Source organism: Populus nigra, chromosome 7 (assembly GCF_951802175.1).
Source record: "Populus nigra chromosome 7, ddPopNigr1.1, whole genome shotgun sequence".
NCBI classification, from domain to species: Eukaryota; Viridiplantae; Streptophyta; class Magnoliopsida; order Malpighiales; family Salicaceae; genus Populus; species Populus nigra.
The window spans coordinates 21,456,051-21,599,742 of NC_084858.1; the positions used below are offsets into that span (position 1 = coordinate 21,456,051).

A 143,692-nucleotide genomic window follows, 5' to 3' on the forward strand; every position below is an offset into this window, starting at 1 on the left:
GCCAGCACAAGTTTTGAGAGGAGAGAGAAAAGAGAGAAGAAAGAAAGCACTATCAATATCAAACCATCTCACCAATGTTGTCATGGGGCTTCCAATGTCACAATCAAGCTAGCTTTGAGCTAATAGGAGGAGCGCTCAAAGGGCTCGAGCGTCTCTTACATGTTGATGTGTGAGTTGCTTGTGCCACCTATTTTTTATATTTATTTAAATATCAAATCGTTTTTTAACTCTTTAACCATGTTGATTATAACTAAAACTAGATTGAAAATTAAAAAAAAAAGCCATTTATTGTATTCTAGAAATGTAAAAAGATAAAATTATTTCCTATTAATCTAATAATGACCACCTCAATCCGGTAAAAAATTCATACTACTCTCAATAACTAGTTTAATAATTTTTTTTGGGTAGCAACCTCAAAACCTTCATTACACTATTCCATATGAACAATGCTTGTCCAATGCATATTAGTTTCTTTTAATATTCCCCCCCCCCCCTTGAGGTTAAATCCTTGGTGATTAATCCATAGAGATATTTATTGAATTTCTCTAAATATATCGTATCGTTATTTGGGAAACGAGATTTATTCTTGGTTAACGCTTAAGTTAATCTAGATCATCCTTTATCAATTCTTTTTTTATTTTTAAAAAAGGTGTGTGTGGGGGCATGAGAGGATCAAGTGGCAATGTCTGAGTCCCCATATGAGACCTTGTAAGAAGACGGGTCAAGTCGTGGCAAGTTGAACATATAGCTCTCATAAGATGATAATGTTGAGAAACTTAAAATAGAGTGAGGATTTTCTTTTCTAATTTTTTGATATAAAATTAAATGTTCGGTGCAAACTAAATGATCCTTGGCTTATTCGTAGTATGTTCATTTAATTTCATTCTATATTTTTTATTAATTCAATTTAAAGTGACTTTGTATTTACATTTTTTATTTTATTTTATGATGTTGTTGATTAAGTATTATTAAAATATTTTTTGCGAATTTTGTTCTGTATTTTTCTTTTTTTAATCAAATTTCACATTTATTCTATTTTAGTGCTTTTTTATTTTAAGCGACTTTCCTTTCGAATCCAATTTTTATATGTATATTAAAACGAATAATGTGAACAAATTAATTAAAACTACAGTTTAATTTGTGCAGAAAACTAAAATTTATAGAATATAAAGGTGTTTTTGTTAGTTTTCCTAACATCAAGAAGTGATTGATAGAGAGTATATATACTTTTGTAGAGAAAAAAAAAAGATAGAATTTATATACTTCAGAAGCTAAAAAAAAATTAAAATCATTATACAGTGCCTGTATATATCAATCAAGACTTCTTCTTCTTCTTCTCCTCCTCCTCATCGAAACACAGTGCCACCTACCAAGCTGACCCAAAGCCAACAATAGAAAAGGAAACAACATTATGAAGGAGACATTGTGGGGAGGTGGGTCGAGGCTCAGGAGACAAAATGTCGTGGAAAAAAACTAAAAAGCTTTGAACAAGTAGAAGAGCCAGAATTCTTTAGGGTTTGATACTGACACTTCACACCCACATCTCTTTGATTATGGCTTTCATGGAAGCTTGTTGATATATTCTTATCCTCTTGGAGTTGGTTTTCAAGATGAGAAAACTAGACACAGACATCCAACTGTTGGAAAGAAAGAGAATATTTCTCTTGAAATAAAATGTTTTCTGAAGATTAGAAAATCAGCTCAATCATGTCAAGAGATTTTGAATTTAAGACTCTTTCTTGTGTGAAATAAAAATAGGAAGACTTGTTAAAATATAAGGTTCTAAAAATGATTTTGTTTATATTTATTATGTAATTTAAACAAATACACTATTAAATGTGTTTTATTCAAATAATTTAAGGGACCTTTTAACCTCATAGAAATTATTCTTTTTTCCTCGGATTTGATAAAATATTTAATATGATTAATCTCATATCATAGATATTTTTTTTCATCACATTAGACATAAATTAAAAAGAAGATATTCAATAGTATTATCACAATCAGAAAATCGATAAATACAAACGGAAATACCGACGGAATATTTCCGTCAGTAAAATCCGTTGGTAAATTCATTGGTAAAATTATAAACACTGTTCATCATGTCAATTACAAATGGAATCACCGACGGAATTTTTCGTCAGTATTTTCCAGAGAGCTCCAGAACTGTTCACTTTCCAATTGCACTGTTAATTGTTGTTCTTTATGAACAAAATCACCGACGGATTAAAAAGTCGTCGGTGTTATTTGGTGGTTTTCTGAAAAATTGAATTAATTTAAATTTTCATTTAAATATTACAGACGGAATCACCGACGGATTGAAAAATCGTCGGTAATTGTTGGCGGTTTTTGAAAATTTTTACGAAATTAAAAATTTAAATTAAATATTACCGATGGAATTACCGACGGAATAATTAAAAAATATTAATATTTAATTATCTGTCGGTAAATCCGTCACTAACGCAGTACTCCAATAAAAAGTCTAGATCCCCTTATTTCATAAGATATAAACTCATTTCTTATTCTTATTCTTCTTCTTCTTCTTCTTCACTATATGTAAAAAACATCAATATCTATTTCTTTCTCTTCTTTTCTCTCCTCATCTCTTTCTCTTTCCCTCTATGCTCGGGGTATGTCTTCTTCTTCTTTCTTTTTTTATCTTCTTAGTTTTTTTTAATTAATATACTTTACGATTTTTCTCTCTCTCCTCAGCTTCACTTGCAACTACATTAAGGTAAGATTTTTTTTTCTTCTTTTTTCATGATTTTTTTCACTATATTTGTTTTTTATTTTATTTTTAATGTTTTCTGTTCTTAATAATTGTATAAATGTTGTTGCGAGAATTTTTTTTTTCATATGAGATCAATTTTTAGTTGATTTATTAATAGAGATTTTTAAATTTTTAGCAATTGCAACTTCATTTTTTTCATCTGAATTTTTTTAGTTGAATTTATTTTTTTATTTTATTTATTTGTTGCAAATTTGTTTGAGTTGATTTTCTTATTCTTTTTTCCAAGCATTTTGAGTATATATTATAGAGTGTTGATTTATGTTAATTTAATTATTTTATAATTTTATAAAATAATTTTTTTAAAATGTTTTTATATAATTACCGACGGAATTACCGATGGAATTTCCGTCTGTAATTCCATCGGTATATCCCTCAGTAATTCCGTTGATAATAAAAAATATTATTACCGACGCGTTTGTTCCGTTAGAAAATTCGTCAGTAATAATATACCAACGGATTTATCGATAGAAAAAACATTACCGACAAACGATTCACCGACGAATCATTTCCGTCTGTGATTCCGTCGGTAATATAATTACTGATGGAATATGTGTCTTATACAGACGGAAAAATTCTGTCAGTAAAACTGTTAAATCTTGTAGTGTATGGGATGTGTTGTAAAATAAGAAATATTATGTTTTCCTTGTATATATTTATCTTGTGTAATATGTTACACCATAATATATGTATAATGTCATAATAATATAAATATCATAGAAGCCTCCTTGATTTGGATGCTTACCAAATTATCTCAAAACCCTGTTTAAACTTGGTATCAGAGCCTCTCTATCTAAAACAAATTTACACTTTCTTCTCCTTCACCTGGTCGGCTCATCTTCTTCCTGACCTCTCAATCGCAAACGTGATTCTAGGCCTCTTTAATTTCCTTTGACAGGTTTTTCTCCTAGTTACCACAGACCTTGTTCCTCTCCTCTCTGTCGTAAATGTGATTTCAAGATTCTTTACTTGTTTGTTATTCTACGTAATCATTCAAGGCATGCTCATCTCCTTTTTCTTAGTTTGTTTTGTGTGACAATGATTCGCAGTTCAACTTCTGCGTGATTTATCTTTTATCTCTATTCAGCTTTTGCCATCTTGTTACTACTAATCTGACATGTCACGGTTATTGTTATGGATCCATCGGTTAATGTTGCTACTGGCATTAATGTCAACCCTTCTTCTTCAAATTCATTCTCTCCGGCTCCTAGACGAACAATAACAATCAACACAACCATGACTTCCTCTATTGCGACAACAACACTTATTCTCCTCTCTGACATCCAGCAGGTTATTAATATCAAACTCACCAACAATAATTATTTGTTTTTGGCGTGTGCAGATGAAGTCGTATATGCTTGGTCAATGAGTCTTCTTGTTTGTTGATGGCTCGACTCCATGGCCCTCTCCGCATGATCTGTCTAGTACTGTTTTTGTTGCCTCTACTAACGTCAATTCTAGCCCTTCCCCAACATTTCTGACTTGGAAACAATAAGATTAGCTCATCCTTAGCACTTTGTTGTCCTCTCTCTCAATTGATTCTCTCTATCTCGTGGTCGATTGTCCAACTTTTGCCAGTGTTTGGAGCACTCTCAAACATGCTCTTGCCTCCCCATCAAACTCTAGGATCATACAATTACGTGGCTCTCTTCAAGATCTTTGACAAGGTGATGATAGTGTCACTCTCTACTTGCAACATGCTTAAGGTTTGTTTGATGAATTAGCTGCAGCTGGCAGACTAGTCTCCCTTACTGATTTCAACTTAATGACGCGTCAACAGAAAATCCTACCACTTGGTTTCCTGATATTACCAGTATGACACACAGAACCTTATCTCAGTAATGATCAATTACATGTTTGTGATGGTAAGGGACTTGTTATATCTAATACCGCATATAATATTTTACATACTCCAAAACGAGTCTGTACTTTGTCTAATAGATTACATGTTCCACAAAAAAAAAGATTACTCTCTGTTCAACAATTTTGTCATGAAAATTTTGTCTTTTTTGAATTTCACTCTTTTGTTTTCTATGTCAAGGATCTCATTATTAAGGAAGTTCTTTTTTCCGATCAGAGTAAAGATGGCCTCTATGTCCTTTCAGAATCTTCTGCCACATCTCTGCCGCAAGCTTTGTTATCTGCTAGCTTGCCTACTTTTGCTGATATTTGGCATCGACGGCTCAATCACCCAAGTTCATATATTATGAGTCTCTTAGCGTCCAATAAAAAGGTTTTCTATAACTCTTTTCATCTCAAATTTCAGTGTCAAACTTGTCCGTTAGGAAAATCCTCTCGTTTGTCATTAGGACCTATAAGTCATAAAACTTCTGCTCCTCTTGAACTTATTGTTAGTTATGTTTGGGGCCCTACTCCAATGCTCTCTTCTAATGATTTTTGTGGATACGTATACAAAATTTATTTGGTTTTATCCTATTGCCGTAAAATCATATGTATTCAATATGTTTCATCAATTTCAATTCTTTGTTGAATGTTAGTTCTCATACAAAATCAAATATGTTCACACTAACTGGGTGGATGAATATCATAAATTAAATTCCTTTTTCAAAACCATCGATATTCATCATCGCCTCATATGTCTACATACATATGAATAGAGTGGTATTGTTGAGCGACGTCATCGTCATACAGTGATATTGACCTTACTCTTCTTGTCCAATGCAAGGCACCTAAAAAATTCTAGAATTATGCATTTTAAACCTCAGTTTATCTCATTAATCGTATACCAATATTGGATTTGCGAAACAAATCTCTCTTTTAATGTTTGTTTCATCAAACGTCTGATTATGCTTTTTTATGTATTTCTAGATGTCTCTGCTTTTCCGTACTTCTTCCTTTCAATGCTCACAAGTTAGACTATTGCTCCACTCCATATATGTTCTTAGTTCATCTCAACTAAGTTATTGTTGTCTTGATTTGTCATCTAATCATATCTACATCTTCCGTCATGTTCAATTTTATGAACATGTTTTCCCATTTAATGAGTTTGCCCATTCACCTACATATATCACCATCAGTCCCTCCTCTTCGTCTACCATTATCTCTAGCCTACCCTCCCTCACCATCTTTCCAACACAAATTATCTCAGCCACACCACCCCTCCACAATAACTTATTGGTCCCCTCATCATCATCTCCATCTATGTCTCTTGATTATTTTGCAAGTTCAGGTTCTGCTGTGCCAGCATTATCTCTGTCGAATTCTCCCTCTGTTGTTGTGTCTACAACCTCGCCGCCAGGGTCTGTTTCCCCATCTGGGGACTCTGCTTCGTCACTATTAGGACTAAACTTATGCGTGGATCTCTCCACATATTCTCTTTCATAATAGAACTCCACTGACCGGTCCTTTGTTCCACCACCAACACGACATCATCTCATGGTGTTGCATCCTAGATAACAGAAGACTGTTAACATCAGCTCTGGTTCTGTTTCCTCTTTGCTAGCTTCAGCTCCACGGGTAATGTCTCCCTCTACTCATGAGCCTTTGAATTTTAGGAAGCTGATCAGTATTTGTGCTGACATACAACCACAATGTCTGAAATTGTAGCCTTATATGCCAATGCTACTTGGTCATTGGTGTCGTTTGATCCTTTTATGAATATTATTGGTTGCCGATGGGTGTATAAAATCAAGCACCGAGCTGATGGTGCCATTGACCGCTACAAGGCTTGCTTGGTTACGTGAGGGTTCACTTAACAAAAAGACATTGATTACTCATAAACCTTCAGTCCTGTTGTTAAACCAATTGTTCGGTTAGTTCTCACCATTATAGTATCTAAAAGATGATAGATTCGACAACTTGATGTTTATAATGCTTTTCTTAATGGTTCACTTCGAGAGGTTTTTACATGGAACAACCCTCAGGTTTTGTTGACTTTGCTTTGCCTACTCATGTCTATCACTTTCACAAGTCTCTTTATGGCTTAAAACAAGCACCACGAGCCTGGTACACGTGATTGAGTGATTTTCTACTGACCATTGGTTTTCAGGCTTCAAAGATTTATACCTTTTTATTTATTCTAAATGTGAATCATGATATTTGTTATTTACTTGTCTATGTGGATGACATCTTACTTACTGATAATAACTTTAAATTGATTCAACACCTTATTATTTTTTTTGAGTTCAGAGTTTAAACTTTATGATTTGAGTAATGCTCATTATTTTTTGGGGATTGAAGTTGCTCCCACCAGTATGGGTCTCGTGCTTAGTCAACACAAGTATGCTCTTGATATTCTGAGCCGTATGGGTATGTCGTCGTGTAAACCTATTCATACACCAACCTTTGTTTCAAAAATTGATTTGCAGTCTAGTTAGTTGTTTTCGAATCCCACTCGTTTCAGCCAAATTGTTGGTGCTCTTTAGTATCTCACCTTTACTAGACCAGACATCTGTTATACTATGAACGAGGTATGTCAGTTTATACATACTCCTACCGAAAGCTATTGGGTTGTTGTTAAACATATACTGCAAAACTTAAAAGGTAAGTCCTCCTTTAGTCTCCACCTTACTCGTGACTCTTCTTTATCTTTTCATGGTTTTACTGATGCTAATTAGGCTGGGATTATTGATGATTGAAAATCCAAGGGTGGATACATTGTCTTCCTTGGCAATACTTCTATTTCACGGAAATCTGGCAAGCAACGTATTGTTGCTCGTTCCTCCACTAAAACAGAGTATAAGGCCTTAGATTATGGTACTGCTGAGGTTCTTTGACTTCGCTATCTTTTGTTAGATTTATGTTTCTCTCTTAATTCTGTTACCACTATCTAGTGCAACAATTTGGGTGCTATTTGTATGTCTGCTAATCCAATTTTTCATGCTTGTATAAAGTATGTTAAGGTTGATTATCACTTTGAGTGGCTAAAAAGGAGATTCATATTCGCTTCATCTCCTCCAAAAATCAATTAGCAGATGTGTTTACAAACCATTTGCGTCCTCTATTTTGCTTCTTTATGTTCCAAACTTCACGTGGATAACCCACCTTCAGCTTGAGGGGGTGTATTATAGGATGTGTTGTAAAATTAAAAATATTATGTTTTCCTTGTATAGATTTATCTTATATAATAAGTTACACCATAACAAATATATAATGCCCTAATCATATAAATAGCAAAAAAACCTCCCTGATTTGGATATTCACCAAATTATCTTGAAATCCTGTTTCAACTAATATACATCTTAAATTTAAACTTATACTATAAACTTTCAATTGGTTTAGGTAAAACAAAAACAAGAAATATATTACAAGAAATTTTAATTAATTTTTTTATTTAAGACTTTTATTTTAGTTATCTTAAAAAAGAAAATTATATTTTTATTATAGATGGATGATTCTGATTTTATTTAATATCAAACATTCATCTACTTCTGTATGTCAAAGATGCTAACACTTATAATAAGTTGATGAATGATTTTGCAACACACTTAACCAAACTTTTTTTTTTTTAATCAAAACTTCATTTTTACAAAATATCAAATAGTTTTTTCCTGGATAGAAAGGGAAAAAAAAATCTAACATGTGATTTTGAAAAAATACACCATTTTTTTTTCTTTTGAGAATATACATGTCATGTTTTGTTTTTTTATTTGAAAAAAAATACTTTGTAAAAAAATAAAATTATGGTAAAAACAAATTGGTTCAAATTACGATATCATTCATCAACTATTAAATCTGATCATCATCAATACAAAATTAGTATAAAAAATCAAATACAATTTTTTTGTAATAGAAGAAACATGCAACAATATAGAAAGCCAAGGAAATTATAGCTCCTAATGAATCCATGACCCCGTTAATTACGTAAAGATTTATTAAAAGGCATTAATATATCCCATGAAGCATTTCCAAATTAAAGAAAAAAGCATAGATAAAACATATTTGAGGCATCCCTATCCTAATGGTCATGTCCCATTTTTTGTAATGAGTTATTGATTTTTTTTTAATATTTTTAAATTTAAAATATATTTAAAAAATATTTGTTTAAAAAATATTTTTAAAATTAGTATATTAAAACTATTAAAAACATTAAAAAATTAACTTTAAATAAAAATAAATAAATTTCGACAAACGCGGCTGCAAATTGGGCTATTAAGGGAGACTGTGATTCCATAAGCTGGGGACAGTGTGACCTCTGCGAGCTAGCCGAATACAAAGATGCCAGCCAAATCAATCAATCATTTCTATCTTCGTTTGAGTCCAAACAAGAAGTACAGTGTCAAAATTCGATGAGTGAAAATATTTCCACTTGATGAAGGAAGGGACCTCCCACCACAGCTGGAACCACAAGTTCAGGTACCATCCTATGCAAGTGGGAGGAGCACTTCATGACTGGCTTTGTAGTAACCCCATGAAAGGGAAGTATGCAAGCTTTCTGGTAACTGTTATGGCAACTTAAAGAAAGTTGAGCAGTTAATTGTCGTAGCTATATGTATTAATTGCTCATCTATCATTTTGAAAGTGACTCTACACCCACCAAGTTTAGGTTCCGAAAGTTTTTTGAATTAAGCCTTTATTTCTGTCCTCAAATGTTATCTAATGATTAATGTTTGGAAATGAAAATCTCAATTATGCATAACCAATTTGTACGTGAGTTTATATTTGTGTTAGTTTTTGTAGTTATAATTTTAAAAAATTAGATTTTAAAAAAGTTGTTTTTAATTGTAGTTTTAAAAAAGTAAGTTTAAAAAATATGTATTTGGTTAAAAATATGATATGAGGCGGATTTTTACGAATAAAATAAATAAAAAAGTATGTCTTCTTAAATAAAAAAATAATTTTTGCAAAATTAAAATTTAAAATGTAATTATGAATGAGCTCAGGATAAAAATTAGAAGTTGTTACAATACTAAGTGATATATTAATGGTGTGTTTATTAATATGATATAGAGTACTTTTCAATTAAAAATACATTAAAATAATAATTTTTTATTAAAAAATCTAATATCAACATATCAAAATCATAAAAAAATATATGAAACAAATTAATTTAATATTTTGCAGAAATGTTTTTTGAAAATCATAAAATAGTATTCCTATCCCTAGTAATAGTTTATGCACATATCATGGACTGATTAACTAATAGTAGGGACTAGGGAGGATAGCATGGCAATAATGGCCAGCTTGCACCAAATTTTGAAAGGGCAAGATTCCCTTCGAATTGTTTTTAATTTAATCACAGCCAAGATATGGTAATCAAGTTCATCATGGAGTATAAAACATATAATCATTGAACTAAAAAGGAAATTAATAATTTGAGTTCATAATAGCATTATTTGATTACTTGTATAAAAACGATTCCCTAATGCTAATGAATGGTAGGAAATCATGATTTGCTTGGAGGGCACCTCAATGCAATGGCCCTATCTAGATCCTCTTCATTTCATGTAAATACGTGAGTCTTTAGACTTTCACATGATATTTAAATTATTGAATGATTATAAATTTAAATGTTATTATTTTATTATTTTTATTAATAAAAGTTAAATATGAAGTAATGTGTAAGTTTCAAGTATAAAAGATTTTTACTTAAGAGATTGTGTTAAATAATAATATAAATTATATTTTAAAATCTTAATTAAAAATTTAAATTTTTAAATTAAGATGGTTTTTAATAGATTATATATATATACACACACACTAATTATTTATGCATATTATTATACAGAAAATTGCAGACAAGGACTTGCGATTGCTGGAGGTGAAACATATATAATGTTATAAACTCTGTAAGATAGTTAGCCTACACGTTCAATTCAAATTGAGTAACTATCCCAAATTTAACTTCCAACTTCTAGCTTTATCATGCTTGAGGTTGAGTAAGCCCTAGTGAGGTACCCAACCTGGATTTCCAATGGTGCAAATTTTTTTTAATTACGAGGAGCTAGAACATCAAAACCATGCACGCATCAATTTTGACTTTGCCGACACTATAAAGCTTGTTGCATAGATAAGATAACTATGAGCTGTGGAGGTATTTTATCACATCAAACTCTTATCAAGGCAAGCTTATCTCACTGTGGTGGCACCATTACCAAAGAGACTAGCTAGATGGCTCAAAATGGGGTGGCCGACCCAACTTGGAAGAAACAATTCCAAAGTAGAGATGAGCAATGAGTTCGTTGTTTAATTTAACCTATCCTTGAGAAAGAAAAAAGGGATCTTACCACCTGAGCTTGCCACCACTGAAATTGTTAACAATTTGCAAAGAGTGTCAGTTCTGGTGGGACTCATCTCTCCTTGATGATGATGATCTTTGATCATGACTGCTTGTCCTTTTAGGCCTACGTAGAAAGGGAAAATTCTCTTGTCACCCATGAATATAATTGCTCTGTCGAGATTGATACGTTATTGGCTTTACATGTAAGATATTTGGTGCAAACTGTAAGAACTTTATTAAAACTTAATTAATTAACGATGTTTTGAAGTATAGAGAAAGCCATTTATCCTTGCATCGACCTCATATTGTCGCGAGCTGTAACGTAATTAACACCAATGAACCCATGGATTAGATCTATGAATTGACTTGGGATTCAGTTGATGCATGCGAAATTCAATTGATCATATTATTTGGTGATATTTAGGGAGTTTTCGGCAACCCGCAATTTTATCATTATCTAAAATTTTTTAAAACATTTGAGTGATTAAAAATAACATGGTGTTTCAAGATAAAAATTAAAAAAAAAAAAAAACATACTTTTCATCTTATTCTTTTAAGATTGGTTTTTGGGTAAAATCTAAAAATAAAATAAAATTATATAGACTTAGATCTATATAAAGATCTATATAAATATCTCAAAAAGATCTATATAACTCTTTTTTACGCTATTGTGGTTCAATACTCATAATTGAAGTTCCCAAATAATTTTTTCATAAAAAATGCAAAATTTCTTTTTGCTTTTTTACTATTAGAGTATCTTCGAGTCACCATTTATATAGGTATTAGAACTAAATTCTTTCTCGATCAAGTTTTAAATAAATTATTTGTAATTGTGATGGCATGCATACACAAATCTTTGTTTCTTCAACCTCCTTCCCAAGACGATAACATGGAAAATAAATTGAATTGCCCTAAAACCTCACGTGGTTGCAAAATTCCATTTCACTCGTACATAAAAGCTTGAATAGACAATGCACTAGCTGGTTCCTTTTCATGACACTAAAACTTTCTTTTGAGCTTTTTACTTGTAGAAGTCAATGCTTTTTCAATGATTCTTTCAGAAATTTTTAAAGAGGTTAGCTTTTACACCGCGCGTTCAAAATAGTTTCCCGAATTAATTTCTTTATAAAACAGTTTTTATATATTTTATTTCTTTAAAAACTTTTGCTATGTACTTTCAAAATAATTCAATTAGAAGCTTGAGACATGCGAACGAGCTAATTTAAATTTCACGTAAAGCCAATTAATCCAATTTAATGGATCTCTAAATTATTGATAGATATAAAAAGATCACAGATTCAATTACCAAAAATTTAAATACAAGAAATTAAATTTGTTCACACATTATTATATAAGAGGTAACTAAAGTTAACTCCTTAAAATATTATTAAAACCCGTAGATTTCACCTACACGCGTCTAGAAACTGTAATATTTTAATGATTTTTTAGCAGATTTTTTAAGATACTGTGGTAATTAAGAAGAAGGAAAGAAACTCAGTGTCATTCACGAATTATGAAGGCAAGTACAAGGATCTAATTTCGATTCTAAAGACAGTAAAAGGCCCTTTTTTCTTTTTCCACTGCAATCATCTGTTAGTGTAGCTAGTTCGTGCAAGAACCAACTTTCATGGACGAGTCATCAGTTCTTGACAACCCTAACCCTAACTATCCGACAAAGCCTCCAACAGAAACATTTTCTATGACATTTCCTTCGGACAAGACACCCACTTGTTCCATTTAAATTAATCAGTACATACACAGTGACCTTTCAGAATTTCTTAACCCATCAATGGCAATATAAGAATCCCCCCTGTAATCCACCCTAGTACAATCATTACCAAAACCTTTGATTTTATTAATCAATTTGCATAATAAAGAACAACCACCCAGAGGTGCTTACAAATCCTGATTTCTATTGTTCAACCTTTCATTTAGTACATACAAAAACGTTGTTTTTTTATTTTTTATTTAGAAATATAATTTTTTTTATTTTTAAAAAATTATTTTTGTCAACACATCAAAATATTCAAAAATATAAAAAAATTAATTTTAAACAAAAAAAAATTCATAAAACAACATTTAAAATATAATTTCAAACAACACCTAAGATATTTGGGTTGCAATACATGGGGTGTATAGTTGGTTTAAGGTTGATTTGGATTGTTGTATAATTAGGGTGATTGTGGATGATAGGGTTAGCAAATTAACCTAATTATTCATAATATTTATTAAAATTAACTTGAAATTAATTGAATTAAAAGATGTATATAATTAGGAAATATTCATAGGCTTAATCTTGTATTGTAATCTCTACATTAATTATTGTACACTATCCTATATGTATAAAAATAAAAAATATTGTCTATCTAATTGATCAAGCCTCCTATTCTTTTCAACTAAATTGAATTTATTTATTTTTAATAAATATAAAACCAAACTTAATTAACTATTTTAGTTCAATTTTAAAAAAAAAAATTGATTTGATTGAGTTTTTTAATCAAACTAAATCATTTAAATCGATACTAACTTCTAACCTGGGTGGTTTCGCTGCTTAATATAAGTAATATAGTGATATGTGAGATTCTGATTCCAAAAAAAAAAGAGGAACAAACAAATAGGATTACCTAAATCTTTGTCTTTGCCATCCCAAAGCTCAGGTTCCTCCAATTTGCAACGCAACTCTCTTAATTGAAGGGCATGTTATCAAAGATTGATTGGGTTTTGATGTCGTTTTTCGAGAGTAAGGACACGAGTGGTGGGTCATCCAAAGTCTAGGGAGTGCCATGGAGTACCTCTACATTCTACTTTATGAACCGTCAATTGTTTAATAAATATATATTATGGGAATCTTTGCTGGACAAATCAAGTTCTAAAAAATTAAATTTATTCTCATATTATTATTTTAGATTCGATTTCCTCCTCCGAGGGATTGGTTGAGGTGAAAACGTAAGATTTATTCAATTTGAAGTCTTAGATTCAAATTCCATCAGTGACTTTTTTTAAGATGCATATTTCCCTAATCTCATTCTTAATACATTCAATTTATATAAAAACTTGGGATTTGATTTAAAAAAAAAAGATATAAGATAAAACCTCTCGTAAATTGTACAATGCCTTCATTAAAAAAGGAACTTTTGAATTAAGAAATTGTTACTACAAGAATTTTTTTTTATTCGAGAAAATCCCACTCTTCAAAAAACGTATTTTATAGACTCAGGTGAGCGAATAAAACCCTAGTTATTCTAAGTTTTTATAAAAATACATGTCCTGACTTGAACTCGAGATCTGCTGTGCAGATCTCAAACTTTTTATCATCACGCTATATGTCTATAAGTGATTGTTACTACAAGACATATAATAGTAAATTATAAATTAATGTTTTTGGTCTCGTTTAAAGAATTAATTAACTAGTTCCTCTCGTTAAAGAATTAATTATTTAGTCATTGAGCTTTAAGTTAATATTATACACACACACACATGCACATGGCTTTAAAGAATCTCTTAAAGCCGCCGAACGGGATTACAAATTAGAAAGATCCAAGCGAAGGCAATGCATGATTGGATTGGATGCATCGCATACTGGTTCAATTCATTTACCCATTTTCACATTACATCAGAGCATTCAAAAGTTAGAGAATACAGGAGTTATATGTGAAGAAGGTAGGTGTGTGTGTGTGTGTGTGTATAAACAAAATAATACTATTATTCATATCCGGCTTTCCATAATACAAAATGACTCTGACATGTCTGATCATGTGGTTGTACTACTTGAATGCTTTTTTCTTTTACTTTTACTAGCTTGTGGAGGCCATGAGGCCTTCCAAGATATCGTATAAAACTTTAATTTATGTTGTCCCGTCAACATTTTACGTCAAGCTTCTCAGTTTTTCCAAGGATAAGACACCCCGCAGCTCACATGCTACAGAGTGATCATTGGGCGAGGCTCGGCATAACGTTTTGATCATTTCGTTAAACATGAGGTAATGTGATCCGATGGTGGTGTGTCAGTGTAGATTCTCATTCAAAACTATACAGGCCAGGCATAGCTTGAGAAATATAGGTGACAGAAAATGATTTTTTTTAATTTTTTTTTGACATAGTTTAGTAAAATTTGTAGGAGAATAACTTCGGCTGTAAAAATATTTTGAAAATAGCATATTTTTAATATAATTATATTTTTCAATACAAATTCTTTACACAATTAGAATAGCTTTTGAACACAACCTCATTTTTTAATATCAATTTTATATACCATTGTTGTTGAGAATAGGGTTGTGTAGTGATGATTTTTTTTTAATATATATAAAACAATTAATTTTATCAAAAGCCAACTCAAATTTTTATAAAGATTCAATTGCTAAAAGATAAGATTTAAGATCTAATGGCTAAAGAGATAAGTTAACGTGGTAGAACAAAGAAGAAAAAAAATAAAAAAAGGGGTCATTGAAATATACCAGGAATCCGTTTTTTATACACCCGGTATCATTAGAAAGATATCGACGAGATAATTCTAACTATATCTTGAAAGACCATTAAATAAGATCGTAATTAACCCTAAATTAACCTCATCCTTTTATATTGGGTTTGATTGGAAATTGAGTTTCATATATTTTTTTGTTTTATATGAAATTATCCTAATCTCATGATACATGTTATGGATTTAATGGTCTTGACTCATGTTATTTTTTTTAATTTTATTTTTTAACATTAGTTTGTTGAACCTAAACGAGCCTACCACCACCGTTCTCTCAGTTTTTTCTTCATGAAAGAAAACACTCTAGGTATGCTTAAACATATTTTTTACTTTAATTTTTTTTATTTATACCATAACGCGCGTGCTATCTATCTGGTCCAATCTATAAATAAGCGTTATAAACTAAATGTCCCAAAAAAAAAATATACTGTGCGGATAACATGTAGTAGCCAGCCAAATGGGAGCATAGGATACTGATTTTAACACTGATAGGTCCAATACCTATTCAGCTGGAGTTGGGTCAGGGTCCACACCTAGCAAACCCAACAAGTAAAAATGGGTCCAGAGCATGTCTTTCCACAGTAAAAATGGATCCCACATCGGTCAATAATACTACTGCACAACCATAGCACTGTACTATATAGCATCACAGCATGCAAGCAAGCAGTGAAACGAACAAGAACAACCCAAGCAGCAGCAGCAAGTAAAGAAAGTGGTCATGATTTTTGGCATCCCCATGGGGTTGGACTGTTGATTGATTGTGAAATGTACATGATTTATGATAAGGTTTCTTGTTCAATTCAAAACGACGAGTGATTGTGGAGCCCATAAGAGGGGCCCCCACCATTTTCATTCTCAACCGCCCAATGTGCCCTTCAGGAAGACACGAAAAACACTTTGCTTTTTTCATAACCCATCAGCACACTAGTGGATATTATTTTAACCCTAAGCCGAGAATTCAAGTCTATACCTGGAAACGATAATCATAGGTGTTAAATCTTACCTCGTATTAAAAATTCAAGTCACAAACTAACTTGGACCAATAAAAAAATGCATTTATGGATCTTAATCATATTAATAATATTATTGTCATCAATTATGCAAAATAATTGCTTAATTTTATAGTCATTATCGTGACTAGCCCACCAAATCATGCAGTGCTACTAATTATTTTAATAAATAATCTTAATATTAGGTCACCGCCTGTCCGTGTGGCATGACGGTGACATGGCTGTGGGGCCTACTTCAATCGGAAGCGTACACGTGTTTGGCTGTGAATGGACACGTAGAGAAAGATGAGGTCTAGTGTGGCTACCCACGTGGACGTGGGGCCTAGCTAATTGGCATTGTAAATAGACATTGTCAAACAAGATGGGTTCATGGAGTAGGACCCATTGAAACAAGAGAATGAAATCCGAAGTGGAATAAAAAATTCACCTCAGTTGTCGTGCCTTGTTTGGATTATTAAGTAAAAAAAAAAAAAAAAACATGTAGAGTAAAGCTATTAACCAAGTCGAAAATATGTTTTTTTTTTTGCATTAATAAAAATGTTTAGATAAAATAACTTGGAGAATACATTAGACTAGATTTAGTTTAAATAATATGCTAAATACAATGAACTTGGAGAGCATTTGGAAACACGTGTTAACCCGTGTTTTTAAAAAAAATTAAAATTTTTTTGCTAAAAATTAATTTTTTTTATATTTTAAATCTTTTTGAAACGTTGATCTTAAATATAATTTTTTAAAAATAAAAAAATTATTTTGATACATTTTAAAATAAAAAATAATTTAAAAAATAACCATAACTACATTCCTAAAGAAGCTTTAATCATTATTCAATGTTTCAAATTCAAGTTTGATATAATTTACAATACATTAAACCTTTGAATATATGTGTAGCTAGGTGATCTAAGAACTTAACTAGATTTATTTGAGTTAATATATTCAATTTAACTAAAATCTTCCATGCTATACCATGTTAAGTTTTGAATTCTAAAATTCTAGGATTAATTGATAAAACTAATCGAATTTAACAACTATCACGACTCAAACATTCAAGACAAAGAAGACATTATTGTAGTATATATTGGCAGTTGGAAATCATTGGAAATATTTACCACCCGTGAGATCAAAACCAAAAGACTAAAAATAGTAAATTACTCCTCAGTAATCTAATTCAATATCCAAATTTGGCAAAAACTTTTTTTTTTTTTAAATGTAATCTCGACTCTCAAACGACACCCAAAAATCTTCTTTGCTCAGTCAGTGGTAAATGCACCTCACTTGCTTCCAAAAGCAAGTGAACCCACCAAACATCCAACTCGACTGTCAGTTCATTGCCAATCCTGGCGTCTTCCATTCTCACCATCCATTGTCATGAAATGAAGACAAAATGAACTCCAAATTCACATGAAATGAACCTCCTTTCAGTGAAATACAAACGCTATATATACATGTCTCCTCCTTCAAAGTCACTTATGTTAGAGCCTTTCTCATGGACTCTTAACAATATTTACTTTGCTTTAAGGCTATATAGTGTCATATATTCTCAATTTTTTCTAAGTGGGTTCTTGTTCTAACCCAAAGTTTTTTTGTTTTTTTTTTTAATCTTATCATTAAAATTTATATGACACTGTATGGCCAAAGGTAGGAGACTAACAGCGAGCCGCAGTGAAAGATTGCTAGGAAGTAGTTATAGCTATGGTAGCGGCCACGGACCGATGGTGAATGACGTGTCGGAACTAGGCGAGGAAGATGTGTGGTCGATGGTGGATGACACGGCTGATCGGAATGACCGTAGTGTTCATAATTCCAACTGGAGTCCACGCACTGATCTTGAAAGTAGTTTTGACAACATGTCTATTAGCAGCGGCCGCCGTAGGATCCCAAGAGATGACCGCCACATGGGTGGGTTATCATTGGCCTTCGAAGATTCTTCTTCTGGCAAAAACAAAATAGCTTCCTCGAGAATTGTGCACCAGTTTCGTGGAAATGACCTGGTGGCATCGCAATCTCCCCGCAACATGGCCACGTCAGCTCCCGTGAACGTGCCCGATTGGAGCAAGATTTATCGAGTCAACTCGGTCGAATCATGCAATGACTCCGATGATGGGCTGGATGACAACGAGTCCGAGATGGTTCCCCCGCATGAGTACTTGGCACGTGAGTATGCACAGAGTCAAAAGATGGGTGGCGCCTCCGTGGTTGAGGGTGTGGGCCGGACGCTTAAGGGCCGAGACATGAGTCGCGTGCGCGACGCGGTGTGGAGCCAAACTGGGTTTTATGGCTGATCATTTTGCAGATATATGGAGATGAAAGTTCTTGTTACTATTGTTTTTTTTTTTTTTAAGAAAAAAAATTGCTTATGATTTTTTCTTGGGCAATGATTCAGCCGAGTTGATTCGGCTTTGAAATGAGTCAACTCAGTAGCTAGTGAGCTCGAGCATGATTCTGAATGATGGATGATGTAAGACTGTCATTGCTTCTACTTGTCATTTGATTGGAATTTGTACCCATTTATTGTTAAGTGGTAATTTGGTAATTTCAGTCATCAATAGTAATGCCAAGGGCATTTATTCGTAATTTAAGGAAAAATAGACAAAAAAAATTGTCCAATCTTGTGAAAAACACTGCCACTTGTCTGGTTTAGGATTTGATTTTGAAAGGAGATTTAGCTTATTTGTTAACCTTTATAGAACAAGGAATTAAGTACATACAAGTACCAAATTATAATCCCTTTACTTCTCGCTAATTCATTGTCTAGTCACCAAAAATAATAATAATAATAATCAAGTTGTGTGATGGTTCTATAGTCTAGTGTTGAGATACTATATATTTGAAATATATTCAATATTAATTTAATTGAATCATATTATATCATCGTGGTACGTACCAAATGAATCATTTGTCACATTATTGTATTTAATAGGAGAAATACCTTCGTTTGATAGGTTATATATACAAGAAACATGAAAACTTCTAGAACATGATGTGTAATTAATTTAAATAAAGAGATTCAAAGTAATTAAGGTGAAGCCTTTCATGACATTAATGATTTCAAAATCACTATGAAATTGCAAATAAAAAATACAAGAAATTGAGTAATAATGATTCCTATGAATACCATCTTTCAATGCTATTTAATTATCACCCTCCAAGATATCCAAAATATGCTAATGATGTCACGACGTTACATTTTTGGCATCGTATTTGATATAAAGTAACAATGTTTCCTATAATTGAATTTTTAATATATATTTTAATTAAAATAAGGAATATTTTTGAATTAATTTTGCACGTGAATAGTAACTAAGTCTAAAATTGATTGCAAGAAAATTGTTTTAGTGAATGTTTGTGTTTCAAAATACTTTTTAAATTGTTTGAATGTTTATTTTTGTGTTATAATTTATTTTTCAAAATATTTTTAAAATTACTTAAAAAAACATTAAACAGAGTGGTTTTCACGTGATAATGTCAAATAAATAAATAATAATAAAATATTATTTTGATATATTTTCAATTGAAAATACTTTGAAAAAACATCATGGACTGCAATAACGAATATAACAATTGTAAATTGATGATAACATTATTTTCCTCCACAAACATAAAAGCATATTTTTTATTGCAATCTATCAAATAACCATCTCATTCTAATAATTTAAGTTGTTAAGTGAGGTTTTAAGATATAATTTATATTATTTTCTAATACATCCCCTTAAGTGAAAGCTCTTTAAGTTTGAAACTTACACAAATTTATATTATTTTGTGCTTAATTTTTATCAAATAAATAGGAATGATGAGATTCAAACTCGTGACTGTTTGGTTATCAAGACTCTGATATCATGTCAAAGAACAATTTCAATCCAGTAATTTAATCTGTTAAATGAGATTTCAAGATATAATTTATATTATTCTTTAATACAATCTAATGCATTTAAAGAAACAAGGTACTTTGAAAACGGATCATATTATTTAAAACCATAAATTAACGAAATATACCGTTTTAATCACTATACCACCTTCTCAAGGCTTAAACAACCTAAAATGAGAGCATCTTGTTTTTGGAGAGAACGGTTAAAAACCAATGGCACAAACGGTTTCGAGAGAACTGAAAACAAAGGAGGATATGGCATAGAATACAGAAATGAATTGGGACAATAATTGTGGGAACCAGCAGCTGGAGAGAAGCAAAAACAATTAGCTCTTAATGGAAGATGATGGATGATGCTGCGAGGGGCCATGGGGTCACGTATTGACAAGGTCAGAGGTGTCTGCACCTGATCATGGCTGACCTTTTTCAAGAAAAGGACTCCACTCTTTTTATTGGGTTCACACTTCACAGCTCACATGAGGCTAGAGCCATTGGTTTTTTTTCTTTTTGAAAAAAATATACCATTTTTCTTCTAGTGATGTTAATAAATTCCCCTCCCTCTACTACCATAGGACTGTGGGATATTTAGAGGGTCCACAAGATTTCATGATCATCACCAAAATCAATGATCTCAAATTCCCAATTCTCTTGTGATTCATGCACGTGACATGACCTCAAACAAAGAATTGACAATCCCATCATCACTTTAAGTACTTAATGGAAGAAGTGGCATATAGTTTCAGTTGGGTTCTTTGAAAGGATGATTGAGCCTTTGAAAAAAATAAAGAGTAAACTTGAAATTTGATGGCTCTGATGTGATCATTAAATTTGATTATTTGCCATTAACAAAACTCTAATTCAAATGTGTGTTTGTTATGTAGAATGATGAAGGGTAGTTTTTAAAAGTAATTTTCAGTTAAAAATATATTAATTTATATTAAAAAATCAATTTAACTAAAAAATTTAAGTTGTTAGTTGAGGTTTTAAGATATAATTTATATTATTCTCTAACATACTTTCTCAAGTAAAAGTTTTTTAGGCTTAAAATTTACACAAAACCACACTATCTTGTGTTGAATCTTTATCAAATAAATGAGGACGATAAAATTTAAATTCATGGCTATTTAATTATCATTATTATAAAAACTAGTTCAACCCAGAAGCTACTACGTAAGGTAAAACAAAGGAATAATTATGTTACCCTGTTTCACGTTTTCAGGTTAATGCTCTGGCATAGAAAATACTAGATGGAGGAGATATTTGAGAATGTGTGGTTTTTGTTAATTCCAAACTTGAAAGCATTAACACCTGGCTGCGACATAAGATTGGGACTTGGTGATTAAGGACACTTATGTTATAGTTTATTTCTGGTGATAGTGATAACATGTTGACATTTTATCCATCTTTTTAGGGCTGCTATTAGCTAATATCTTATTTTATTTTTGCATCAGTCTAGTGGACTTGATGACAAATTGCCAATCCAGCCTTCTATATATCAGCCCAATTGTCTGGGTTAAGCCTTATATATATATATATATATATATATATATATATATATATATATATATATATATATATATATATATATATATATATATAAGCCTTAAGGTTTCTTCTTCTTCTTAATTTTATTACTATATATTTTTTTATAACAAAGACTTTTTCATTTTTTTTCCTCTTGTTTTAGAAAAACAACAATTTCATTAATACCAAATTGATATAAAATAAATTATTATCGCACAACATTTTAAAAAAGCTGACAAACCATAGTTTGTCAAGCAAGATTTAGTTGTTTTAGTAATGACAAATAAAGTTTTTCGAAATTTTCAAAGGAAGGATTTTTAAAATATGATTTCTCTATTAAACCACTTAAGGAGACGAGTATCTTGTTGTAGTAGATTAATAGAGGAATACGCCAAATTACCATGCATGCCTCATCATGAAAGATTTTAACTGTTAAATATTGTCCATGGCTGTCTATCTCTTTCAAATAATAAAATTTAGATTTTTAATCTTTATTCAAATGACTTAAATTTTCACATATAAAGATACAAAAATTCTATATAAAAAGATATATCGGCTTGGGTTAAAACTTTCATGGATATTACAAATATTTAAGCGTATTAATTCTATTATTTTCGACAATTCTAAAAACATACTAGGTTGCAACTGTTGGAATTGGATAAAACTCCTAAAATATATATATTAGAGACAACATAAAAAATATCATAATTTTAATATAAAAACAAAACAAAATAAAAATCACAGTTAACCATTTTATCAAATAGTTAGGGAGCAATATGATATAAAAATAGACTAGCAGGAAAAGACTATAAAATTCTTTTGGATTTATAATTTGACTAAAAAAATAAAAGTTCAATTTGGATTCTTAAAATCTTCATTTGTTTTCTCATGATCTTTTGGATTTGTAAAATGCACTATCAATTCATCAAATCAAGTTTCAAAAGAAACAATATAATTAATGTGAAAATGAAAAATGAAGAGAAGAAAAGGAGATTAAAAGACTGAGAAACATTATGAGTGTGAATATGAAAGAGAAAAAAGTAAAGAGAGAGAAAGAAAAAAAATATTATTTATCCAAAGAACTTGAGTTATTTTCATTGAGTTATACAAGTTGGGTTGGGTTGAACGAGTTTTAAAAATCATAACCCACACTTGACTTGTGATATCTATTTATTAGGTTTTTTTGACCAACTGTCTTCTGTAATATTCATATTATTCAACTTTAATAGATGGAGTCGAATTAAAAAATAAAAATATTATAAATAAATTGATTTTTTTGAACACCCCTAATTCCATCCATAAAGTAAACAATAAATAGAGTTTGATGTCCACTTCCTTAAATGGGTGGTAGTCCAATATAGATATAAAAAGGAAAGGTTGTTTTTTTCAAAGAAAAAAAAGGGATGATAAAGGAGGTACATACTTATTTCTTTTTAGAGTTAAAACATGCTTTTCAAATATATTTTAATTTTTTTCCCTTATAAAACAATAAATTAATGCTTTTTAGGTGTTTTTGAATGATTTTAACATGCTAATATAAAAAATAAAAAAAATATTTTAATGTATTTTCAATTAAAAAACACTTTTGAAAATTTCCTGTATCACAATACTAAATACGCAGAATGCGAGTAATAACCATTTTTAGTTAGGGAAGAATATCATCATTTATCCCTCTAGTGTTGAAATGTAGTCAAATTAAAATACCAAGTATATCTTTACAACAATAAAAATTGTATTTTCAGTAAAAATACTCAAAAAAAATACTAATTAATAACATTTGGATTATTTTTACAGTAATTTATTTTATTCATAGTTGAGAATAATAGAATGACTTAACTTATTTCTTAGCTAATATTTTTTATTTATATGTATAACACAGTACACGACAGTAACTGTAGAAACTACAATATTGGAATAATCCTATAGTAATTCCTATATTTATTATTCTATAATACGTCTCTTCAAGCCAAGGTTGGAGGATCAACCCGGAGCTTGAATAAAAAAGCAGCGAAAAGGGGCTTAGTAAAAACATCTGCAAGTTGATCGTGAGTGTCATAACCCAATTTTTGACCTTTTTATTATTATTATTATTATTATTATTTTATTTACTGAAAAGGATATAAAAAAAATGATGATGAAAAAATAATGATGATGAAAAGCAAGTAAAATAAAATAAATGAAGAATGAATTAAAATTTGGGTTAAAGGCAACATGATTGGAAGTTTTGGGGTTTAATTAAACTTTGGAATTAATCTAATTAATCCATTCAAGGGTTTAATTGGAGAATTGATAAGTTTTGAGACTTAATTAAGCTTGAAATTAATTTAATTAATCCAATCAAGGTTTTAATCGGAGAATTGATAAGTTTTGAGACTTAATTAAGCTTGGAATTAATTTAATTAATCCAATCAAGGGTTTAATTGGAGAATTGACAAGTTTTAGACTGAATTGAGCTTGAAATTAATTTATTCAGGGACTTAATTGAAAAACTATCAAGGTATAGGGATGATGCTGGTCAAATTTGCAAGAAATTAAAACCTAAGGACCAATGTGTAAATGGCGCTGAGATGCAGGGGTTCAATTACAATTTACCCAAGAACTGGACTGCAAAAATTCAAAATGTCAAGGATCAAAACGCAAATGGCCATTAAACATCAAAACGGCGCCGTCTTTGGATGCGCTGTTCATCTTCTTCAACGGACGCCCACCGCCACCATTACACCTGCAATCAATGGTTGGAAGAAACGGATTGTTCTCTGGCTATAAAAGCCAGAGAACGAAAGGTCACAAGGTGAGGGAAGAGGACTAAAAAAAGAAAGAGTAGACTTTAGTTCCCCTGGTTTCTTCTCAAACAAAACAGAGGAGACGAACAAACATGGGGGGAAAGAAGGAAACTAAAGGAAAAAAACAGAGGACTACAGGAGGAAAAACTGGGGGAGAAAAGGGCAGAACCGCGGGAACAGAGAGAAGAGACTCAGAAAAAAAAAAGGAAAAGCAGAGGAGAGTCACAGATCAGCTCTGCCATTGTCTTCGTCCCTGTAAAAAAAAATAAAAAAATGACACTGAACCAAAGACTATTGACAACCGGCATCACCATTGTTTACTTTCCTTCATCCCAAAACTAGAGGAGACAGAACGCAATCAAAGAAAGAAGCAGAGGAAAGTCACCGATACCGTTGCTATTGCCTTCGGCGTTTCCAGAACCAGGAGAGAAAACAAAAGAAAGTAGGAGGAAAGGTGTTAAGCAGACAACAGGCACTATCACACTGCATCCATCTTCGTCGTTTCCAGAAGCAGGTACGCCCCTCATCCCATTTTGCATCTTCATTTCAAATTGAATTGTTACAAGAGCTGTGCGAAGGTAATTTAATTACCTTCGCACTGCTCATGCACGCGTGAAGCCACTTCACGCGTGCTTTTTGTTTTGCCCAGCCGGTCACTGGCTGGGTCCAGCCCAGCCCATGTGGGCTGAGGGGGACCCAGCCAAAAAAAAAAAATTAATAATAAAAAATAAAAAAAACAGAAAAGTAAAAAAGGTAGAAAAAAATAAAAAATGTGTATGCATAAATAAAAATAATATAAATTTATTGGTTGATTCACTGACGCCAGAGTCAGGAATAAAAATACCAGTTTAAATTTATATTATTTTTATTCATTGTATTTTATTTAGCTAGAAAATAAAAAAAATATGTGCATGCGTAAAAAATAATTTTTTGTGAATATTCACTGACGCCAGAATCAGGAATATTATAAACAAATCATCATAGCATAAACTAATAAACATTTAGTAATTTAAGACAAAACTAACAATGCAGTCTGTGTCAGGAAGAACGTTTAAGGCGTGATAATATCTTCCCTTTTACGTAACCAATCCCGAGCCATAGAATCTCTGTTGACCAGTTAGGGTTCCTAGTGACCACAATACTAGGTGGCGACTCCTTAGACAAGATATTTTTTCTAAAAGAACAAGATGCCTGAAGTCTGTTCTTTTTCCATATTCAAGAAGATTATTTTTTAGGGCCGCCGCGATGTCGGGTGAGACATTGAGAATAGATAAAACGAATTTGAATTTCATTCTTCGCAACAATGATAATCAACTTCAACATGTTTAGTATTGAAGCTAGATAAGTAGATAAGATTTGCAGATAGATAAGTAGCACCAAGATTATCACACCAAATGGTAAGAAAAGAGGTAGATGGAATCTGTAGATATGTTAATAAATACCGAAGCTAGATAACCTTAATAGTACTTCTGCTAAGACTTTATACTCAGCTTCAGTAGAGGAGCGAACAACTGTGCGTTGCTTGCCTGACTTCTATGAAATTGACGTCTGACCAAAGAAAACAAGGTAACCACCTGTAGATTTCCAGTCATCAATACTATCCGTCTAATCTGCATCCGTAAAATCATGTAAAGCAAAACAAAAACTACAAGTGATATAGAAGCTATAGAATGTCGTACCTTTAAGATAACACATAATACGTTTAACGGCGGCCTAATAAGAATATGTGGGAGCATGTATAAACTGACAGACTCTGTTAACAGCAAAACTGATATCCAGTTTCGTGAAGGTGAGATATTGAAAAGCATCCATGATTTGATGAAATCGTGTAGGATTAGAAAACAAGGCATTTGATAGTATGTCAACCTTTGAAGTAGAGACTAAAGTATCAACAAGTTTGCAGGAAGTCATACCAACCTGGGTAAGGATATCAAGAATATACTTGTGTTGTCGTAGCATCAAACCCAAATTTGTGGAATGAACTTCAATACCTAAAAAATAATAAACTTAACTACAAAAATCTATTTTTTTATAAAAAAATTCCACAACTCTTTTTTTACTAATTTATTTCCCGAACACCATGCATGTTCTTATGCTTTTCTCATTAGTTCTGTTGCTACCCAATTTTTGACCCATGTTTTAATAAATTTTCAGAAAAAATCCAAAAATAGCAAAAAGCATTGAAAATCCAAAAAAATACGTTTTTAATACATTTGCATCGCTTTTTGCATTTTTAGCGTCGTCTAAAAAGAATTTAAATTTTCAAAGGTCTTTCGAACGCGTTCAACTTTTAACGTTAATTGATTTTTTTCATTGAATCGACGTTGATATTGCTCGTTTTCAAAAAATACAAAAAATTAAAAAAAAAATCAAATACAAAAGAGGAAACCCTAAGAACTTTTTTTCTTCACCTGAAACCAGCCGCTCCCCCTGGCCCAAGACCATTTGATCCCTCTCTTTCGGCTGAAAATCAGGGACTCAGCCCACCACCCAGGGTCTTCTTTTCCTTTTTTCCAGCCGACAATGGAGGCCCCTCCTTAGGAGAGAGAACCCCTATTTCTTCTCATGCCCCAGCTACACCATAAGGGGGGGATTTTTCCATTTTCTTCTTCCCCACAGCCGTGGGCAGGGACCCACGGTCCCCGGTCGCTCTTCCTTCCCCGCTGAGCCCCCTTCCCCTTGATCACCATTTTCCTTTCTTCTCGGCACAGAACCTCCCCACTGTCATTTCCCATAGCCGACCATTTTCCCCTGCCAAAAAAACCTCACCCTCTCACACACGGCAGCCACACCTCCAGGGAAACCCAACTCCCAGCCAACAAAAGCTAGCCGGCGGCCCTCAGCCTTGAAAAAAGAGAACCAGCCGGCCATCTCACCCTCAGCCCACTCTCACAGCCAGCCCCCTCCCCTTGGATTTTCTGCTCCTCCCTTGCTCCCTGCCAAGACAAACCAGACCAGCCTCCCCTCACAAATCAGCCTCCACCGTAGCCACATCTTCCTCTCCCCTCTCCCAGTCGGTTCCACTCTCTCCAACATCTGCTGACAGCCTCTCCAGCTGCCGCCTCCCGTGGCCTTGGGAAAGCCAATCAGAGAGAAACCCCCACAGACCCAGCAGCGCCGTCCACACTCCCTCGGCCAGCTATCAACAGCAACGGAGAAGCAGCTCCACAGAACCAGCCTCCACCAAGCCACACAGCAGCAGGTCCTCCCCACAACAGCCGGCCACGATAGCTTCTCCTCCGATCTCCATGCCCAGCCGAATAGACGACAACAGCAGCAGCGCCGTCCTCACTAGGGAGCCAACAGCGCCGTCCTCGGCAGTGAGCCAGCAGCCCACACACGGCAGCGCCGGGTAACACTCGTCTCCATCTTCACCAGCCACCGCCCAACAGTTCCTTTCTCCTCCAACAGCAGCCAACACACGGCGGTACCCACAGACCCGCAGCTGCTCCCCGCGCCCAGGAAACACTTCCTTCTCCTCCAGCCCGAGACCTTTAAGCACTGGCAGATCTGTCCACCGCCACGACCACCGCCATCGAGACACAGTCGCCTGATCTGCCACCTGAGGAAGAGAGAAAGCAGAAGTGAAACAGATTTGAAAAGGGAGAAGACCCGAATGAACCAGATCTGAGAAAAGGGAAATAAAAACTAAAATCAACTGGTTGTTGCGATTTTGCTGTTTGTACAGGTCACCACCGGCAGGGAAAGGAAGAGGAGAAGAGGCTGAGCCAGATCCCGCTGTTTCCAGTTTCTCCCTCACGGTGGCGCGTGGAGAAGACGCGCCGCCACTGTCTTGCAGCTCCAGAAGTCTGCCTGACACTGTTCTGGTGATGCAGAAGGTGTTCCCTGTAAATTCCAGATTGTTTTAGGGTTATTATTGTAATTTTTGTTTAGTTTGTTTTGAAATTGTATTTTGTATTGTGGATGTAAAAAGAAAAAAGAAAAGAAAAGAAAAGAAAAGAAAGAGAAAATAATAATAGAAAAGGAGATGTGTGTGTTTGTGTATTTTTTTATGTATGTTATTGAATAAAAAAAATGAATTTAATATTTTAATTTATAGGCAAATATCTAAAGGATAGATAAAATCATGTTGTATTTTTCATGAAAATATAGAACATGTATCTACATATATTTGAGAACTAATAGCTGATTTATCAAAGCCTTAGAATTGGGTTAAAATTTTATTTTTAAAAACAAATCAAGTCCACGAAGCAGCTTATCTCAGGTAGGGTGCGTTAGGGGTGCTAATACCTTTTCTAATTACAACCAATTCTTTATCCATGAATCTCTGACAAGACCAGTATATCTGAGTTTTCTAGTAGCCCTCAATTAAATATTAGGTGGCGACTCCTAATGAATCAATCAAAGCAAAATGCATATAGAAAAATTACCAGCCGATACCGCGTGGATTTTATGACGTGCGACAAGTTCCACAAAACCAAATGGTGGAAGTCAAGTGTTTTTCTTATGTGATGAGAACATAGGTAGGCTGCTAAAATATGCCTACAATATAACTAGAAGGATAAGAATTGTGGAACAAAGGTGTTTTTCTATGTTTACTCATTTCCAATCCAAGCTTATTGTGGAATATTCACCTTCATTCAGCTTGAGCTTGAAAGAGTATATTAAAGGAAGTACATAATTGTAATAATTACAATTATGAAAACCATATTTATATAAATATAAAGGATGGCTACTATCAAATAGTCAAGTCTCCCATTATACATAACCTATATTTATTCTTTAACTTGCTTGAAGAGGAGAGGAAAATAGATAAATTTAATTATTTAAACAATAACGCCAAGAAAAAAAAATACAACTATTTCCCAATAGATCACATTGCTCATCACTTCCACAAACCAAATAGTGGAACATTGATTATATATGAAGTACCATACTCTATTTATATATAACGTTTCAAATCCTCAACCGGGATGAACGTACATTTAAACAACAATGCCAGGAAAAAAAAAAGCTCGCCACTTATTGAACTTAAAAATAACAAAACAATTAAATTTGATTCGATACAAGGAATTGATGAAATGAAGTGATAACTCTTTATCGGTCAACTCGCAATCAAGCATTTATTTTGAATTCGAAAATCTTTTAAAAAGGATTTTCGATAGTGTTTTATTCTTATAATTTATTTCCGAAATACCGTGCTTTGCTCATCACTTCCACACCAACGAAATGTGACCTTAAGTGTTTTGCTTAGGCAATAGCACATGCTTACGGTATTCACCCAAAGCCCAGAGTGGGAATATGTTCCTGTAGGAAGCATAATGTAACATGGAGGTTTTCACAGAGGCCCCTGTGATTTCCTGTAATGAAGAATACTTGGTGGTTAAGTACAGATATAGGAACAGAATTAGAGTTGGCGGAGAATACATATCAAAAGATTTAATTGTTGCACAAGAAAAGCTGCTGAGGAAATTACCTGCTGAGGAAATTCACCACTTTCAAGCTGTGAATTGATCAATAATCTTGCTGCTTGATGTAAAGGTGTTGCATCCCTTTCGGCCTGTTTAAGAATATAAAGTTTGTAGTGACGAGGTTACAATGTTGTTCTAATAAAGTATACTTTACTATTGCTTCAAACTTTATACTCTATCATCCATATTGCTATATATATTACCTTGTAATAACATTAGAAAAAAATATAAAATTATTTTTGAAACTACTGTATTTATATTTTGATGGCTAACCTGCCCTGCACGAATTAAACCCACCATTGTCCACGCGGTTTGCACTAAATTTGATCTGTTTCCATCTAGCGGTGTGTATTCCTGAATTACCAAAGAAGAAAATAATTATGTATTCACAACATGTCATGTCTCTCTTTCTAAACTAATCATAATTAATACAATCACCAAAACCATTCATTTAAAGTAAAATGATTTACTGAGTTTCGGCAAGAAAAGTAGCTCTCTCCCCAGCCTCCTGACTTCAGTTGTTTTGAAAGTAAAAAATCACAGCCTTTGCACACCACTTCGCTGTTGCGATGTGTCTTTCCAACCGCTGCCAGTGCAACTAATACAATATATGCTGCATATGTGTAGCAAATCCCCCAGTTTCCATACCTATTGATAGCATGTTACATGTGCACAAATCAACAATTTTTGTGTCTAATTCGTAGCTTCAGTAATTGCATTTGAGAAGGAAAATGTACCAGGAACCATCTGCCATTTGTGCATTTTCAATGTAATGTGTTGCTTTAGCCACAGACGTTTCTATTTCTTTCCCCCGGTATTCGGGATGTAAATGACTGAATAATGCAAGAGCTTGGGTGACTGATGCTGTGCAATCAACATATCTAAAACCACCAAATTAAATGACCAACAATGTCAGTATGTATTTTCTACGCGCGCTCGCGCACACAGTTATACAATCAAATAACAGCAGACATTGTTAATGTAAGGAAGATGTGGATAATTTCATACTCAGTTTCGACCATGACACCACCGAAAGTTTCTGTAGGATTAAACATCTAAGAAAAAAGAAAAATAGAGAATTACTTCTTGTTTCAGAGGATGTTGTTAGTTATTATGCATATATATAAATTTTGTATAATTGCCAAGCAATATTTACCTCCATCCATTGCGGTGATGTTGCTGGCTCCCAAGCTGAAAACCCACCATTTTCGCTCTAGGATAAAACACAATTAATTTGGAAGAATGAAACAAAGACCTTATAGACATGCGACGCACAAACACTCATACACTGAAATTTAACAGGACAGGTCAAGTGCACTCAATATTACCTGCAAGGTAAGAAGGAAATCCACTGCTTCATATAATTGCTCGACTTCAATTGTGTCGCCAACAATGTCTGCTGGCATTTGTGATAACAAGAGTAAAGTCTGCAATATTTGTTAATCATTTGTGTTACGCGGAAAACAATAATAAAATTGTACTAATTATAATGTGTTGCTCAATATTATAAACACCTTTAGTGCCTCTGCTGTGCAGTCTGAAACTTGCCAACCTTGATCTTTGACAGAAAGAGTCCATGCTCCTTTACAAATTTGATGATACGTACTCTGAAAATCTCCCGATGGGTTTTCTCGGATCTATGATTTAGTATTGAAACCAAAATAAAACAATAAAATTATAGATATCTAATTAATAGAAATTAAATTTATATAAACTAAAGTTTTTTTCCTTAATGAATTAACTTAAACGACCTTAAACCAAAATAGTTTACGGATTCTATCGTTTTCATGGATATTTATTCACATAAATAATTTACTCCACAAAAAGGAAATATGGGAGACCAAATACATACATATTTTTACATTATTATCAGACAATGCTAATATAAATATGAAACAAGGTTAACATACCAAGTTATATGGTTTATATAACCTGCAGGACAGAAATTGAACCTGTGAAAGTTTGATGAAATTGAAGGCTTTTCGGAGAGTTGAGCCATATTCATCAGTGAGATTGCTTGCAATAATTGCTTGAGTAGCAAAAACAGAATCCCACAGCTGGGAACCCAAATTCTATGTCCCAAATAAAAATAAATCAATTAGCAAGTTTAATATTCAGATAACCCGCACTTTCCAGTGATCTTGGAAAAAAAATATTCTAATATATAAATGTGGATGAGATCAGATAACCTGCACTTTCATTCCATCTTCAGCAACCCACAAGTACTCAGGAACTGTAGCACGGTGACGCTTGAGTGAATCTTGATTAGGATCCTCAGCCCAATTCGCAATCATGTTCAAACTCTGAAATTTTTATTATGGGAACCAAGCATGAGATGATTAATTATGAATTTGAGCCAACAATTTACCTAGTGTTACACTCGGTATACGCGCGTGCATCTTACAATAATATCCCACCCAGACATCATGGTGGATAATCTTCAAAAGTAAATTCTTCTATACAGTTCAAATCTATTCAGAGATTTATAAAGCATTTTGCTTTGGAATCCAAATTGATGTCTTAAACTACTTTTCTTTTAGTTTTTCTATTATATATTTCTTATTGGATTTGATTTGTATTTTCTGGAACTCTTTTTTCTTCACGTGGCCATCTATTTAATAGCACCGAACTTCAATAATACATCGATTTTTATAAAAGATATCCCACCCGTATGGAAGACACAAGAGGTCATTACCAGTGCAAGTCCCGATCATGAGAGGCTTACCTAGAACAGAGAATCAATCCATCATAACAAAGACGTTCCTCATCTAGGCGTAAACTTGGTCTCCACTAGGGTAATACTGACCTACCATCCATCCATCCATCCATCTACAGGAAAGATGTATAGCACATTCATTCAATGCATGGACGCTTTCAATGATACTCTAGTCTAATTAGTAACTACCGTGATATCATCATTTCCACACAACAATGATGCCTCACTATTAAAAACACTTATCCCCTGATTAATTTCTAAAGCTATCAGAGGGAAAGGAGTAGAGTACAAAGTTACCCTTCTTCCTATGCAACTTGCCAGCCCTTATGGCTATTAAAGAACAAGAAGGTCTAGGGTTCAGAGACTCATTCTTCTTTATCTTCCCCTACTTCATACATTTCCATTTTTCCTCACTCCTTTAATTGATTTTCTGTACACATATACATCAGCTCCCTTATTTACTAACTTAATTTTCAAAGGACCCTCACCTAACCAGAGAGACTTATTTTGTAGGTTTACCAGTCACCTTCTTCGCCTTCGATCAACTTTAAATCATTGCGTAAAGAGTAACATTATTTTTGAAGTTACCAGACTTCATCATAAGACGTCATGATTAGATAATTAATTTAACGAGGTATATCCTATTTATAGAACTTTCCAAGATCTACAAATGTTGTAAAGCCCGAAAACATTATTTTATTGGGAATGTGAACATTTTGAATCGATGGATGTTTCATCAAGAAAATAGCTTAAAACGTTGAAAAAACCAGAAATTAACCTTCAGCATAGTCTACAATATCCCTTCTGTAATTATTATAACTTAAATAAGGCATTGGTTATTTGCTTTATATGTCCCTAAAGTCACGTACAGTTTGGTAGATAACATGATACCTTTTCCACAGAACCCAGAGTCAAATATCCAGTGTGCTCATCTTCATATCGAATAAACCTCATTGCTCTTGCCAGTGCTTTCTCTCTTAGCTTCGAGAAAGGCCAATTTGTATAAAGTGGCTCGGCCAAGTAATATAGTACACTACTTAAAACATTTTCCACGAGAGAATGAGGCTTGTATAGATCCTTCTGCATCCAAAAATATTTCTCAGATGCACCATAAAATGTTTTATAAAAATCCACTCGAAGTAAAATAGTTTATGAATACTCAAAAAATTAGTAAGTTAACTTGGAGTTTTGTAATGAGGTCAAGAGGTATTTTGTAATGAGGTCACGAGGTAGAGAGGGAGTGAAAGTCATATCTATTAAAAAATCATCTCAATTTAATAATTTAAACTATTGATAAGGTCTCAAAATATAATTTATATTATTTTTTAATACATCCCCTCAAGTGAAACTTCTTTGAGTTTGAAACTTGTATAAGTTTATATTATTTTGTTTTTAAGTTTTTATCAAATAAATAGAAATGATAAGATTCGAACTCATGACTGTTTGGTCATAAAGACTCTGATACCATATTAAAAAACTATCTCAATCTAATAGTTTAAGCTATTAAATAAGATCCCAGAATATAATTTATATTATTCTCTAATAATATTTATATCAGCAAAAACAAGGTCATATTGTTTAAATGGTTATGAGGATATAATAATGATGTTGTAATAATTGGAGGAATTTTATGAATATAAAATATCCGTTTAATAATAGTGGGGTAGTGCTAAAGTTTTTTTGGGAACTATTTCAGCTATTTAGAGTGGTGTTTGTGGAGTGTTTTCTTGATCAATAAAGGCATTACCAGTGGCTGTGAAAATTGAGAATGACATTTTATTCTGGATTTCAAAGTGACAAGGAAATTCTACCCCATGCTTAGATTTCCTACTCTTTATGCAGTTTGGGAAAATCCAAATGGTAAGATTTTAGAGATAGGATTTGAAATTTAATGATATTTCAAATGCATGCAATAGACTTCCTTCCGTGTATTTTCAACATGTTTATATAGAAAATAATCATGTTGCTGATGATTTGACTAAGCAAAGAGCTCTTAAAAAAGATGATTTATTCAGGGTCTTTTATTACTTAATTATAAATGTGGGTTTAGTTTTGTTAATAAGTTTTATGATTTAATTGTGTTTTTTTTTATACTCATAATTCTTAATGACTATAACAATTGATTAATAAATATCTCGTGTTATATATACACACACACACGATGTGATTGTTAGACAAGATATCACAAAAGTTTAGGGTCTAAAACATGTATTTTTTATTTAAATTGATAAGTTAAACTAGTAACGAGATCAAACCAATCTATCATGCATGTAAAATATATACAAAAAAAGATAACAGATTAAGTATGAAAGATCCTAGCATGTATATTATTACATAAAAAAGAAATAAATAAATAAATAAATAAAACTAGTGTAAGTGTAAGATATATACTTGTTGAGGATCTTAAAATATTACTCTCTATAAAAAGAAATAATAACCTGACATTTATCAACTTTAAAACTAGATATATTTTCTTTGGAGATAGTCCACAAAGATGAAGAAAATTGACTTTTCAGATTCTTTATTAATAGGCTAATAATACATAAATGAACGTGTAATAAATAATTTTTTATAAGTTAAAAAATTATTTTATAATAAATTTAAATTCAAGTTCAAAGCAAATGAGAAAAAAAAAAACTCAAACTTAAGCCTAAGCCCGAGGTTAAAGCTCAAACCCAACCAAACCCAAGCCAAGTGTATACATGTGGATTAAACCTTACTATTTTACTGATGCTTATTTATAATTCTTTAACTTTTCATTATATAAAATAGAAGAAAATCTCTCCTCTTCCTATATGGGATATAAGGGTTTTGAATTTTACAATTTCAACCTATTGAGATTAATTTTTCATTAATTTTTAATTTTTTTAATTATATTAATGTTTCTTATTAAATTTTCAACAAAGTTTTGATTTAAAAAATGAGTGATTCCCACTTTAAATTTGTGGTCAAAAGTGTCCATTAATAATGTTTTAGTAAGAAAAGTTCAAACTGTTATATTAATTACCTTCAAACATGAGTTGCGAGCTTTAGTCCAATCTACTTCACCATATGATTGAATGTAGAGTTCTTCCCTTAGTAATATAACGAGATCGGTGATTGGTGCCACAAATTTCTTACCATACAAGTAAGCCAATGGAATATAAACTGTGCGGAAGTAACACCAGAAGTTTCCTGCATTGTGTGTGTGATTAATCAAGGGAGGAGCCGCATAAATCAATCACTATTTGAGAAAATATATAGTAAATATGGTGAAAGGTATTTTTGTAGTATTGTTATATGAACTTGGTCCCATATTGTACCAAACTATTAAAACTATTTGCTGTGGGGATCATTTTAAAAAATTACTGAATTTTCTAGTCGAGTTTACCATTACAATTTCTCACAATAGCAGTTCAAAGCGTCTTTACCTGGATTGAAAGGAAGAAATGATGGGAGAAGCAAACATTCTGGAGGCACTGGATTGCAGCCAGACCACTCATATAATCCAATGAACTACAAAATCAAGATTATAAATGCTTGTAAGTTTTATATATGGGAAAATAAATATATAAAAAGATTTGACTTGTGAGTTTCATTAGTGTTATATATTAATGTTGAGTATTTCAATACAATTTGCTCATTTACCGAAAGAAAGTATTTTCCCCAGATAGATATCATTGTTACACCACCATGATCAAGTATCCATTTACGGGCCTTTGCCACAGCTCCATCTTTGCCTCCTTCGGGTTCTTCTCCAAGCAAACGCAAGGACACATAGTTAAGTGCTGTACATAACATTATGCTATGGCTTTCAATATGGAAGCCCCATCCCCCATCTTCATTCTGCAAATCAAATAACCCTAACCATTAGTATAATGGAGGAACCAGTCCCCTCTCAACCATCTTTCGTGGACACGCTTTAAACACTAAAACTTGAAGTCTACGGTCCTTTACACTCTCCACATTGAAGAAGCAGGCCTTTCGCCTGTTGATATCATGTACTTACTTGATGATTATAGATGTATCGAACCATTTCCCTTTTATGTTCAGGTAAGAGGATTGTGTTCAGGGTTCCTGTAATGTACAGAGCAATAACCTGCATTTCAAACATATCTTTTAACTCTTAGCCACTTAATGAATTATAACAATCCCTTATTAGATCAGAATCTTTTACAATATAAATTGGGGGCTAATGCTTACTTGATATTCAAAATAGGTTTTGATAATATATCAAGGGAGTGCTCAGCTTGATATTTTTAAATTAATTATTAAGTGTAGAATACATTAAGGAGGACAAGTGCAGCCACTTCCAAGCTTAGCAAAAAGACTTCGATGAGAGATAAACAAGAGCAACTTTTACCAATATCTGCTAGATCAAAATCAAACCACGAAAGCTTTGGGTGTGTTCTTATTGTGAGATTGTTACTGTGATGCAATTTTTTTATTTTTTTATATCAGTATATTAAAATTGAATCATTAAAAATACTAACAAAAAATATTAATTTGATATTTTTTTCAAGTGAAATGTATTTTTTTAATTTCTTATAATGAATTTCTTTATTTATCTTGTTTACAGCAGATCTAAGCTGTCTTTTTTGGGCTTCAATTTCTTGCTAGCATGAGTGTTCTTAAATCAGGACTTACCAGAAAAGGCTGTACAAACAGGAGGCCTGAGAATTCAGAAGGCCAGTGCCCATCCCTTGTTTGTAATGCTGAAGTGAACCGAACAGCTTTCCTCAACGCAATTTCTGCTATTTCACGAGTTATTTCCTCTCTGTCTCCCAATCTCACTGATGGTATACTCAGATCAATCCCATTTTCTTTGATAAGCTGCATTTTCGAACTCAATGAAAACACAATAAATGATAAGATGAAATTTAGCCTAAGACCCTTTGAACCATGAGAAAAAAAAAAAAGAAGGGAAAATTAATTACTCAATCTAATGGTAATGTGTGATATGATCTTAGTTTGGTAACACTAGACTGGCTATATATTGAACTACATACTCATCTAGCTTGAAACAGTTATTGCTTGAATTAAAGAAGAAAGATATTACTTTTCAATAAAATTTGATATGAAACTCTAAAGATTAAGCATGGAGCAAACCCACAAAACTAACAGGTTCAGTTTTGCTTAAAGTTTTATGGATGCAGCTTGTATGAATACTACAAGTTAAACGTACCGGCAAGGTTCTGCATGTAATATAACAGGAAAATCAGAAACATCAGTACCTGCAAATTCTTGAGAACATCACTGCTTGCTTTAACTTGAAATCGGTTCTGAGAGAATTTCTCTCGAGCCTTTTCGACTGCTGCTTGTTCCTCCGGGGTTCCAAGATCAGGATCGAATTTCCAAACTTGTCTGCCAACAAAATCATTGGTGCTAAGTAGCCATGGATCATGGCCCTCTGCTACCTGATCAAGCTTCCACATTGCCTGCTCTCACTTAGTTTTCTGGACCTTTAATTTGTGCTTCAATTTTACAACATTATGCATGTCAATAATATAACTATATTTATAGATACGTACTAGGATTTTAAGTCAATTTTTAACGGGAAAAAAAAAGTGAAAAAGTGGCTGACATTATAAATATGTATTTCGATATCATGAAGTTTTTTAATTGAGGAATGGAAAGACGATGTCTCCTTTTAATAATCCAACTAAAAATTTTATTTTCTTGTTCTTGTACATTTTTTTACCTAAACATTTTTTTTTATCAGTAGCTTTTTTTTTAATTAAGTTTAATGCCAATTAAAATTATTATTTTTGTAAAAATTTCAATAATTTAAAATACATAAGAAAAAATATATCTCTTAAACCTAAATAAAATTTCTTTAATAATGCATTTCTTTTTTTTTTAACAAAAATATGTTATTTTCATAAAAGAATTGTTTTTAAAATAAAAAACCTACCATGATTTGAAAACTAAATCCCACTTAAAAAATATTGAGAATCATGTGTCAATATTTTGTATGCAATTGAAGGGGAATGGAATAATTAATTTGAGAAAATTTCAAAGAAATTTATAATACAAATGACAAAATGATATCATGACCACAAATTTTATTTTTATTAAATATTCATGATCACAAATTTAAAAAGCATTTGCAATTCATATATAATAATTAATGAAATGGTTAGTAATATTATAAAAAAAATACTATAATCTTATTTGAAAACAAATAAAAAATTGAATGGTATCTAATTAAATAATATTTTAAACATAATCCTAGTTATTTTATTTATAATGACCTTTAAAAGTGTTGGTTCAAAAAGGTTAAGAGCTCAAGTTCGTAGAAATTAGTAAAGAATTAGGCCTGCACCCTTCGACGTTGTGGCAGACAACATGTTAAATAGTAAAGAACTCGGCCATTGAAGATGGCTAGCAAGTCAAGACCCGAGTTTAGTGACCCAAAAACTCATTTTTGAATTATTTTTTTATTTGAAAACATTTAAGAAATATGACCTCTCTCGGCAAGAGGACAATAAGATCAGATTTTTTTGTTGTCGGATGGCCAACTGTCTATTTTCTCTAACGGGATCAATATTCTCGCAGGCAGCAAGAAGCTTAGAAGAAAAAAACTGTCTATTTTCTCTCTTCTTCCCCACTTGAAAGTGACCTTTTCTTTTTCCTTTTAGAAATTAAGGACTATAATGTAAGACAAATAAAGATTCTAAATGCACTAAAATAAAAACACATGGACCAATTATAAATAAATTTAAATTTTAGAGATTAAATTATAATTTTGCACGCCTTTTATGTCGAAGGGATCTATATATTATTGGATGTCAATTGTGGTACTTTGTCTTGGTTTTGGATTTTTAAGTTAAAAATCAAGCACATAAAATTGATCATTAATTTAATACTATAATATTAATGACATGCGAGGCAAGCGAGATAAAATAAATGGAAAAGATTTGAGTGCATGTACCGTCATCATCACTGTTTCCTACTCCTCTGTTTCTTTATTTTCAATAAAGTTTCCTTGAAATCTATCATTTTCTGCTTCTTTCTTCTCTGGATTCGTACTGAGCTAGCCCTTGGACATGTGTAATCTTGAATATATAGCCCATGAAATTATCATCACTTCAATAAGCACAATTCATGTGTTATTTGTCCAGTAGTCAGGCCTTGGCTCTCTCTTCGAGTCTTGTAATAACTGTAGTAGTTGGCTGATAACCTAGTCTTTCACCCAATTCAAAGCATCATAGGTTGCAGGTTTAACGGGTCAATTAATTGATCGGTCAGTTTATCTGAGTTTTGTGCTTCTTATTAAAAAAACAATTAAAATAACATTATTTATATTTTAAAAAAGCTGGTTTAGCTTGAAATCCAACTAATACCAGACGTCTGATTTGCAAATACCGATGACTCATTCAGAGAAATATATTTAACCAATCCCTAGACACAAAAGCTTTATCAATATGTCTTACAGAGTTGCCTAATGCACTCCAAAAAAAGCTTTCATGTTAACAGATATGAGTAACATACTCTCCTTCCTTTACAATAAAAGAGTAGTGTCTTATTGAAATCTCTTCATAGACACCATGATTTTGACATTTTAACTTTGAAATTCGCTAAGGGCTTCCGTAAGTTCTTTTTCATATAACTATCATTATAAGTGTAAACTACTGAAATCATACAATCAACCCTAGACTGAATACTTACCTTCCATGTATATTACTCTACATTTATATCCACAATTGTTTTCATGACATAAAGATAGGAAGAATCCCAAACATAAATTATACCTCTTAAAAATCCTACAGAGAGAGCAACAATCTAGACATCACACGACCGATTAAAAATATTCTCATGAAAAAGAGCAGATATCTGACATCTTGTTCTTTGAAGGAAAATGTCTAATTCAAAAAGTCACCACCTGGTATTATGATCACTAGAAACTCTAATTAGTCAACAGAAATTTTATGGTACAAGACTAGTTACGCGAAATGGAAGATATTATCATCCCTTTTAGCGTCCTACCTGAGGCAGACAATATTGCTGGTTTTGTTTTAACTTGCTAAGAGTTTTTTGTATTATAATTTTCACGATCTGCCTAGGATATTCATGAATTTGGCGTCAATGAATACTCGACTACAAATGTTTCCAACTCTGGTATTGGTAAAAATTATGCAACTAAAAAAGTACAATATTCATAACTCTAGCGCCAGTGAATAAATCCGTAAAATTATGTATTAAAAGAAATAGAAACTATTTTCATTTTTTTATCAATTTTTTTTGTTATTTATGCAGCCCGGTCTCAAAATTTTCAAAAAAAAAAGGGTCGTGTCACTAGTCTAAACCAGAACAAGTGACCCGGTTGGCCACTGTTGCATGCATGCGTGAATAACTCATGCATGCATGCTACAGTGGCAAGGTAAATAATTTGGAAAAAAGGGAGAGAAAGACTTACCTGGCGAGGCAGTGGCTAGAGGCGAAGTGGAGGGAGATGACTGGGCGCTGCTCACAAAGGACGACCCTGCTCGCTGTTCTCGGTGGAGACAAGCTTGTCGGCTGAAAGACAATCGTCTCAATGGTGGCCCTTCGGCATCATTATGATCTCTGCTGCCTATGCAGGGAAGAGAAAGTTGTTGTTGGAGGAGTACTTGTTGTCGCTGTTGGTTTCAGATGTGGTTGCAGACGAAGCGAAAAATTATGGCATGCTAGCTAGTTAATGTTACTCCCTTTTTTTCATGTTTCTCGTGCTGCTGGAAGGGAAGGAAGGCTTATGCTGGTTCTGCCACTACGGCTGAGGAAAGGGTGGCTTCTGCTGGTTTCGTCACTGTAGTTAAGGAAAGGTGGGGTAAATGTTGATTTACAAGGAAATGTTAATTTAATATATAAGATTAAATTAGGCTCGAGTAAATGTTGGTGATGGGTCTTGTGGCCGATAGTAGTGGTCCCAGGCTGGAAAGAAGGGAAAGAGGGACAGTAGGGAGACCAAACTTCTTCTCTGTCCAGGTCCCAGGAGGTTGGGGAGCTCAAAGAAAAAGAAAAGAAGATGGAAACTAAAGAACCAGGGGGGAGGGGAATCGCCTAGTCCAGAAAATAGGTTTTCGGTCCCCCCTTCTTTTGTGTTGTCTCTTCCTCCCCTTTCTCTATTTTTTTTGGGTTTTTCATGTAATGGCCTCCTCATTTATTGTCGAAATCTCCCTTATTCTTATGCTAATTATGAGTCTTTATGATACTTAATTTGTTCCTTCTTTATCTGATTTTTAAGATTTGATAAATATTTCAAATTTTGTGTTAAAACCTGATTCTACTACTATCACAATTCTGCTATAATATCAACTCTGTTGCAATTTAGACTTTGATTCTAACTTGGTTTCTTGTAATATCCGATCATCCCAACTATATTTTTTTCATTCATGGCATGTTAAAAGCTTGATCCATACCTTTCTTGGGTCCTAAAGCCCACCATTTATATGTCAAACTCTCAACTATATTAGGATGCTCGACACTGTTAGCTTCCAAATTAGATTAGGAATCTCATTTCGACCAACCTAATTGTGTCTGGATTCTGTCTATCAAAACAATTTTATCTGACTTTGAGTCCTTCATGAAAGTTGTAGTCCTTGATGTTTAGATGAATTTAGGTTTTTGAATCACCTGATTTTGATATCATAAGCCCAAGATATTCTCATTTGAATATCTAGTATGAAAGCTGAGAATCCTGCTACGAGAAGAATTCTAACCCGAGTTTGTAGGTCTGATTTGAGGTCCAAATGAGATCAGATTTTCACCCACAATACCTCTCTATAAAGCTTAACATATGTACTTCAATTTAGATGAGGCTTGCATTCTCGTTCTAGAACTCTAACTTGGTGAAAAACCTGTCACAAAAAACTAGGTCCAAAACATAAAATGCAAAAGTTTTTTTTAATTTACAAAGTCTCTTTTCCATTATAATTCCAAATAGCAACCTAAACTTCATTCAAGGAAATGAAGCTTCCAAAGTTAAGGAATAGAAGGGTGGTAGTTGTTAGGACCTCAACTTAAAACAAGATGGTCTGACCCTTCTTTCCAACTTGAATATGTGATGTAGGCAGAAACTAAAGACAACAACAAACGAAGAAAGAATATATGAATTTTAATAAGCGAAAAGGGTTGTAGATGTGAACTCTAATTTCATAGGTTTTATTTTCTCTAGAATAACAATCCTTCAGTCCCCCTCTTTAGGAGGTTTACAAAGCCTTAAACAGATCAAAAATTTTACCTAAACTACAAAACAAAATAAAAATCTAAAAATAACAAGGAAAATTACAAAAACTTTCAAAACTGGGGCCATAGGGTGATATTTTAAAAATCTAAAGATTTGAAGATCAGAAAATAACCTTTAAAAACTTCTGTAAAAAATTTAGCGTGGTCCAATGGTCATATCAAAAGTTATAGTCTTTTTGAGTTGTTATTCTAGTCTAGTCGCACCATACCTCCTCTTAAGTCTAGACCTATCCTACTAGTCCATAAATGTATCCATTAAATCATCCATATAATATGTCTATGGCAAATATTTATCTAGTTGTAGCAGACTCACACTTAGCTATCTTGAATCACCTGTTGTCGCAAGACCAACTACATCAAGAGGTCTTTTGTAATAACTAACAATTTCTAGCTTAACCTCAAAAGACTTTGAGATGATCTTTCCATTAGCAAATAGTGAAAGAAAAACATTCATGTTTTCCTTTTTAGTTATATAGAGATGGAAGAAATGAGTGTTTTTGTCCCTTAAATTACACCATTAGACTCTAGATTTTTTATACCAAATAGACTCCTGCATACGATTAAGTGATTTGAGCTCATTCGAAAGTGTCATACTTTTAGATAACCCTACAACTAACAGAGTCTTGAGTTCTTTTTATCCTTCAAGCAACTCAAATTCTTGCTCAACTGCATTGACTTTATCATTAATATTGCCAAAAACATCTATATTCCAGAGTCTTAAACACTCTTTCAAATCTTTAACAGTCTTCTCAATATTCTTATTACCATGTTCGGAATGCATTGATAAAGACCAAAAATCTTGTATAATCTTCTTGAAATTAGATCTCAACCACCGGCAATTCAAAAATCTAAAAGGTCTGGGTCCCTAGTTGACAAAATCTAACCTTAAGTGTTATCGACCTAAATCTCCAATGTTGCACCATGGTTTGGATCGATAAATTGGCTTTGAAAATCTTTAGATACTCCCACAATTTTTTCCTTAAATGGTTATCATTTTTTTGCATAAATAATGGACACAACACCATCAACATTATATTCACACAATTTTCCTTCCACAAGCAAGATCCTCCCTAACAAACCTACCGATGTATTAGAAACAATGAGAATGGAGGGATTCCAAACATAAAGGAATCCCCTAGAGAGACCAACATAAGGCATAACATACCATGATCTAGAAAGACGATCCCAAACAGAGTTGACAAACTTTTTAATTATATTCTCCTATTTTCAACTTTTTAAAAACATATAAAAAAAAGGCTAACACAGTTGCATCTTCTAAAAAGATGATTCTCTTCCAACCTAAAATATTTTTTTTGCAATATATATATTGGTAATTGTTTATTAGTTCCAAATGAAGATAAAACATAGCTACAATTATTTCTTAAATGCCTTAATTATGTGTGAAATTTTTATAATAATATCATCCATGATTTTAAGCCTTTATTTCATAGGCTTAGAAAATAATATCTTGAACACGCCACTACAGTTAAAAGGATTTAGGCCAAAGCTAAAAAGATTCCTTGTCTTTCTATTACCAATCCTAGTGCCTTCAAAATTGTTGAAATAGATGCCTTAGAAGTAGGGCATGGTGGAGTTTTAAAGCAAAGGATTCATGATAAACAACAGTTAGTGAGATTCACTTTTAGACTTTGGAATGAAGCCTAACAAAACTATTCCATAATTCAAAAAGAAATCTTATTAATAGTTTTATGTATCTATAAATTTGAAAGTGGTTTATTAACCAAAAATTATTATTGAGAATTGATTGCAAATATGCAAAAAAAATTCTAATAAAGGGTGTAAATAATATTTTCTCTAAAAAAATATTTGCTAGATGGCAATGAATTTTATCTGTAATTGATTTTGATATAGGTTATATCAAAGGAGAAAATAATTGTCTTTCTAGTTTTCTAATCAAACAATTATTGCAGGGATTTCAAACTAAAAGCAAAGAACTATATTAGAGGAACACCTACGTATTTTTCTAATAAGAAAAATACTCTAAATTGTCCAAAGAAACTTATGGTCTAGCCCTTCCTCCTCCTAATGATAAGAAAAATTTATATCCTTTCATTCCACAAAATAGTTTTAGCATTTGTGAGATTGAAAGAGCTTTGGTTCATTCTTCAACTCTACAAGAGGTGACTATATTGCTCTTATCATAGCACTTTATCTCATTGCACAGTAAAAAAGAAGCTATCTAGTACCAAGAGATAATAATAGAGACAATATCAATCTTTCTCCACCAAGTTCCGAGAAATAAAGAAAATTAGGCTTATTCTAAGCTCATGATTAAAGGAATTGTTGCTTTTGATGAATGAGGCCATAATCTCCACACCTATAAATTTTTCACTAACTATTGATATTTTTCTCAAAACTTACAATTACTTTCACTACATCAATGCTTGGAAATGAGCTCTAACATATCATAGCATTGTTGGTAAGCATAGTTGGTTCATTCTATTTCATCTAAAATCTTAAGCGTTTATTTAGAAGTGTTGCTACCCAATTTTTGACCCATATTTTGATAAATTTTCAAATAAAAAATAAATAATAATAATAATAATAATAATAATAATAATAATAATAAGGGTTTACATGTGGCGTTACCATAGAGCATCAGGGTTAAAGAAGCAATATGTCAAGGAAATAATTACTGAATCATATATAATTACTGCAATACCATAGATATATGATTTGATTCGTACTGGTTATGGAAAATAATCACTGCAATAAAAAATACTATATATATAGGATTTGTTGGTGTTAGTTATAGAAGACAATCTCTACAATAATTATTGCAATATTTTCTTAAATAAAATGTGTAGAGATTTTCTATATAAGTGAACATCCAGCCATATGCCTAAGAGGGGGGGAAAATTTACAGAGGACAAATTTTTAAAGAGAGAAATTTAGGGCAAACACAAAAAACCCTAAATCTAATTTTTTTCTCCTGGCCTAAACCAAGTCGTCGCCCCCATCTTTCTAATTTTTTTCCTCTTTAAGCCAGCCACCAGCGAGAGCCCATTTATTTCTCCATCTCAGCCACTGCACCCCCACAGATACCCGACCACAGCACCAACAGTCCCTTCTCCCCGAGTCCAGCCTTTTCCCTTCGTTTTCTTCTTCCCCTCAGCCGACCAAAGAACACACCAGCCCCTCTGCCTTTCCATCTCTTCTTCATCCTCTCATCTTCAAGTCTAAGCCAGCCACCAGCGGCTCCCCCAACTTTGGAGATTTTGGTCACAGAACCCCCAAGCCTCCAACAACCTTTCCCTCTCATCAACAACCCACCATTTTCCTCTTCAGCCAACCGACCTTCCCTCTCTGTCAACACAGCCCCCAGAAACGGCTCTCCCGCAATCTTCCTCCTCACTGGCTATTTCCTCTGCAACAGCGTTGCAATAGCAACACCAAAAATTAACATGACAGCACTGCAAGCTTTAGCAGCTTCAGCCTCTGCACTGTAACCTTCAGCAACAGCGTTGTGACCAGTCTCGCCTCTGCACCAGCAGCTGGTCCTAGTCGCCTTCCTTGCCATATCTCTTCCCCATCGCCCTAGCAGTAGCCGTGTTTTCTTCTCTGCACCGGGTGCAAGAAGCAGCAGGGCCATAGGTTGCTCCTCCAGCAGCATCCTTCTTTTCCCTGCAAAAATTGCACTGTTCGTAGCAACACTGAAGGGCCACCATTGAGACAATCATCTTTCAGCCAGCAAACCTGTCTCCACTGGGAATAGCGAGCAAGGGCGTCCTTCATGAGCAGCGCCCAGTCGTCTCCCTCCACTTCGCCTCCAGTCGTTGCCTCGCAGGTAAGTCTCTCTTTCACTGGTTTTTGCTAAATTAATTACCTTGCCACTGTAGCATGCATATGCATGCAACAGTGGCAGAACCGGTTACTGGTGTGAGCCAGTAACCGGGTTGAGCCTTGCTAAATCCCTTCAAGCCCACAATTAATTGTCATTAACTGTGATGCTTGTGTTTTTTTTTTAATAAAAAATATATGAAAAATGTTTTTTTTTTGTGTTGCATACGGCCAATACCCTAACATGTTTTGAATGTTTTTTTTATATAAAAAAAATATATTGGAAGTTTTGAAAATGTGTTTTTGCATGGATTTCTTAAACACAACAAAAAAATTGTTTTCTTGCATTTCTGGATTTTACAACATGTTTGTAAAACTCCAAAGGGTATTGGCCAATATTCAAAAAAATATAAAAATCTTATTTTGGGGGGAATTAATCTATTATTCACCGTTAATGTTTGGATAAAGAAACCCCAAAGGGATGAATATCCAAAGTATTATTGGGAATAACTTGTTATTATTCACCGTTAATGTTTGGATAAAGAAACCCCAAAGGGATGAATATCCAAAATATTATTGGGAATAACTTGTTATTATTCGCTGTTAATGTTTGGATAAAGAAACCCAAAGTGGTTAATATCCAAAATATTTTTCTAGGAATAATAAGTCATTACACATCCTTGAAAGAAGCCTTGATTGTAATCGTGGACATTTCAATTTTTTTTTTTACTCCGCAGTTTACGAGCCGTAAGAGTATGAAATACTAAGGGAAAAATGAGCTTTTAAAGCACATGGAATCTCCTTGGATTTCTATCTTAATAAATTTAGTTTGAATCAAACCTAGGAAAATTGATGGGATTAGAAAACACCAACACCATAGCAATTATAAGACAAACCAAATTAACACCAAGCAGCTTACCTTAGGTAGGGCGTACTAGGGGTGCTAATACCTTCCCTTTACGCAACCAGTCCCTTGCCTTAGAATCTCTGAAAGACCAGTGAGGTTTCCTAGTGACCATAATACTAGGTGGCGACTCCCTTTATCCACAATCAAAACAAAAGACCCCGAAACCAATTGAGGATCGCCGCGACGCCGCGACCCGCTCGCGAGGGTGCGACAAGAAGCATAGCAAAAACATGTTTTTGTTGCTTTTAAATTTTTTAAGAACATGGGTTGTATCGTATTTCTAAACTGTCTCTAAGTTTGACTTATGAGCACTCTTGAGATAATTTACATGGTATAAAAAAATTCAATATTTTAACCAAGTCACTATTTAAGCTTATTTACAAGTATGGTAAATAATGTTTTTTACTTGAAAATGCATTAAAATAATATTTATTTTTTATTTTTTAAAATTTAATATGATATGATCACATCAAAACAATCTAAAAATAAAAAAATAAAACTAAAAAAATTTCAAAATTTTTTAAAAATACAGTTGGACCACAGCATCAAACACCCCGAAGATAGCCTTCCATTACTTTTACTTAATTTTTTACTTTTGAGTACTCCTAATTCATTTGTTTTTTTTATTCAGACTATTTTTTCGAGGTTGAGACTTTATTTTAATGTTTGAATCACAAGCAAATTTATCAATTTATTCATAGAATTGATGTATTGAGGGGGAAAAAACATATGTTGATGTAGAAACAATTAAATCCATAAAAATTAGTTCAGATTTCAAAATCATCGATCACATTGTCCTTTTTCGTTCTCTTTTTATTCAATCACACTATCGTTTCAAGTCTTGAGCTGATAGCCCATGTCGACTATAATTTCAAAGTTCAAATCGGAAATATTGCAAGGAATATTCTGTGTTCCTGTATTAATATTTACAGCCTAAAAGATATTAACAAAAGTTAAAATCTCTTGAAAAAACATTATTCATTTAGACTCAATGGCACTACTTACTGAATAGTGTAGTAACAATGTGATATCGTGATGTTTTCTTCTTCTTCTTCTTCTTTTTACCCTTTTTTTCTCTTTTTTTTCCTTTTGAAATTCATGCTACCATATAAAATTTCATAATTATTCTTTTATTTATTGAAATTTCAACTTTAATTTTTATCTTTTTATAAAATTTTGATTTATTTTCAATTTCATCCTTCAATCTCGATTTGTGATATTTTAATTTTTTTACAATTTGATCCTTATTTTTTATTGTTGTTTTTATCATTTTATTAAATTGATTTATTTTTTCAATTTCACCCTTCAATCAAAAATTTATAATTGTCCTTTAATTTATTTTTGTTTCAATTTTGATTTTTATTATTTTAATTGTTCTTTTTCTAAATTAATTTTCTTTTTAATTTCATTCTCCAATCAAACAAATTAGTTGTCCTTCAATTTGTTTTTATTTTTATTTTTATCCTCATTCTTTTAATTGTTTTTTTTTGTTTTGGATCCTTTTGTATAGCTTTTTTTTTAATTTCATCATTCAATATTTTATTTGTTGAGAATTGAGAGTCATGGTTTTTTCAAGTGTGGTGTTTCTGGTCTAATGACCCGGGTAATGGATTTGAAAAGTTAATGCGTATTGATTTTTTTTTTATTTTGTATTTTGATTTCATCATTTGATATTAGATTTTTTTTTAAATAGATTTTATATATATTTTTTTAAAATTATCATGATTTCATGATCTGAATTAAACAGCGTAATCTAAATTGACACGATACTAGGAAGAAATCATATTTTTTTATAAAAATTCAAAATAATCGGTTGTCGACACCCAGTTGAGAACAAAAAAGAATAATCACAAGTCACAAAATTGAGTGGACAATAGGCAATTATGCTCCACACGTTGTGAAGAAGCACATAAAAAAAACTAACCTTGAGTCTTCCTGGTAATGATAGGACATGGGAGTAGGATTAGAAAATGCATACTCTTATCTTTTGGACTGGAATCTTCTCCATCAGTTATAGACTTCTAGTGTAAAAGAAGCAACAAACTGGCGGCATGCTCCTTTTTGCCTTTTCAGACTGTCTTGAGTTGCATTCTCTAGATATATTTTCATGCTTTTTTTATTTTAAAATTATTCCAAATACAAATTTATTTTATGCTTTTTTCTTCTTCTTTTTAACCATATATATTTTTTGTTTTTTTTTTATATTTATCTCTTCTATTTTAGGATAAATCCCTTCTATTTCTTCAATTCTAACAAAAAAAAAAAAGAGAGAGAGAGAAATGAAGGGGGTTAGGCCATGAAATGCTCAATTATGTCAGCAAATACAAGACAAGTGGTAGTTTCCTAGCTAGCCACTGACTTGTTGTGTTGGGTGAGAGACATGGACACCGACTGACAGGAAAGCATACTAGGTAGGCTAGAATTTTGCTGTCGTTGTCGTTGATTGGGATTTCATCTTTTGTTATATATATTTTCCGCACGCAACTCTACTTGGATAGCAATTCATTTGAGTTTTATAAGAAAATTACACTCAAACGTTAATCTCGGGATGAATTTGCCTGTCTTATGCTACCTAGTTTTTTAAATATTTAATGTATGTTTGTTAATGTATGATGTTTTTTCAAGTTTTTTTTAATTAAAAATATATTATTTAGTTTTTTAATATTTAATATATGTTTTGCTAATGGGGTGCATTATTTAGAGTTATTTTCAATTAAAAATATATTAAAAAAATACTTTTAAAAAAATTATTAAAATTAATTTAATATTTTTTCAAATAACTCGCATGTTCTTTTCAGTTAGATGAGAGTTGTTCTTGATAACAATGAACAAAGGGATGTTAAAAAAAAATTAAAATCAGTGCTAAATTTACTAAGATTTTATTTAGTATTTTAATAATGGTTACTTTTTAAAATATATTTTTTTTTAGAAACACATTGAAATAATATTTTTTTTATTTTTAAAAAATTTATTTTTGTCATTATCACATTAAAATAATCTAAAAACATAAAAAAAAATAATTTGAAGTAAAAAAATAAATAATAAATAATTGTTTTTAAAAACACTTTTAAAACAAAAAAAAACAAATGTACCCTAAGTATAAAGATAGAGATGGAAAGATAAAGATCTAGTTTAAAAGGAACAAAAATTTTAAAAAGGAAAAGAACATTAAATAATAAAGACAATTCAAAATTTTTATATGCATGGAAAAAATTAAAATCGTGGCAAGATTTAATCGTGCTTGTTGTAGCTAACAAATTAATTAGTATGTTATATATCCATCTATTTTTAGGATTCAAATCTTAAAAGAAAATTTGAAAAAAATAATTACTAAACGAGTTTTATGGATAACTTACTTGAGTTTTGATTTCCAGGAAATAATTAGATTTAGTTAATGTATAAAAATAGATTCATGTTTATTTATAGTATGTTTATAACCTTCTAAATTGAATTCAATTAAGAGGTTTTAATAAAATCTTATATTTGAATAAAATCTTATATTTGAATTCTTTTTAAATATTAACAATTAAATTTTAAATGGAATTTGATTTTTAAAAATACTACAAAAATAAATTAGAGATCAACCCCTCTGATTTATAATTTCAAATAAGAGAAATTTAATGTTAAAACTAATTTTTTTTAAATACCTATTTACCAAAATATTTTCAGAAACTTTTAAAGAAATAAGATAAAAATAATATAAGAAACCAAATGAATTGAATTTTATCTCATCCAAACATATAAATTCAATTTATTTATTAATTGAATTAAATTACAACAGTGAATTGGTTCCAAGCAACTTGTTTGGGGGAGAGTTTTAATGTTTTCTAGAAAAAGTTTCTAAAAAATTATAAAAAAACATGTTTGTTAATCAGAAATAAAAAAATATATTTTTTATAAACGTTTGTTTTCTAACTCTTAATTCCTTTGAAAAAAATTGAAAACAAGTAATTACATGTTTTTCAAATTCTCTAAAAAAATATGAGCCTTGATTGGTTCACCTAATATTTTACGTTTATTCCTTTTATTATTTTCAAGATAAGCCAAACAAGGCTCTTGCTTTTTTATTTAGGAAACAAGTTTTCTTAACTTTTCATAGTTTTTTTTAATATATAATAAATAAGACAACTAAAGACAGAAACTGTAAAGTAAACACAGCCTATCTTAACCACCAAAATAATAATAATAATAATAATAATAATAATAATAATAGTGGTTCAAGAGTTCAAAAGTGGTATCTTAACTCTTATAACTTAAATTGTTATTATAATATTAATTTCAGATGAGTGGGGATTTAAACATCAAGATTCAAGGGAGGGATGTCACTATTTTATGATCTCCAGCTAGCGTTCAAATCTTGAACCAATATTAATTTAGACAATTAAGTTTATTAAATTTATTTGAAAGTATAACATTCATGTAAAATGTATATCTTTAAAATTATTTAAGAAAGATATTTTGTTCAAAAGTATCTTTTATTATAAGTGTGGTTGCGGTTACTTTTCAAAATACTTTTCATTCAGAAATGTATCAAAATAATATTTTTTATTTTTTAAAAATTATTTTTGATATCAACGTATCAAAATGATCTAAAAATACAAAAAATATATTAAATTAAAGAAAATAAAAAAATAATAATATTTTTTTATATTTTTTCAAAGACGCTTTTCAAACTTAAAAACAAACATGGTAATATTTTTATTCATTAAAATTGTAAATTTTCATTCCAATTTAAAAATATTGTCTACTATTTAAAGTTTGAATATTAACTTAGAAGAAAAGGTATTGAAATAGCTTTCTACCAAGATGTCATTTATGAAGGAATTTTTATGGCAGTATTAAGAAACAATCCAAGATCTATGCATGTTTATGACAAATTAATCAATTTTTTAAGAGATAATTTCCTTTGATTAAGAAATGAAAGAACGACCCTTTGATTTATGACAAATTAATCAAATTAATCCAAGATCTATGCATGTTTATGACAAATTAATCTTGATTTGTGATTTGCAGGACAGATTTGATTCAATCATTTGCTTTCTTTATTAGATAAATAATTAGATATATGGATTTATATTCAAAAAAAATTTCTTCTTTATTCTTTCACTTTACCCTTTGTAATCTTTTTGCCTGACGTGAAGTGATTGATCTCCTAATCTTCCAAGTAAATCCACCTTTTCCCTTGGAATTTGGGATGAGACTTGCTAGTGTGTGTGTTATTGTTCATGTGATAAATGATTATTTTTAAAAATATTTTTTAATTAAAAATATATGTATTTTTAGATTTATTTTTATTTTTATTTTTGATATTATTAAATCAAAATCATAAAATATATCTAAAAATATATTAATTTTATTTTTCTAAACAAAAAAATAATTTAGAAAACAAGTTGAATCGCATTATTGAATATAGAAAATTAAATAGTTTTTTATTGAGTAAGTTTATATCCTAAATTGATAAGTCATTGTGTTAATTTTAAATTTAATAATTTTACTAAAATCACTATGTCAACAAGATTTTTTTTCTATAATTTTGTGTTTGTATAGTAATATTAAAAAAAATAACTTGCACACTAATACAATCCATACCCTTATATAGAAAGTAAAAGCTTACTTGCACACAATAAACACAATTCGTAGAAATTAATTTTACTCAAGTTAAAAAAAATAATAGCATTATGAAATTCATGTTAAACAAAGATAAGAAGTTTAGATCCATAAGCAAGAAAAAGTTTGGATAAATCAGTTAATTAAGCATGCTCATCCCTACTATATATTTATTTATTATAATATTTTTTTAACTACTTTTTTCTCTTAGAAAATATTCCTCTTACCACTTTAAGTTTAAAAGAACAATACAACTAAATCAATACAAATTAGATGTATCTTTGAGATTTGGTTTCAATAATATATCGATTTATTTTCTATATTATCATTTCAAATCCAAATTCTAGAAAAAAAAATCATGATAGTATTTGAATATTTGTGTAAAATCTCATTGAAAAACTTTAAAAAGTTAGTAAAACTAATCAAAATCAGCTTAGCACATTGTTTACAAGGTTGCTATCTGTTTGATATTATAGTAGCATTGGTTATTTTAAAAACTTTACTTAAAAATATATTAAATCAATATTTTTTTAATAATTATGATATATTAATATTAAAAATAATTTTTTAAAAATATTATTTTAAAAAAACAAAGCTACAAACAAAAAAACATAACTAAACATGGTGCACTTTGTGGGTAGGAGAGAGTCAAACAAACTATACTCCTACATTATTGCTAAACAAAAGAAAAATTCTACAAAAACAGAAAATTTGCATGCAAGAACCTTATTACTTCTATTATATTACAAAAATGATTTACTTACCATAAAAGTAATTTATAAATTTATTATATTAAATCTTAATTGTGCTAGTAGAAATCTTTGTAAAACTTTTTTGTTATTACACATAATTTTATAATTTAAAAATAACTATATAGAGAAAACTCTAAGCCATTAATTTTTTTTCTCACAATAAAGACTAAACTAAAAACATCTTATTTTTTAAATGAAAATATTTCATGTTTAATGCTCCAAAATGTAATCACTTGAATAAAGTGTAAAATCTAAAATATTTAAAATTAAATAAAATAATAATAATATTAATTATACCAATAAACCTCCCTAAATTCCTCTTTCTTGAGGGGTCCAGCCTTTCTATCTAACCTGATATAATATAAACACAAAATTATTGAAAGACTCTCATTTATGGTAGCCTTGAAGAGAACTTACAAGAAAACACGTTAATATACATTGAGTCTCTCTGAAGATTCAGCCTTCAAAGCACAAATACTTCATCTGGGTTTTGCTCAAATTCTCACGAAGTTTAAATCTTGACTACCCTTTTCTTATCCAAAGTGTCAATCTTTAACACCATTTCTTGGAAAAAGTTTCAAATCTTGAGATGGGTTGTTTTAGTAGCAAAGAAAAAGCTCCAAGACCAGATGTTAATGGTTGTACTTATAGACCATCAACAACTGGTTATTCTAGGCAACAACAACCTCAATATCATCAAAGCCAACAAAAGGCCGTAGCCCCTCAAATTCAGACACAAAGCCCACCACGAAGACCTCAACAGACACAGCAAAAAACCCCAACAAGGCCAGTTCCAAAGGTTGATACTATACTAGGAAAACCTTTTGAAGACATCAAGCAACTCTATACACTTAGTAAAGAGTTGGGTAGAGGTCAGTTTGGTATTACTTATTTGTGCACAGAGAATGCTACTGGTCATAGTTATGCTTGCAAGTCAATTTTGCGGAGGAAGTTGGTGAATAAGAAAGATAGAGATGATATTAAACGAGAGGTTAATATCATGCAACACTTGTCAGGGCAGCCAAATACTGTGGAATTTAGAGGGGTTTATGAGGATAGTCAATCTGTGCATCTTGTTATGGAGCTATGTGCAGGCGGGGAGCTTTTTGATAGGATTATTGCAAAAGGGCATTATTCAGAAAGAGATGCTGCTAAGATTTTCAGGGAGATAGTGAATGTGGTTCATGCTTGTCATTTTATGGGTGTGATGCATAGAGATCTCAAACCTGAGAATTTCTTGCTGTCTAGTAAAGATGAGGGTGCTTCTCTGAAGGCAACTGATTTTGGACTGTCTGTGTTTATCGAGGAAGGTTAATTTCTTAAATCCTTTATGCTTTTCATTTTAGTTCAGTTAATGGTCATATAATATACGTGATGTTGCATTACGCTGAGTTGTTTGAGAACAGTGTTAAAACCTGATGTGTTGTATAATGTTTGTGCTTTTAGTTTTGTGAATTTCAGAATTTTTCTGCATAACATTGTTGGAGTTGTTCAAATTCTGGTTTCGAATTTGTTCGAGAAGTAGAAAGGAGGAGTTGAATTTGGTGTTAAGTGGTAGAATTGGATATTTTCTATTAGAATGAGCAACTACAAAACAGAGAATTGGGTCAGTTGATATATCCTATTTGCTGGATGGTGTACCTTTTATTGTTTTTCTGGTAAGAAAGAAGACTCTTGTTTTTCTGTATTTGAAGTTGATCTAGCTCACGGGTTTGGTATGCAAGTCAATTTATTTTTGGTGGAGCCAGCCTCCGACTGAATTTCTATTTGCGAATAGCAGACCTGACCTACATTCTGTATGTTATTAATTTTGATGCGGTTCTGCCTCTGACTATTATTATGGGTAAAAGCCTAGTGAGGCTAGCTTGATTAGCCATAAAAGGTGCTCAAAACAATGTCTTTCAAGAAATTTTTTCAGATACTGTAACGGCACCTTTTGTTTATTAGAAGACGTTTTGAGCTCAGTGGTGAGATTAGACAAACTAGCAAATGATCCTTTTCTTTTACTATTTTTTGAACTCCTTGGATTAAGCTATGTTGAGGAAAATGTAACGCATGTAAATAGAGCAGGATGGATAGATTTCAGGAAATGTGACGGGCTGTTTCCTGCCTGCAGTTGACAAGAAGTTATATTTGGTCTTCTGTTCATCTTACTTTTTTCAGCTGATATTTAAAAAGTATGGAGTGTAAAACACTTGTTTTCCTGCTCTTTCTGTTTTATCTGGCTAGCAGTTACGTTTACAAGTCAGTTTATTTCTGGTAAAGCTATCCCCTGCTGATTTCTATTTGAGAATAGTAGATTCAACCTTATTTTGCATGTTGATGATTATGAAGGGGTTTTGCCTGTGTCTATGACGAGTAACCCTAGTGAGGCTAGCTTCAGTAGCATTAAAAGAAGTTAGATACACTACATTTCTCAAGAGGTTTATTAAGGAGCATTCTGAGGTTGTAGTGAGATCAGGTATTCTCATAATGAGGTTTTGGTGGACTTGGGCAATCAATAAATGCCTAGTGATCTTTTTCCATTTCTTCTTTTAACCTTGTATGACTCATCTAAATTGAGAAGATAAGGCGTATAAACAGAGTAGGGTGGACAAATCTTAAGAAATATGATAAGCTGTTTTGGCACTAGCAATTGACAACAAAGTACATCAGTTCTTCCATTCATTTTACTTGTTTGTATGATCTTTCTGTCTCAGTTATCTTCAAATTTCTACCTTTGCTACTCTTTTGAAACTCCATTCAAGTTTTAGGATTGTATCAATTTGTTCTTACAAACATTAAATTGACCACGAATTATTATGTTGACTGAGCTTTTCCAAAACATTTTGCAGGGAAAGTTTACCGTGATATAGTTGGTAGTGCGTACTATGTTGCTCCTGAGGTATTGCGGCGCAGTTATGGAAAGGAAATAGACATTTGGAGTGCGGGAGTTATCTTGTACATTCTACTCAGTGGTGTACCTCCTTTTTGGGCTGGTAAAAACAAGTTTTGGCCAAATGTTATTTGTTTAAAAAATCTTTCTTATAAATTGCTTTAGATTTCCACTGTGGATTAATTTAATTTACTAAATTTGTGTTGTAGAAAATGAAAGAGGAATATTTAATGCCATTCTACAAGGTGACATCGACTTTGAAAGTCAACCATGGCCTTCGATAACGAACAGTGCAAAAGACCTGGTCAGGAGGATGTTGACTCAGGATCCTAACAAGCGAATCACTTCTGCACAAGTTCTTGGTAAGAAGCTTTATTTTTTGGTTAGTTTCTGGTATCACATCTGACTTTTGCGCTGCACTTGCATGCTTTTGTGCCTTATATCAATTAATGTGTGGTTAGAGCATCCATGGATTAAGGATGGAGGTGCTGACAGACCGATAGACAGTGCTGTTCTCTCTAGAATGAAACAATTCAGGGCAATGAATAAGCTGATGAAGCTTGCTTTGAAGGTAAATTTTTAATTTATCTGAAATGCCCTTATTGTTCTTATGATTCTTTCTGAAGATCCGTGTTGTGATTCTTGGTTGTCCTCTATAAAGTATTTGCTTATGTGTCTACAAGTGCTATGGTTGAATGAACCTTGTTGATTGTATGTAGAAGTTATTTTGCAAAAACTATTTAAATATATCAAGAAGAGTTATTGTAGCTTTTGGCATTTCATTTAGCAGCGTTCGGCATGTGCATGTGTTCATATCTTCTGCTTCTGTAGTTACTAACCACCTATTGACATAACAGGTGTCACCCAATGCCTTGGGCCTTTGCACCTGATTTTCTGTTTAGAGAGAGTTCAGAGTTGGAGACCCTAGGCACAGGACATACTTTCTCCCTCGTAGTATATTTATTTGTATATTTCAATGGGATTGGATAACATATAAACTATAGGTGGTAACAGAAATGGTTAAATGAAAGTTTTCTATTCCTTTTTCTTTCTCTTGACTTTAAAATGTTCTTATTGTATTTCCGATGTAAAAATGCATGACAACCATTTCCCAAGATTGGACACATTTAACGGACTACCATCCTGCAATTGTTTCCAAAGTTGAAAAAATTGCAAGGCAGAAATTTTAAGATATATTTTCCAAGTTTTGAGTGATAAGAGTCTACATGGGAATATAGGATTGTTTTTGGTCTTCTGTTCGTAACAATGTATACTTGGAAATCCCATAGGTCATTGCTGAAAATCTTTCTGAAGAAGAAATTAAAGGTCTTAAAGCAATGTTCACGAACATGGACACCGACAAGAGTGGAACCATCACCTATGAAGAGCTGAAGACAGGTCTGGCTCGACTTGGGTCAAAGCTCTCTGAAGCTGAAGTCAAGAACCTCATGGAAGCTGTAAGTAATAGAGGGACCTAACAACACTGAATTTTCTGATTATGTCCGGTACCTCTTTCTCATATAGCTTGAATGCAATCAGGCTGATGTGGATGGAAATGGAAGTATTGACTACATTGAGTTTATCTCTGCCACTATGCATAGATATAAGTTGGAAAGAGAAGAGCACCTGTACAAAGCATTCCAGTACTTTGATAAGGACAGCAGTGGGTGAGTTCTCATTCCCCTTGTTCACCACATTTCTTGTTTGGAAATCATTGATTTTATATGTTTCCGGTGTTTGATCAGTTTGAACTAGTAGAATGCGAAAGTGAGTGTCATTCGTGCTTTATCCCTTGTAGCTTGTACTTAAAAGTGATTACTGATAATTTATTATACATGTCCAAGGAATTCTAATAAGGCTTATCTATTTTATGATTACATGGGGCAAATTAGATTCTGCCAGTGCCAGGAACCTATGCTTTTGCAGCCTTATTTAAGGCGGTGTTGTAGATGAATCAAGAAAAGTTCGTTGTTATAAATTTCATGACAGGTATATAACAAGGGATGAATTAGAGTTGGCAATGAAGGAGTACGGAATGGGAGATGAATCCAGCATTAAGGAAATAATTGCTGAGGTGGATGCAGATAATGTAAGTGGTCGTCATAATTCGAACTTTTGTAACTTATATTATAATAACAGTATTGGTTAATAATAATATCATGGGAATGAACAGGATGGGAGGATCAACTACGAAGAATTCTGTGCAATGATGAGAAGTGGAACTCCGCATGCACCGAGCCTCTATTAATTCTAAAGGTGAGAGCAGAGCTATTACTTGAGAGTTTATTAGAAACCATAGCAATCTCACTGAGAATGCACTAATACACTGTCCAATATGCCATTTTGAATCCAAAACCCTGAACTTTGAGCACAAGTTCGGATTGCTCGGATTTGCGTTGTAATGTTTGTGCATATCTAGTATCTTGTTTGTTCCATTTTCTGGTTCCCTTTTCACTTTTATTTTTTTCCCCCAACAAGTTGCACTCTCTTGAAAAATTATGGTGGATAATGAATAAACTCTACTGCTATCTCCTCTGGGAATGCTTTTCCGCCTGTTTGCCTCGTTCCTGCATAGCAGTGAGAATTTATTGCTATGTGGGTTTTACAAACTCTTTGGTGGAATTAATCAATCGCCACCAAGCCATCAGATTTCTGTGATGGACTAACACTTGATATCACGTGGGAAGAGATAAAAGGAGCACAATTTTATCACTTCAGAAGCAATGAGTTCTGGTCTACGATTGGGGCCAAGGAATATATGCAGTTTTTCCCATGATCTGTGTGTTTACAGCAAAATAAAATCAGCAATTTAAGGTGCTGTTGACCCTTCTACTTTTCTTGGATTCACCTAGCAAGAAGCTTGATTGTTCTTGAAGAACCTGCTCCCCTGTGGACCTTTCCTGTCACCATGCTCGCCAGCTAATGCAAGACAATGGTGGCATCTGTTTGCTATCCAACGCAGGAACTATCAAAATGTGTTTAGGCAACCAAAAACAGCCACACTTCGGTTGAAACTTGTCTACGGGGGAGATGAGAAAATAATATAAATTATATTTTAAAATTTTATTTAATAATTAAATAATGACAAATTTGAATTTTATTATTTATTTTATTTGATAAAATTAATCACAATATAATAACAAACATAATAACAAACATGTGTAAATTTAAAAAGCTTTTACACGATAAAAATATTAGAAAATAATATTTAAAAGGTTTTTACATGATAAAAATATTAAAAATAATATAAATCTGTTCTCATTTCATTTTAACAACAAAATTAATCAGTGATCCATAGAAACAATGCATGACTGCCAAATTGCAATGAGTAGAAGCATATCACTCGTTGTTAGAGACGGAGTTGCTTATGACCCGAAAAAACTATGGTAGAAGCATATCATTCCATATTTGAAACTTTCATATAATATTTTTTTGGGTTTAATAGTGGCCTTTTAATTAACCTGAACAAAGGTCTAGGTCACTTGGATATGATATTGTTTGGTTTTTTTTGCATGGTTGAACCTAAACCTCCTAATCTGGGGGGATGAACATTCAAACAACTTGATTACCAAAATGAAATCACATTATTCACAAGAGAAGTTCTGTCAGTAGTAAATGTAAATAATAATAATAATAATAATAATAAAGGGGGACAAGTTACTTGCAAAACCTAGAAAAAATTCCCCATTTCGAAGCTAGAAAAACTCGAACCAGACATCATGTGAAGCTAATAAATAGTGAGCATCAGAAGTTAACATCAATATACTTAACCTTATAAAACACAAGTTACTAGGAAAACAAAATATAATCTAACACCAACTTGCCTACCCTTTAAGATTAATATCTCAATTATTGTACTGTAATCTAAACTATAATGACCAGCAAATTAAAGAGGAGTTGCTTACTAATTACATGACTCATTTCCCTTCTCAAGTAAACCTTTCATAAATCATAAAGATGACAGATTAAAGCCTGTTAATTAACAGAGGGGTCCCTATGTTATCAATTGATCTTAATGATATCCCTTATTTTTGAATTTTTTTAATCTGACCGTGTCCATACAATTAGTCTCTTTGTCATGAAGGTAGCGATATTTTCCTCAGTCAACAAGTACAGAAACAATAAAGATAAATGATATAAGACAGAATAGAAGATGAAAACAAAATTATATTTGGTAATCATTTACAAAATAAAATGATTGTTTATATATCTTGTTTGATTATGGTAGATAACACATAATAAAATATAAAAAAAATTATTTTACAATTCAACTCAAGACTCGGCTAATCCAAGACCTAATATGGTTCAGGTTTTAGAAGAAAAAAAGGATTGACCTGACCTAATTATGTCAAAAACTCGGGCTGGCTTGAGATAAAACACGGGTCAGAAACCTATTAACCTTTTGTTCCCATGAATTGAGCCTTGCTCCTGGTCGTCTCTCGAGTCAGGTTTTTAAATTATGATAATGATCATTTGTATCCATATGTTGACTCAGGTCAACTTGGGTTGACCCTCCCGACACGTGACATGGGTCCTGCCTCGGGTTGATATCCCGAGTGAGGTTTTAAGGTTATGATAAAAACTATTTTTATCCATAAATTGACAGAGTTTTACGCTCTCGACCCGTGACCCAAACCTTGTCCTGGGTCGACCCCTGAGTTAGCTTTTAAAACTATGATAATTATCACTTTTATTTTTATGTTGACTCAAGTCAGTTTATCCTTCCAACCCATGACTGAAGCCTTGCGCCGGATTAACTCTTGAGTTGGATTTTAAAACTATGATAATAACTCTTTTTATCCTTACATGTCTTAATTTGATAATTTTAAAATTGAAAGTTTTTTACAATGATATTTTAGAAGTAATACGTATTATCTCTAGAGACATGTCTTCTCTGTAATTTTTGTTTTGAAAAGATAAAAATTTACTCCAAAATTATCTCAGAAACATGTTTATTTTTATATCTCTATTTTTTCTATGAAACATATTTCTATTTTTATTGTCTTTGTCCTTTCTATCTTGACACAACAACAAAACAATATCTAACGATGATGTTATTTAAATTACCTTTGAAATATATGTCTTTTAAAAAAAAAATAGATAATGAATTAAAAAAAAGCATTAAACAACAAATTGAAAACCAAAAACATTAAACTGAAAAGTGCAATTCCCACCAATTTTGTCTTTCCTTGATTTATAATTAGATTCTGATTAAAACTAAAATATTATGAAATTAAAAAAAAAATCATGAAAACTCAAGTAGTAAAAAAACTTAAAACCACAAAAATTATATTTTTTAATCAAATATATAAGAATTTGGGTTTGTGATAGCTTAGTTTTCATGAAAATGACTGAGAGAGAGAATCTTGGATATATGTTTTTAATGTGAATTTATTATATTATTAATTTTATGTATTTATTAGTTTTTTTTAGTTTTTTTAAATGATTAATTATATATGAGGGGAAAGAATTATTGATAAGACCTTATAAATATTAATTTTTCCTTCTATTTTTTATTTTTTTATGACTTTTTTCAAATATAATAAAGAATATTTCAAAGTTAATATCAGATAACATCATTAATGATATGAACAGAAAAGATTATTTAAAAAAAAAAAAAATGAAGGATGCCATTAAAAAAATGGATAATACGTGTACCCAAATCTCATTTAACCATTAATTGAGCAACCCTAGGATCATTAAACCAACTTTCTCTTGTGTTCATCTCCCTTGATCACTAAGAAAATCAGGCTTTGAGGGGCTGGTTAGTTTCTTAATTATAATTAATTAATTAAGAAGGTGGGCATAATTTAAAATTAGAAGGATAGGTATCCGAGGTTTTCAAGCTTCATATTCCCCTGACACGAAATTTCATTAGAGACAAGCACTTAGGTAACCTTTCCACGTGAGGATGGATTTGTATATTGCAAAAACTAGGGTTCCAAAATCATATGCACGTGTGCACACTATTTCTTTATGCCTTTATACATGGGGAAAAGGGTCATGGACTCTCTTGTCAAGGCAGACAGACAGCAGATAGATCTTTTCATTTTGCAGTATTTATAATCATTACTCCTCCATGTCCATTCTCATTTATTCTTTGATAATTAGGGCTCCTCTCTTAATGATGGACACCTCTTATCTACGTGCAACATTGCTGTAAAACCTAGCGAGTTAACTGGTGGCTCGCCTAATCACGAGTTGACATGAATCAAACCCCATTCATGTTTTGCAGAGATTTTAATATTATTACAGTGGTTATTTTTGAAAGTATTTATCAGTATCATATTCTCAAGTATCCAAAAAAGAGTGAATAGAGCTCGGCGAGAGTAATCAATGGCTGTCCAGATTGGAAACCGGTAACAGTTGTTTTGATATAATATAATTAAATTATTTCGCTAAACATTTTAGCCTGGTAGAGTTACTATATGATAAATAGAATGATTGATGAATGCCTAGGATGCTCCTAGCTAGCTTGCTTAAAAACGGGGCACAGACACACACACACCACTTGTAGAACAAGACATTGTTGTATTAAATATTAATTATATCAGAATCGCAAACTGTTTCCAATAATCTAAGAGATAATTTTCTTGATCGAAGACTATAAAATATGAGGCCATGAACCCTAAGACAAGGACAAGAAAGCACAATGCACCATCTTAAACAAAGTGATGTGTTGGTAAAATACAGCCTTTTAATATATATATATATATATATATATATATATATATATATATATATATATATATATATATATGGAGACTTGCTATTTCAAGAGTAAGTGCCTTCTTGTAAGTGTTAATGACTTTGGTCTATGAGATCATGAGAGCAAAGCACTTGACAAAAGTCACGGAAATTTAAGATTAAATGAAAAGGAATCCTATGACGTTGGCCCAATGTTGATTAAGGGGTATTGACAGCTACTCATCAAGCCACCATCAAGACTAGGTTTATTAATAAAATCAAATACAAGTTATTTATGTCAAAGACTGTCACCGGTTAATGTAAAGTCTCGTCTGTTAGTTTAAAATTTTGCGTTCAAATATTTCTTAGGTATAATTTCAAAGTTTTTATTTTGTATTTTTATGCTTTTCTAGTCGTTGTTTTTTTAATTTGAAGAGAATAGTTTTTTATTTTATTTTTTTCCTATTCAATATAATTAGTATTTTATTTTATATGAAGGGTTATAATAGTCTTTTAGCAACTAAAGATATCAATGAATAAAATTAAGTACTTTGAGAGTCTCTCTATAGTTATGGTGTCTTGAGTCTTTAAGGATTTTAACTTATAATAAACTCTATTACTTTTCCTTCTCTTATGCGTGAGTTGGTATTAGAACTCTGTATTAGTTGGTATTAGAGTCCAATAATTTTTAGTGGTTTTAGTTGGAGATTGTAGAGGACGTGTATTAGAGTTTAATGATTCTTGATGGTTAGTTGTTGTATAATGTTGAATAACCATAGCTGAAAAAAATTACGAAAAAGGATGTGCTTGTATAAGAGAGGATGAAGAGATTCCTCCCCCGGAAAAAGAAGTCTAAGAACTTGTGTGTTGTTTCTATAATGAGAATCTTAGTGACGAGATCTATGATAGGATGACCTGCATAAAAATATTGTGTTAGAAATCCAAAATAGAATGACTCACACAAAAATATTGCATTAGGGATCTCAAGTATAAGTTTCTTTTAACCTAGGGAGACTGCTATAAAAGCTGTTATGAAAATAAATATTTTTTCTATTATTATGTTTTTCTAGTTTTTTTTTATTTGAAGGAAATATTTTTTTTAATTTAATATTATTTGGGTTTTCTATATATATATATATATATATAATGGTTGTAATATTTTTTTGATAAGTGGAGACATAAATGAATAAAATTAATTATTTTGAGAGTCTTTTTATAATTAAGATATTTTTTTTTTTGAAGATTTTGATTTGTAATTAACTCATCTTTTGCTTTCGTGTGCAATTATTATAAAATTATTCTTAAAATCTTATCTGATTTTTAAAAAATACTAATGTCTTTTCGAAGAATTTCTTTTCATGTGACCTCGTATCTCAACCAACCTCTAAACTAGAAGAATGGTTTTGTTCATGATTTTGAGTACCCATAAAACTTACTTTCACAGCATGCATGAAGTTTTAATGAAGTCTCATGTTTGGAGTCTATTTCAGTGTTAAGAATTGAATTCTATAAATCAGAGATCAACCATTTCAATGTATAATTTCAAAGAGCTAAAAATTAATATTAAAATTAACTTTCTTAAAATATTCATTTAGCCCTCTTTTTAAAAAATATTTTTGAAGAAATTAATAAAATAAATGCAACGAGAATAATATAGAAAATAAAATAAATTTTATTTTTTAAAATTTGTAAATTTAACTTATTTGTGGATTGAATTTAAATTAAATATTATAATTGAATTTAATTATAATATAAAATTGATTGAAATACTTGTAAGAAAACAAGAGTGTAAGAAAGAGAGAAAGCAAGTGGTCTTGCATGCCTAACCTCTCGCCGCTCTATTTTGCTTTTACACAACCAAAACAGAAAATCGAAACCCACAAAAGCTCCTCTTTTTTCTCTTCTAACCCTTCCATTTACTTGTATTGTTTATACTTCAACTTTCACAGTTTAACTTGCTACTCAATCTATAAACAGTCCCCTTTCCTTCTCTTTAACTCTTCCATTAATGAACCCTTTTTGACAATGGTATCGTCCTTAGCCTATCTTTTTGCTCTCAAAACCACCTTGTTTATCTAAGTTTTGCTTTGAGAGTGTAGTACTTCAACAGTCCAAGAAGTAGCTTTGCTTTTAAAGATGTTTCTCTCTTCTTGAAGTCTTGATCTTTGAACCATTTCTAAGTGTCTTTTATTGGTGGGTATCTCACTATGTCTGTGAGGGTAATTAGTTCTAGGCTATAAGTTTTGGAGAGTGTATAGACTTCTTATACTGTTCGGGTTCAATGGTGGAGCTTCAATCATGTGCTAGCTTGGTCAATGCTTCTGCATTGTGTTCAATAGAGCAAGAAGTGAAAGAAGAGAATACTGTCACTGTTATTGCAGAGATATCTGCAGAACTACAAAGGGAAAGAGAAAAGAATGCTGAGCTTATGGAGAAAATATCTGTACTTGAAGCTCAAATACAAGAAAGAGATCACAAGGGGTCCTTGATCACACACAGACAAGTATGATCACCAATCTCATATTTAAGTCTTTTGACTGTCAAAGATGCTTCATGTTCTTTTCCTTTTTTGAACAACCATTAATGTTTTAGTTTAAGCATGAAACAAAGTCTTTGTGAATGGATGGTTGCTGATAGTTTAGGACTTAGGAGCTGCTCTTAATTTAAGAAATTCTATTTTTCCTGTTTCTGATGATCGGCCTCTCACTTGTTTTTGCGCATCTATCTATCTATCTATCTCTGATCAATGATCCAGGAGCCTTTTACAGAAGAAGTTTATAACTAATGGATTAAGATATCAATAAGTTTCTACTGTTAAATTAATTCTCTTGTGCTCTAATATTGTTAGCAATTTTATGCGAGATAAATTTTAATGGACAGTCTTTTGCTCACTCTCAGGGCAGCTCTATCAATGCAACAGAAAGAAGGCTTAAGAGGTTCAAAAGACAGAAATTAAAAGTGGTCCAAAATGATGTTCAAAATGGAAATGCAGTCGATGTTGGGATGGTTTCACAGATAAAGCATGAGATTCCATTCAGTATTCCTCCCAAAGATGCAAGTCTTGAAGACTGCTTAGTCAATTGGATGAGCATGGATGAGACTCAGTTTTCGCAGCTTGAAAAACTGAAAGGTGATGACTCTGCTGCAGATTATAATGATACAGATGATACTGATGAAGAAGATGAAGCTGATAATAAAATTGACCACATTAATGGACAAATGGATGTGGTCCATGTGGGTGCTATTGAACTAAAAGAAAATCTTCATGAAGATAGTGTTGGTGAGGCAATAAAGTTACCATGCTTTGAAAGTTCCTTTGGTGGACAGAGTGAGCAAACATTACAACATCTGAACCAAGCAAGAAATGAAGATAGAAAGAATGATGGCCTTCCACCAGAGAAACAACTAGTTCATGATTGCGCAGATGCTCGAAATCATGACAACAGAGAAATTAAAAATAAGGAATCTCACAGGACAGAAGCAGATGATTTTGTACCTAAGGAGGCTTGTCATACTCGACCTGGAAATGTATCATTGCTTAGAAAGCCTCCGAAGATAGCTTTCTGTCCCAAGGAAGTAAAGAGGATACTCGAGTCTGAAGTCCTTCTATTGAGAAATGCTCAGTCCCACACCATCAGAAAAATCATAGTGTTTGCATCTCTTGGTATAAGGCATGGTTGTGATGATATGTATGAATTAGACTTCAATCATTTTAGCATTCTACGGAAGGGTGAACCATACGTATCACCGAAAGATCCAGGGGTAAGCGATTCTCTTTCGAAAATCTGCGGTTTTCTCCTCCGTATAATGGTATCAGAATAGTTGCTAAAAGATATGACTACAATGAGAATGCTTATGGTTTCAGAATTAGTACTTTATCCTGTTTTTATTAGCAGCCCTTCATTACTTGTAATAGACCATGTTAACCTTCCATGTCTACAATTGTTTCAACGTAAATCAACAAAGGAATCAGTAACAGGGAATAGTTTGTCGACAGGAGTATGTGCTATATGAGAATCCAGGAATTCAAAGGAAAATATTTTATCCAAATCGGCAGAATCCAACGCTATGTCCAGTTCAGATTCTTGAGGAAGAGAAGGACATGCGCCGATCAGATCCTAGTTGCCCATCATGCCTTTTTCTTTGCATTAAGTATGGTGGTAGGACAAGAAATCTTCCTCAAAATGAGTAAGTACTTATCTTCTGGCATTTCTGCTAAGTTCTTACCGAGTTGTATACTCTTGTAGCCTGATCTAAAGATATCTGTGTGATCATTTCTTTTCAGATATGTCAGGCAGCGGATGGGACGAAACAAGCTCAAGTCTTTCGGGCCACTTTTGTGCCGAATGGCAATGCTAGTTCACATACGCAGTGGGAGCTTCTTCTTCAAGGCCTTAGGAATCACGCTTTTATTCATGGCTGGCTTTCCTGATGACCTGGTACAAAGAGAAACCAAATACAGGAACTTAGACTTGCTGCAAAAATATTACAGGTAGATGAATGCTCAAAGATTGAAGCTTAATGCTTACATATTGAACCACATGCATTGAACTTCTGTTCTGAAGTATCATATATATAGATTAATTATCATATTCTTTTGAATATTATCCACTGTAAGGTTGCAGATAAGAATTAGCAACATTGATTGAGATGGTCATGAACAATACGATGAACCATCTCTTCTGATTTGTTAGGGTGGACTTCAGGAGGAGGTCAGGACTGAGGATTTATGAAGATTAATAAACTTTTCTCTTGCTTATTCCTGTTCTTTGCTCAACACCTACCGACTATTAAACTGCTTCATCTTCGAGAACATTACTCACATAATGCAGAAATTCTCTCTTGCAGGACTGATGAGGACGCAGAAGGAGAGGAGTTGTTTCTTTCACCGGAAAAGACGTGTGAAGTAGTAGGATTATGCCATCTCTTAGGTGATCTCCTCTTAAGAATTTAACTACTTAAATTTGATTTTGTTGCTTTCTTGCTCCTTGGCAGGCCAGTCCAGGGTCAAAGAAGTTAACAGGGAAAACAACTTCAACAAAATCAAAGGGAAAGAAACAATCAAACTCCTCAAGTAAGCCTCATAATCTTCCAAGATCATCAATTCCTGAGTCTGTGCCATCAACGTCTGCACCTCCCGCCCCATTTGGGCATATGGGATATTCCTCAATGCAAACTCATGCAATGGCAGCATTCCAGTCCATCCCATATCAAACTCCACCTGATACTCCATCAGTCCCAGGCCAAGTAATTAACAGTCCTAATGTCTCTTACCATAACCAAACCCCATATCACATGTTCCCACCACAGCCAGCAAATAGTTTTATGCCTATGATATATTGGTCAGCACCAAGTGCATTTCCTTCAAGTCCTTATGCCAACACATATGGTTATCGACCTTTTCCATCTACTGCAAACTACATTTCCATACACCATCAGCCTTATTACAGCCATCCTTCTTTGTGTTCTCTAATTCCCAAAGTGCCAGAAAAGAATGAGAAGAATGAAGTGACCCTGAAGGAATCTGATATTGACTCTGATAGCAGTTCAAGCAGTACAGAAACAAAAGTCCCATTACTAAGCTGAAACCCATGGATCGGTAGCCATATATATATATATATATATGTCTTTGATGACATCATCAAACACTTCTAGGAAATAAATCTTATCATAGGAAGTTGCAATGTGGTGCCTTTTTTGTCTTCTCTTGCACAGCTGGTATGTAATTCAACTCGTTGTAACTGTTCTATGCCAGTTTATAGTGAAATGCTGCAGCTTAGTCACTTCATCATTGAACAATATATAAATGAACTGGACATGTGTCTTGTGAAAATTAATGTCTCAGAGCAAAAGAAACGGATACAGGATCAACAAAAACATAGTTAATTGAAATGATAAACAAATATCTCTGAAATAATTTGTAAATGAATTTTTGTTATTTTAAAATAGAAGGTACACTCTGTTTTGTTTTTTTAAGACAATAATTAGACGCTACTTTAATTTATTAACAAAAATCAATAATCCATGTATGAAGGGCCACTGCCACTAAATGGTTAACTTATCCCTTTCATAGATCATTCTTGGTCCTTGGATCAATTTATAGTTTCACCGTCTTACAGTGGTCAAACTACTGCCATGCTTGTACTGTAGTGAAGAATAATTAACTCTGTTAAACTGATATTTTGGCATCAAATGTGTTTTTAATTGGCAAAATCTCACTCAAAAAACTCTGAAATAGAGAGTCTGCAGTCTCCCACATAAGCAAACTTTGGATAGATGGAATCGAGTGTTGAAAAAAATCTAGATATATTGCTTTTACAGGCTCTAATCCTCGTGGAGATAGCTTGCTAGTACTAGCCATGCTCAAATTAAAATGTTGTTTCAGAATTTTTCTTATTTTCCTAGTTATCTTCAAATTTCCTTCTTTATTTTTCATGTTATTTTGATTTTTTTTTCCTTTTCAACTTGTATCGGTTAAAGTTATTTTTAAAATAGTTTCCAGCATGATGCTACACGTATATAAAATGCAACCACTTGAAAATCCCACCATGAACAGAGAGAAAGTAAACCAGAAGCCATCATTTCCTAACGTACTCACTCTCTCTCAAGGCTCACTTCCTTTGTCTCCAAGTGTGTCTGAGGCTGAGACCCACACCTCTTCACTACACTCCACAACCGCATGATCTGTCTCTTTTACCTACCACAAAAGGGACATCTAGGGCGCAAAAATCCATAAACAAACATTATCTCAGTTAAAAAATCTTGTCCTTCCTGTTTCTCCACCCTTCTTTTGCTCTTTCTTAATTCTTTATTTGCCCTTCCTTTCTTATTTTAGTCATCTTGCTTGATGCCATCTAGCTACATTGTGGGTGGGGTAGCTGCTGCTTTTCATGAAATTCCAATTCAATTAAGATATTCAGAGAGGGAGAGCCATCAATGGTGGCCTATGTGATAGAACCTAGAAGGAGACATGAATCATCAATAATTTATTATCATTTCAAAACACATGGATCATCACACACCATCGCCACCATCTACCATCTATACATACATCCCATCATCCCACCATGACCATCACCAACATTAATCTCACAAACCAAACAACAAGAGGAGCGGGCCTAACCAGGCTAAAAACAGGGCAGTTAAACCAACATTAATACCACAACTATCTTAATTGCCACTGACTAGCAGTAACAACACCCATTTCTAAAGAAAACATCTTATTCTGCAAATCTCAGACTCTTCTCCCTCGTTGTAAACAAGGAAGAGAAGTACTTGAGTTTGACATGTAGCAAATCAAAGTTTCTAGTGGTGCTTGTTGGCAACAGTGCACTGCTTTCTGATCTCACCCTTGGTACCGGTGAGTGGGTTGTTCTCAGAAAGAATGGTGATAGCCCTAGAAAACTCCTTAAAGAAGTAATCCTGACTCTTGGCCATTTTCTTCACATAAGGCTTAGTTCTCTTGCCATTGGCTAGTTGGTGATCCACTATCAACAAGCCCTTGTTGTCCAATATGTTTCTGTAGTAGTTGTTGTCTAGAACCATGGGTGTGCCTCTGTCATTTCTCACATATTGGACAGCTTTAGGGTCTGGGATTGAATCAGGGCACTTGTAAAGCATGTGCTCAACATGGTCAGGGTTGAGTGCTGGGTCAACTTCCGGGTACAAACGGTGCACCAGCTTCACACAGTGAGTTCTCCCAACACTGTGAGCTCCTGTTGGACATAAAAAGAAAAAGGATAAAAAAAACCAACTTTTTAGCAACGAGGACACTGGATTCATGACCATAAAGTTACCATTTGAGGTTTATATGTTAATATATATACCTAGCAAGGCAACCACTCCAGGGGTGTCAATACCCATGGAAGCAAACCTGTCAAGAACAACAGATATGCTTTCATTGTGGTCTGGGAGATAGTCCTCGATCACATCCGCTCTGCTCTTCCTGCCATCCCTTCTTCCAGTTTTGAGAGGGATATGAGGTCCTCCTAGCTGAAATCAAGAAAAGTTTAGGCCACATTAAACTTCCATTTACTATAAACGTACTGGAAAATTTTCAGCAACTCTACATTCAAGCTAAAGTAGACTGAAGATTACAAATCCTGTCAGAAATAGAGCATCTAATAACCTGAGAAAACCTGTCTAAGTGACCTAAAAGGGAAAAAGACTCAAACTGGAGACACCAAATTCAGTAAAAGTTGCCATGCAAACTACAAAAGAGCCCAAATCTGGCCAAAACATGCCTTCTTCTAGAAGAAGCAGAGAGGATAAAAAATCGCTTAAAAGAATCAAAGACAAGACTGATGAAGTTTAGATCAGGGAAGTACCGAAACAATGCCATCTCTAGCAGACAGGACAAGAATATCAGCACAGGAAACAACTCCAGGACACTCCCTTTCAACAGCTTCTTTGATATCGTCAAGGTATCTAAAGTTCCTGAGGCCAAAGCTCCTGTCTGTCTCCTTCTCGGACAAGGTCCTCCTTGTTGAGTCCAGCAGCAGTGAAGCATCACATGACTACAAATCAAGACATGCATGATCATCAAGAACTAACAAAATCGGAAACAAAAAAAGAGGAATAAAAGCAAGACTTAATTACCTGAACAGCACAGTCATGGAAGATGTTTCTTAGCCAAGAAAATGCAGTGTTTTTGTGTCTCTTGTAAAGGAGTCTAACTTGTTCTTTGACAATGTCCTCAGCTTGAGGGCATGTATCCTTGTAAAAGTTCATAACAAGACCAGGGTCTTCTTCATTTTCTGCTAAGGCCGGCCTGACCGACACAGCTGAGAAGGACAACAAAGCAAAGAAGAAGAGAGCTTTGGAATCCATTTTTTTTTCTTCACTATAGGTCACTGACAATGCTTTGAAGCTCTCTGGGGCAACTTCTTAAATAAAGAAATGATGGATAGATTTTCAAATAAAATAAGAGCCAGTTGTGATAAATTTAATATTCTGGTTTTATGAGTTTGATTCTTTTTCCCTTTAGAGCATCTATGCTTTTACTGCTCTCTGGATAGTATTTTATTATCTTTTTGGGTTGAAAGTTTGGAAATTTTTGTTTTTGAGCTATTTAATTGAAGATGCTGATACAAGTTACTGGCATTTACTGGTAAACTGAAGTATTCCGATAGTTTAAAAATATTTTAAAAAAATATTTTTTATTTTAAAAAAATTATTTTTAATATTAATAACGTAAAAATATTTAAAAAAAATTAATTTTTTTAAAAACATAAAAATAAACACGTCTTCCTCACAATGTGTCATTCACTTGGTCCCGCAAATGTTCCTTCTACTATAAGTTTTCATAATCAATGCATATTTTATGGATGATTTCGTGCAGGATAGAAGATGCAAAATTAATTAAGTAGATTAAATTAAATTCCAGTTTAGAATTCTGAACCATTATTTTTTTTCGAACCATTAATTTATGTGTAGCTTCTTGGAAGCTGGATGATCATCTACTAGGAGTATATATTACTTTATTTATTTATTTGTAGTGTGACTATTAATGTGAAATTAATATCTCGAAGTAAGCATATTATAGATTTCAACAAATTCACTAAATTGCACGCTATGTAGAAGATTCAGTCAACTTTTTTCTTCTTTTTTATACAAGTTGATATGAGAAACTGATAATCAGACACGGAACTACACATCCATGTGCCACACAGACACACGTACACAAATATATATATATATATATATATATATATTATCTTGAAAAATACCTTCAATATCAAATAAATAAATAGAAAAGTTGTGTTTTCTGATGCTCACATGCAAGGGACATCGATAAAATCATATAACAAAAGACAGAAGAAATTAAAGGTGGGGTAGTAATTAACACTAGATATTCAAGAATATATATATTTGAAGGAAACAATCTTTACTTGTGAATGAAACTAAGACCTTAGTTATTAATCGCTAATAAGTGGGACTGCCTTGCTGGTTGGTGGAAAAACCCACGATAAATTTGGAGCTAGGTGGAGGGAGATGAGCGTTGCTGTGCTACAGGGCTTGGTTTATCTTCTCTTCTTCTAGCGAATGAGTAGAGAACAGTGAAGGAGAAAGCTACATGAGCTATCACTTTCAAGTGGGGTTGCCCTAAAAGTAGAATTATTTGGGTTAATAATGCTCCTAATCACCTCATTCAAACTTCACAAGGAAGCTGAATCTTGGAAGCTAGCATGGGAAAATGCTTGCCAATGTTGCTGATTACAGTAACAAGATGATGTTCACCAATTATTAGATGGGATATGATCTTGATGAGAGCATTTCTGTGCAAGCAAGGTTGTACCACTCCTCTGCGTGGACCAGCAAGTACGAGATCTTCTGAATAAAGGGTTTTTTCAGCTCCATTAATGGATAATTGAGTGCTGATTGTAAATGGTAAGGCACCAGTCCTGCATAATATAGTGTGAAAGGACAGCGGCAAGAAAAACAAGATGATGGAAATGGAAAGAAACTATTTTCTTCTCTTTACAGGATCAAATAATATTATATAATCTTGAATAAACTGCTTTGAAATTAAGCATTAGCCAAGTGGTGAAGCAACTTATTGTTCAGCAGGACCCCATCTTCTGTGGCTCGTGGGAAAGAAGCTGAGTGGCTTCCACTTCCTCAAATCTTGTGTTATTCATTCCTGCATATAATTATTCACCTCAAGTCTTCTGGTTCGATGGTTAAAAATGGTGAGGGCACTTGTTAAGTTTTTTTTATAGAAAAAATAAAAATATAATTATACTATTTTAGTACATAGTAACAACAGATCTGGATCTATGCCGGCATTTTAGTAGGTTTTAATATGAACGAGATGAATTTAATTTAGTAGACTATTATTGCCCAGCTAGCCGCCTAGGTTAAAAAAGATATCAAAAGAAGGCTAGTGATGTCTTGTTGTGAGAAATTCCATGGATCAAGCCAAGCTAAAAGAGCCGTTTGTTCTCCGTTCGTTATAATTGTATTTTAAAGTATTTTTTTATTTTATTTTTAATATTAGTATAGAAAATATTAAAAAACTAATTTAAAATAAATAAATAAAAAAACTTAAGACACTCTTAAAACACAGTAGCAAATGGCCACCGACACTAAAGTTTGCTGTAGGAGGCAATGGTGATGACTCATAATGAGCTTTCTCGAGTACTGCGACACCTGTCACTATGAATGTCTACTCGACCTTAACTAGGAGGCCCCCTCCATGGTTTATACTTTATATTAACTTTGAGCTGCGAATATATATATATATATTTGGATGGTAAGATCACTTTGTATGTATTTTGATTTATTTTACGGGTTCTAGAATTAATGATTATATAAGTTTTTAGTGGCCATGAGTTTTGTAGAACTCGAACCGATAATCTTTAAAATACAAACTTATGATCTGACCAGTTAAGTTACACCATTTATGGTTATAAAAATCCATTCTTATTTGTTTATGTTATTATTTTAAAAATTATTTCAAAATTAAATTTATTTTTATTTTTTTATTTTTACTGTATTTGCACTCCAAAGATGTAATAGGCTCAGATCTGTATTTAAATTCAAAAGTATCTTATTACAAGAGGTGAGAATCACCTCTTATCTCTGTAATAATGGTCAATTCAATTTAATTATGATAATTTCGCTAATTATTAACATTAATCTCCTAACATGCAATTTAATCACCACCGTGAACGGCAGAGCACTATTTAATCCCAACATGTAAGATCCTGCCACAGATCTTCACTGGCCCTTGAAAAAAAAAAAAAAAACCGTCAATGGCCCTTTGTTGCTTGCCAGCAACTCTTCAGCATAATTTATTTCTCTGTGCATGAATTCATCAACATTTGCCTCAAGATCCACGAAATGTGAGGGACCTTCTTCATCTGTTTTATTATTATTATTATTATTATTATTATTATTATTATTATTATTGATGTAGATGTCCGGTAAACTTAAGTGTATCTAAATTAATTTTATAAATTTTAAAATTAATAATTATATACATCTTTAATAATATTAATATTTATAACACTCAAACTAATAATTTCTAAAATTAAACTCAAAACTTCACCGATTAAACTATACTTGGAATTTAACCTTCTTCGTCTTGCCTTGACGATGACGTGTACATAAAAGGGTCTGCCATATCCTTTTTCTTTTTTTTTTAATAAACGGATAATATTACAGAACGTCTGTTTGGAAATTTGGAATATAGGTAGATTCTTACACGTACGTGCCCACTTGTAGCGTCTTCAAACGTAATTTTCAAAATTTAAACACATAGGCAGCATAGCATACCCATGTGTACATGATGCATGGTATACTTTGCATGGTCCGCATCAAGGGTATTAAACCCGTCACGGTCCATTCACTTAATTTAAAACCTGAGTTAAAGATTAAAAAGATTAATCTGGAGAATTTTTTTAGAAAAATCAAATCATATCAATTTTTATTTGGTTTTCTTTAAAACCCAGCTCAGGTCTGGAGTCATATTAGCAACTCACCGAGTTGATCCACCCAAACAAACGGGGATTAATAACACTGATCAACATGCCATTCAATAGAATTCAGTTACTTTGGAGTCTTTGGATGCTTTAGTTGGGTGTGATTCCTTCACAACAATCTTGATCATCTGCACTGGGTGGGGCCAAGGCATGGGGAAAAGTTTAGCTCATGGGCAACGGACCACCCATTAATGCATTAATAAAACTTTAGAATAGGTTGCTGTTGTTTTTAAAATATTTTTTATGTTGAAATGTATTAAAATAATATTTTTTTATTTTTTAAAAATTATTTTTAAAATTAGCATATCAAAATGATTTAAAAAATAAAAAAAAAATTAACAAAAATAAAATTTAATTTTTTAAAAAACACGGATTGGCCTACCTTTCCAAACACTCTCTTAAAATGTGTACCCCCATTGGCCATGGAGGATATTAAAAAAAACCAATAAATAAAAAATAAAAGGGAAGTAAAAATCACTTTGCATGTAGATATAATTTACTATTCATTCTGACAATATAATTATCATTTTTCCATTGAAAAAAAATAATGGCTTTGGTGTTGAAGTATTTTGTTTTTTGTTTTCACAAGGCCTAATAATTATTAAAGAATTCATTAGAGATATAAGTGTTTTTTATTTTAATTTTTTAATCACATTTAAATAATCTAATTATCTTCTGAATTAATTTTTAAAAAATTAGCACACAAGGGTAGTTATGTCTTTTAAATTCTTTAAATACAATAAAATGATAAGTTTACCTTCTAAATCAAATAAATTAAACCATGTATCCAAGACCATTTGATCTTTTCATTGAGACTATTATGTTATTACCAAGTATATTGTGGACAATTTAGTCTTGTAATACTGGTTAATTATTATTTTAATTGAAAAGGCTACTAATACAGTCCACGTATCATCATGTGGGCGGCATCTACTTGCTTTGAGTGACATATGCAGCATCTCCCGTTATCATCTTCTACTGTTTCATTGGAAATATTGCCATGTCTTTTTCCTGTTGATGCAACGCGTGTCAATGATGATGGCGTAGTTTATCGTCAATGAAGCCTAATTTTTTTTCTCTTCTCCTTTAAAAATTACAAGTTGGTTTTTTTTGTTGTTGCTATTTCAACTTCAATCCTTATTTTTTTTGACCATTTTGTAAAAGTTTTAATTTCTTTCAATTTCATCATTCAATCTCAATTTGTCATATATTATTATTTCAAATTTAATCTTTATTCTTTTTATTTCTATTTTTTTCTTGACCCTTTTGTAAAAAATATTTTTGACTTTCAATTTCATCTTTCAATCCAAATTTCTAGTATATTATATTTTTAATTTGATCTTTATTCTCGATAGAAACTGATATACAAGAACACTTGATGAATACTGAATTGTATTGCATCCCTTGAATGAACAATCATTTAGCTTTATATAGCCTTTACAATACTGCAAAGTAACTAATAACTGTTGCCCCCGTGATTCAAGGAATCAGTTATTGTTAGCTAAGAATTGAACACTAACAAACTTACCTGACTTAACTAACTGCCAGCTAGATTAACTAACTAACAACTTTAACAGACTTGCTAACAGTCATGCTGACAGTATGAACTACTTCTCAACATTCTCTCCTTTAAACTAATTCTGTGTAACAATTAGTTTACGTCAGGCATTACACAAACTCCCATTTGTTCTCGAAGATTTTCAAATGTTTGCAGTTTAACTGGTTTTGTCAGCAGGTCAGCTAGTTGATCTTGTGAGTCACAATGCACAAGTTCAATGACTTTGTCTCGAGTTAAATCACGTAAAAAATAAAATCTCACATCAATGTGTTTGTTGCGTCCATGCATAATGGGATTTCTTGAGAGCTTAATGGTTGAACTGTTATCACACATTAAGATGGTGCAACCCTTTTGTTCATGGTTTAACTTCTCCAGAATCCTTCTCATCCATACTACCTAACAGGCACAAGTTGTTGCTGCCACGAATTCTGTTTCAGTTGTTGACAGAGTGACTATAGGTTGCTTCTTTGATGACCATGAGACTGCTCCTCCACTCAGCATGAAGACATAGCCGGATGTACTCTTTTTGTCTGTAAGATCTCCTGCATAGTCACTATCAGTGTATGCAATCAGCTGCTTGCTCTCATTCTTCTTGTAGAACATACCATAATTGATGGTGCCCTTCAAGTATCTTAATATTTTTTTAGCAGGTGGGGTAGACATAAACCTGCTAATAAAGCTCACCCCAAACATAATATCTGGTCAGGTAGCGGTGATATACATGAAACTTCCTACAATTTGTTTATAGTAAGTCTCATCGATTTTGTTTCCTTCTTCGATTTTGTCAGTTTTGAAGTCATGAACTATGGAATTCATTATTGCATTACTTTCTTTAATCCCAAACAGTTTCAGAACCTCTAGTGTATATTTTCGTTGACAGATATAGGTCCCATTGATCTATTGTAGTACTTCTATGCCTAAGAAGAATCTCATTCTTCCTAGATCAGTCATGTCAAATACCCTCATCATTGATTGTTTGAATTCCAGCATCATTTGCTCATCATCTTCAGTGAAAATCAAGTCATCCACATAGACACTCACAATAAGAATTTACCAGTGTGGTTGCGGTTGTTTTTCAAATAATTTTTTGTGCTGAAATGCATGTCAATAAATTTTTTTTATTTTTTAAAACTCATTTTGATATCGGCACATCAAAACAATCTAAATCACACAAAACATATTAAATTTTAGCAAAAAAAAATTAAATTTTTTAAAAACGTGTTTTATCTTTTCTGGCCCTTGAAAAAAGAAGGAAAAAAAAGAAAGAAGAAACAGTCAATGGCCCTTTGTTACTTGCCAGTAAATCTTCAGCATAATTTATAGCTGTGTGCATGAATTCATCAACATTTGCCTCAAGATCCACAAAATGTGAGGGGCCTGCTTCATCTTGCCTTGACGATGACGTGTACATAAAAGGGCCCTACCATATCCTATTTTAATAAACGGATGATGTTACAAAACGTCTGTTTGGAAATTTGGAATCTAGGCAGATTCTTAAACGTACGTGCCCACTTGTAGCGTCTTCAATCGTAATTTTCAAAATTCAAATACATGGGCATGCAGCAGAGCAATGTGTGCATGATGCATGGTCTGCATCAACACTATTAAACCCCTCGCGGTCCATGAGTTAACTCAAAACCCGAGTCAAAGTTTATAAAAATTAATCTGGATTACTATAAAAATTATAACGGAGGATTATTTTTAAAGAAAAATCAAATCATGTCAACTTTATTTGCTTTTCTTTAAAACCCGGCTCAGGTCTGGAGTCATATTAGCAGCTCACCGAGTTAATCCACCAAAGCTGACCAGGATTAATAACACTGATCAACATGCCATTCAATAAATAGAATACAGTTACTTTGGATGCTTTAGTTGGGTGTGATTCCTTCACAACAATCTTGATCATCTGCACTGGGTGGGGCCAAGGCATGGGAAAAGTTTAGCTCATGGGCCATGGACCACCTATGAAATGCAAAATATTAAATTAAAAAATTAAATTAATAAAATAACTTTTTAAATGGTATAAATATAGTTTTTTTTTATTATATACATTCTAATGGTAAAAAGTTATTTAAAAAAACTAATTATATTTTAATATATTTCATGTTAAATTAATTTTAATATGATTATATAACTAATTTAGATATTTTATATATAATATAATTATGATGTTATTAATTATATAATTAATATGAGTAATTTTAAAACTCAAGTTAAAACCTTATAAAAGGGTGTAAAAGAAGCGCAGATTCAATGTCTAGTAATTTTATAGTTTTCATACATGTAAATTAATAATAAGCATTGTCTCCTACTTGTTTTAACATTACAATTTAACTATTTTTTTGGAACTAAAAGAGAATTTATATACTGGTTTAATTGCATTTTCAACAAGACAAAATATAATTAACCTCAAATTTATCGTCATATGGGCGGCATGTAGTGCACGTATCATTGTGTGGGCAGCATTTGCTTGCTTCGAGTGGCATGTGCGGTGTCTCCCATTATCATCTTCTGTTGTTTCATAGGAAATGTTGTCATGTCCTTTTCATGTTGATGCAACGCGTATTAATAGTGATGATGTAGTTTATTGCCAGTGTAGCCTTATTTCTCTCTATTCTCCTTAAAAAATTACAAATTGATTATTTTTGTTGTTACTATTTCAACTTCAATTCTTATGTTTTTTATTTTTAATTTTTATTTTTAGCCTTTATGTAAAAGTTTTAATTACTTTCAATTTCATCATTTAATCTCAATTTGTCATATATTATTATTTCAAATTTGATCCTTATTTTTTTTTATCTTGGTTATTTTGTAAAAGTTTTATTGGCTTTCAATTTCATATTTCAATCCAAATTTATGATTTATTATATTTTCAATTTGATCCTTATTCTTTTAATTTTTTTATCATGTTATTAAGTTGGAACATGAGTTTGACGAGTTATCCCAGATTGAATTTCTCTTGATTACTCAAATTACATGTTTATCATGCTAACTCAAGCCGTGTTGATTATTTAATTTTATTTACCCAACTTTATCCTTCCATTTTTAATTGAATAAAATTAAAAATTATGCCAGTTTTTTTTTAAAATTTACCCAACTTTCTCTTTCCATTGAATAAAAATTGAATATCATCATTTTTCTATTCTAGAAAAAATATTTTTGTTTAATTTTTATCTGTTTAATATTACTATTTTTTTATTTAATTAAAATAAAATTAACTTATTTGCCTATAGAGTTTTTTTCTATATTTAAAACACACCAACGACACTTAAACTAAAAATAATTAATGTGGACGCACAACATAGCACAATAGGTACATTTAGCAATCTACAAGTATGATGTACTGTTCCAACTTCCAAATCAATTGCAAAGAATGACCGCCCTTTAATGCAAGTGATAAAGCTTCAGTATCATATTTTGTAGATCTGACCTAGTTCAGGCTTGAATTTTAGGTTTTGAGTGGTTAATCGGGTTGTTATTTTTTTTTAAATCAAAATAATATTATTTTAAAAATAAATTAATAAATTACAATTGAGTTTTTGACCGGGTTTTACCAGGTCAACCAGATCACACTGAATTTTTTCTTTCTTTTATTTTTTTTAATCCAATCTAATTTCAATTCCAAGTCAGTTAAGTTCTAGTTCGACTTGCTAAATTAGACCGAATTTAAAAATTATATTTAAAATGTGTACCTTCATGAAGGATATTAAAAAAATAATAAAAAATAAAAGGGAAGGAAGAATCACTTTATATGGTTACTTATTATTTTGCAGTTTTTTTAAAAAATTAATGCCTCGATACTAGAATATTTTAGTTTTTTTCACACGACTCAATAGCTTTTAAGAAATTAATTAGAGATATAAGTGTTCTTTTCAAAAAAATTTAAGCACATAAAATTGTTATTACCAAGTTCATCATGGGCAATTTGATCTTTTAATAATGGTTACTTATTATTTTAATTGAAAAGGTTATTGGCACCTCTTTGTTGTTGCTATTTCAACTTTAATTTTTATTTTTTGATTTTTTTATAAAATTTTTAATTACTTTCAATTTCATCATTTAATCTCAATTTATCATATATTATTATTTCAAATTTGATCCTTATTCTTTTTATTTATATTTTTTTCTTGATCATTTTATTAAATTCTTATTAGTTTTCAATTTCATCTTTCAATCCAAATTTACGGTATATTATATTTTTAATTTGATTCTTATTATTTTGATTTTTTACCGGGTTATTAAGTTGGAACACGAGTTTGACAGGTTATTATATATTGAATTGCTCTTGATTACCCGAGTTACATATTTATCATGCTAACTGAAACCGTGTTGATTTTTTAATTCTTTTTTTACCCAACTTTATCCTTTCATTTTTAATTGAATAAAAATTGTGCTGGTTTTTTAATTTTTTTTACCCAACTTCCTCTTTCCATATTTAATTGAAAAAAAATTGAACATCATCATTTTCTGTTCTTGAAAAAATGTCTTTTTTTAATTTTTATCTGTTTAATATTGCTATTTCTTTATCTAATTAAAATAAAACCACTTATACTAGTCTCAATCATAGTTTTTTTCTATATTTAAAACACGCCATTGACACTTAAACTAAAAATAATTAATGTGGACCCATAACATAGCACAGTACCACATCTAGCAATCTACAAGAATGATGTATTGTTCCAAGTTCCAAATCAATTGCAAAGGATGATGATTAAGTAACAAAGGGGCCCAGCCATGGCTGGTAAGCTTACATGCGAGCGCAGAGGAACTCTCTGTTATCCAAAGAGTTGTGATTTTTCAACATCCAGTGGAGCCAGAAAAATCTCCAACATCATTGGCTGCCAAAGGTGGCCTGTTCGTTTAATAATGGGGTACAGAAGAACAAGCCTGCCATGAAAATGTGGAGAATTCTAAGCTCTCCCTTTGACTAATTCCCTCGAACAAAAGATAGTACTAATGGTCCCATGCAACTTCATCTAGCCATCATTCATTCAACTTTCGAAGTGCATGCGATTGTTCTATGGATATTAGAGAAAGTGTGGAGGGAGAACAGGGCAATCGTAATACACCACCAGTAAAGCTGCTGGCACTATAAAATTAAGTTGTCCTATGGAAACTAGTCCACACTCACCATACTCATTGTCTGAGTCTAAAAAATATGCATGGAAGTTACATAACAAATGCCTTTTTCTAAAGTGTTGCCTTCTTCTACAGATCTCTCAAAAAATTGAGATTGCAAGAATGTTTGAACTACTAAACTCTCCAGCATCCACATGATGTTCAGAACCTTTTGAGCTCCTGGGGCTCTAATGGCCACATTTTGTGATAGGGGTAATACCATAGGGTGACTAACATGGAGCTTGACATGTGGCATCTTCCAAATACTGCCCCTTTCCTGGCAGGAGAATAATTTGTCATCCTGAATGAGGACAGTGTTTCTAGTGTTATCTTAGAAGCTGCTGCACCTCACATCTGCAACTAGGTGGCGTATGTGAGGAGCATACCATTTTACTCGTTCCACATGTTCTATTGAGACCTCCCAACAATGACCTGCAGATAAGCAGCAGCATGTCAAGAGTGAACTTTGACATCCTTGGCATTGCATACTCTTGTTAAATGAACTTCAGAAGGAGACCCAGAGTCCAGAAGACCATACCTTCGGATCTAGCTATTTCATCAATAGATTTCAAAACATGTGCGGTCCACAAAGACTCCTGTGAGTCCTTCACATTCCCATGCACATGTAACATCCCACCCTCACTCCTGCATTATTAGTGCTACCATCAGAAAGGGAGAGAAGGCAGGCATTGTACTATAGGCTCGGGAAGGTCAAACCAGAGTGGACAAACCCCATGGAAAATTTTCACTGCTAATGTGGCTTAAATCTCGAAGGATGTTTAAACATTTTGTGGAGATGAATGTTTTGAGCTAAAAATAAACTTGGTATGAAAGTTTCGTGTTTAGATCATTGAGAGATGAGCAACGTATAATGTTAGGATAAATCACCTTAATGCCCTAACAGCAGTAGCCCAACTGCCCTCACTTGTTGGAAGAAGACCAAGACAAACTCGATTAGCAATTCCCTGCAATAAAGCAATTTGATTAATATGTAATGGCACAACATCCTTGTAACTGATGCACATCTTATCTTGGTAGAGGATGTCTGTTATGGACATGATTAAAAAAAAATGTACATTATGGAACCACATTGGATTGCAGCCAACATATCAAAGAATCAAGCCAGGTGACCTGAAAGTTAGGTGCATGCTTCAATATAAATCAAGAAAGTATCAAGTTACAGACAAACACACCAAGTCAACTCGCACCAGAGAAGCAGGCAAAGAGCAAGAACTTTAAATTTGAAAACTGGTAACAACAAAATCTAAGACCCCCACCCCTTTCACAACTACAAATAAAAAGGCATTCAGTATAGACAAACCCAAAAAACTTGAGAGTTTGCAGGTAAAACATTAACAATGACCAGAGCAAAATGTACCTTAGGAGCTGTCATCCTATTATCTCCTTCAAGTACAATACATCGATCAGAGACAGAATTTACTTCAAGATTACGTCTGAGAGCCTCAACAGCATGAGGATTCCATTCACAAGCATAAACCAGTTTTGCTTTGGCCCTAATCAACACATCATTAAAACTCAAAATCAAATACAAACAAAAGTGAAACAATGAAAATTAGGCTTATTAAATTGGTAGAATTGAACTAAACTACTTCATGAATAGCTTCCACCATTTTGATTGAAGTTGAACTTAGGAGGTGTTCAAGGCCAAAACCAATCATCAAACCTTTGAAATTGTCTTCCCAAATTTTTACTTCTCCAGACATTGATAAGTAAAAGACCAACTGAATTTGAAACAATCAGATTTTCCAACAGAGAAAAGTACTAACAATTGAATTTGAATTTTTACGTAGACTAATATAAATCACATATTACCTGACAAGAAATGGCAATGTGAAATATCCTATTCCAGCAAATAAATCCACTATAACCTCATCTTTGCACTCCAGATTTCCCATACGAAGCTTCTCAGAAAGATTACCCCAGGAGAACATGCACTTGGTAGCATCGAAGGAATAGAGAATTCCATTTTCTCGATGATCAACCCACCCATCATCTCCTACCAGAATCTCCAAAGTACTGTCCCTTGTTCCCGTGGATGCAACTCGCCCCTAAAATACCATCAGATTCACAGAATGAATACATGAATCAACAATACTTTTAAAAATTTTGTAAGCTTAAGAAAACCTTTATCCAATTGAAATTCAAGAACCTTTTTATGGCATACTGTTTATGAGCATATCATAGCAGTGGCATATGATTAATAAAACACAATGGGAAATATGATGATACATAAAAATAGCAGTATGCACTAAATAGCCATGACATTCAGTCCTTTGTGCGTAGAAATGCAAGAATTATGCTTATACAGCAAACTAACAAAAGAAAGTATTCATAAATAGATCCTAGCAATAGCAAGATGCTGCCTGATGATTATGCATAGAGATCCTTTTAACAATCAAAGTTACCGCACTAAATTGTGATGATACAAATCATACATCAATGCCAACATTTCTAAACTCATGTAGAAAAATTCATACTTTCAACTAGATCTTTCCTCTGCCAATCAACCTAGGATGCTACAGCCCCAGCATGCAGTTAGAAAACTTCAAATGTTGGATAATCATGGCTCAAAGAAATGTATGAGCTTGGCAATAACAAATTATTAAATAAGATACATTACAAATTAAACTAAAAAAACATCTGTATGCAAGCAAAATATCAACTCCAGTTTATAAATATTTCACGTTTTATCATACCTGGCGAGCAACACGGCGAGTATTAAGTGATCTGGCTACGATAGGCCAAAGCTCCTTGCTGATTGAGTCCCATATTGGATCCTTGAAGGATGTTGCTGGAAGCACCACAATATCCCCAAGTCGTTCCCATCTGAATGTACAGAAAAGTTGACAGGGTGAACGATATAAAAAAAGGTGAGCAACAATCTCAATAAGTATATTTCTCAGTAACCAATGTGATGTGACCTCAACTTACAACACTTCAGCACAACAAAAGATGCCAAAGATATAAAGTTCCCGACAAACTAACCTGTTTGGCAGCTGCTCTAATAGTGTTTCTGCTAGGTCTTTCTGTTTAATCAACAAGGCAATCGATTCATTCATTGTTTGAAAGGGAGATTTGGAACATTTTCTAACTTCACCAACCGCATTTGCCAAATTAGTGGCACCACATTTCTTAAGGAAGTTCAAGGCTGTTGAACAGGACACCTCATTTAACAAAATTCCTCCTCCCGTAAATGGTTTACATACAAAAGTATCATTCCCCTCTTCAAACACATCCACATCCTGATCATGCTTTTCCAGAAACATGGCAGAAAATTTTTCTGTGATAGGAAAACAAATATGTAACCCATCCTCCTTAGTATAAACCTTCCTCCCAAGATCTAACCATCCAAAATTCTTCAGTATGTCTTTCCCCATTTTCGCATACTTCTTTTCAAGTTGTAGTACCCGGTTATAAGAAACCAACTGATGTTTCTCAGCCTCAAAGTTCATGACAGGACTCTGAGTTAAAGCCTCTGCATTTTCAGCATGAGAAACTCTAAAGTTGACATTCTTCTGTGTTGGCATAAGTTTGTCTCCTAAAGGTACCAGTGGAAGCAAGTTGACTTTAAATGGCTTGCTGAATTTTGTTCCAAATGCATAACAAGCTGCACCACCCCCAATGATAACAAGATCATCACCAACAACATTGGCTGTAGTTCGCACAAGCAACTCTTTGCCAATATAATCAAGTGTTACTTGTTTCCATGTATGGGACTGCAGATCAAGCAATGCCAACTCTTGGAAATGTTGTCCAACAGGGCAACCACCAATGACTCCAAGAAAATCCTTGTAGACAAACATTGAGTGGGAAAATCTGGCATGTGGACTTCTTCCAGCTGTCTTTTCTAACTTCCACATGCATGTTTGGACATCAAAACTGTATAAATCTCCAAGAGCTCTCTCGCCATTGTATCCTCCAAACACGAATACTTTAGACCCATATGCTAGCATTGAGTGAGAATGACGAGCACATGGTCGTTCCCCATCACCCAAGACTTCTTTCCATTGCAGATTTCCAGTGTTAAAAACATGCAAGGATGATAAGATTGTATCATTGTTGTTAAGCCCACCATATACATATATGTTTGAGCCAACTACTGCTGCTGAATGCCGATGCCTGCAAAACATACATAAATAATTCAGAAGCACAAATATGTCATTCATTCCAAGGAAAAAAAAAACACATGATGCATGGATTCTAAGGAATCCATTATAAGAGATTTTAAAGATGCAAAGAAAGGTGAACAAAATCAACAGTTGTTTGCAAGATGGGATACACTCTTTTGTTTCTTTGACGAACAATTCATAAAGCCTGTCATTACATATCAAAAGGGCAAAAAAAAGGGAGACTAAAATGTGAACTGAAGAAAGTAATATAAATGTTCTCAACACTTCACCTTGAAGAGAAAACACTGCCAGTGCATTGTATCAGCTTCCATTCCATATTAGCTGTATTTAGAACCCATACATCATTCAGAATGCTAGAAGGATCAGCTCTGCCTCCAATAATAAAAACTAAATCACCAACCAAAGAAGCTGTGTGACCCAATCGCGGAGATGGTGCACCCTCAACATCAGTTGCTTTTAACTTGCCACTGAACGGATCAAGCAGAAAACAATCATTTCTCCGGGCATGCCTTCCAATCCCTCCAAAACCACCAAATACCAGAACACTTTTATTGCTTCCACTATCCAATACACAAGCAGAGTGACCCCAAAGGAAAAGCTTCTCTACAGATTCACCAGCAACTAGGATCGAAGAAACAGGTAAACTGCAATCAGCAGCTTTTTCTCCTCCTCCTACCATCCCTGCCAATGCCAATGATTCAAAGACTCAAACTTTGGTGTAATATTAAAACGAAAAGTCTCCTGCAATCACACGTATAACATCTGTAAAAAATTCACACATCAGACATATACAATATACATCACTATATAACAGTGACATTATAACATTCCAACCACTTACACAGAAAAATAGCTAAATTCAGAATTGCAAGAATATGCTAAGATCAATACAGTAGACAAAAAAATTATAGTCTACTAAACTTTCAAAGTCAGAAACTTTGACACGTGTTTCTATTGAATACACAATCTTTCAAAGTCAGTCTGTAATTCACAATACCTCAAGACATATAAGCCATAAAAAACTCAAGAAATTAATAAAGATTACCATTATGAGCATCCCCATTTGCTGTTCTCTCCGACTGATCATCATCCCCATCTCGACACTCACCATTCTCTGAAACTGTATGCCTCTGAAACCCATTGTCTATTAAACCACTCAAAAACCCTTGAGTTCTCTTCCAGTTAGCTTCCATTTTCTGATTCGCCACGTCAACAAGAAACTTCACATACTCTTCTGACACCAAAATCCTATCACTATCACCTAAAGGGACCTCCATTCTTATAGAACACCTGATCCCCACAATAACCCTCTTGTTATTAGCACTTGTAATCCCTGACTCTCTAAACCCACTCTTTATAGCAAAAGACACCAAAAATTGTGCAGCTTCAATGTCTCTACACTCCACAGCAATAATCAATGGCTCGAACCGGAACACCAACTCGGTTACCAACCCAGCTGCTGATTCGGAGGGCCCATCCGCTGAACTGGCAGACTTAGTGGTAAACTCGGTCGACTCAGAGGGTGGCTCGGAGGGGAAGAGCAGGGGGAGGAGGGAGTTGGGATTGGCCAGGTCGTGGGAGATGAAGAGCCAGGATCCTCCACGTGCTTTCTTCTTACTGGTGGATGGTGTTGGGGTCCATTTCGGTTGGGAGAGGATAGAGATACGGCCGGAGCAGGAACTTGTGGTGAAGTAAGAAGGGTGAGAGTTGATGGTGTTGATGAGTGGGATTAAGTGTGTGTCTACCGTTCCTTTTGGTGATTTATCTGTCTTTGAGGATGCCAGTGAGCTTAACGTTGCTGCTTTTCTCTTCTCAAACTCCATGCTTTTCTCTGTTCCTAGTTCGTGTCTGGAGAAGATGAAATAAGCCCTTCCTCACTGTCGAAGAAGAAGAAGAAGAAGAAGAAGGGTTTTAGGGGCTTTTCAGGGTAGGTTGTTTTGGGCTTTTGATACTTGGGTTTTGGGCCTGCCGTTCGTTTGGGAGTGCGGCCAGTTGCACGGTTCGCTGCACTCAAAGCATGTTTAAGAGCGTGTTTGGCAGTGTAGTTACGGGTGCTTTTCAAATAACTTTTTGTGCTAAAATGCATGCCAACGATGTTTTTTCATTTTTTAAAAATCATTTTTGACATCAGCACATCAAAACGATCCAAAACGTACAAATCATATTAAATTTTAACAAAAAAAAAAAACAAAAAAATTTCAAAATTTTTGGGAACACGGCCGCAGCCGCGTTCCCAAACGGTGCCTAAGAATATCTGTGCGGAAGCGTTTGATTTTAAAATGTTTTTAAAATTATTGTTTTTTTTTAAATATTAAAATAATATTTTTTCAACTATTTTAAATAATTTTTATGTATCTATGTAAACAAAAATTATATGAAAAACATTATTTTATATATTTTTTAAATTGATAATACTTTTAAAAATTATTTTGCATCACATTTATGAAACACAATATATTTTTTATTTAAAAATACATTAAAATATATTTTTTAATTTTTAATATCAATACATCAAAATTATTAAAAAATAAAATACACCCTAATACACTTTTAAAACACACATTAAAATCATCACAAAATAAAAAAATTATCAATTTCATGTAAAATATATTTTTAAAATATATTCAAACATTAAAATCACAATTTCAAACAACCTTGAGTCGACTGATGCTGATGCCTGCGAAACGTACCTAAAAGCCTGCGAGAGTACAAAATCAACAATTGCAGTTAACAAATGAAGCGAGCAGGCTGAACTCGTTTAAAGAACTTATTTTTGATGGCCTGAGAGTGGGTTTGGTATTGCGGTAGCTGTTGTGGTTGTGGTTTGAAAAAAGTTGTTTTATAAAAAGTATTTTTAGTTGTGGTTGGTTTGAAAAAATAGTTGTTTGGTTAAAACTGTGGTTGAAATTGAGGTTGAAGAAAAAGTAGTTTAATTTGTTTGGTTAAGAATGTTTTTGAAATTGAGGTTATAAAATAATTTTAAAAAATATATATTAATATTGATGGTTTTTAATTTAAATACTGTGGATTTAACTATTGCGGTAACATCATGAAATAAATCATACTTTATATATAAAAAAATTTATTGTTCTATTAAACTATCTACAATTCCATTACGTACAAAATTCATCCGACAAGAACTACAGTTTTCATAATTTTGTAGCGTGTAATAAAATTAGATAAAATATTATCATGTATAAAATTCACTCAAAACTAGTTTTTTTTTTTAAATGTTAAAAAAAAACTTAACACACTAAAAAAAAAAAAATAATAAAAAAAAAAAAACAAAAAAATAGTGTCCACGCAGTGCAAGTGAACAGTGCAAGAGAATTGCACTGTTCACTATTTTTAAGTGAACAGTGCAATTCTCTTGCACTGTTCACATGAACAGTGCACCACTTGCACTGTTCATGTTAATTGCACTGTTCAATGAACAGTGCAATTAACGTGAACAGTGGAAAAAAAGTAAGAAATGGCTGCTTCTCCTTTCGTGCGTTGCTAACGCAGAAATTCAGTGGGGCCCAGTGAACAGTAAACCAATTTTTTCCTTAACCAAACAGCCACAGAGCCAAACGGGCTCTCAGAATCCTTAGAGCAGCTTCGACAAAAGAAGGTAATTGCTTCAAAGCGATAGAACTGTTGCAAATACAGCAGACATTACAGCTATGCCATTGAAGTTATTATTTCACCGAGGCTCTTGGCCTGGCGGTAGGAGGAGCTTGTCTTCTCCTGTTGTTCCTGGGTTCGAATCCTCACGTGCACGTCTGTCATCCCCGCGGTGTTTTACATGTCCATTGGATTTGCAGGGTGTTCAGTGAGTCGTGAGATTAGTCGTGGTGCACGCAAGCGGGCCCGGACACCCACGTAAATTAAAAAAAAAATTATTATTTCCCTCTTGTTTTCAACACGGAAAAATCTGTGATTCAGCTCTTTTTCATTGCCATGCTCTTAATTTGTTTTACTTGAAGAATGTGAGTTTCATTTAAGAGGTTTTCCGGGAAGAAGATGAGTGAATGGCTATTTCAGAAAGAGTTTCAAGAGTCATGATCATTCGAAAGGTACGTACGTGGCTAGCTTTAACCTTTTCATTGGGTTTTTTTGCTGCAACAAAATTTCATTTCATGCATGCTATCGTTGTTGAAGTAAAACACAATATTTTAGTGCATGTTCCATAATCATCTAGGTGGTGATTCAGTATTAAAAGTTTAGGATCAAAAAATTTGTTTCTTATATGGTTTTAGGTTTGAGATATGTAGGTTGCTTATATGATGACCACTAGAGGCTTACATGGTCGTTAACTTTAAGACCCGTGGGATTAGTTAAGGTGCGCGCAAACTGACCGAACACCCACATTAAACTAAATAAAAAAATATCATGGTTTCCATGATGAACCTAGGATAAATTAAATTGATGATTTCTTGGTGTTGAGCCATTGAAAATGTCGGGGGTTACTTTGAGTTTTGATAATGGAGATTATTTTATTTTTGGTATTGTAATAATGATTGTTTTTTAATGTATTTTTTTTATTTGGAAACGTATTAAAATAATATCTTTTTAAAATTTATTTTTGAAATTAACACGTTAAAACAATCTAAAAATATCAATAAAACAAAAAAAAAACTAAATCTTTTTAAAAACATTTTTGTACCAAAAAAACAAACAGTGTTAAAATGAGAAATTTCATTAGATACATACATGTAAGGTGTTAAACTAAAGACCACATGATTATGAATATTGTATGTAAATGAAGGATTAAATTATCATAATATAGAGATTGCTTCTTATGGTGCGGCGTAGGTGTTAAGCCAATTGAATTTACGGATTATACTAAAAATACAGGGCATCTATATTGGAACTAGGAATACTTAAATGGATTTCATTTCATATCATTTGACATGTAACATATTAGTGTGTATTTAGATGAAATATGTTTTTTAAAAATATGTTTTAATTGAATATATATTAAAATAATATTTTATTTTTATTTTTAATATCAGCATATTAAAATTATAAAAAACACATAAAAATACTAATTTAATTTAATGTTTTTTCAGGTGAAAAACAATTTAAAAAACACTTTAAAAAATAAATTGATTCACATTAATTCCTAATTCCTAGTAAAAGGAAGCATACCCCCATGAAGCCAAACCCTGCCATGAAAAAGAAAGAAAGAAAGAAAGAAAGAAAATCAGGGGATTTATTGAGTGGGTTAAAATCTCATTGGGAAAACTCAAAGCTCATGAAATTAAGCACTATGCCAAACCAAGAAAATTCAAAGCAAGAAAGTAAACTGCTGAGAGTGTAATCCATTGTCCAAAGCCCTCTTGACATGAAAGAGCAACCAAAAGAAACACAATTTAGTATGAATGCTTCCAAGAACTCCATCATATGATAGTAACATGTCCAAGAAGTTGTCCAAAACTGGAAGTCAATGGATGGCCTTGCCTCTTTTTTTTTTTTTTAATTTATTGGTTACACATAATAAAGCTACATGTTCTTAACACATCTCTAACAATTATTATCAATTATCAATAAAAATAAAACATTTGTATTCAATTCTTTTTTTTCTTTGCGTGTTTTTTAATTGATTGGGTTTTTTTTTCTGCTTTTCTTTGTATAATTATATCGTGAGATTCAATTTTTTTTTGTTGGGTCTATTTTTTGTCTTTCATTTTTTTTTATTCAGTCATTTTATTTTTTTTATTTAACAAATCTAGATTTTTTTTTATTAGGTCTTTTTTCTTTTCATTTAATAAACATGGACATTTGTAGCCTAGTTTCACAAATTTAATGCTTAGTAAACAATGAAATATGGTTTATGGAATCATGAAAACATCAAGCAATGCAAGATGGAGAAAATATTAAAAAGAACAATGAAAATATAACATAGAAGAAATACACAATCTAGTGTGTGTTGTAATAGATATATTCATATTGTTTTCCTTTTTTTTTTTTTTAATTGTTTGTCATTTGATTCTTTTTATTTTTAATATAATTATTTTTCATTAAGTTTAAGTGAGATTGTATTTAATGTTTTATTTTGATTTATTTTATTTGAGGCTTTAACGATATTAAAAATAGATTTTAAAGTTAAGTTAATACTCAATTTAACAGAGTAAAACTCAATATTTCAACCCAATTAAAACTTTAGGAATCGAGTTTTAATTTTTTTTTTTTTAAAAAAGAGATTCTTACAGCAGCATAACAGGGAATCAAACTAGTGCAATCTTGTAACATCTTTACAATTATTGCACATGAATATTTCTTGTTTATGTCCCTCTGAAATCATGCACATATTACCCCCGAGATAGCTTTTCCCTAACTCCAATTGAGGAATTGGGAACTGAATTCCTGCCTCATGTCTAAGAAAATCGTATAAACTGTAGCTGTTGTACAGTACTATTTAATGGTTGGATTTATCCATAGAAAGTAGAAACTCAATTCTCTACCAGGGCCATGCATGTACCATCATCATGTCTAACAAAAGTCATCTTTCCTTTGATGATCTATACTTTGAAGTCCAATATTTCTCAATCTCCTCTGCTGTTCTTCCTGGTATTCTCCCAGCAATTAGTGACCATCTACAGATGCACATCCAAAGAACATCAGAAATCTTCACACTAAAAGATCAGCAATTCAGTAGACATGTAATGAAAAAGATATGTAAACCAAGCTAACCTCTTCCCAACCAAGCCAAACATTCTAGCAATGAGATTCTCTTCATCTTCAGAGAAATCCTGCAGGTTGGAGTCTTGATTACTCTTTGTAGCTGAAACAAACAATCCGTGTCAGAAAACAAGACCGTACTACAGCACCTAAGTGACCCTAAGAAAAGGAAAGGAAGAGAAAGAAGAGAAAAGTGACCCTTGGTATCTTGATTTGTGTTATCTGAGTTGTGACCCGAGCCTGCCATTTTCTAACAAGAAGTCTTTGCAAGTCATGAAGGTGTAGGAGAAGGGCATGTAAGGAGCACTGAATTTATAGTCACAAGCATCATTTGGTTGTTGAAAAAAGACTGGTAGCTTTCAAACTTGGATGATTTGTTGTGATATATCGTTGTTTGTTGGCTTGGCTCTTTGTGTTGTGTCTCAAAATGAATAAACATGAAGCATCCTAGAGATTTAACCTTTTGTTTTTATTGATGAAGCTTGCCAACCCGGTCATTTTCAATGTATCTACATCACGGTCTGTAAATTATTCAGCTTGATGGTGTCCTGTGGTATTTTTTGTCTGCTTCTTTTGAATCTTAGTGTCTTGCACATATTTCAGCTTGACCTCTTGGAAGACAGCCATGGCATGGCGTTCATCCCTATCCATGTTACATTATTTTAAGACTCCCATGATGAGCCATGATGTTTTGGAGATGAAAATCTTTTTCTTAATTGTACATGGTAGATTCTCAAATTGACCAAAATCTCATCACCTCTCATGTAGATCATGATGATTAGCTTGTATTATTGATGGTAGAAAATGTTCCAGTTTTCAAAAGATTGAATTATTTGAAGCTACTGTTTGTGAAATAGACTAGCAATAGCATAAAGAAGATTTGGATAATATTATTATTGTTGTTTCAATTTTATATGGTATGAAATTCAGATATTCAACCTCAATGAAGATCTGGCAGCTCAATCCACAAGATAACATCAAAAGAGAGGCTCTAACTGAGGGAGAGTTGGTGAAAATATCCCACATGTATTAAATACAGTAATTCAAAGCAATGTAAAAGGGGTTAATCACGACGCTTAATTTTGATATCAAATCTAAACTCAACTATCAATTCAATAATCTTGATGTATTTTTCTCCTTTGTTTTCTACGAAAAAAATTCTTCTTCGTTTCTATGAATAAACAGAAAAAAAAAAACTTGAAAATATATAGAGATGAAAATGGTTTTTTTTTTTTTACTAAACATGCCCTAAACTTGTCAAATCATCCTCCAAAAACCATTGCCTCTCTCTCTCTTCTTCTGACTCATCCTTCGGCGTGATGATGTTTTTCCTTGTTATTATCGAGATACCCCTTGTCTCATTGGCTTCTCTATCAATTCTCCAATTCTCATTTATCGTGAGCTTCCACAAGAGTAAGATTCTTATCACTAAATGCCGTGGCTCCACCAAAAAAGCAATGAGCAACGTATCGACAAAAGGATAAGCAAAGGAAAAGGGCTCATCTTCTGGTGAAAACACCATAAAGGCAATTTCTTTCTAGTTGGTTTGTATCCCACCTGTTTTTTAAATTGCTTTTAATTTTTTAAAATATTAAATTTATATTTTTATTAGGAGTTTTTAGCCTCAATGAGATGATGAGTTTTGTCACTGTATGATGGATTTTTTTTTTTTTAAATAAAACAAGCAATTAGAAACAGATTCAACTCGAGGAAGAGCCAAGGAAAAGGACTTTTCCTACAAGTAGCAATACTACGAAAGCAACGTCGATCCTAGTCAGGAAATGTCTTTCCTAGCTGCCTTTTTATAGATCTCAGACTTAGTCTTAGAAAAAGATACAATTTGTGTAAATATATACATAACATTTAAGCGACAAACAATAATTAAATATTGATAAATCCCAGGTCCTGACGGGTTGAGTCCAAAATTTTATCAGGAATTCTGGGCACTGATAGGCTCCGAGGTTTGTAATGCTTGCAGGAATTGAATGGATAGAAGAGAGTTCCCAGCTGCATTGACTGAAACTCTGTTGGTGCTGATTCCCAAAGTGGACAGTCCACAAGCTATGAAGGAGTTTCGGCCCATTGCATTATGCAATGTTCTATATAAAATAAGGGCCAAAGTTTTAGCAAACAGATTGAGGGGAACAATGCCAGCAATCATCTCACCAACCCAGGCTGCCTTTGTTCCAGGAAGGGCAATAACTGATAATGTTGTTGTGGCTTTTGAAAGTATACATTACATGAAGCAATGCAGGAAATGAAGTTAGTAGCGTAAACAAGATTCTCAAAGCTAAAAACTTCCCCGCGAGGGGACTTCTTGAAATTGTCAGGAGATGAACACGATGGCGTATTGGTATGGGGACTAAAGTCAATGTATGGCCTGATGCATGGTTGAGCTTGGACAACTGCAGGGACATTCAAAAACCAATAATTCTAGGGCAGGAGACACTAATGGTTCGTGATTTATTGGGACATGATGGATCTGTTTGGGATGAAAGTAAAATATTCACAATTTTCCAGCACAGTGATGTATTAGCAATTCTGAGCATCCCAATATCATCTAGAAGGGTTGATGATGAGCTGATCTGGCACTACAAAAACAATGGAATTTATGATGTCAAGTTGGGCTATCACGTGGCTGTTGAAGCGGTGTGTCCTAATCTTGGTGAAGCTTCAATGGGAGAATGGAGAAAGTTGTGGAACCTGAAGTTCCCCAGAAAATAAAGCATTTTTTGTGGCAGGCCTGCCAGAACTGTCTCCCAACAAGGGCACATTTACAGTAGAAGGGGGTTGATATCATTATTGTCTGCGTATTCTGTGAAGCTGTGGGAGAATCGAAGGAACATGTATTTGTTCTTTGTCCATTTGCTAAGTGCTGTTGGCAGGAGTTAGGAATTGGTGTTCATATATATGACATCAGACTGTGAGCTCCAAGACTGGTTCTTCAACCTGTTCTATCTGCAGGATGAGGATTTGATTTCAAAAGTAGCAGCAGCTCTTTGGGCTATATGGAATCAGAGGAAGGGGAGGGTTTGGAATAATGTGTCAATGCCTGCTCATCGAGTAGTCAAGGGGGCTATTGAGTTTTTGAACATTTGGAAATCATCGAGACAGAACATGTTTTAGGGATTAATATATTAAACGCCACCGTTTCCACCTGTATTTTATATGAATAAAATCAGATTATTATTTAGTGCCCAGTATCTTAAAATAAATTATACGTTGGTACATTATATTTAAAACATTATAATTTAGTCTTCTTACTCCTTGTCAACAGTTGGCTAACAGAAAATAATTGTTACCGGATGAGGATGAGAATGTGGAAGAGGATGAGGAGGAAGATATGGATCTTAATCCCTTTTTAAAGGGAATGCCTTCGCCGGAGGCGTCGTCAAGTTTGAGTTCTGAAGTTGAAGGTTTGGAGGAGGGTGTGGAGGTGAGGAGTGATTGCAAAAGGATGATGTTGGGGATTTGAGTCATGGCGAGGAGGTTGCTGTGGCAAGTGGGGTTGAGGAGGAAAGTGAAAGGGAATTGGGGAGTAGTGGTGATAGGAGGGGTAAGAAGAGGAAATCAGGTTCTGGGTCGAATGTGGAAGATGGGAACGGGCAAGAAAAGGAGAGTGGGGTGAGAAAGGTTGCGTTGGATGTGGATGATGACGAGGATGCTATTTGTAAGAGGACAAGGGCTTGGTACTCGCTTGCTAGTTTTACGCTGGATGAGTTAGAGACATTTCTTCAAGAGAGTGATGATGAGGATGATCTTCCGAATGTTGATGACGAGGTAGAGTGTAGGAAGTTTCTCTTGCGGCTTTTTTGCTTGGTGGAGATGGTGATGGTCAGTCAAATCAAGAGATCAGTGAAAATGTTGATGATGAAGATGAAGATGAGGATAATGATGTGGATTTTGAGATTGAACTTGAAGAGTTGCTTGACAGTGATGTTGACGATGGTGCAAGGGATGACGGTCAGGGATTGAAGTATGAGAGAGGTGGAAGACGGCCAGAGACTAGGCAGAAAAAGCATCAAAAGGCTTCTGCTCAATATAAGAAGAAGCTCTTGCGCCCTCTTTTACCAGTTTTTCCTAATGGATTCCCTTCTCCTTTTCCTGCTGTCAATGAGAACTTTGGCACCTAAGACTGCTCCTAGCTATGTGTCTTCTGCAGAAGGGGGTAGTTAATAAATGGATTTACGCCACAGCAAATAGGCCAGTTACTTTGTTTGATACATGAACATGTTCAGCTACTTGTTCATGTATTCTCTCTTTGCATTCTTGATTCTTCCCGGCAACACCTTGCCTCTCTGGTTCAGGGACTGATTTTTGAGATGCTTCACAAACGTGATGATGTAATAGCCTGCAAAAGTGTTCCATATCCTGGTATTTCTTTCGTCCTCCATATATATGCTCATCTGTATCAGACGAAATGCCCAACATTGGCCAGCACAGTGCACCTTTGAGTCACCCCATGCTCTAAACCTGCAGATGTCAGTATCTCAAAATATCCCCCTTTCACAAAGAAGAGACGAGCATGCTTCTAACTAGAAAATAAGTTCTTCACAGGTTGCTGACTCGATTTGGATGCCTTTCATAAATGGTCCAATAGTATCAATTCTGGATTTAGCTAATTTAGTTGGAAGATATATGGATGATGTTTATAACAGGATGTAGTTCTCTTGCAATTGTTTTCTTGTTGTTGCATTCAAGCTATGTATGTTCTGCCAATTCTTTTGATTAATTTTGACAGCTGTCCGGGAGTATCGGCAACGTTTTCTGAATTCAAGTTCTGAAACATGGAATGACCACTCTTCTACTTTCCTCGTTCTCCGTTATTAGGTGAGGCAAATGGTGAAGATATGAGAGGAAACATCCTCACCTGGTCAACAACCACCCAAGAAGACGTTGGCTGCTTCCATTGTTGAAAGTACCAAGAAGCAATCAATTGCATTAGTCCCAAAGAATATTAGCAAGTTAGCTCAGCGATTTGTTCCACTGTTCAATCCAGCTCTATTTCCACATAAACCACCCCCTGCAGCTGTTGCAAATCGAGTCCTTTTTACTGATTCAGAGGACGAGTTAGTGGAATGTTTCCTTTAGTTTCTCTCATCTACTCTTTCATTTTCCACTGTTCAATCAAGAAAGATGTTTACTGTGTCTAGGAGCATTATTCCAAAGTTTTTTTTTCCAAAGCTTTTTTTTTTGGAAGAAAACAGCATGAAGTTTGAGTATTCAAACGATCAATAGGCAATGTATTCGTAGAGATGGCTGTTTATATTTTATACTAAGGTCATAGAATATGACAGGCTTAAGAGTCTGTTTGTGTATAAGATTTCAGGGGAAAAAAAACCCTTCAAAACCAGGATTTGTATCATCAATTCGTTGAAAGCATTTACCGAATCATAGCTTTTTGAAAAACTATAAATGTGGAATCATCGATATCGTATCCCAGTATTGTTTTGTCTTCCAGTCATCAATGCTGTTACCATTTAAATTTATAGTTTTTAGTTATGACTAGTAAGATATGATTGCCAAGGCTCAAAGTTTTCATGGATTTGGATGCAGATTATTGGCACTAGGCATCATGGAATATAATACAGATTGCAAGGTGATTCAACAACGCTTTCTTCCATGCAAGTCTAAGCATCAGGTAGTTTTCATCATGGATTCCTGTTATAAACATAAATGCTTCTAGTAACTGCTGCCAGAATTAAACTATAAACTGGTGCCATTTTCATGTCTATTACTACTTTATGCTAATGAAAATAGGGGCTCCATATCTTTTGGTCAGTATTAGGTAACTCATAGGTTTCTTATTTTTTGTTCTGGTATGCCTCTGATCTATACACTTGTATCTGCGTTTTTGTGAATTGAGACTGGTGACCATTGTCTAATACCGTGGTAAAAGTTTGTGCTGTTGCTACCAAAAAGTTACCAAAAAACAAAAAATAACCATGATTGAATGGCGAGCTTCTATTAAGATGTTATTGGTTAATTATGACCTAATATGTGCTGTTTGTTTCTCATTGCAGCTATGTACATACTATTTTTGTTGCTTTCTAGCTTGTACATTCGGCATAATGTTTTCTGGGGTTCTTGTAATAATCATTTCCATGTGTTTAAAGAATTGTGTTGCTACTCTCTTGGTCTGAATTTTCTGATATTTGAATATCACATGTACAGTTGTCTTATTTAGTATTATTGTGACACTTGAACAACATATGCTGCTTTTTTGCAGGTTTTTGTTAGGCAGAAAAATCGCTGTTCATCTAAGGCACCAGAAAATCCTATAAAGGTATATCTTGAATCCAGGCCCATGAATGGTAGTTCTCAGCTGTATCTCTGCTTGTTGAAAAACCTTAACCCAATTGAATTTGAAACACAATAAGGGATATAGACTAGATCACAACAAAAAATAATTGGGTGTGTGTATTTTAAAGTGAATTGAATTGAAGAACGAATCAAAATCTACTGTGTAGGCTGGTCTGGTTCTTCATTCAGTTTGATGCTCACTTTTGGAATATATCCTCTTTGCTTCTAGTTAGTGAAAATTTAATATTTTTACTATGTGCAGGCAGTTCGGAGAATGAAAACCTCCTTGTTGACTGCAGAAGAGACAGAACGCTTTCAGGAGGTAATATCATCCTGGATATTTCTTATGTTTTTTCCAGATGGCCAGTATTTGGATTGTGACTGTCTGATTTTTAATGTAACCTCATGCACTCCAGGGACTCAGGGTTTACAAAATTGATTTTTTGTCATTATGGAAATTTGATGTCCCACATAGGGATCCATCCTTGTTACCTCGGCAATTGCGGATTGCCCTTGGAACTCAGAAGTTATATAAGCAAGATGCTGCTAGAAAGGAGACAAGAAGGATATCTGAAGCAAAGAAACGGTCTAAAACCGCAGATTTAGCAAATTGGAAACCAGCATCTGACAAGGAGGTATGCTATTATCCTGGATCAACATCTTACCTTGTCACTCAATATCCATATGATTTAGCTACTTTTTTTTTATGAGTTTTGGTTGACTGAACCATAATTTGGTTGTACAATTGCTCTGTGAAACTCTCACAGGCACTCAGTGGTGTGTCTATATTCCCTGTGCACATGTGTGCTATAAAACACTGACATCGTTGCTACGCAGTTTCATAAAGTTAAAGAGCTTAGCTGGGCGTGGTTCATAAGTTCATAATTTAGCTGAGCTTAGGCTCATTGATTCACAGTGTAATGTGTTACCTAATGTCATTAAGTTCTTTGGCCGAGTACAGGACAATCAGGCAGACAGAACTGGTGGAGGAAATAGCAGTGGAGATGATTGTGTTGATAACTCAAACAAAGCTTACGTACATCAGGCATTTTTATCAGATTGGAGACCAGGTGCATTGAGTGTCATTTCCAGTGATCCACTGTCAAAAGAGGATACAAACACCAGAGAGCATCCAAACAATTGTAGGCCTGGAGAAGCTCAACTCTGGAGTAATAACATGAATGGGTTTCCTTATGGATCCAGCTCTAACCAGTATTCTCTTACTCATATTAAGCCCTCCCCTCCTAATACCATTCTACCAAACTATCAAATTTCTAATATGTCACTGAGTACCTCCAAGTCCCAAATCCATTTGCGGCCATACCGGAGTCCTAAAACTGATAGTGTGCGCATAGTGAGATTGGCACCAGATTTAACCCCTGTGAATCTTCCACGTCTTTTCATATAATTTCTCAGCCAGCTTTCAAAACAACCAATGTGGATCATGTATCAAAGTGTCTGCATCAGGAAGTTGGACTGGTGATGCTGGAAAAGAAAATATAGCTTCTCAGCTTCCACATGCTGGAAATTTGAGAACCTCCAGTTCAGTAGACACAAGAAGGGATAAGAGTAATCAAGCAGCAAACAATGTCACGGATTCACACCCAGAAGAATCTGCAGTAGTTCACAATGCATGTATTGCTGAAGAAAGAGTCACTGATTCCAACCTTCAAATGCATCCTCTACTGTTCCAGGCCTCAGAAAGTGGCCGTCTGTCATATTTACCTTTGAGCTGCTATATTGGTGCATCTAGTTCTTTTAGTTTCTTTTCAGGACATCAACCCCAGTTGAATCTGAGTCTCTTTCATTATCACCACCAAGCAAACCATGTTGTTGATGGTTTTAATAAATCTTTGACCAGTAAGGATTCTACTTCAGCAACATGCAGTATTGACTTCCACCCACTTCTGCAAAGAACTGATGAGGAAAATAGCAACTTGGTGATGGCACACTCAAATCCAAACCAATTTGTTTGTTTAAGAGGTGAATTTACTCAATCACAAAGTCATTTTGATGCGGTCCAGAATAAATCATTTGTCAATCATGGGCCAGTTGTTGTTGATCCTAAACAGTCTAGCTCAAATGAGAAAGCTAATGACCTGGACTTGGAGATCCATCTAAGTTCTAATTCTGCAAAGGAGACATCTGAGGGTGGTAGAGATAATGAACCCTGGTCAACACAAAGTGAACTAAAGTCTGGAAGGAGAATTGAAAATTGTAAAGTAAACAGCCCACGTGATCAACCCAATGAACATTGCCCCACAGTTCATAGCAACTTTGTTCCAGGTGCTGATGCATCACCTGTCCCAAGCAATAATGTCAGCATATGCAACATGGATAACCTGGACTTGGAGATCCAAGTTCTAATTCTGCAAAGGAGACATCTGAGGGAGGTAGAGATAATGAACCCTGGTCAACACTAAGTGAACTAAAGTCTGGAAGGAGAATTCTAGAGCCTTTAATTAATGCTGTATTTGATGAGGGGAACTCATAATCCACTATTCATTGGATGAGAAGACCTTGGTCCACCAATTGTGCCCACTGATCCAATGAACACCGGGCTTCAGGGAACTCATTTGGCAAGTTCCCTTCACTAGCATTGATTTATCCTAACTTTAAATGTTTTACCATTTGGATTGACTGTGTAAACTTTTTTCATAATTCAAATCTTTCTAGGTTCCCTTGTTTCACCAAACCAAGATATGATCACACCCACAAACTCATTGACTGTAGTTGGAGTTGCCTCTTTTTTTCTCTTTTCTTCTCTTCTTACTGTCTAGCATCCTGTTAGGTATTTTTATTCCCCCGAATAACCACTGATATGCTTTTTCAGAGAATTAGGAATGCTTGCTTTACTGAAGCTCAATATAACCAATGACATTGTATGAATGTACCTCTGGTCTAATTTTGCTTATTCTTGCTCTCTAAATTTTATGTGGTTTCGACATTGAGCTAGTACATCATTTTGCATCCCTCCCCCCAAAAAAAATATTTCCGTACAGTTTTCTGTTTTTTTTTGGTTAAATCTAATGCAGTGGGGGTATTACTATGTTTCCTTGTTGACTGATGTTGCTGTCTGGGGTGTTGTATTATGGTAATCGATGTTGTGAGTTGAGGAGCCCTGTTCATTCTCATGGCTAACCTTTTATCCTCTGAAAGGGCAGTTCTTTATTAAAGTCGAGTCTGACAAGCTTAGGGAAGGAGACTACAAGTAGCTCTTGGTTAAGTTTAGATTCACATGTGCCTGTCGACTCTCCAAAAATGAAGGCCGTGCGTGGGAAGGGTGAAATTAATGAATGCCAAGCTGCCAAAAAATTATCTTCATGTTGTCCCAACAGATTGTGCAAGAAGACTACACTGGGCGCAAAAGTGAAACACAGAAGGATGTTTGTGACATGGCACAGCAACTTTGTCTGGGTCCTCTTGCTTTTTTGACACTGAGGAAACCCAGGAAGCATACTTGCCGAACAAATACAAATTTGGGCACTCAAACAGCTGCTGAAAATGGTGGAACAAATACAAATTCAGGCACTGGAACAGCCACTGAAAATGACAGATGCGATCAAGATAAGTTAGGTTGATTGCTGCTTTTTCAATAATTCGAGCAGTTAGTTGATGAACCTGAGTTATCTATTTGTGCTCCTTGAAACTTGCTGAAATTGACAATTGAGAATCTCTTGTCGAAGCTGGACTACAAGTGCAGAGAAATTTGATTGTCATCTACTTTCTGCCATGCCAATCTCTTACCTTGGGAGCCATGACATTTAACAGATGCTAACGAAGTTAGGAGGATTTTTCTTCTTAACCCTTTCCATTTATTATGTAAATATTTTCTGGTATATAACATGATTAAATTAGGTTTAGATCTTTTTAATATCGAGGGTCATGTACAGGCTGTTTTGTTTGTAAATTTCCACATCCCAATTCAGGTGGAGACAACATCGTGAAGTTTTGTGAAAGGGTAATGTTAAAGGTAATAATTTTTTAGCAAAACTTTTCTATTAATTCAGTAGCAGCTTGTCCAATGTAATGTGATGTATAGAGTTGCCTATTCCCTTGCCTTCATCTCTTGTAAAGGAGCAAGGTTGCTTAAAGAGGCTGTTAATGATATTTGAGGACTTGGTCCTTCCTGATGCACTTTTATCCATAGGAGATAAAAGATCAAATTTTATGGAAAAGAACGTATATTTTTCTTGCTAGAGAGAGAATATCTTGTTAAATATTGTGTTGTAGTTAGATATTTGTTCATTTGGTGAATTGGGATGGTGTTGATATCATTTTAGTATGTTTCTGAGCATTCCTTTATCAAAGTTTGTTAATAAGAATGCATCTAAGCAGATTATAAGTCTTTTTTGGCTAGTTGATTTGAAAATTCTCTTTCGATTCTGTGTTGCAGTTACAAGATTGTTTGATGAATTGAGTGTTCAGCTTTCTATGTTCTTAAATTAATCAAAAGAAGGTGCTTCTTGAAACGTAGTTTTCGTTTGGGTAAGGGCATGTTTTTGATTTATACAACTATTTCTTGTGTAGTTTCTTGTATTGCTTCAGAGGGTGGTTTGGTTCATGAGACATGCATATGTAGCTTGTTGTGAAGGCCTTAACTGGAGTAATTAGCATGATGGCTGGCCTTAGAATGCAGAGACTTGGTAATTGGTTCAAGCTCATTTTTCTGTCTTTTTGTTTGATCAGAATGGTCAAGTTTAGATTAAATGATGGAGGGACAGAGCCCTAAAAGGCTAAAACTACAGCACCAAGCCATAGAGGTGGATCACTTGGTGGGTTAAAGTTGATATTTCTTGCTTCAAGAGCATCCTAGTCGCATAGCCGCATATACCCTTCAGTAATGTGTGGCATCTGTCAAGTAACTGCTGTCCACTGCTACCCGAATCTCCAACTGAGATCACGCAGCCACATCAGGTTATTAGTCATTTAATTAATCACAAAAAAATGAATTAAATACCACCATAAGCATCCATAGCCTCGTGTTAGACTTAAAAATACCATAGAAAATGATTTAATTACAAACAAAATCTATGTCTATCAATTAATTGATGTTTCAAGCAATCTCCCAACGGTCAAAATCCTTATCCCAAACCTCATCCACTCTCTTCCTTTCCCTCCACTCATTTCTCCTTTCTTTTCCTCCATGGCATTAACAAGAAAAAGATAAGCCAATCACACAAAACAGCTCCTCACCATAGCCTAAAATTCCTCTTTCCCTTCTCTTCTCCTCTCGTGGTTACCTAGCTAGAGCCCCAACAAGTTCATCACCACAATGTCTTGCTCAAATCTGACAATGTTGGTGTCCTCAAAACCTTCTCTTTCTGACACCACTTCACTTTCCTTTCGCTCTTCTCTCAACCCTTTTCAGCTTCCAAGCTCACCTGCTGCAAACAACCCTTCAAGATCCTCTTCTGTGACCCCAATTCACTGTGGTCTTCGTGAGCTTAGGACTCGTATTCAATCAGTGAAGAACACGCAGAAGATCACTGAGGCTATGAAGCTTGTTGCTGCTGCTAAAGTGAGGAGAGCACAAGAAGCTGTTGTTAATGGTAGGCCTTTCTCTGAAACTCTCGTTGAAGTTCTTTATAACATCAATGAACAGCTTCAGACTGATGATGTTGATGCCCCATTAACAAAAGTTAGGCCTGTTAAGAAAGTCGCTCTAGTTGTTGTTACTGGTGATAGAGGACTTTGTGGGGGTTTTAATAATTATTTAATCAAGAAAGCAGAAGCAAGAATTGCAGACTTGAAGCAGCTTGGAATTGACTATACTATTATTAGTGTTGGAAAGAAGGGCAACACTTATTTTCTTCGTAGGCCTTATATTCCAGTTGATAGGTTTCTTGAAAAAGATGGTCTCCCTACAGCTAAAGAAGCTCAAGCAATAGCAGATGATGTCTTTTCACTGTTTGTAAGTGAGGAGGTTGATAAAGTGGAACTTTTGTACACAAAATTTGTGTCACTTGTTAAGTCTGAACCTGTTATACACACCTTGCTTCCATTATCACCAAAGGGAGAGATTTGTGATGTGAATGGGGTGTGCGTTGATGCAGCCGAGGATGAGTTCTTCAGGTTGACAACAAGAGAAGGGAAATTGACTGTAGAGAGAGGTGTTAGTAGGACTGCAACAACAGATTTCTCACCAATTTTACAGTTTGAGCAGGACCCAGTTCAGATTCTTGATGCCTTGTTGCCTTTATATTTGAACAGCCAGATTTTGAAGGCATTGCAAGAATCACTAGCTAGTGAGCTTGCTGCTAGGATGAGTGCTATGAGCAATGCTACTGATAATGCATCAGAATTGAAGAAGTCCCTTTCCATGGTTTACAATAGGCAGCGTCAGGCCAAGATTACTGGGGAAATATTGGAGATTGTTGCTGGTGCCGATGCTTTAACCTAATCATGTTAGCCCCCTCCACAATTCTGCATCGTTGTAGGTAAAATTCAAGGATGATTGCTTATTCATTCAAATATGCCTGTTTTAAGACAGTTATGAGATACAATGCTTTTCCCCCCCTCCCTTTGTAATTCTCAAATCGCCTATAAAAATTCTGTGCACAATGAGATATGCAATGTATCTTGCAACAGGAGCATTCTGCTTGTTGATCTTTGTGCTTCAGCTTCTTTTCCTCTGATATCTATACTACTTGTCCTTTTTAGAGGTTTCATTACAGGGATGTCCTATTTGTGTTCCACTATATATGTATAGAATGTTGCTGCAGATCTTCGTCCTCGTTGTAATTTGATTTAATCACAAGGGTTCTCGCTTCTTTAATTCCCATTTTCCTCAGGTTTCATAACTCTATATGACTGTCAGATCCATTGAGCTCAAACAAGGCTGCTAAATTTTTGAGTTCAAGCTGTAAATTCCAAAAAGCTGCTGTTGCTCATCTGTTCTTACTTGGATGCCTCTTAGTTTGCCAATGAATTACTGCGAGCCTTGTGATTGGTTTAATGGAAGAGTTACTTGTGCAAATCATTTAGATTTTAAATGATTTCAGGAAGTTAGTACTCAGAATGCAATTGATAGGCAAGTTTTTGAGTCCTCGCCATTAAATCTGGCATCCCGAAGAACAAATAATTTTCAGCTCTTCTGATAATTTCAGATTATTAATGACTTGTTCACATTTTACAAGTTCTAAGAACTCCCCAGAACTTTTTTCCAATGGAATTATTTTACATCCAAAACCTTCTTTCAAATAGCAGATTCCATAATCAATTAATGGTTTTGTCCTTCCACCTCCATGTCTCAGACTGACAATAAGTGGCATGCAGAACTCTTTGTAACGAATGAAGCTAAAGTCATATACATCTGTTGCAAGCGTTTTCATATTCTGAATTGACCTCTTAGGCTCCCTTCAACCTCATATCATTTCGATCATGTAGTTGTCGTAGCATTCGACAAGTGGTGATTAGCTAAAGAATCTATTCTATCCAATGCAATTGTAAGGTGGTCTCCACATTTCTGATCATTTGTGGTGATCCAACCTTTGCCTTATCCTTGATAAGTTTACAGTACACTTAAGTCATGTGGGCGCAACAAGATGTGATTTTTATGTTTTTATATTTGTCCTGAAAATGATGTTTCTGCAATTCAATAAGTCATCTGCATTGCGGTGATTCTCCCTCTGCCTAAAGAAGAGTTTCGCTCTCGAGAGCTCTGTTGAAAGAAAATCAAAGTCCAATAATCAAAACAATCACGATAACGTATTGCCACATAAATTCCACAATTTTCTGAGTTGAAGAGCCTTTTGTAAAGAGGCAGGAACGTCCAAGCGAATGAATCACTTGGAGTTCTTATCAATGATCGAACTAGTTATGTTACTTAATAACTATCATAGAACCATTTTAACCCAATGACTGAAGCTATCAGGTAATGTTTCAAGATATAATTTATATTATTCTGTAATACATCTCCTCAAGTGAAAACTCTTTGGGCTTGAAACTTGCACAAACCCACATTACCTTATACTTAATTTTTATCATATAAATGGAGATGGTGAGATTCGAACTTATAACTGCTTGGTCATCAAGACTCTGATACAATGTCAGAGAACCATCTTAACCCAATAGTTTAAGTTGTTAGATAATATCTCAAGATATGATTTATATTATATCTAACAATAACATCATTTAACCAGACAATCTATAGAACAATTGTTAGAGAATAATATAAATATAAGCTTAAGCTTTTGAATAAGATCCCAGAATATAATTTATCTTATTCTCTAATAACAACTATTATGTTATGTTACCTCAGCTCATTGATGATTGGTTTACAATTTCAAACAACTCCTCAAATCTTAATTTATGAATGTTACTACAAAAATCAGTCACTCAAAACAACATATGCATTGGTTAAAATGACATGGTAGAGACCAGAGTAGTTTAAGTGATGACAAGTTTGATAAATTTTTTCGCTAGCAAAAATGAAAGATCCTTACAACATCATCTAGGATTAGAAAGAACTGATGCTGGTGGCGGTGCTGAAAGAATATAGTCATCAGCAACAGGAGGTGGTGCCAATGCATGTGAAAACTTATACACCAGGTTTGAATCTACCTCCATTACACCCTCCAACACCTTTACAACTGTTGACATGAGAGGCCTTTTTTCTGGATCATCTTGCAAACACCAAGCAGAAATCTTTATCATCCTGATAATTTCATCTCTATCACTCTGCATATATTCGTCTAAAAATTTCAAAATGTATTCAGCTTTGTTCTGCAACATTCTAAGCAAATGGAAGGCAGACTCTGGTTGTGAGTGATCAACGCTTCTGCGTGCACAAACTACTTCCAGGAGAACAATTCCAAAGCTGTATACATCAACTTTTACTGTAATGCGACCTAATTCTTGATGCCATTCTGGAGCAAGATATCCAGGGGTTCCTCTCATTGAGAGCTGAACTTGGCTCATCTCCCTATCAATCAGCTTGGATAGCCCGAAGTCAGAGATTTTGGCATTGAAATTTGGATCTAAGAGTATGTTCTGCGGCTTTATATCCAGATGCATTATGGTCTGCCGGCATTCTTCATGAAGATACGCCATCCCCTTTGCTATGTCAAGTATAATCTTCTTTCGTGTCTGCCAATCCAGGGAAGATCCTTGTACTTTCTTAAAAATCCAATTGTCCAATGAACTGTTACTCATGTACTCATATACTAAAAGCCTATACGATTTCTCTGCACAAAAACCTATCAACCTTACCAAGTTAAAATGGTGCACACTTCCAATCGTCTCAACTTCTGCTAAAAACGCCCTCTTTCCTTGGCCTAATTTATCCAAACGCTTCACAGCAATTCCTGTTCCATCTGCAAGTACTCCTTTGAATACAGACCCGAAGCCTCCTCTTCCTAGTGTTTCCTTGAAATCATTGGTTGCAACGCGTAGATCTTCATACGAAAACCTGACAGGCATTCCTGGAACTTGCTTTATATAATCATCTTCCACATCCTCCTCAGTATCATTAGACTTGCTCAACCTAACCCTCCAAACAATAATAACTACAAAAGAAATGATGGCAACAACACCACCCACAATTCCTGCTATAATTGGCACCCAATGTCTTCTTGAAGTGGTATTAGGCCTTATTTCTGGTGGAGGAATTGGTGCTATCTCCCCTGGTGATGGACGAGAATTGTTTTCTGTAATAACTGTTGTGTTGCCTGCCAAACAAAATGATTTTGAAGTAGATTCATTATGGAACCAAAAAGATGATGGATTTATGTGAAAGGCAATGATAGAATGAAAGTATGATCTTATTCACATCACTGGCATGGCTCTGCACTTTTGTTTTTGTATAGCCTTACTCTTATATGGATCCCAAGTTCCCAAAATACAAGTTAAAATGGCTAAAATACCAAACAGCTATTCATTGTTATGATGTAATTTCTTGCAGTATCTGCAGTCTACACTGTGTTTTTTGGTAACTGGTAACTTACGCTTCATAGTTTGTGAACACTTTACCTGACTTTCAGATGCACAAAACTACCTCTAAATGTTGAAATGATTAAAAACAAAATACCAGACTCATAAACCTACATAAATTGGAGAACGGCATATTTACCTGGGCAGAATGTAACTTGATAATCGGTGGATGCACAAGTGAAGGTAGTGTTAGTATCATCATCATAAGCATAGCTGTAAGCTTGTGGACAGGCATTCTTGAAGAATTGAGAATACAAAGAAGACTTGCATGTAGCAGGTGTTGCGTTTTCACCAGTACAACAAAACATCGACAACCCAGTCACTTGGCACGCACTCCTGCATCCCGCAGTCTTGCCTTCTGTACTAGTGGTAACCCTAAGCTCTGACGGACATGATTCGTTCAAATCCGCCACACATCCAGTGCTTGTACAGTTCTGACGAGAAGGCACAACAAGCAAAGGCAGGTTGAAGCCATCAACAAGACTAACATCAAAAAAATCAAGGCCATTACGACTCGCAAACTCTACCAACGTTACAGGAGAAGCACCACCGTTGCCTGAACATTCTAGTTTTCCGGAGCCACAATCGCCTGAGATGCAGGAGAAATTTCCTGACGAATCTTCGGTGCAGTACGTGCGGCCCCAAAACCGTCCAGACCAAGAATCCGGTGCTGTTAAGGTCTTTGACTCATTCTTTTCAAGGGAAAAACCAGTTGTGGAGAGAGCTGCTGAACCTGATTGTGAGGAAGTGCCTGGCCAAACTGTGTAGTTACACTTGTTTGTTATTGTAAATTTTGTTGAAACAACACCTGCTAGCAATAACATAGCATAAAAACAACTCAATTAATAAAATAAGTTGAAGAATTAGAGCTGGAAACAGAAATAGATCTCTCGACTTTACCTGATATGAATAAATGAGCGACCAAGAAAGAAGATAAATGCACAAGTAATATTATCACAGACATTGAAGCAGATGAAATTTATTTAACAACAACAAGAAGGAGGAGTCTGAAGTCCAATTAGCAATCTTTCTTCCTTTCATTGGGCTAAGCTTGGCTCAGAGGTCAGTCATGAAGAGAAGGGAAAGTTCAACACGCTTAGGGAACCGACTTTGTGATTAGGACAGGTTGCGTTGAAAGTTCTCACAAGGCAGTGAACGATTTTCCTCCACCTTCTTGGAAATAAGGTATATGGCTGCGCCCACTTTTTTCACCAGAGCCACCGCATCCCACATCATTGTTATAACTCGTTCTAGAGATGGGATAACTCATAACTTAGATCTTAAATCAAATCATAAGAAATTTATTTTTAAGTTCATGGCATGTAACAAATTCCAGTAGTAGCAGATAAAACTTCTGAAATCATGACACTTATAATTTATTTTTTCTTATCTGTACAAAAAAAAAAAGCAGCTTTGAAGGGATCCTCTAATCCGAAGTGGGACAAAACTAAGAAGTAGAATCTCGCCTGTATTAAATTCTTCAATTCTTTAATATCATGAATAAATAATGATTTAGTCCCTGTGTTTTTAGTGATATAACAGCCTAGTCCCTTTAGTTTAAGAAATCATAATTCGGTCCTTGGAGTCTCTATGATGGCTAATACCTTAAGAAGCTTTGCTAGCTTTTAAGAAAATAACCTTATACCCCTGGATTTCTTTAATTTAATATATAGTCAAAAGGGTATTTTGGGATAGAAAAATAACTTCATCGGCAACAGCTCAACTCTTTATTAACGAGTACACTCACCAGAGGGATTGCGTTATAAAGGAAATAAATGAGTTTTCCCATTTGGATGACTCTTTAAAGATAATTTTCGCATTTGCCCTTCATCTTTGTTATCTTATATAATTCCATGAATCCTTCAAAAATGATTTTAATATTCCTTGTTGCGTTACAAGAGAGGACTTCTTAGCAAAGTCAAAAGTCTATACCATGAGAGAGCCTGTCGTCCATGCACATCAACGGCTACATTTCATCCTGTACAGAACAACAAATGATCCTGGCCCTGTATATTTTCCCATGTGGACAACTTGCTTATGCATTGTATATTTCACAGGCAGGCCCATTTAAATAGCTACTAAATTCCACAATTCAGAATAAATTCAACACCTCAGAATTAGGTCAAGCTGCCAAGAACATGTTTTTTTATTTATTTACATCTCAACCATATTAATATGTTGATAATTGTCCACTTCAGTTTTCATATGCATGACTGAACCCGTTGAATAATGCTGATTTGAGGACCTAAATACAAATAAAATAATTTGGAACATCATTGTGAGTAATCTCGTTAAAAAGCTATAGGCAATTTTATAAATTTTAATTTACCATTTTTTTAACATTCTTATATATAATATTCAATATTTTTTTATAAAGAATATATTTAAGAAACCGTCCACAACACGAGAAATATTACTAATTCGATAAGACCTCCTGTGATGTGAAGAATTTTCTTTATTTTTTGATTTTTTATTTTAAAAGAAAAGGCGCATGTTTTATATATGGCTAAAAATACTAAAGTTATTGAAGCTTTTTTTTTTAAAAAAAATCTAAAATACTTTGAGATGTTTTTTTTTAAAATATTGCAAGGATTTACAACAAATTTGTAAAATTTTAGAGGATTTTGATATATATTTTAAAAATATCAAAAGTATTTTTATTTTGTTTTTTTTAATATCTGGAATTATAAACTTATATGTAAGATATATTTTTAATATTAAATAAAAAAATAATTTAATTTATTTTTTATATTTTTATATTAGGATATATAGATTTTTAATCGGATAAGATATATATGGAAAAACTGGCGTCCTCCTTAAAGTCAACAGTTTTTAATTGAAGTTTTTTTTTATTTTATTAGAACCGTAGACAAAGATCTCTGATATGCAGAGGAACAGAACTGCTTAATGTTCTAGTTCCCAGCTTATTGATGCATGATTACGTTTTTCTAATATTATTATATTTATTTTATAATAGGTAGGAATAAATTAAAAATAAAATAAAATTGAGGATATTGAATTGTTGTCGGATTGTTTGAATACACACAACAATTAAATACGTTTGCTTTGTTGTTTTGGAAAAGAGAAAAAAAGCAGGAATGAAATAGTGACCTGGATTGTGCTGGGTCAACTTGTCTTTGGATTGGGTGTACAAATACATAACAATTGTACAAAATTGGACTGCGTCTGTACTCTGTACTGTTACAAAGCGGTGGCTGCAAATACTAATACAAGCCTCTACACATTTTATAGTTCTGTTCCTTTGCTTATGGAAAATTGGTACACATGATCGCATGATCTGTAATTAATGCGTGTCCAGTTGAATTTTATTTGAGTAACAGAAATTAAACAAATTAATATACATATATGTTAATAAATACTTGATTTTATTAAAATATATGACAAGTACAATTTTAATTTCAGATGTCCTTATGAAAGAATGAAAAGATCATCAATTCTTCTCTTGAATTTATTTTTTTGTGGCTTGGTTTAATTGTAAAATCAAGTACAGATTTGTGTTTTATTAAAACATGAATTGAAAAGTATATTATAAAGCAAGATTTGATGATTTTATATTTTGTTCAAGAGCAAAATATTTATGTTTTATTTAACTTGAAGCGCAGATAAAGAATGTTTGAGTTTGAAAGAGTTTTCTTATCTGAAAAACTTGTCTCGGAATTTTTTTTATATTTCTAAACAAATTCTTCTCCTGTATATAAGTATATAAGATGAAACCTTTTATTTATAAAAATTTTTAGAGGCTTTTGGATTTTTATTAATTGATTTATATTTATGATGTTTTTTTTTTCTCTCCTTGTATTTGAAAGACAGGAAGATGGGAGGAATCAAAATAAGTTCTGAATATTTATTTCTACTGAGAAGGAAAGGGAAGGAAAAGAAAAGGAATATATATTAGAAGAAAACTACATTGATATCCTTTACTATTTCTTTAGGTAAGATTTTAAAATAAAATCAAGGGCAAAACTCCTAATAATTCGAAGCAAAATTTTCACCCCGTTTCTCTCCAAATTGAAGAAATGTTTGCCTTCATAATGTTGAACCTTTTTTATATATATTTTTTCTCTCCTTTTATATATATTTTTTTAAAAAATGAAGATGAGAGGAATAAAAATACAGAACTATTGTTTTAATCTGTTTACAAACACAAATAGAGTGTCAGAGTCTAATTGAAAAGGAAAATTAAAATAAGGAGTAAAGTTTGCACATAATATAAGGACCAAATAGCTTCTAATTGAGAACTTTCTTATAAAAAATTAAGTAAAAAGATCAAAACAACTTTCTCTAAACATTATAAGACTAAAATGAAAATTAGTTAAAAATGAATTATTATAAAATTGGTAATAATATGACATTTTTTAAAAACAATTTGCATTTTCCTTATAGAAATAGAACTAGATTTAATTTTAATTTTAATTTTTACACTCTTCTTTATCCTTATTTTAATCTCTTTTAATTACAAAAACTTAAAACATGTGGGAAAACTACTATGTACATGCCTTGATTCATTATGGATTATAATCATGAATTGATACTTTTATCTTTGATAAAAAAAATTAATTAAGTTTTTCACGTAGGGTAAAATGATTTTTTTCACAGAATCCATTTGTCATTTTTGTTTGTAAGAGGCAGCTCGGTCTTTTTCTAATTTTTTTGCACAGTTAAATTACTTGCATACCCTTAAAAGCAAAAAGAATAAAAACACTTGCCTATTGTCAAGGGGTATTTTTGGTTTTTACTTTTATAAGTATAGTGAAATGGCACAATTGTCTTTAGAATCAAAATTCTCAATGAATGGCTTCATGAGCTTTTGTGTAATTTCATATAGGTTTTTTCATAGTAATTCTTAAGGACAATGTTATAATTTGATAAATAAAACAAAATGAAAATGAGAAAAGTTGTTGATGTATTCGTTGCAAGTGTCAGCTTCTCTATCGTCTTTAAGTGGCATATATGAATGATTCTAGCAGTTAAAAACTTCAATTTGTAATGTTATTGGATTTCTCACGACATCCTCTTCCTTAAGCTATGATGAATGTTGGTTGTTTCTCGGCGGATGGTTGCGGGCAATTGTTTTTTCCCTTTTCTATCTCCACCCTTGAAATTCACACTAATCCTCATTCTTTATATTTGTAATTTTTATCCTTGGCCTATTGACAAGTTTTCAATTTCATCATTCAATCTAAATTTATTTATTTTTTTTTAAAATTTTGTCTTGATTCTTTTTATTTCTAAAATTTTTTCTTACCCATTTTATAAAATTTCAATTGTTTTTAATTTTATCATTTGATAAAAAAAATTAATTTTTTTTAATTCAGTCATCAATGTTTTGGTGGTTTCTTCTTTTAATTATTTTATGAAGTCAATTTTTCTTTTCATTTCATCATTTGTTTTTTTTTAATTTGATCCTCATTCTTTTTATTGTAATTTTTTTTCTTTCGAACATTTTGTATAATTTTTTTTTTAATTTTATCATTTGGCATTTGATTTATGAGCTAACATGAGACACGAGTTTTATAATCTAACACATATTAATATCTTTTTTTAACTTATTTTCTTTATCTCATTACTCGACATTGATTTTTTTTTTTTACAAAATAGGTTTTATAGTTTCTTCATTTTTCTTTCTTTTAGATTATATTGTTCTCATGACCTTACCTATGAGTTTGATAGGTTAATTTTGGTGGGCTCACATGTTCTTTTTTTTTTCTTTTTTTTTCTTTTAATTACTCTTTTTTCTTTGGGGTCCTTTCGCGTGGTTTTTTTTTTTTAGTTTCATCTTTAAATATTTGATTTGCTGAGAATTGAGTTTCATGATTTTTTTTCATATTCAGTATTTTAAGTCAAATGGCCTAGGTAACGAATTTTATAAGCTAACAATAGTTTTTTTTTAAAAAAATTAAATTTCATGATTTTCTTCATTTTTATTTGTATCGAGTTACCTGACCTGTGAATTTGATGGGTTGACCTGAGTGGGTGCAAGCCTTTTTTTAACTTATAATTGTTATTTTTTTCATCATTTTGTATGATTAATTTTTTCTTTCAACATTTGATTAGTTGAAAATTGTGATTCCATATTTCACAAGTTGACACTATTTTTATGGGCGTATCTTTTTTGGTTGGAAATTGAGCTTTTTAATTGAACACGAGTTGGAGATTTCACGAGTTATGATTTTAAAATATTAAGCTGGGTGTAAAAGATTTGTCCGGGTTTACTTGGTTTTTAATATTATTAAACTAAGTTGTCTTTTTATGGTATTAAAAAATTATTCAACTCAATCGACTCAATGACCAGAGTCTTGAATTTCTTTTACTTCTTTAGAAATCCTAGCATCGCCTTAACTTTGTTCATCTTACATCCAAAAACCTTTGGCCGGACCCGCGTCGTTGAGCCGAAGACCAATATAAGTTTACTTTGGTCAACATTTTTTTTATTATTTTTTTTATATTTGTTTTATTATAATTAAATGTTTTAGTTTTTCTACTATGTAAGTTCCATGGTTTTAACATGATCTCACATCTCAAATCATAAATTTTATAGGTTAATTATTATTGGCTCTGATTGATTCAATATGTCACATTCTTAATATTAAAAGAAAATATATGTTATTTAATATGTCAATATTTAAATATTTTAAAAGTGTTTCAGTTATTATTCATATAAAAAAAATTTGACTGAAAAAAATGAACAAACCACGGCGGCTTAGCACAAGCCCAAAAATCAATTCAACTTAAGTCGAAATGAAACTTTTACTCTTGTTCCTATTATTATTTCTTTTTTTTTTTCGGTTACCAAACATCACTTGAATGTCTCAATGAAGTTTACTAGAAAAAAAATTAACAATACTAAGATGATAGTTTTTCTTAGCTCAATTAAGATGAATTTTATAATGGACAAGTAGTACAAATTATGAAACAAGCTTGATGAATTTTCTTTAAGACCAAAAGGAAAGAAAGAGAATTACAATGCCATTATCTGGGATTAGAAAGAACAGATGCTGGCAGCTGTGCCGAAGAAATGTGGTGATTAGCAATGGGAGAAGCTATTAGTGAATGTGAGAACACATACACCAAGTTTGTATCTACCTCCATTACACCATCTAATATCTTCACAACCGTTGACATGAGAGGCCTTCTTTCTGGGTCATCCTGCAAGCACCAAGCACCAATCTTTATCATTCTAAGCATTTCCTCCTTATCACTCTGCATGCATTCATCTACATTTTCCACAATGTCTATTAGTCTATCTTCTTCAGCTTTATTCTGCAGCATTCTAACTAAATGGAAGTCAGATTCTGGCAGCGAGTGATCTACGTTTTTTCGTGCACAAACTATTTCCAGGAGAACAATTCCAAAGCTGTATATGTCAATTTTTTCCGTGATACGTCCTGGTGGTAGCTTACACAATTCTGGAGCAATATATCCAGGGGTTCCTCTCATTGAAACTTGTACTTGTCCCGTTCCTTCATCGATGGCCTTAGACAACCCAAAATCAGAGATTTTGGCATTGAAATTTGGATCCAACAGAATGTTCTGCGGCTTTATATCGAAATGAATTATGGTCTGTCGACATTCTTCATGGAGATGAGCAAGCCCTTTTGCAATGTCAAGTATAATCTTCTTTCGCGTCTGCCAATCAAGGAAAGGTCTTTGATCATTTTGAAAAATCCAAGTATCTAACGATCCATTACTCATGTACTCATATACTAAAACCTTGTATGATTTCTCTGAACAAAATCCTATCAACCTCAATAAGTTAGAGTGTTGCAGGTTTGCAATTGTCTCGACTTCTGTTAGAACTGCCTTCTTTCCTTTGTCTAGTTTATCCAAACACTTGACAGCAACTCTTGTTCCATCAGCGAGTACTCCTTTGAACACAGATCCGTAGCCTCCTCTTCCAATTCTTTCCGCGAAATCAGCAGTCGCAACACGTAGATCTTCATACGGAAACCTAGTAGGCATTTCTGCTAGAACTTCCACATCCTCGTTGGTAGTTTTAGACTTGCGCCACAATTTCGAAATGATGAGAAGACCGCCACCTACGAGTCCAGCCACAAATGGTGCCGAACGTCTTCTAGGAGTAGTATTGCGCATTATATCTGGCAAAGGGCTTGGTGTTATCTCCCGGCCTGTCGATGGCTGAGAATTGTCGCCGATAATGACTGTCGAGTCTCTTGAATTCGATCTTTATGAAGATGGTATATGTTAGAGATCTTCACGTATGCATCTAAGGGGTATGTTATAGTTTCTAGCAAATAGATACATGATTACAAATTTCTAATAGTAGTATAGTTTCTAGCAAATAGATACATTATATCTGGCAAATAGATACATGACAGTACTAATTAATTATCAATTAAAAAAAAAGGACTGAGGTTGCTTGGTTGTCGGATTGTTTGTATACAAATAACCATTGAATATGTTTACTTTGTTGTAGGAACAGAAAGAAAACAAACAGGATTTCATCCAAAAAAGGAAGAAAACAAACAGGATGTTTCTGTTATTGCTAGCAGAAAATCTTGATGCTAGGACTTGAACCCTACTTATATATTATCAAAAATTGTGATTGCTTAGTTTGATATCGGATTGGCTCTTCACGTGTTCTAGGACTTGAATTGGTATTGAAATAATATTTTTTTTTATTTTTAAGATTTAATTTTGAAGTAAATAAATTATATATATATATATATATATATATATATATATATAAAACGTTTTAGAAATATAAAAATAAAGGGTTTATAAAGTGCTAAATAGCAAAGTCCGATCCAGCAAGATTCTATGTTTTTTTTTTTTGTGCAAAGAAGGAATTCTATATATTTCATCTTCTAATTAACTCCTTCCAATGTTATGAAAAAACAAAAAACATGCTTCCAGTGTTATTAACTAAATTCAATACCACGTTATTAAAAATATTTCTTTAAGCTATTATCGGGAGAATTCTTCAATGCTTAGTTGGCTATTAAATGTCAAAGCTATTATGCTAATGCAATAATTTTGTTATATATTACTTTGTACCTGGCGGCGCCATTAAAAATTGCAAATGGGCCTTGCGCTGTAGAATCTCCCAAGCACAAATATCAAATAAACTTAAGAAATAGCAAAATGGTCCTTTTTATGCTTGGCCCAACCTGCACAAGATAGACTTTACATAAGACTATAAAATAGTCTCTAAGATTATCAAAGCACCAAAAACACACCCTAAACTTCTACTTTTTACAATTAAATCCAAATTAACAAGCCACCTCTATGGTGGGCAAAAGCATCCAAATATTTTTTTTGAAAAAAAAAGGTACCCAGTGTTATTCTCCACCTCCATGAATGGTAAACTCACACCAAATTGAAAGAAAAAATGATGTTAATAAAAAGAATTTAAATAAGTTTAAGGACAGGTCTGCAACAAGCAAGCAAATATACAGATTTCACGTAATAACATAGAAAATGCAAGGCATGGATAATATTGAGACTTAAATAAATCATGACAGAAACTAAATTGGAAACTAAGATAGTCCCATTATTGCCTAGCAAGTAGTCGACAAACATTCATAATATACCAATACAAAAATATTAAATTCAGACTCAGCTCATGACTTGGTTTATAACTCAATCTAAGACTTGGTTACAAGTTACATGAATTAACTTAGGTTGAACTCGGCCAACCCAATCATTTTCGTTTCAAGATATTTTTTTAAATTACGTTTCAAGATATTTTTTTAAATTAAAATGATATTATTTTAAAAAAAATTAAAAACTCAAACTAGGTTTTGATTAGGTTAACTAAGATAAGTCAAATTAAATTTCACATAGTTTAATTTCAAATCCAACTTGAACCAGGAGCTGGGTCAACGAGTTACTAGATTGACCTATCAATCTATATTGAGTTATAGTCGAGTTGGGTTTAATAATACTATACCAACATGACATAGAGTTCAATATTTCTTTCTCATTAAAACCCATAATTTAAGACAAACATAAGCAAAAATACATTGCTGAAGTGGAGTTTTTTTTTAATAAAAAAGTGTCATTTCAACTCGGCAGTCTACTTTAATAAAAATAAATTGACATTTTCATGCTGGTATGGTTTCATAAATTGACATTTTTAAAAAAATATATAGTGTTTGTTATCATGCTGGTATGGTTTTGGCCCATAACTTCCACATTTTTATTTTCTATTTTTGTCTACTCCTGGCAAGGTACAAACTCGCGGGACCTGTTGAGAAGACCTTTTATAATCAAGGCAGCACCCATTTGTAACTCAAGAGACCTCCTCTGTGTAATTCTATCGAGACAAATTTAGAATAGTATAACAAATGCAGATGTAATACTTAGAGTTACCATCTATAGTGTCTGAGTGTATTTGGTAATAAGATCTATTTTGTTTTTATAAAAGAGTTTTTAATGTAAAAATATATTAAAAATAAATTTTTATCAGTATATTAAAATCATTTAAAATTATATAAAAAATATTAATTTGATATTAAAAAATAATTTAAAAAACAAAACAGCATGAAATCCAAATATATTGAAGAAGGAGATAGTTGCCTCCTAATTTTCTAGTCCTATAGTCTATATACCAGCCTTTTTTAGTTAATTTTTACATGAGTGTGTTTGTGCATTACTTAAATTTATATATCCTTTCGTTTTCCACTTCGAGAAAAGAATAAAGTGCAAGAAGAAAGGTAATTGTGGAACCTGGGAGAGGACTGACTCTGCATTTAACAAGTAACGTATGATATTTTCAACGTTTTGAATTATAATGTTTTAAAAAGCTTAAAATCCCCCCTTTTTTTGTATTTTAAAAAAAAAATTGAATTTTTTTTCTTTGATTTAAATTAATTGTTTTTTTTTGTGTTTTTAACTTATTTTGATGTACTGATGTCAAAAATAATTTTTTTAAAATAAAAAAATATATTATTTTAATACATTTTCGAGCGAAAAGTATTTTGAAAAGCAACTGCTACCACACTCTCAAACACCTCCTAAACATAAAAAAAAAAAAAAAAAACCAAAAAAGAACTTTTTTTAACATGGAAAATTAAGGAATGAAATTTTCATAGTTTGTGACGGGTATTCAACACTTTCTTGGAAACATGTCGATAATATTTTAAAAACTAATATGCTTAGGAATGCGGTTTTTTTGAGTGTTTAGATAAAGAGTGATCAAACATTCATGTTAATGTTTCCTTCTTCGGAATTCAAGAAGTTAATGATTGGTGATAAAAGATTCAGCACCTACAAAACAATTTTTTTTATGGAATTTAGGGATCCTCCAATAATAAAATAAGTGACTTTTAATAAGAGATTACAATAAATAAGAGGATGAACTTTACATTCTTAAGAATAATAGTATTTGTTTTTAGTTATGTATGATAAATACTCTGTAAAATAAGAGTATAAACATAGAATAGAAAATGTGTGAATTATTTACCGGAGTAGTTCAGATGGTATATATAGCCTCTAAACTTTGTCATGTTGCTTGAATAGAGGGGTTGGAGCATTATTTTTTTCTTATATCATTAATGAGGAATAAATTTCTCTTACATAACATTAATTAATGATAGATATTCCTTACAATAAATTAATGTTAATGGAAAGATAGTAGGCCCTATGGAGATTTTTATGTACCTAGAGATTTAGGGAGATAATCATTCTTGACTTTTAATTTTTTATATTAAAAGACATGAGAATCAACAAATAAATCCATGCAACCCAACATGGAGTCTAAAAAGATTATCAACTTAATATGTATTGAGTTTGAAATGATTCCAAACCCAAGGCTGATGGGTCTAACACCTTTTCATACTCATATGCACTTAGGCTCAGCGCGTAGCTGAACCCAAGGTAGTTAGGGCTGATATCTTGTGAGACCCATGTACATTTGGGCTCAACAAATAATTCAGCCCAAGACAGTTGGGTCTGGCGTCATGCCTGACCTACATGTATTTGGGTTCACCGTATAGTTAAACCCAAGATAGTTGGATATGACACCTTGCTAGATTCATATAGACTTGGATTCAGCTCGTAACTGAACTCAATAATGTTTGAGCTTGACACCTTGTCAAACTCACACATTTGGACTTAGTGGTAGCTAAACCCAAGGATGTTTGGGTCTGTCACATTGTCGGACCCATATGTCTAGGGTCAATGCCTAGCTGAACCCAAGGATGTTTGGGTCTGTCACATTGTCGGACCCATATGTCTAGGGTCAATGACTAGCTGAACTCAAGGATGTTTAGGTTTAACATATTGTCAAACTCATACGACTTTAAGCTTAGCACATAACTGAATCTAAGATGTTGGATTTATTATTTGGTCAGACCTACATATACTTGAACTTAATACATAGCTAAACTCAAGGATATTGGATATGGTATCTTACCAGAACCACGTGTATTTGAGCTTAGCACATAGTTGAACTCAAGGAGGTTTAGTATAGTACCTCGTCAGGCTCACGTGTACTTGGACTCAATACATAGATGAACTTAAAAATATTGAATTTAAAAGTAAGTCAGACACATGTCATTGTCATTTAGAATTGGCTTCCTGCCAAGTCTAGATACATTAGGTTATTATCTTGACTTTAGCCCTCTTAATTATAAGCTTTTAAACAACCATATCAAAGATATATTAATTCATTACGGACTATAAGTTTTAACCAAAAGTTTCTTTTCAATTTTTGTGTTAAAAAATTAGAGGGGGAATAAGTAACTATGCATAACAATTACAGTACACAGAAACCTTGAATTTTTCAATCTCGGTAGAAAAATCATGAAAACTAAAAAATTCTGCATTAAAGATTAACAAAATCATTTCAGAGAGAGATTGTGGTGTTAATGATGGAGATTTGTTGTAGGCAAGTCTGAGATAATTCTGAATATTCAGTTATAGATCTGTAATAATTGAATCATGCAAGAATTCTAGTAGAAGTGGGATGGATCTAAGCCCAATGAAAGACATGTTTCACGCAAAATAAATAGCCTAAAAGAAAAATTCATAACTTTGTATCTGATTTTTTAATTACATTCAAATTTAGTAAGAAAATTCTATAAACTCAATTCTATGTAGAGTTCAGTCTAAAAAAAAAAGCCCATTTTTTTTTCCTAAAAAATGATAGGCAGGTGAAACCCATCTCAGATTTTCTACAGGATACATTTCACCCACACACATCTGAAAAACTCTCATGATGCCTAGTCAAGAGCCAACGACTTTGAATAATCAAACGTTGAAAATTCTGAAGACTATACTCCAGTACACCGGCAAACGACTTGAGACTTGTCAATACCTTGCTAGACAAGTGCTAAAAAAGCTGTGGTTAGCTTAGGATAGCATGGAAAAGTAGCAGAAGCGATAAGAAGCATGATAGATTTTATTTCTGCTAGAAGAGAGAGTCTTACAACTACATCATCTAGGATTGGAAATAACAGATGCTGGAGGAGGTTCTGGGTCAACATATCACTGTGTTGACCTTCATTTTTCTAGTCAAGTCAGGTATACTAACACTATACCAACGTGGCCGCACTACGCTGCTAACCAATCTAAATTTTTTTCCGCATAAAAAATATCAAACAATATAAATATTTCTTTAAAAAATAATATTTAGGTAATTGACTTGAATGAGTTTAATAAACTCTGTTAATTTAATAATATCATTAAAAAATTAGATATCAACAACAAATAAAATCAGAAAAAAACAACGATTCAATACAAAAAATAAACACTTGTCAATATTATAGAAATATATCTCTACAATATTTTCAAAACATCTCAACAATCTTATTTGTTAACAAAGTAAAAATTAAATGAGAATAGGATAAATACATAGAAAATAAATACATAAATAATATGAATCTAAAAAAAAATAAGATAAAAAAGTCAATTCTTATTAACTTTTTAAACCATGACTCCGTTTATAAGACTGAAAGCACTATACATGAAAACATCGCGAGGGTTAAAATTACACAAAAAAAACAACACAAAAAAATCCAAAATAAAAAAATACAATAAAAATAATGATGGTTAAAATTGCAATAAAAAATAAATCAAAGGGCAACATCAAATTTTAAATTTGAGAATTAAATTGAAAAGAATAAAGACATTAATAAAAAGACAAAAATCAAAAGAATGAAAACCAAAATGAGAAAAAAAAAACAATATACTACAAACTTGGATTGAAGGATAAAATTAAAAATAATAAAAATTTTATAAAAATTTCAAGAAAAAAAATAAAAAAAATCATACGAATAAGTATCAAATCTATAACATCAAAACATAATAAATTTTTTTGAATATGCGGAATTATTCATCGTGTTTTTTTACATTAAAACAAACTTCTAAATATAAATAAAAAAAGTAATTTATTCATACATCTCATTAAATAAATTAATAATTATTATGTAAATTAAAAAAAAATATCATCACCAACAAACAAAACCATATTGGCTTGAAAAAGCCTTCTCGAAAATGAAACTCTTACTGCGACATCATGAGGGGAAAAAAAGAGTTATGCTAAGGTAAATGGAAGCATAAAATAGCCTGAATTGAGGCATGCGTAAAAGGAATGACAATGGCCATGATGACCTTCCAAAAATGGAACCTTAAGCAATGCAAAAAATTAAAATATATATTTGTGAATCATTCCAGATATACAAAACAGAGGTTCTCAAACATGCAACAACGTGTATAAATGGACCGAAAGCCAAAGACAACTGAATCTAACTAATTCATATCCAATTTGTCATTTTTTACCTAATAACCTAAAAATAAAAAACACAGAACCCATTCCAAGACAAAGATAAGATGACAGGCAAAGAAAAAAAAAAAAAAACAAAACTGCAGAGGCAAATGAAAACAATGTGGGGATCAATTGTAGTTACTGAAATGAAAAATAGCAATCCCACATGACAACCCTTGCCAATTATAAAAAACATGGACTCAAAATCTAAATTTTTTTTGCAAAGACCGAGGGACCACCAATAAAAAAACACTAAAACCACAACCAATTTTAGTATAGAGTAATGATGGGTTACATTAATTAATTTTATAGGGACAAAGTAATATTTAAATTACAAACATGTATTTATTTGGCATATGTGGTTTTACGTACAGCCTATATATAAAGCACAACCTTTTGTTCTTGAAAATGGATGATCATGACATGCCTTTTTTTTGTTGCCTGTATTTCATTATCTTTCTAATACTTTGTCGCGGGTACGCGACGTCGCGACGATCGTCCACCCTCAAATGTGTAATGGGGGGATATATATCTGGTAAATATGGGGAGACAAGGAATTCTTTGTCTCTTATCAATGAAAAATGGTGTGGGAGTCACCACCTAGTATTTTGGTCACTAGGAACCCTAACTAGTCTCAGAGATCGGGCACGGGGACTAGTTGCGTAAAGGGAAGGTATTAGCACCCCAAATACACCCTACCTAAGGTAAGCTGCATTGTTTATTTGTCTGATAAAATTCAAGGTCTCGTTGTGTTTACTAGTTGTTGGTCCGTCTATGGTTCAAGAAAAGTCCTCCTCAATAAGGAGGTCCTTATCTTATCGGGTAAAACCTAACCGTTCTAACATCTATGTATGTTGGTCCGTCTATGGTTCAAGAAAAGTCCTCCTCAATAAGGAGGTTCTTATCTTATCGGGTAAAACCTAACCGTTCTAACGTCTATATAAAAAAACCATATTTTTAATATCATGAATATGTTTTATGTATAAATTCATAATCCCAAATACTAAAAGAAAACCAAAAGATTTTTTTAGAATTTTTGAAATATTGGCCTAGTTCTCATGGCTTGAATAAACTGGTTATTAAAGCCAAAATACATGCTAATACATATATTGTTTTGAAATTTTCTTTGTTGTAGGAAAAATATGATGTTATAATATATATATATATATATATATATATATATATATATATATATATATATATATATATATATATTGGAGAGACTAGGCCATATTTTAAAACAAAAACATTTTTTTTAATTATGTATTTTTTGATGTTTTGATGAAAACCGGGTATTTTAATACTGAATTTATATCTCTACGGTATAAAAATACAACCCAATATCCTGCAAAATTGGTAGAAAAAGATGCAAGAAAATCACATTTTTTAAAAAATGATTTTGGAAATTTTTTTAATATTATTATTATTATTTTTTTAAAAAATATAATACACACACACACACACACACACACACATATATATATATATATATATATATATATATTTAAAAAAAATTATAAAATTATAATACACACACACACACACACACATATATATATAATTCACGTCCTGCATGAACAGTAGGACGTGAATTATATTTCACGCCTACTGTTCATGCAGTGAACAGTAGGTAAGGAAGAAGAAGAAAAGGAGGAAGATGAAGGAGGAGGAAAGGAAGAGGGGCTCACTTGGCCGAAGGGGTTGTGGCTGCTGTGATGAGTTGGTTCAGCCGGTGGTTGTAGCGGTGGAGTTGGAGGAAGACGACGTCGGTTTCCTGTGGCAGAGGGAGAAAGAAGAAGAAAAAATCTACAGAAATTGGGCGAAAATACTGGTTTTTGGCTGACTTTGGACCCGAATCTCTCCCCCCTCAGATCATCAAATCCAACTCTATTTATAGGAAGTGGAAGAGGGCAATCTTGTCTACGTTGTGGAAAAAATAAAACCCCTGATTCAGTTGGGAATCATCTCAACCGTTGGCTCAAAGTGTCCACCTCGAGTTGCCAAATTTGGCAGCTCAAGGCTGTGAACTGCCCGAGGTGGCCACTTTGAGCCACTCAACGGAGCCGTTTCTAACTTTTTCGACCCGACCGGACCATTCTCCGGGATAAAGGGGTTTCATGTGGACATGTTGGTGAATGCTTTGTCGGATTTGGGGGTCAAACGAGGCAGAAAACACGCCTGGAAGTCGGCCACTCGGGCAGCTCAGTGGGGAAGAAAATAAACAGTTCCTGCCCCTTTTCAAATCAGTCCTCCAGTTTTCAATTTCTTCAATTTGGCCCCGGATCAAATCCAATACAGCCCCTCTTATTTACGCGCCTTTTCCAAATTGGTCCCTGGTTTCGGATTTTCTCAATTAAGTCCCTAATTGGCCCTTAAACTTCAATATGTATGCAATTAGGCCCTTGATTTAACCAAATCAACTCTCAAAAATTATAATTTAACCCCAGAACTTTAATTTCTTCCAATTAAAGCCTAAATTGACTTAAAAACTCAATTTTCCTTGCAATCAAAACCTCTGTAAATTCAAATAAACCTTCAATAAAATCCAATTGAGTCCATAAACATCCAACTTTGGCCCTTTTCTCTTCAAATTAAATTTTCTCTTTCAACAGGGCTCTCCTCCTTCAAGAATATACTGTCAAAAAATTCACTCCTTGCATTTCTGAACCTCCTTAATCAATTTTTTTCTGATTCTTTCTGAGCGCTCCCACCTCTTATTATTTTTCTAATTTTCCTCCGGCTATATATTTTTATTTTTGTGGGGGGATCCAAAAATGGGTTACAACATACTTCATCGATATAAAGTTTTTGAGGCATTGGTTTAATATAAAAATGGTGAGATTGTGAGAAAGAATTAATATAAAAATCATTTTCAAAGAGTTCCATCTATGCCAGTCCAACAAGTTAAGCATGAAGTTATGCCTAGCCAATCACTGTCCTTTAATTTTTCCACCACTTACAGTATGAGAGCAACGTAGGACAATTACTTTTCCTTTTCCTTTAGGAGCAGTTGCATGACACTAAAGAAAATCTGCAAGGTGCAGTGGCGTATTGTTGTGAAAGCTAGAAAAGAAGGAGGCCTCGGGTTGGGTTCTTTAATGTCAAAAAATATATCCATGCTTTTCAAATGGATATGGAGGCTAAGCTTACCAGAACAAGCCTTATGGAAACAGGTAACAACCCATCTTTACTCCCCAACTTTCGAGAATGGAATCCCAAAATTGCATGGTCATATTTCCCCATTTTGGAAAGACTTTTTGTCAATCTTGGATCCAAACAGTGTCATCGGCTTATTATTGCGTAAAAACATTAATTTCAAGATTGGAGATGGATCCTCCATCCTTTTCTGGTCTGACGTGTGGATAGGATCAAATGTTTTACGTAGCATTTTCCCTAAGCTTTACCAAATTTCTACTTTTCGGAATGGTTTGGTTAATGAGATGGGTCAATGGGTGAATGATCAATGGCGATGGAATCTGGTTTGGCGTAGGAAGCTCTTATCTTATGAAGAGCAACAATATCATCATTTGCTCTCAATGCTGGAGCCAATGATAATTCGTCAAGGAAAAGATGACAAACTTATATGGCCATGCAATTCTGATCGCAGCTTCTCAGTTAAATCGTGTTGCACCCTAATTGACAATACCTCCTCTGCGACTGATAGAGTCTTCGAAGCCAATGTTTGGATTAAAGGGGCTCCTCCGAAAGTTCAGGTGTTTCTCTGGTTGGCAGTACAGGACAAAGTTAGTACAAGAGCTTTTCTCCATCAACGGACTGTTTTGTCTGCCACACAAGCTTCATGTGTCTTTTGCAGCTCAAATTTGGAAACCTCAGAGCATCTTTTTATACATTGTAACTTTTCTAGGAGTGTTTGGATGAAAGTTTTGGATTGGTGGGGTATCCAATGTTGTTTACCGAGAACAATTGACTTGCTTCTTCTGCAGTGGCCCGAAATGGTTCATGGCAAATTCCAAAGATCAGCTTGGAGATTAATTTCAAGTAGTACTATTTGGGGTATATGGTTGCTGAGGAACAAAATTGTTTTTGAGGAGGGAACTATAAACTTGTTTGATTGTTTCTCCACCATCCTTCATCGGGTTGCTATTTGGTTGCATACTCAAGATTCAAACTTTAATTATACAGGAAATGACCTCTTAAGATCTTCTGATGGCATCAAATTATGGTGTAATAAGAAATCTTAGGTAGTCTTCTTGTTGTTTGCTGTAGTAGATCAGTTTTTTTCTTTTTTTTTTTATATATATTGCTTGTATTTCTCTTTGGCTATTCGCTTTATGGCCTTCTCAATATACTCTCGATGATTACCAAAAAAAAAGCAGTTGCATGACACTGAGTATTCTCTTTGCCTTCCTCTCGTCAAACTTCTATCACAATATGGCTAGTCAGCGTGGTGCAGGAGCTGATCATGATGTTTTTTGTGTTTTTTTCGGGTTTGATAGCCCAATTGATCAAAACAGGGGAGGAATAGGGACAGAAACTATAGGATTGAAGCACAATCCATGCATGCATTGTGGTCCTTTCATGAACATGGAAAAAATCCAAGAACAGCAGAAAAAGTTGATTTCATGAAATCAACAAATCCAGCTCAGAATCAACATGCAGCAGGCAATTGTCATGAAATATCCCAAACCAAACCAAAACCAAAACTATTAGAAAAAATCATGCATCCAAATGATAGCAAATTAAACCAGCTTTCAAAAATCCAAGAAAACACATAACAACCAAGCAAGCTAAACGAGCATGAAAGACATTGTAAACAAACCAGCTAAATGATAGGCCGATGCTAGACCAACATGGTATAGAGTTCAATATTTCTTTCTCATTAAAACCTATAATTTAAGACAGACAGAAGCAAAAATACATTGCTGAAGTTGAGTTTTTTTTTTTTTAAAAAAAAGAGTGTCATTTCAATACGGCAGTCTACTTTAATTAGAATAAATTGACTATATAGTGTTTGCTATCATGCTGGGATGGTTCTGGCCCCTAATTTGCGATATCAACCGAAAGTAATTGACTTGACTTCCAGGTTTTCATTTTCTATTTTTGTCTACTCCTGGCAAGGTACAAACTCGCGGGACCTGTTGAGAAGACCTTTTATAATCAAGGCAGCACCCACTTGTAACTCAAGAGACCTCCTCTGTGTAATTCTGTCGAGGCAAATTTAGAATAGTATAACGAATGCAGATGCAATACTTAGAGTTACCGTCTATCGTGTTGTATTTTGTTTTTGTGAAAGAGTTATTAAATTAAAAATATATATTTTTTAAAAAATATCGGTATATTAAAATAATTCAAAATCATATAAAAAATATTAATACAATATTTCTCCAAATAAAAAATAGTTTAAAAAAGAGATTGAACCATAAAAATGACATGAATCCAAATATACTGAAGAAGGAGATAGTTGCCTCCTAATTTTCTAGTCCTATAGTCTATATACCAGCTTTTTTTAGTTAATTTTTACATGAGTATGTTTGTGCATTACTTAATTTATATATCCTTTCGTTTTCCTCTTCGAGAAAAGAATATAGTGCAAGAAGAAAGGTAATCGTGGAACCTGGGTGGGGACTGAGATCTGCATTTAACAAGGAATGAATGATATTTTCAACGTTTTGAAGCATAATGTTTAAAAAAGCTTAAAATCCCGTTTATTTTTTAGTGTTAAAAACACTTTTGAAAAAAAAATAAAAAAATTATTTATCTCTTTGCTTCATTTTATTTTTTTGCGTTGATGTCAGAAATAATTTTTTTAAAATAAAAAAAAAATTATTTTTATGCATTTCCAAGCGAAAAGCAATTTCAAAAGCAATCGCTACCATACTCTCAAACACCCCTTAAACATGAAAACAACCAAAAAGAAACCTTTTTGAACGTGGAAAAGGACTGAAATTTTCCTAGTTTGTGACAGGTATTCAACACTTTCTTGGAAACATGTCAGTAATATTTTAAAATCCAATATGCTTAGGAATAATGAATTTTTTATTGTTTAAATAAAGAGTGATCGAACAATCATGTTAATGTTTCCTTTTTGAGATTTCAAGAATTGATGATTGGTGATAAAAGATTTAACACCTACAAAACAATTCTTTTTGGTGGAATTTAGGGATCCTCTGGTGATAAAATAAATGACTTTTAATACCGGATTACAATAAATGAGAGGATGAACTTTAAATTCTTAAGAATAATAGTATTTTTTCTTAGTTATGTATGATAACTGCGTTGTCAAATAAGAGTATGAACATGGAATAGGAAAAGTGTGAATCTTTTACCTGAGTAGTTTAGATGGTATATATAGCCTCTGAACTTTGTCATGTTGCTTGAATAGAGAGGTTGGAGTGTTATTTTTTTTTCTTATATCATTAATGATGGGTAGATATCTCTTATACAACATTAATATATGATAGATATCCCTTACACAATTAATATTAATGGAAATATGGTAGGTCACGTGGAGACTTTTATGCACCTAGGTATAAGGAAAAGATCATTCTTGACCTTTAATATTTTATACCAAAAGACATAAGAATAAAAAAAATAAATCCATGTGACCTAACATGAAGCCTAAAAAGATTATCAAGTCAATATGTATCGGGTTTGGAATGATTCCAGACCCAAAGGTGATAGGTCTGGCACCTTATTAGACTCATATGCACTTGGACTCGACGCGTAGCTGAATCCAAAATAGTTGAGTTTGACATCTTGCGAGACTCACATACATTTGAGTTCAACACGTAGTTGAACCCAAGACAGTTGAGTCTAGTGTCTTGCTTGACCTACATGTACTTAAACTCGGCACATAGTTGAACTCAAGAAGGTTTGGTTTAGTACCTTGTCAGAACCACGTGTATTTGGACTCAGCATGTAGCTGAACCTAAGAATGTTAGGTCTAAAAGTAATTCAAACCCATGTCATTGTCATCTGGAGTTGGCATCGTATCAAAGTCTAAATACATTGAGTTATTACCCTATCTTTACCTTTTTAATCTTAATCATGAGCTTTCAAACAAACATATCATATCAAAGATATATTAATTCATTACGGCTATAAGTTTTAACCAAAACTTTCTTTTCATTTTTTGTGCTAAGAAAATGAGAGGGGGAATAAGCAACTATGCATAGCTTAAATTCTTGTGCTAAAAAAGACTAGTATTACAGTACATATAAACCTTGAATTTTTCAATCTCGGTAGAAAAACCATGAAAACTAAAAAATTCTGCATTAAAGATTGACAAAAACATTTTAGAGAGATTGTGGTGTTAATGATGGAAATTTATTGTAGGCAAGTCTAAGAGTTAAAAAAAATATTACTTTTAATTTGAGTTAGACAAGAATCCGGGTTGATTATATAAAAAAAAAAAAGCTCCTTTGTTGTTAAAGTGAAGTGGCAAGATTAATGTAATTTTTAATCCTTATGATTGACAAATGAGTGAAACATAAATTGGCCATTTCACTAATGATAGGTGTTAATCTTGCATGATATTAGTGCACAATTTATTCACTGGAAAATATTATCAGTTAACTTTATGAGATTCATTAGAGATGCTTTCTCACCAACTCATCACTAAGTTAATAAAGCTGGGAAGATCTCGAATAGAAATCACTAGTTGTATGGATTTCTTACGGGTTAGATTATTTTTTTTAATTTAAAAAAGATATTAAAAGTATAAAAATTATTTTTGATAATATTATTAAATTCAATTAAATGAATTAATCTTGAAACTTCTCCACCATATCTAACTTGAATTTCAAATTAAATTGTGTGAAAACTGATATACAGATATATCATAATTAAATTATATAAGAATTTTAATAGAAGTGGATAGAGCCCAGGACAATAAAAAATATGTTTTAAAAAAAAATCATAATTTTTTATCTAATTCTTTAATTACATTCAAATTTGTATAGAAGATTCTATAAACTCAATTCTATAAAAGATTCGCTTAAAAAAAAACAAAGGCCCCTTTTTTTTCCAAAAAATGATAGGCAGGTGAAACCCATCTCAAATTTTCTACAGTATGCACTCCATCCACACACATCTGAAAAACTCTCATAGTGCCTAGTCAAGAGCAAAAAGACTTTGAATAATCAAATGTTGAAAATTCTGAAGACTATTCTCCAGTACACCGGCAAACTACTTGAGACATGTCACTACCTTGCTAGACAAGTGCTAAAAAAGCTGTGGTTTGCTTAGGATAGCATGATGGAAAAGTTGCAGAAGCGACAAGAAGCATGATAGATTTTATTTCTGCCATAAGAGAGAGTTTTACAACTACATCATCTAGGATTGGAAAGAACAGATGCTGGAGGAGGTGCTGAAGAAATATGGTTGTTACCAGCTGGAGAAGATATCATTGCATGCGAAAACCGATAATTGATCTTTGAATCTACCTCCATAACACCTTCCAGCACTTTTAAAACTGTTGACATGAGAGGTCTTCTTTCTGGGTCATCTTGCAAACACCAAGCAGCAACCTTTATCATCCTCGTTATTTCCTCTCTATCACTCCGCGTGTATTCATCCAAATTTTCCACAATGTCTATTACTCCATCTTGATGATCAGCTTTCTTCTGCAGCATTGTAAGCAAATGAAAGGCAGATTCTGGTTGTGATTGGTCTACATTTCTGCGAGCACAAACTATTTCAAGGAGGACAATTCCGAAGCTATATATGTCAACTTTTACCGTAATACGACCCAATGGTTGACGCCATTCTGGAGCAAGATATCCCGGTGTTCCTCTCATTGAGATTTGAACCTGGCTCATATCTCTATTGATTAGCTTGGATAACCCAAAATCAGCGATTTTGGCGTGGAAACTTGAATCCAAAAGAATGTTCTGTGGTTTTACATCAAGATGTATTATGGTATGTCGACAGTCTTCATGAAGATAAGCCAGCCCTTTTGCTATGTCGAGTATAATCTTCTTCCTGGTCTGCCAATCAAGGAAAGATCTTTGTACATTCATAAAAATCCAATTATCCAACGATCCATTGCTCAAATACTCAAAAACCAAAAGCCTAGAGGATTTCTCTGCGCAAAATCCAATCAACCTCACCAAGTTAAAATGGTGCAGACTTCCAATTGCCTCGGCTTCTGCTAAAAAAGCACTCATTCCTTGGCCTCGTTTCTCCAACCTCTTCACAGCAATTTGTGTTCCATCTCCCAATTTTCCTTTGAATACAGACCCGAAGCCGCCTCTTCCAAGTCTCTCGTTGAAATTATCAGTTGCAACGTATAGTTCTTGGTATGAGAACCTGACAGGCATTCCTGGAACATGCTTTATATGATCATCTTCCACATCCTGCGGATCTTGTTCAGACTTCCCACGCCATCTTGCCCTCAAAATAAAAATCACTACAAAAGAAATGATAAGAAGAAAACTACCTATAACTCCAGCTATAAGTGGTACCAAACTTCTTGGAGTTTTAGGCCTTATTTCTGGAGAAGGCCATGGTGGCGTTATCCCTTCTGGAGAAGGCCTTGGTGGCGTTATCCCTTGTGGCCAAGGGCTTGGTGGCGTTATCCCTTGTGGCGAAAGGCTTGGTGGCGTTATCCTTTGTGGCGAAAGGCTTGGTGGTTTTTTAACTTGTGGGGAAAGGCTTGGTGCTATTATCGGCGGTTCGGCAGGTGCTGAAAAACGTCTATCTGTCCTGTTTAATTTATACATTCCCCTATTGTATACTCCTGTCTTGTTACTTGTGTTTCCTGTGATGGACATGTCAAAGAACAGATGTATGAATTGTGTAAGCTGTAATTTCTTTCAACGTGTAGTCCAATATATATAGAATGTGTCTCTGTGGTAAACTAATTTCTATTTGTGCAGGCTTTCTTAACTTCTCATCAAACAACTTACACCACTCCTAAATGTTAAAATGATTAAAAACAAAATACCAAACTCAAAAAACTATAAGACTGAAAAATGGTAAACTATCATTCTTTCCAAGGGAAAACCAGTTGGGATCGTTGGGGTGACATAGAAGAGAGGTCTTGGATGATATGTTGAGTTTATTCCTGGCCATATAGTGTAGTCACAATTGTTTACTATTCTTAAAGTTGTTAAAGCATGAGATAACAGCTTAATTAATTGTGTTCAAGAATTTGAGATGGGAACAGAAAAATTGTGATAGATTTCTGTACCATACCTGATACGAATAAATGAGCAACCAAGAAAGGAGATAAATGCATAAGCAACTTCAGTAGTGACATTGAAGCAGAATTAGTTTGAGAACAAGAACAACAGAAATAAAAAATTTGGATTCCAAGTAACAGATTTTGTTTTTCTTTTTTTTCTTTGGGCTAAGCTTTACTTGAAGGTTTCATGAAGATCAGGATATGTCTATTACGGCGTAGGGGACTGACTTTGTGAGTAGAAAAGTTTGTGTTGAAAGTTCTTCCTTTGAATACAGACCCCACATTTTTTACTGGATAAGGCAACCACTTTCTTGAAAGTAAGGCGAAAGTGACCCCACATTTTACTGGATACTCTGAATTAATTTATTAACTCTAAGAAAAATAAATATGTTGCGTTATATTTATGATAAAAATAAATAAATTTATAGCCCACTATTTTATTTGGTCCCTATAGTTTTTTAATTTTATATTTTGAAATTATCCAAGATAAAAAAAAACCAAAGAAATTGAATACATAAAAGACAAGCTAGAAAAGAAGGTAGAGATATAATTGTGTTTGACAATGATGTACAAAACAGAGTAATTATTTCTGTATCTTATTTGGTTATGGTGGATAAAATAGGATAAAATATAAAACATCTATTTTACCCTTATTATGTATTATTGTCAACTTACATATTTAAAAAATAATTAAATATTATTTTTTTAATTTAGTTTATATTGTGTGTTGAAATTAATAATATTATTATAACTATAATTATTAAACCTGGATTGGCCTGGCGGGTTGCATGGAACCCAGCTAACTTAGGGTCTGGACTGGTCCGAGTTTAAAAAAATAGAGGAATGATTGACTCAACCCAACTTGGTAAAAAACAAGTTGACTTAAAAAACAAACAAAAAACAAAATTGGTCAAAACAAGGTTGCTTTGATTTAAATTTTTTTTTATGTCAACCTGAGTTGATCTTCGTGACTTGTGACTCTAGTCTCGTCTTAGATTGACTCATAAATCGGGTTTTAAACTATGATAATAATCACTTTTATCTATATGTTGACTCAGGTCCCTCTTGATTAGTGACTAGGGTCTTATCCTAAGTCGACCTCCGAGTCGAGTTTTAAGACTATGATAATAACTACTTTTAATTTTATATTGACTCGAGTCAACTTAGGTTGACCTTCTTGACTCGTGATTCAGGCCATGACACATGACCTAGGCATTGCCTTAATTTGACTTTTGAGTCGAGTTTTAAAACTATGATAATAATCATTTTTATTCATGTGTTGACTTAGATTTACTCTAGTTAACCCTCATAACCCGTAACAAGAGCCTTGCCCAAGTCAATCACTGAGTCAGGTTTTAAAACTATGAAAATAAATATTTTTATCCTTACATTGACCTAAATCAACCTGGGTTGACCTTCTTGACTCGTGACTTGGGCCTTGTCGAAAGTTGACCCTCAAGTTGAGTTTTAAAACTATGATAATAGATACTTTTATTTTTATGTTAACTCTCTCAACCCATGACCCGGGCCTTACCCTTGGATCGAACCTTGAGTTGAGTTTTAAAATTATGATAATAACAATTTTTATCTTAAGTTGACTCAAGTCAATGATCAACCCAACCCATGACCTAGATTGACCCCGATTCGAGTTTTAAAACTATGACAATAACAATTTTTATTCTTACACTAACTCGGGTCAACCCGACCCATAACTTAGGCCTTGCCCTAGATCGACCTCTAAGTTAGGTTTTAAAATTATGATAATAACCATTTTTATCCTTACATATCTTAGTTTGATAATTTTGGAATTAAGAGTTTTTTACAAGGATATTTTAAGAATAAAAAAATAATAAATATTGTCTAAAGAAACATGTCTTCTTTGTACCTTTTATTTTAAAAGTGCAAAAATCCTCTCTAAAATTTTCTTGGTGATATATTTATTTTTATATCCATCTCTATCTCCTCAACCAAACATATTTTTATCTCTATTATGTTCATTTATATCATCTTGAGATAGTAACCAAATACTATGTTGTTATCAAAGGCGAGAGAAAGTAATAAAAAAAATGAGATAAAAGGATCAATTGACAACATTTTAGGTATGAGAAATGTTAATATTAGTGTCAATAGGCTCGCCTCGAAAAGTGTAGTTTTACGAAGGTGGTTTGAAACTTTCATCTTGCTCTAAAAAGTAAATCAAAACTTGATAAGATTCTTTTATTTGATCTGATTTTTTTAAAAAATCTAATTTGATGGTATTTTGGGATTAGAAATGGGTATACATTTTAGGCAATGTTTTTCTTTCTCTCCGTCTTCTCTCTCCACCCTTGAAATAAACACTAATCATTTAAAAATTCATAGTAGTCTTCTTAGTTGTGCTTTTTTTTTTTATTTTGATCGTCATTTTTTAGATTTGTAACTTTTGTCATTTTCCCTTTTGCAAGTTTTCAATTTCATCCTTCAATTGAAATTTTTTTTTTTTCTTTAATTTTGGACCTAGTTCTTTTTATGTATAAATTTTTTATTGCTTTCAATTTCATCCTTTCATAAAAAAAATTAATTTGTTTTTTTTAATTTGTTTTGTTATCATGCTGGGATGGTTCTGGCCCCTAATTTGCGATATCAACCGAAAGTAATTGACTTGACTTCCAGGTTTTCATTTTCTATTTTTGTCTACTCCTGGCAAGGTACAAACTCGCGGGACCTGTTGACAAAGACCTTTTATAATCAAGGCAGCACCCACTTGTAACTCAAGAGACCTCCTCTGTGTAATTCTATCGAGGCAAATTTAGAATAGTAATACTTAGAGTTACCGTCTATCGCGTTGTATTTTGTTTTTGTGAAAGAGTTATTAAATTAAAAACATATTTTAAAAAAAAATATTGGTATATTAAAATTATTCAAAATCATATAAAAAATATTAATACAATATTTCTCCAAAAGAAAAATAGTTTTAAAAACAGATTGAACCATAAAAATGACATGAATCCAAATATACTGAAGAAGGAGAGAGTTGCCTCCTAATTTTCTAGTCCTATAGTCTATATACCAGCTTTTTTAGTTAATTTTTACATATGTGTTTGTGCATTACTTAATTTATATATCCTTTCGTTTTCCTCTTCGAGAAAAGAATATAGTGCAAGAAGAAAGGTAATCGTGGAACCTGGGTGGGGACTGAGATCTGCATTTAACAAGGAATGAATGATATTTTCAACGTTTTGAAGCATAATGTTTAAAAAAGCTTAAAATCCCGTTTATTTTTTAGTGTTAAAAACACTTTTGAAAAAAAATAAAAAAATATTATTTTTCTCTTTGCTTTATTTTTTTGTGTGCTGATGTCAGAAATAATTTTTTTTAAATAAAAAAATATTATTTTATATATTTCCAAATGAAAAGTAATTTGAAAAGCAATCGTTACCAAACTCTCAAACACCCCTTAAACATGTCGGTAATATTTTAAAATCTAATATGCTTAGAAATGATGAATTTTTTAGTGTTTAAATAAAGAGTGATTGAACATTCATGTTAATGTTTCCTTCTTGAGATTTCAAGCATTGATGATTGGTGATAAAAGATTTAGCACTTACAAAACAATTCTTTTTGGTGGAATTTAGGGATCCTCTAATGATAAAATAAGTGACTTTTAATACCGAATTACAATAAATAAGAGGATGAACTTTAAATTCTTAAGAATAATAGTATTTGTTTTTAGTTATGTATGATAAATGCGTTGTCAAATAAGAGTATGACTTGATATCTCTTACACAACATTAATAAATGATAGATATCCCTTACACAAAATTAATATTGATGGAAATATGGTAGGTCATGTGGAGAATTTTATGCACCTAGGTATAAGTAGATGATCATTATTGACCTTTAATATTTTAAACTAAAAGACATAAGAATAAAATAAATAAATCCATGTGACCCAACATGAAGCCTAAAAAGATTATCAAGTCAATATGTATTGGGTTTGGAATGATTCCAGACCCAAAGGTGATAGGTCTGACACCTTACTAGACTCATATGCAGTTGAACTCGGCGCGTAGCTGAATCTAAAATAGTTGAGTCTGACATCTTGCAAGACCCATATACATTTAAGCTCAACACGTAGTTGAACCCAAGACAGTTGAGTCTAGTGTCTTACTTGACCTACATGTACTTAGGCTCAGCGCATAGTTAAACTCAAGAAGGTTTGGTTTAGTACATTATTAGAACCATGTGTACTTGGACTCAGCGTGTAGCTGAACCTAAAAATGTTAAGTTTAAAAGTAATTCAGACCCATGTCATTCTCATTTGGAGTTGGCATCGTATCATGTCTAAATACATTAAGTTATTATCTTGTCTTTACTCTTTTAATTTTAATCATGAGCTTTTAAACAAACATATCAAAGATATATTAATTCATTACGGGCTATAAGTTTTAACCAAAACTTTCTTTTCATTTTTTTTGCGCTAAGAAAATGAGAGGGGGAATAAGCAACTATGCATAGCTTAAATTCTTGTGCTAAAAAAGACTAGTACGTATTACAGTACACATATAAACCTTGAATTTTTCAATCTCGGTAGAAAAACCATGAAAACTAAAAAAATTCCTCATTAAAGATTGACAAAAACATTTTAGAAAGATTGTGGTGTTAACGATGGAAATTTGTTGTAGGCAAGTCTGAGAGTTAAAAAAAAATATTACTTTTAATTTGAGTTAGACAAGAATCGGGTTGATTATAAAAAAAAGTTCCTTATGATTGACAAATGAGTGAAACATAAATTGGCCATTTCACTAATGATAGGTGTTAATCTTGCATGATATTATTGCACAATTTATTTACTGGAAATTAGTATCAGTTAACTTTATGAGATTCATTAGAGATGCTTTCCCACCAACTCATCACTAAGTTAATAAAGCTGGGAAGATCTCGAATAGAAATCACTAGTTGCATGGATTTGTTTCGGGTTAGATTATTATTTTTTAATTTAAAAAAATATTAAAAGTATAAAAATTATTTTTGATAATATTATTAAATTTAATTAATGGATTAATTTTGAAACTTGTCCACCTAAATTCTTATTAAACTTGAATTTCAAATTAAATTGTGTGAAAACTGATACGTAAATCTATCATAACTAAATTATGTAAGAATTCTAATAGAAGTGGATAGAGCCGAGCCAATAAAAAACATGTTTTAAAAAAAATCATAATTCTTTATGTAATTCTTTAATTACATTCAAATTTGTATAGAAGAATCTATAAACTCAATTCTATGAAAGATTCGCTTAAAAAAAAAACAAAGGCCCCTTTCTACAGTATGCATTCCATCCACACACATCTGAAAAACTCTCGTAGTGCCTAGTCAAGAGCCAACGACTTTGAATAATCAAATGTTGAAAATTCTGAAGACTATTCTCCAGTACACCGGCAAACTACTTGAGACATGTCACTACCTTGCTAGACAAGTGCTAAAAAAGCTGTGGTTAGCTTAGGATAGCATGATGGAAAAGTTGCAGAAGCGACAAGAAGCATGATAGATTTTATTTCTGCCATGAGAGAGAGTCTTACAACTACATCATCTAGGATTGGAAAGAACAGATGCTGGAGGAGGTGCTGAAGAAATATGGTTGTTACCAGCTGGAGAAGATATCATTGCATGCGAAAACCGATAATTGATCTTTGAATCTACCTCCATAACACCTTCCAGCACTTTTAAAACTGTTGACATGAGAGGTCTTCTTTCTGGGTCATCTTGCAAACACCAAGCAGCAACCTTTATCATCCTCGTTATTTCCTCTCTATCACTCCGCGTGTATTCATCCAAATTTTCCACAATGTCTATTACTCCATCTTGATGATCAGCTTTCTTCTGCAGCATTGTAAGCAAATGAAAGGCAGATTCTGGTTGTGATTGGTCTACATTTCTGCGTGCACAAACTATTTCAAGGAGGACAATTCCGAAGCTATATATGTCAACTTTAACCGTAATACGACCTAATGGTTGACGCCATTCTGGAGCAAGATATCCCGGTGTTCCTCTCATTGAGATTTGAACCTGGCTCATATCTCTATTGATTAGCTTGGATAACCCAAAATCAGCGATTTTGGCGTGGAAACTTGAATCCAAAAGAATGTTCTGTGGTTTTACATCAAGATGTATTATGGTATGTCGACAGTCTTCGTGAAGATAAGCCAGGCCTTTTGCTATGTCGAGTATAATCTTCTTCCTGGTCTGCCAATCAAGGAAAGATCCTTGTACATTCATAAAAATCCAATTGTCCAACGATCCATTGCTCAAATACTCAAAAACCAAAAGCCTAGAGGATTTCTCTGCGCAAAATCCAATCAACCTCACCAAGTTAAAATGGTGCAGACTTCCAATTGCCTCGGCTTCTGCTAAAAAAGCACTCATTCCTTGGCCTCGTTTCTCCAACCTCTTCACAGCAATTTGTGTTCCATCTCCCAATTTTCCTTTGAATACAGACCCGAAGCCGCCTCTTCCAAGTCTCTCGTTGAAATTATTAGTTGCAACGTACAGTTGTTGGTATGAGAACCTGACAGGCATTCCTGGAACATGCTTTATATGATCATCTTCCACATCCTGCGGATCTTGTTCAGACTTCCCACGCCATCTTGCCCTCAAAATAAAAGGCATGACTACAGAAGGAATGATAACAACAAAACTAAATATAACTGCTGCTATAATTGGTGCCGAACTTCTAGGACTTATTTCTGGCGAAGGCCTTGGTGGCGCTATCCCTTGTGGCGAAGGCCTTGGTGGCGCTATCCCTTGTGGCGAAGGCCTTGGTGGCGTTATCCCTTGTGGCGAAAGGCTTGGTGGTTTTTTAACTTGTGGGGAAAGGCTTGGTGCTATTATCGGCGGTTCGGCAGGTCCTGAAGAACGTACAGCTATCCCGTCTAATGGTGATCTTGCCACAGCGTATACAGGTCCTGAAGAAAAAACTGGCTTGTTACTTGTCAACGCCTTGCATCCAATTGTGTTTCCTGTGATGGACATGTAAGCGTCAAAGAACAGATGTATGAATTGTGTAAGCTAAAATTTCTTTCACCGTGTAGTACAATATATATAGAATGTGTCTCTGTGGGAAACTAACTTCTATTTGTGCAGGCTTTCTTAACTTCTCATCAAACAAATTACACCACTCCTAAATGTTAAAATGATTAAAAACAAAATACCAAACTCAAAAAACTATAAGACTGAAAAATGGAAAAATTATCATTCTTTCCAAGGGAAAAACCAGTTGGGATCGTTGGGGTGACATAGAAGAGAGGTCTTGGATCATATGTTGAGTTTATTCCTGGCCATACAATTGTTTAATATTGTTAAAGTTGTTGAAACATAAGATAACAGCTTAATTAATTGTGTTCAAGAATTAGAGATGGGAACAGAAAAATTGTGATAGATTGCTGTACCATACCTGATACGAATAAATGAGCAACCAAGAAAGGAGATAAATGCATAAGCAACTTCAGTAGTGACATTGAAGCAGAATTAGTTTGAGAACAAGAACAACAGAAATAAAAAATTTGGATTCCAAGTAACAGATTTTGTTTTTCTTTTTTTTCTTTGGGCTAAGCTTTACTTGAAGGTTTCATGAAGATCAGGATATGTCTATTACGGCGTAGGGGACTGACTTTGTGAGTAGAAAAGTTTGTGTTGAAAGTTCTTCCTTTGAATACAGACCCCACATTTTTTACTGGATAAGGCAACCACTTTCTTGAAAGTAAGGCAAAAGTGACCCCACATTTTACTGGATACTCTGAATTAATTTATTAACTCTAAGAAAAATAAATATGATGCGTTATATTTATGATAAAAATAAATAAATTTATAGCCCACTATTTTATTTGGTCCCTATAGTTTTTTAATTTTATATTTTGATTCTAAGCTTATTTTTTTCATGTTTCGGTTCCTAAATTACCTTTTGGAAATTGTCCACGATAAAAAAAAAATAGAAACATTGAATACATAAGACAAAAAAAGAAGATAGAGATATAATTGTGTTTGGTAGTAATGTACAAAATAAAGTAATTGTCTATATATCCTATTTGGTAATGGTGGACAAGATATGATAAAATATAAAACGTCTATTTTACCCTTATTATGTATTATTGTCAAACTTATATATTAAAAAAAAATTAGGTCAACCCGAGTTGATTTTCGTGACTTGTGATTGTAGCCTCATTTTAGATTGACTTCTGAATCGAGTTTTAAATTATAATAATAACCACTTTTATCTATATGTTGACTCAGGTCCGTCTTGACTAGTGACTAGGGTCTTATCTTGGGTCGACTCCTGAATCAAGTTTTAAGACTATGATAATAACTACTTTTATTTTTATGTTAACTCGAGTCAACCTAGGTTGAACTTCTTGACCCGTGATTCGGGCCATGACACATGACTTAGGCATTGCCTCAATTTGACTATTGAGTCAGGTTTTAAAACTATGTTAATAATCATTTTTATTCATACGTTGACTTGGATTTACTCTGGTTAACCCTCAAACCCTTGACACGGGCCTTGCTCAAGTAAACCACTGAGTTAAGTTTTAAAACTATAAAAATAAATATTTTTATCCTTACATTAACCCGGATCAACTTGGGTTGACCTTCTTAACTCGTGACTCGGGCCTTGTCCGAAGTCGACCATTGAGTTGAGTTTTAAAACTACGATAATAGACACTTTTATTTTTATGTTGACCCCCTCTCAACATGTGACCAGGGCCTTACCCCTAGTCAACTCCTAAGTCGAGTTTTAAAGCTATGATAATAACAATTTTTATCTTTAAGTTGACTCAAGGTAATGATCAACCCGACCCATGACTCGGATCGACCTCGATTCGAGTTTTAAAATTATGATAATAAGAACTTGTATCCTTACACTGACTTAGGTAAACCCGACCCGTGACCTAAGCCTTACCCTAGATCGACCTCTAAGTTAAGATTTAAAATTATGATAAT

The 143,692-nt window shown here is 33.1% G+C and overlaps 12 protein-coding genes, 1 long non-coding RNA gene and 1 pseudogene across 17 annotated transcripts; 5 read left to right on the forward strand and 9 right to left on the reverse strand.

Annotated features, from left to right (window-relative positions):
* The first annotated feature begins 17,913 nt into the window (after nucleotides 1-17,913).
* On the forward strand, nucleotides 17,914-19,025 carry LOC133700193 (protein S40-5-like). Its single transcript, XM_062123737.1, has one exon. It carries the CDS (start codon nucleotides 18,080-18,082, stop codon nucleotides 18,731-18,733), a length of 654 nt encoding a protein of 217 aa, XP_061979721.1. The 5' UTR covers nucleotides 17,914-18,079; the 3' UTR covers nucleotides 18,734-19,025.
* A 5,263-nt stretch (nucleotides 19,026-24,288) lies between these two features.
* On the reverse strand, nucleotides 24,289-25,164 carry LOC133698242 (uncharacterized). The gene is made up of 2 exons (XR_009843041.1): nucleotides 25,015-25,164; nucleotides 24,289-24,876 (listed from the first exon to the last, which is right to left on the reverse strand). It is a non-coding gene; the product is annotated as an uncharacterized LOC133698242 (long non-coding RNA).
* Nucleotides 25,165-29,453: 4,289 nt separating this feature from the next.
* Nucleotides 29,454-38,185, reverse strand: LOC133698207 (beta-amyrin synthase 2-like). Its single transcript, XM_062121059.1, has 18 exons — nucleotides 37,985-38,185; nucleotides 37,398-37,583; nucleotides 36,760-36,849; nucleotides 36,399-36,596; nucleotides 36,182-36,266; nucleotides 35,779-35,945; nucleotides 33,663-33,851; nucleotides 32,245-32,358; nucleotides 32,008-32,127; nucleotides 31,570-31,692; nucleotides 31,384-31,482; nucleotides 31,212-31,268; nucleotides 31,064-31,110; nucleotides 30,793-30,936; nucleotides 30,526-30,703; nucleotides 30,329-30,409; nucleotides 30,061-30,144; nucleotides 29,454-29,944 (listed from the first exon to the last, which is right to left on the reverse strand). Exons 1-18 carry the CDS (start codon nucleotides 38,183-38,185, stop codon nucleotides 29,822-29,824), a joined length of 2,286 nt encoding a protein of 761 aa, XP_061977043.1. The 3' UTR covers nucleotides 29,454-29,821.
* A 16,243-nt stretch (nucleotides 38,186-54,428) lies between these two features.
* LOC133698777 (calcium-dependent protein kinase-like) lies at nucleotides 54,429-59,354 on the forward strand. Of its 2 annotated transcripts, XM_062121836.1 has the most exons (8): nucleotides 54,430-55,354; nucleotides 56,879-57,022; nucleotides 57,129-57,281; nucleotides 57,381-57,490; nucleotides 58,209-58,376; nucleotides 58,459-58,586; nucleotides 58,909-59,008; nucleotides 59,093-59,354. In XM_062121836.1, exons 1-8 carry the CDS (start codon nucleotides 54,634-54,636, stop codon nucleotides 59,165-59,167), a joined length of 1,599 nt encoding a protein of 532 aa, XP_061977820.1. In that variant the 5' UTR covers nucleotides 54,430-54,633; the 3' UTR covers nucleotides 59,168-59,354. The 2 variants fall into 2 exon arrangements, 1 of the variants encoding a protein (XP_061977820.1); XR_009843195.1 differs by lacking the exon at nucleotides 59,093-59,354 and having other exon boundaries at nucleotides 54,429-55,354; nucleotides 58,521-58,586; nucleotides 58,909-58,978.
* A 6,076-nt stretch (nucleotides 59,355-65,430) lies between these two features.
* Nucleotides 65,431-69,389, forward strand: LOC133698944 (uncharacterized). The gene is made up of 6 exons (XM_062122058.1): nucleotides 65,431-66,109; nucleotides 66,505-67,368; nucleotides 67,604-67,794; nucleotides 67,892-68,098; nucleotides 68,455-68,515; nucleotides 68,602-69,389. Exons 1-6 carry the CDS (start codon nucleotides 65,888-65,890, stop codon nucleotides 69,190-69,192), a joined length of 2,136 nt encoding a protein of 711 aa, XP_061978042.1. The 5' UTR covers nucleotides 65,431-65,887; the 3' UTR covers nucleotides 69,193-69,389.
* Nucleotides 69,390-70,577: 1,188 nt separating this feature from the next.
* On the reverse strand, nucleotides 70,578-72,490 carry LOC133699064 (peroxidase 42). The gene is made up of 4 exons (XM_062122192.1): nucleotides 72,205-72,490; nucleotides 71,934-72,122; nucleotides 71,433-71,598; nucleotides 70,578-71,321 (listed from the first exon to the last, which is right to left on the reverse strand). Exons 1-4 carry the CDS (start codon nucleotides 72,433-72,435, stop codon nucleotides 70,912-70,914), a joined length of 996 nt encoding a protein of 331 aa, XP_061978176.1. The 5' UTR covers nucleotides 72,436-72,490; the 3' UTR covers nucleotides 70,578-70,911.
* A 10,145-nt stretch (nucleotides 72,491-82,635) lies between these two features.
* LOC133699945 (tRNA wybutosine-synthesizing protein 2/3/4) lies at nucleotides 82,636-88,813 on the reverse strand. The gene is made up of 9 exons (XM_062123472.1): nucleotides 87,964-88,813; nucleotides 87,188-87,599; nucleotides 85,774-86,907; nucleotides 85,485-85,614; nucleotides 84,601-84,836; nucleotides 84,146-84,281; nucleotides 83,656-83,732; nucleotides 83,306-83,412; nucleotides 82,636-83,199 (listed from the first exon to the last, which is right to left on the reverse strand). Exons 1-9 carry the CDS (start codon nucleotides 88,739-88,741, stop codon nucleotides 83,099-83,101), a joined length of 3,111 nt encoding a protein of 1,036 aa, XP_061979456.1. The 5' UTR covers nucleotides 88,742-88,813; the 3' UTR covers nucleotides 82,636-83,098.
* Nucleotides 88,814-93,046: 4,233 nt separating this feature from the next.
* On the reverse strand, nucleotides 93,047-93,926 carry LOC133699940 (MYB-like transcription factor ETC1). Its single transcript, XM_062123463.1, has 3 exons — nucleotides 93,783-93,926; nucleotides 93,597-93,687; nucleotides 93,047-93,499 (listed from the first exon to the last, which is right to left on the reverse strand). The coding sequence occupies exons 1-3, from the start codon at nucleotides 93,829-93,831 to the stop codon at nucleotides 93,406-93,408; spliced, it is 234 nt and encodes a 77-aa protein (XP_061979447.1). The 5' UTR covers nucleotides 93,832-93,926; the 3' UTR covers nucleotides 93,047-93,405.
* A 1,643-nt stretch (nucleotides 93,927-95,569) lies between these two features.
* Nucleotides 95,570-103,880, forward strand: LOC133700165 (uncharacterized; annotated as a pseudogene).
* A 1,159-nt stretch (nucleotides 103,881-105,039) lies between these two features.
* LOC133699321 (ATP synthase gamma chain, chloroplastic) lies at nucleotides 105,040-106,665 on the forward strand. The gene has a single exon (XM_062122538.1). It carries the CDS (start codon nucleotides 105,163-105,165, stop codon nucleotides 106,288-106,290), a length of 1,128 nt encoding a protein of 375 aa, XP_061978522.1. The 5' UTR covers nucleotides 105,040-105,162; the 3' UTR covers nucleotides 106,291-106,665.
* Nucleotides 106,666-108,189: 1,524 nt separating this feature from the next.
* Nucleotides 108,190-111,229, reverse strand: LOC133699320 (PR5-like receptor kinase). The gene is made up of 3 exons (XM_062122537.1): nucleotides 110,721-111,229; nucleotides 109,960-110,628; nucleotides 108,190-109,558 (listed from the first exon to the last, which is right to left on the reverse strand). Exons 1-3 carry the CDS (start codon nucleotides 110,782-110,784, stop codon nucleotides 108,339-108,341), a joined length of 1,953 nt encoding a protein of 650 aa, XP_061978521.1. The 5' UTR covers nucleotides 110,785-111,229; the 3' UTR covers nucleotides 108,190-108,338.
* Nucleotides 111,230-116,810: 5,581 nt separating this feature from the next.
* Nucleotides 116,811-117,800, reverse strand: LOC133700166 (G-type lectin S-receptor-like serine/threonine-protein kinase SD2-5). Its single transcript, XM_062123712.1, has one exon. The coding sequence runs from the start codon at nucleotides 117,798-117,800 to the stop codon at nucleotides 116,811-116,813; it is 990 nt and encodes a 329-aa protein (XP_061979696.1).
* Nucleotides 117,801-132,802: 15,002 nt separating this feature from the next.
* LOC133699002 (G-type lectin S-receptor-like serine/threonine-protein kinase SD2-5) lies at nucleotides 132,803-134,937 on the reverse strand. The gene is made up of 2 exons (XM_062122124.1): nucleotides 134,728-134,937; nucleotides 132,803-134,290 (listed from the first exon to the last, which is right to left on the reverse strand). Exons 1-2 carry the CDS (start codon nucleotides 134,789-134,791, stop codon nucleotides 132,861-132,863), a joined length of 1,494 nt encoding a protein of 497 aa, XP_061978108.1. The 5' UTR covers nucleotides 134,792-134,937; the 3' UTR covers nucleotides 132,803-132,860.
* Nucleotides 134,938-140,048: 5,111 nt separating this feature from the next.
* On the reverse strand, nucleotides 140,049-142,357 carry LOC133698782 (G-type lectin S-receptor-like serine/threonine-protein kinase SD2-5). Of its 4 annotated transcripts, XM_062121845.1 has the most exons (4): nucleotides 142,149-142,357; nucleotides 141,969-142,028; nucleotides 141,481-141,714; nucleotides 140,049-141,450 (listed from the first exon to the last, which is right to left on the reverse strand). In XM_062121845.1, exons 1-4 carry the CDS (start codon nucleotides 142,210-142,212, stop codon nucleotides 140,285-140,287), a joined length of 1,524 nt encoding a protein of 507 aa, XP_061977829.1. In that variant the 5' UTR covers nucleotides 142,213-142,357; the 3' UTR covers nucleotides 140,049-140,284. The 4 variants fall into 4 exon arrangements, with proteins under 4 accessions (XP_061977829.1, XP_061977828.1, XP_061977831.1 ...); XM_062121844.1 differs by having other exon boundaries at nucleotides 140,049-141,714; XM_062121847.1 differs by lacking the exon at nucleotides 141,969-142,028 and having other exon boundaries at nucleotides 140,049-141,660.
* Between the last annotated feature and the right edge of the window lie 1,335 nt (nucleotides 142,358-143,692).

Excerpts from the sequence above, each read along its gene's own strand:
- LOC133699321 (XM_062122538.1), top strand. The coding sequence starts at position 105,163 with ATGTCTTGCTCAAATCTGACAATGTTGGTGTCCTCAAAACCTTCTCTT.
- LOC133700193 (XM_062123737.1), top strand. The coding sequence starts at position 18,080 with ATGGCCAAAGGTAGGAGACTAACAGCGAGCCGCAGTGAAAGATTGCTA.
- LOC133699320 (XM_062122537.1), bottom strand. The coding sequence starts at position 110,784 with ATGTCTGTGATAATATTACTTGTGCATTTATCTTCTTTCTTGGTCGCT. Across the intron at positions 110,629-110,720 it reads CGCTCATTTATTCATATCAG|GTGTTGTTTCAACAAAATTT; the intron begins GTAAAGTCGAGA and ends TATTGCTAGCAG. Across the intron at positions 109,559-109,959 it reads TCAAGTTACATTCTGCCCAG|GCAACACAACAGTTATTACA; the intron begins GTAAATATGCCG and ends TTTGTTTGGCAG.
- LOC133699064 (XM_062122192.1), bottom strand. The coding sequence starts at position 72,435 with ATGGATTCCAAAGCTCTCTTCTTCTTTGCTTTGTTGTCCTTCTCAGCT. Across the intron at positions 72,123-72,204 it reads TCCATGACTGTGCTGTTCAG|TCATGTGATGCTTCACTGCT; the intron begins GTAATTAAGTCT and ends CTTGATTTGTAG. Across the intron at positions 71,599-71,933 it reads CTAGAGATGGCATTGTTTCG|CTAGGAGGACCTCATATCCC; the intron begins GTACTTCCCTGA and ends TCTTGATTTCAG.
- LOC133698944 (XM_062122058.1), top strand. The coding sequence starts at position 65,888 with ATGGTGGAGCTTCAATCATGTGCTAGCTTGGTCAATGCTTCTGCATTG. Across the intron at positions 67,795-67,891 it reads AGAAATCTTCCTCAAAATGA|ATATGTCAGGCAGCGGATGG; the intron begins GTAAGTACTTAT and ends ATTTCTTTTCAG. Across the intron at positions 68,099-68,454 it reads TTGCTGCAAAAATATTACAG|GACTGATGAGGACGCAGAAG; the intron begins GTAGATGAATGC and ends TCTCTCTTGCAG.
- LOC133699940 (XM_062123463.1), bottom strand. The coding sequence starts at position 93,831 with ATGGCAGGCTCGGGTCACAACTCAGATAACACAAATCAAGATACCAAG. Across the intron at positions 93,688-93,782 it reads CACAAATCAAGATACCAAGG|CTACAAAGAGTAATCAAGAC; the intron begins GTCACTTTTCTC and ends TGTTTGTTTCAG. Across the intron at positions 93,500-93,596 it reads TTTGGCTTGGTTGGGAAGAG|ATGGTCACTAATTGCTGGGA; the intron begins GTTAGCTTGGTT and ends GTGCATCTGTAG.
- LOC133698207 (XM_062121059.1), bottom strand. The coding sequence starts at position 38,185 with ATGTGGAAGCTTGATCAGGTAGCAGAGGGCCATGATCCATGGCTACTT. Across the intron at positions 32,128-32,244 it reads AAGATGGAATGAAAGTGCAG|AATTTGGGTTCCCAGCTGTG; the intron begins GTTATCTGATCT and ends TTTGGGACATAG. Across the intron at positions 30,937-31,063 it reads GGTGTCATGGTCGAAACTGA|ATATGTTGATTGCACAGCAT; the intron begins GTATGAAATTAT and ends TGGTGGTTTTAG.
- LOC133700166 (XM_062123712.1), bottom strand. The coding sequence starts at position 117,800 with ATGCCTACTAGGTTTCCGTATGAAGATCTACGTGTTGCGACTGCTGAT.
- LOC133699002 (XM_062122124.1), bottom strand. The coding sequence starts at position 134,791 with ATGTCACTACTGAAGTTGCTTATGCATTTATCTCCTTTCTTGGTTGCT. Across the intron at positions 134,291-134,727 it reads TGCTCATTTATTCGTATCAG|GAAACACAAGTAACAAGACA; the intron begins GTATGGTACAGA and ends TGTCCATCACAG.
- LOC133698777 (XM_062121836.1), top strand. The coding sequence starts at position 54,634 with ATGGGTTGTTTTAGTAGCAAAGAAAAAGCTCCAAGACCAGATGTTAAT. Across the intron at positions 57,491-58,208 it reads TGATGAAGCTTGCTTTGAAG|GTCATTGCTGAAAATCTTTC; the intron begins GTAAATTTTTAA and ends GAAATCCCATAG. Across the intron at positions 59,009-59,092 it reads CTGAGGTGGATGCAGATAAT|GATGGGAGGATCAACTACGA; the intron begins GTAAGTGGTCGT and ends GGGAATGAACAG.
- LOC133698782 (XM_062121844.1), bottom strand. The coding sequence starts at position 142,212 with ATGTCACTACTGAAGTTGCTTATGCATTTATCTCCTTTCTTGGTTGCT. Across the intron at positions 142,029-142,148 it reads TGCTCATTTATTCGTATCAG|GAATAAACTCAACATATGAT; the intron begins GTATGGTACAGC and ends TTGTATGGCCAG. Across the intron at positions 141,715-141,968 it reads CACCCCAACGATCCCAACTG|GAAACACAATTGGATGCAAG; the intron begins GTTTTTCCCTTG and ends TGTCCATCACAG.
- LOC133699945 (XM_062123472.1), bottom strand. The coding sequence starts at position 88,741 with ATGGAGTTTGAGAAGAGAAAAGCAGCAACGTTAAGCTCACTGGCATCC. Across the intron at positions 87,600-87,963 it reads AAATGGGGATGCTCATAATG|GGATGGTAGGAGGAGGAGAA; the intron begins GTAATCTTTATT and ends TGGCATTGGCAG. Across the intron at positions 83,200-83,305 it reads TGAAATAGCTAGATCCGAAG|GTCATTGTTGGGAGGTCTCA; the intron begins GTATGGTCTTCT and ends GCTTATCTGCAG.